Source organism: Typopeltis vanoorti, chromosome 1, assembly GCF_054136105.1.
Source record: "Typopeltis vanoorti isolate ZY-2024b chromosome 1, IOZ_Tvanoo_1.0, whole genome shotgun sequence".
Classification (NCBI taxonomy): domain Eukaryota; kingdom Metazoa; phylum Arthropoda; class Arachnida; order Uropygi; family Thelyphonidae; genus Typopeltis; species Typopeltis vanoorti.
The window spans coordinates 80,434,861-80,579,039 of record NC_143549.1 but is presented as its reverse complement, the minus strand read 5'-3'; the positions used below and the strand labels follow the sequence as shown (position 1 = coordinate 80,579,039).

The 144,179-nt window shown below is 34.8% G+C and overlaps 1 protein-coding gene and 1 pseudogene across 2 annotated transcripts; one reads left to right on the top strand and one right to left on the bottom strand.

The window, feature by feature from the left end:
- Positions 1-19,786: 19,786 nt before the first annotated feature.
- Positions 19,787-19,905, bottom strand: LOC150110129 (5S ribosomal RNA; annotated as a pseudogene).
- Positions 19,906-48,948: 29,043 nt separating this feature from the next.
- On the top strand, positions 48,949-132,097 carry 140up (RPII140-upstream gene protein). 2 transcript variants are annotated; one of them, XR_016548228.1, is made up of 7 exons: positions 48,949-49,409; positions 59,373-59,538; positions 73,670-73,758; positions 96,565-96,632; positions 105,151-105,227; positions 118,320-118,398; positions 125,607-125,709. XR_016548228.1 is itself a non-coding variant. In XM_090391610.1 (7 exons), the coding sequence occupies exons 1-7, from the start codon at positions 48,973-48,975 to the stop codon at positions 131,820-131,822; spliced, it is 1,023 nt and encodes a 340-aa protein (XP_090247736.1). In that variant the 5' UTR covers positions 48,949-48,972; the 3' UTR covers positions 131,823-132,097. The 2 variants fall into 2 exon arrangements, 1 of the variants encoding a protein (XP_090247736.1); XM_090391610.1 differs by lacking the exon at positions 105,151-105,227 and adding an exon at positions 131,741-132,097 and having other exon boundaries at positions 125,607-125,708.
- Positions 132,098-144,179: the final 12,082 nt, after the last annotated feature.

Below are 144,179 nucleotides of genomic sequence, written 5' to 3'. Positions count from 1 at the left end.
AAAAAAAAGAAGAGAAATTCTAGCAACTTATCTCTGATCTAAAAGAAGTTGAATTTAATAAATTCTGAACTCGAATGAGGTTTTCGGTGTCCTTGAGTTGTCTTCACCCGGGAAAAAGATTGTATATATATGAAATCTGAGAACGAGAAAGAGGAAGAAGGAAAAAATATTTAGAAAGAAGAAGTGCAATTAAGAAAACAGTGTATTGGTAAATATGACTTTGAAGGAGAGAAGTGATCTAGTGGTTGACCAAAATTGAAAACCGAAAGAGTTCGCCTATAAGAGACCACGCGTAAAAAAAAAAAAAAAAAAAAAAAAAAAAAAAAAAAAAAAAAAATTGCAATAGTGAAGAGTTTACAGATCTCCATTTCATAATTCTTTCGATTATACTCTGGGAAGTGCGTTTCGTATCGTGTCGCCCCTTTCATATCGCAATAAATTGTGCAAAAGATAATAGTTGAACAGGAGAGGGATGGGAACGAAAGCGAAACACGTTAGCAGAAAGGCACGACACAATCAGCAGATGAAAAGACTTGTTATTTTCAAATAATAGCAGAACACAGACAGACTGAAATCACGAAGGCAATATATTATGGCTGTTAATTACTATTACTATTATTACTATTATTACACGACACCTCCAGGGAGCCCAAGGACTCATCAAGGAAGGGCACCTACTCTACAGCATTCCGTCTCCCCCATTCAATCCACCAACTAGAACGAACCCCAACTACACCAACGCCGTGTACCGCCCCCCCACCACGACTAGTATTTTTACAGACAATCACAAACTTAATTGCATGTAGATTGTTCTTCTTGGCGATTTGTCTGTTTAGCAGGGTGAAAAACGCCGCAAAATAGGTAAATAGACAAATACGGACATAACAGAGTTTTTAGGAAGCGGAAACCCTGTTATGAAACAGCTAATGCACCTTTTGATGATGTTATAAAGGTCCATCTCGTCCTAGACGGAACTCAAACCTCGGTCTTTCCAGTCCTAAAGACATCTTCAATACTGGCTGAACTACAAAAGCTCTCTTCTGTTTCAGGGATAAAACCCCCTGTCATTTCGGTGCGAGACCGGCTCTCTGACCTTCAACTAAATTCCTTTATAAAGGTTTCTTTGCTTCCTAGATAGAAGCCTCCGTAGCTCATTCATTGTCATCATGTTCTTTAAATAGAAATATCTGGGTTCGAGTCCCTAACTAGAGGACGGAAAACCTTTATAAGGGCTTTTAAATTTATGACGAGTTAGTGGGCTTCATGCACAGGTGGAAGGATATTTTATCCCACAAAATAAGCAGTCCGGCCAGAAGAACAAATGCTGTTAACAGATTTAATACACTGACTTTATAGTCTTAATAGCTTCAGCTGTAATTCCAAACAACAAAAAAAGTCGCTTAGACGGGATTCGAACCCCGGTCTTTACAACTAAATGACATCTTAGATATCCACTGAAGTACACGGATTCTTAAAAGAAAATGTGAGATTGGAGTCTAACGTCAGACTGCAGTAGTTCAATATATCCTTTGGATTATCAGAAAAGTTGCGATCAAATAAAGAAATAAAATAAACATTTCGACTCTGGGTAAGCATTCTTACTGCCTTCTAATAAATTCTAATTATCTTTTACGTTTCGTGTTTTATTGTTTAAATTTTGTGTTTCATTACTGTCTACTTCCGAACGAGAATTTTGTGTCAAGAAGCATATAAGATGGCAGTATTTTTAATTAAAAATTCCATGAGACAGGCTTTTTTTTTTTTTTTAAATACTCATTATCTAACTTGGATTCTACAATTCCAAAATTTTCCTGACTGAAAACCATCATGATATTTTTAAAAAACAAGACGACTTTCAAGCTATCTTTTATTTGATTAGATTTCTTTAGGATATTTAGGCTGTCTTCTACAGAAACTCACATCTTTTCATCTGTTTCGCAACAGGCCACGATTTTCATTTCATTCGTATCTTAATTAAAATTAATCAAAAAAGTAAACAAAATTATGACTTTTAACGGAATTCATAAGTCATCTTTAACCAGTAATGTTTACTGTAAAAATATAAATAAATCGTTAGTTTAATTATATCTTAAGTTTAATTTCCTTTTGGTGTTCTCTGAAAATTCGAATCATATGTCATTACCTTTCTAGCGTGCTGTGATTTTGCAAAGGGAATGCAATTCTCATCTTTAAAGTCATCTCATCTGTAAAGATAAATGAGACTCGATCATGTTCTCTGTCAAAACAATGTGCGAAAAAAAATATTGAAAAAAAAAAGTATTTGCTTTAATAGAAAATGTAAGTGTCTAGATTTACTGTTGCTTTATTCGTATAGTGGTTCATTGGTTATGTCCTTCTCTTCAATCTACATGGAGATTGCTATAAGTTCTGATTACATTTAACAATTCATTTTTATACGGAACGTTTCACTTAATTCTAAATAAATTAACTGAGACTGCACTGAAAATTCTTACGCTAAGTCAGACAATCAAGACATGAATTCAATACTTTAGTGTACTCTAATAGCACATCCATACTTAAGTATTTATTGGAAGGCGATTAAGAAATAGTTCAATAATTGACGATCGAGAAATATTTAATATTAATATTTAAAAAATTAATATTAATAAATAGTCAATTTTAATTGCATTTATTTCAATTTTCAAGACAGGGATATATTTCTCTTTTTTATGATGCAACTTAAAATTTAATAGCTAAACGGTGATTTTAGCACATCGTTTGGATGAGAAATATACCAGTTTGAAGCTCGTCGCGGGTTAAATTGAAGCTTTTTCAGATCGATTCTTTACTCTTATTATGGCTTTATTAAGGCTATAAACTGGATTCTCCAGTTTATAGCCTTAATAAAATCATAATAAAAGGACAAAATTACCTTTCTGTCAAGTAAATCAGTTGTCTTTTATTTTAATTTATTTATTTAAATTTTTGTAAATCTAAAATTCAGTTAAGAGAGATTTGTTTTTATGTGCTGGTATGTTAAAAATGATAAAAATCAGTAATTAAAGATGCCAAGAAATTACATTCTTGGTTTAATCCTTTATGAAAGCATAAGCAAACAAAGTTTGCTCGTGAATTATCTTCACGACTGAGCTACTTGTATATAGACGCTAATGACTTCCCATCAATTACTTTAGTATCCTGTAATGCAAAGCATATAATGCTATGCATTATGGGAAGGGCACTACCCAGATCAGTTTTATCAAGACGGATCACTAATGAGACCTTTAATTGAGGTTTCATCAATAAAGTGGTGGAGATCTCAATAAAGGTCAAAACCAGTCTGGGTAGTGTCCCTATAAGAGATTTGTGATATTAACTACCATCGTACAAGTCTTAAGTGGTCCAAAATATAATGTGAGATCCGATAAGCATTATGGACAGTTTCTGTGAACCAACTCACAGGATATGTGCTCAATTTTTCTTCTCTTTCTCTCTCTCTCTGTAATTAAAGTTTTCTTCAGCTTCTCAACTGCAATATTCCGCTGGTCACATGAGTATAGTCTTTCAGACCGCCAGTCTCTCTCTCTCTCTCTCTCTCTCTCTCTCTCTCTCTCTCTCTCTCTCTTCCCTAGCCATTAAGACACGTGTTTGCAAGAAAAATAACAAACGAATGTCATCTAACAAGCAGTAGTTTTTTTTTTTCTTACAAAGTGGTGCTTACTCAGAATTTTTCTTTATAGAAAAGAACACACACTAGGGTCACGTAAACTGAAGGGACCGGGGGGGGGGGACACTAAAAGCTATCCATTTGTCTAGTACGTATTTATCCAGAAGTTGTTACCTAGGTTACTAACATGGTTGGTCACTTCTAAGAATTCATTACACCGCGGTGCATCCAAAAATACCATTCAGTTTTGTTTCCTCGCTATTTGTCATGTTTATTTTATATCCTGTTATTTAAGTCAACCCTTTTTTAACTTAATCTATGAGTTTATACGCGTGTAATGTGACACGTGACTGTTAAACTGAAATGACACCGATTTAAATGCCGATACTCACAAAGCATGTGGTACTATAATAGTATCATGTGTACACCCCTCCTCCCTTGAAGATCACATCAAGCATTTGCTGATGATAATGATGATGTATCACCCCCTTAATTAATTACTTTATATTCTCTCAAATAGAAATCTTCAAGAAACAAATAACTAAATTTTGAAATATTATCCGTTGTTTCCATGGATACGTGGAAGAATGACATCACTCGTTTTGGCTGGCAAATTAAAAGAAACTATTTACCAAAATAAAGAGCCAAAAGGCTTCATTTCGGCGATGCAAAATTATATAAATCAAGTGGATATTAATCCAGCATTATTTCAAATCTGAATACAGAAACTATAAAAGTTTCGTACGAAATTTGACCAGAGAGCTTACGGGAATATACTCGCCGGCATTTACGAGTTGCCCTAGTCGGACCTTATAGGAGACATGATCGCTTCGCCCAAGCTTCCATATATTCGCATCCGCCTACTACTGATCCATTTTGGTACGGAACCTTATCAAGATGGACCAATAGGAGGCGAATATATGGAAGCTTGGGAGAAACGATCATGTCTCCTATAAGGTCTGGCTAGGGCAGTGATGGCGAACCTTTTTACCCAGGTGTGTCAAACATCTTTTTTTTTTTTTAAATATTGACGTTGTTGATGTGCCACTTGCATACATGCATTATAAATGTAACTACATAATCATAGATGGTGACTTATACATATCATATTAGGCTATTTATTTAATACGACATTGATATAAAATTTATGAATTCATATTATACAATTAATTTAATAAACTGAAATTACAAACTTACGTTACATTTAATGACTTTTCTGTTGCTGACTTCTGGTAGAAAGTTCTTTCAATGAACAAACCTACCTTCGCCTTAACTGAGAGCGATCTTACACGATTTATCGCAGTTTTTTCATCAGAATACCAATATTTTTCAACATCCAAGGTGTGTCACCTGAAACCCTCAAGTGTGTCAGTGCTGACACGCGTGTCATAGGTTCTCCATCACTGGGCTAGGGCAACTCATAAATGCCGGCGAGTGTATTCCCGTAAGCTCTCTGGTCAAATTTCGTACGAAACTTTTAGTTTCTATATTCTGCTTTGAAATAATGCTGGATTTAATATCCACTTGATGTATATAAAAGAAACTATTTTATTATATTTAACCTAACTACCTATGGCATATAAGGCAGAGATCGATCTTCTCCATTTATTATATAAACAGACAAAAATTAAATACTGATGACTTCTGAAATAACTTTCATCTTCACTATTTTAGCAATATTTTTTCAAGGCATATGAAACGTACCGTTGTTAGATGATGATAATAATAAGATAGTAATGTCCCCTAACTAATTATAATATAGTATATTTATGTGATTCCTACCCATGAAAGATTGTAAGCTTGTATTATATTAGAATTGTCAATGAGCTAAAATATTTTATTCTTATTTTTTGTATTATTATTTTTTCTGGTCCCACAGAGGTCAACGAAATACATCTTCCACCTAAAAACATTTTGCCTAATTTTTTTGCCTAATTTTTTTATAAGTACTGCATGCACCTCGTCTGCATTTTTCTGTATTATTATTATTATTATTATTATTACTTTATTTTAATTATAACGTTAACATATGAGATAGTTCTGGTGATCTTTTTTTTTTTTTGAGTCATTTTACGTCTTTTAAAAGTTAACATGAAACATAAGGTCAATGAAATAGTCCTGAAGTTAAATAGTATGTATAAATTTCTTTTTTTTACTATGTTAAATAAACATACAAAATCTAACATGCTGATATTAAAGCGCAATGTAAATCGGTGCAGTTTTTGCCGTCCCATGCGTAAAACATTCATTTGTTTCAGTTGGCAAATACGAAGCCTAATGGAAAAATGAATTTTCCCAAACATCGCTCTACTCAGTTGAAATTCGATTATGCAGAGTTTACAGAAGCGAATAAAAAATTACGAGAAAAAAAAAAAGGCGCTTTCGTTATCGTTTCTAGATTAAATGGAATAAAATATGAAACTCTCTTTCTCCTATTTTTTTTTTTTTTAAACGAAGCTAGTTTTTGTCAGTACTTGGAAAGAATACCTTCTTTATGTTGTTATACATAGATTTCATAAAAATCATGAAGAACAGATCTTCAGGCGAAAAGATCCTTTGATCTTGTGTGTCAAAGAATTATTTTTTTTTACCTTACAAATATGTTCTTGACCCTCAAGATGGTTTTGCGAAACTTTCCAAGACATCTCCCTTCTCGACTTTCATACAGTAGATATACAAAAACTAAACATTCTCTTTTCCTATTAACTTTCTCCGCTTTATCAATCAGTGAGCCAATATTTTTAAATTGCATTTGTTTCGAATTACAACGACAGTGACATTTAGTAACGCTCTACAAGTTATTGAAAACGTCTCAAAGAATATTGCCTAGTTCATTATCAGTAGTATTAGCAAATCCTGTATAATTGTCATAGTGATACAACAATGCATTTAGTAAGTAAATTTTACGAATGCGCAGTTGAATCAAAAGTCAGCACATGCGCAGATGTAAGCATATAACTGCGACCAAGTTCTGCTTAGCATTTTTTTGTGCTGTTAAATAATTCATTTTTACGAGCCCAATAGTGTTTGTACTTTTAGTACTTACTATTACAATCTGAAACTAAACATTTGACTTCATTTATTAGTGGCAAAAATTATCAAAGAGTTACTCTAAATCGCAACTAAAAAAATAAATAAAATAAAAACGTGAACAATAAGTACAATTAAAATATAGTATTATACTTAGCATAAATATTATTATACAGACATAAATATAAATATATGAACATAAATATTATTATATGAACTAGGAGATCATCCTCGGAAATTCAACAAGAGTAGATTAGCAAGGTTATGAAGACTAGAGTTTTGTTTTGTTTTGTTTGGAGAATGGTGAACGAGTGGAATGTGTGACAAGAGTCTGTTGTGGGTGCCTTGTCAGTGAATTGAGTTCACAGAGAAGTGTGATAGAATTGCGAGAATGTAGGTTGTTGCTCGGCGAAATGTTAGGACCTCCCTCGATGAGTCTGCAGAATCCAATGAGATGCCCGTGTAATACTTCTTCTACTATTACTACTACGAATAATAACATTTTATAAATTTAACTGGTATTTATTGTTCATAAAAGAGAGTTTAAATGTTTTATAAACATACAATGTATATTTTATTCGCTAATTAATAAACTAAAAGAAGTTGATTTTCTTAAATACAAAATCTGTTTTTAACGTAACAAATCTGTGATTGTTTAAAATTATTATTACAGTATTTCAATTTTATGGACATTCCAAACATTGTTAATGTAACAATCACACGTACAACGTGCTGCAGCATTGGCAAAATGCCAAGGCAATGTAACTCGGCTACAACATGCAGCTGCGTTTGTGGAATGCGAAATGTTATGGTTTGGATAGTTTTGCGTGTCGCTGTTATTGCATTCTTTGCTTCAAAATGCCACCGTTTCACGCTCGTGCCATAAAGAAACGACAGTTCATTCCAAGGTTGAAACCCAGTGACCCACTCTTCCTTTGAGCGACATGCTTTTACGAAAACGATACAAAAGTAGTCGAGCGGAAAATTTTTATAAATATGCAGAAAGGAAAATGAAAAGACTAATGGATTAAACTGAGAATAATTCAGGAACACATTTTATAAATTATATTTTTAAGATCGCATTTTCTTAATTATCACAACGTCACAGATTATATTATCGAGTACAATTTTTATTTATTACATTAAATATAAATATATTTATTAATTTAGTAAGAATTAACTCGAGAGAAATCTGATCTTATCTGCATCTTCAAAATGATGGTGTGAAGCAAAATATATATATTATTATTTTTTATTATTATTAGCGATTTCTCTCTCTCTCTCTCTCTCTCTCTCTCTCTCTCTCTCTCTCTCTCTCTCTCTCTCTCTCTCTATATATATATATATATATATATATATATATATATATATATATATATATATATATATATATATATATTTATTTATTTATTTATTTATATATAAGGAGCTTCCCCATATATATATATATATATATATATATATATAAGTGATGACTGAGGAAAATGTCTTTCTTGTTGAGGAGGAACTGCCCAATGACAGAAAGCTGAAGGTCAAAGAAATCTCAGTAAGGTTTGGGCTTTCTATAACAACCATCTTTTGCATCATTCACAAGAAGCTTCGCATGACGAAGGTCCATGCAAGGTGGGTGCCCGACTTCTCTCTTCGATGCAGGAGCATCGTGTGACCTGTTCCCGCAAGTTTTTAGAACTCCTTACCAAGAGAATCAGAAGTGCTGGAATCCATTGTCGCCAGGGATGGAACTGTGGTCCTTTATTATGATCCTCTTTCCAAAAGGGAATCCACGGAGTGGCGCAAACCAGGCGAAGCACTGCCGAGAAAAGCCAAAGTCACTCAGTCCACTAAGAAGATGGACTCATAGCAACAATCTTTTGAGATTGCCGGGGAATTCTTTTGATTGACTTCAAGGAAAGGAATACCATAAAGTATTCCTTCAAGGAAATACCACCGTGAATGCAGAAGATTATGCTTCATTTCTGCACAAACTGTGAGACGCCATAAAGGAATGCTGAGTCGTGGTGTTCGCCTGCTTCACGACATGCTCCAGTCCATGCGAGTATTGTTGCCAACGCTGCAGTGAAAGACTGTGGCTTTCACCCACCCTACAGTCCAGATATAGCACCCAGTGACTACTACCTCTTCTTGAAACTGAAGAAAGAACTTCAAGTAAGAAAATTTACTATGAAAATGAGGTGAAAGATGCAGTTTTAGGTCTTGCAGACAAAAGTATGCAAGACCTAAAACTGCATCTTTAGGATGCAATTTTAGGTCTATTTTAAAACGGACTATTTTTTCAAGGGCACAGAAATGTTAATTCAAAGATGTGAAAAGTGTACTGAAGTAAAGAGAGATTATGATGAAAAGTGACACAGTTGTTTCCTTTTTATCACCTCTAAAAGTTAGTCAGGCCAGAAACTTATTGAATCACCTTCTTACACATAAACTACTGAATTAGAAACTTTTAATTAATACCGTGTTGAACCGACCTCCTTTGTTACGGAACATATGTGCTTTAATATATGCTGTTTGGCATAGATTCCAAAAGTGTTGGAATATATCTACGTCTACAACATATCAGGCGTTCACAAGACAGCCCTATAACTGGCTCAGATTTGATGGAGAGGGCTTTGTTCCCGGATCTGTTTTTCTAACATATCCAACACATTCTCAAAGTGGTTCGCATCCAGGCTTTATGGTGGCCAGGGAAGATGGTGGAAGTCGGTGTCATGCTTGCTGAACCACTGCTGAAAAATTCTTGCGCGATAGACAGTAGCATTGTCGTTGATGAAACAACCATCACCTGCTGGATAAAAAGTTAACAGTGCAGGATGAATTTGATCGGCAATAATGATACTGATATTCCCTGGAAGACACCCCACCTTCCAACAATATCAGCGGACCCCTTTCGTACCAACAAAACATTCCCCCACCATGTCACCACCTCCAGAACCTTGAGTTGTGTTTACCAGATAAGCTGGGTTCATTCCTTCATGGGGGATCCGGTTAAAATCTTTGCCTACCGTTGGTATAGAACAAGGTGTACCATAACTCGTCGGACCGCATCCAGTTTTCCAGTGTCCAGTCAAGGTGTTCCCGACACCAATGTAGACGAACTTTATCAACTCCGAAAGATTCTTTATTTTTCCGATTGTGATTAAGACCATTCACGATTACTGACCAACAGCATTCTTAAATAGTTGGCTAGACCTAGAACACGTGGTGACTCACGTGACCAAGTATTTTGCATTACGCTGCGTAAGTGGTGTTTACGTATATCTACATAACGGTTTCTAACTCTGTGACCGGTATGTGTGTCTGTATATATATATATATATATATATATATATGTGTGTGTGTGTGTGTGTGTATAAATATCACATAAATATATCAGTTTCACTTTCTTTCCTAACGCAATTGTCTTTCTCTTTTTCTTTTCCACAACACTAGAAAAATCACTTTTTTGTTTGCTGGCCATATCGCAAAGAAATGCCACACAAAAAAAAAATCTAGATGTTGTCGTATAGCTGACGGTGCAGTCGTTATTAAACCTTACGACCTAACATCGGAAGTCGAAAACAATATAACAGGTTAACACGTACCTGAGGAGCAGCAAAAAAAATCGTCTTGTGTTGTATTTGACCTTGGGGTGGAGACAATCCAGTGACACGTGATTAAATCAGAACTTAAATAATGTAGATGTGTGTGGGGAGGGGGAGTGGAAGTTCATGTCATATTAGAAACCAATAATGAAAAGAAAATATATATAATTATTATTATTACATAACACCTCCAGGGAGTCCAAAGACTCATCGAGGGAGGGCACCTACTCCACAACTCTCCGTTTCCACCAACCACAACTATGTTTCATCATCTACACCAACGCCATCTACCGCCGCCACCACCACCACTAGTATTTTCACAGACGATTACAAACATCCATGCCCAATGCGGGATTCGAATCCGCAGCCTTTTGACTGGAAAGCGGATATGCTAACCACCCGGCCAAAGCAGGCCGGCAAAAAAAAAAAAAGCCACTGGACCTACCAGGGTTCGCACCTAAGACCTTCTGCGTGTTAGACGAACGTGATAACCACTACGCTATAGGCATTTGCTACCTTCCTCCACCGCTGAAAGCCAAACAAACTACAGTAGAAGTTTTATAATTTTATTGTAATACTAAATACAACGTGAACGTGTTAATGGTTTTTATTTATTTATTTATTTACGACAGGATGTCTGTCGTAAGTACAAGTGGTCGTAAGTCGCATACGCTCGGGAGGTCATAATTTTGTAGTGTAGGACGAGGTATATCTGAGAGATACATTCATTACTAGTATGTGCTAAAATGCAAAAAAAAAAAAATAATAATAATAATAAAGAACAAACATCGCAAACATAATACTTGATGGTACAAATTAAATGAATATTGAATACAACATTATTTCATAGTCGAATATAGAAACTACAAGAGTTTCGTGTCGAAAATATATATAGAAACTTGTTTCGACGGAAACAAGCATAAGTAGTGCCATTTGGGGCAACTCGTTGCAAAGGTGGACCAAGCTACAGATTTCTGTCCTTAGTATTTTCTATAAATGTAAAGCACATCTCCTAGAGGATATGTATGATAGAAATATGTATGATAAATGTTGAATCCAACATTATTTCAATATTATTTCAAGAGTTTCGTGCGGAAAATATAGAAACTAAAAGTTATCGTGGACACAAGCATAATTAGTGCAACTTTGGGCAACTCGTTGCAAAGGTGAAACAAGCTACAGATGTCTTTCCTTAGTTTTTTTTTTTTTTTTTTTTTAAATATAAAACACATCTCCTAGAGCAGTGTTTCTCAAAGTGTGGTACACGTACTCCCGGGGATACGCGAAAGGTCGTTTGGAGGTACGTGGCAATTTTCGGCTATGCATAATTAAAGGAGTCATTATATTTTTCAACAAGTTCTTCGCTGCTCTACGTATCTCAAGTCTTGTAAATTACTGGCAGTTTTTGCTTGAAATAATGGGAAAGAAGATGAAGCTATTCGGGTAGATGACTTTGACGATGCACACAAAGAAACTGTTCTCGATGCCAAAAGTAGTGATAGCGAGTAGGAGTAAGTCGCACCATTTTCAGTTTTTTTTTCTGAAAACTTTAGTTTCCGAAAATTTCCTCACGTATCTCGCGACACGATTTTTTAGCTTTAATTTTGGGAAAAAAAGTTAGAGTTATATTCGAGTAAATACAGTTTTTTTTTTTTTTTTTTTTAAGCTTTCTAATTCATACGTATGGATGTTGGTTAAAGATTGGATTAATAAAACCCCCAAAAGAGAGCAATATAGCAAATCCAAGTAGCTGTAAGCAACACGAAAACGTTGATATTGCATCTGGATCAAATGAAATTGATAAGGGGGTGTCGTCTGACATCTCTAGAGAACCAACTAGGAAGAGGATGAAAACTCGTCGTAAGTATGATATGAATTACTTGAAATGTGGATTTTCATGGACAGGAAATGAAGAGGAACCTAATCCAAAATTTGTTCTATTAAAAATAAATCATATTTGTTGTTTACATGAACATATAAATTCAAATAAAATAGATATTTAATTTTTAATTAATATTTTAAATTAATTTATTCGTTTTTAATTAATTAATTGATTGATTTTTTTAATTAATTAATTAGGGGGTACTTGGTAATGATGAAAATTTAAGAAGGGATATCTGAAGTTTGAGAAACACTGTCCTAGAGAATATGTATGTATGATAAAAATAAGCCTTTGGCTCTCTATTTCAGTAATACATGATGGTTTATTTATTTTCAGTTACAATCTAGAAATTATTGAAACAAAGAAATATAAATAATAAAAATTTTTGTTACAAAATAAGCAAGTATCTGTCAGATCTGCCGCGACCTCCGCAGGTCAAATATTATAAATAACACGTGTTAAACCAATTGACAGCAACAAAAGTACGAAATAGCACTCATAATATACTCACGCGCAGCTACTCATGACCTTCAACCTATACAATAGATAGGTTAAAGAATATTCATGTTAACAATTAGCATATATCTGTCAGATTAGATTCGACCTCCCGATTCAAGAAGCGAGTGTATATGGCTAGCAAACTAACAGCAAGAATAGGACAGAAGTCTTTTGGACATAAACTATTTTATTTTCAATTTGAATGATTGTTTATTAAATTTATGATAAATATGTTTGCCCAATCATCCTGAAATTGCAAAATATCGAATGAATTTTCGTATATGAACTATCTTCCTTGAATTTCTATTAATGATCCAGTAAAAATTATCGCTGACACGCACAAAGCACTTTGCTAATTTTCACTGTCAGTGACTACAGTGAAATGGATATTGCAAGAAACGAAAGTTTAACTTTAAGTTAAACTTAAAGATAACTATGCTGCTCTCTCTTCAAGTAACTGAAAAACTACAGACAATTGAAAATTTATCTAACATGCTGCCATCTATTGACCTTTTTCAGAATATTTTCTAATATTGAAAATTACTCTCTGAAATATACAGGCTTTACGGATACAGGATTGTAAGAAACAAATTAATTCATTAAATTAAATATGAGATGATTATTAAATTTATAGGAATCATTCAATTAGAACTAAGAAACTGAGAAGTTTCTTTTTTGAAAACATTTTAATATTATTAGCAGTCTTGTAAAAGACAGTGATCGCAATTAATTGCGATCACTGTCTTTTCAGCGATGTTCCCAGGCCTTTAATGATGCTCTCATTTGTTGATTATTCGCGCACACATTTCCTTTAATGAATCCCATAAAAAATCCTGAACTTGCCAAGATGGGGGTATCGCAACAATTAAAACCAGAATTCCCTTATGGAGAGAGAGAGATATCTCCCACTTAGTCTACCGCCACTCTTCTATCTTTCTTTCCATATGGATTTAATTAGATTTTAATTTATTATTATTAAAAAAAAAAAACCTCCTTGGAGTCGAAGACTCATCGCTGGAGGTCCCCTTCATGGATTGTTCCCAAAGTGGTTTACATTTATCTGACAGTATTACAATCTATCTGCATTTTTTAAAAGAATTTTATAGAATAAAAATTGGAAAGCGGTCATCAGTTACTTCGTTCATTATGATGGTTAGTTTAAAACGTGGTATTTAGACGAAGTTAGCAAAACAGCTGTTCAAGGCTAATATTCCGATAAATTCTTAGGCCACGATTTTAGATATTTCTTTTTTACATTTCTACATCTTTTATTCGATTTCTTCTCCTTCTCTTTCGTCTAAGACGGGATGAGTCTTCTCTTGAGCAGGATCTTCCAGTCTTCTCTATTCCTTGCTGTTCGAAAAAGGTTCTGGATCCCGAGATGTTCTTTATTCGATTTACGACATTAAAAAGTTTCAAGATTAAATCTGGACATCGCCAGAGATTTCATTTTGTTTCTTTTATTTTATTTTTATCTCCACAAATTAAACTCTTCCACCTTACATGAATTTCACTGTGTCGTCCAGCATTAAGCCATGCTTATTGGAGGCCTGAAGTGGCGAGAAAGAGTTCCATCTTTAGTCTCTAGAGCAGAGTTTCCCTGTTATCTAATCCACTTAAAGTACTAATACTAATCTATTGTGGGCTAATAGCATTTCGTTAACCGAATTAACATAAAAACAATGGAATGGGAGTACTGCACTGTCCTAAATGCGCAAGCTATGTCGCAGGAGAGCGATAATATATTCCACATAATCAACGGAAAACGCACATTATCCGAAAGTTGACGAATGAAAATATTTTCACAAACATTAATTTCTGATTATTTCATTGAAGTTTTCCATATGCAAACATTCTTTCTACTGTTTCGTGTAGAAGAAATAAATACTGACACTGCATAAGAAAATTGCAATCCGAGGAAGCGAGTCTTAGGTATAATCATCAGCTCCAAAAACATCGGTATGATTTCTCTCTATTAATTTAATTTTTTTATTTTATTTATTAATAAAAATTTATGTTATTTTGTTAAATTTAAATAAATAAAATTAACTTTATTTTATATATTGTTTTATTTACTTAATTTTATTAATTTTAATAATTACTTAATAGTAACTTTTATATCAAACAGAACTGGACTAATGAAATGCTAGTTAGAGGCCAAAACAAGTCACTTAGCCTGAATTCGTAAAATAAATAGATAAATAATAAAATTACTTGGGTCAGATCACTGTTCGTCACTGGGATTAAACGCGATAATTATATATATATATATATATATATATATATATATATAATTACTGTTCCACTTCCAAAGATCCGTTTCTTAATTAGCCACCCAAAATTTGTCATCATCAACTCAAATACCCTGGTGTATATAAAATATTGTGATTGTGATATTCCTTATTTCGGGCAGACAGACAAATCTGTCGAAATGCGTATGGAAGAACACATGAGAGACATTACTTACAAGAGACAGCGAGCAAGTGCATTATCAAGTCATATCCTTTTCTCGGCTAATCCTAATGATGATAACCAAAGCCACAAAGTCTGCTGGGAAAAATCTACAAACATCTTCCGTTGCAGTGACGAAATAGAGAGAAAAATTGTGGAATCGAGAGAAATCATCTTCAATCCTGTTCATCTAAATAACAACTCTACAACCTCCCAGATAGTCATTCAGCTGTAATCATGTACTGGCGTTCACGTGATGCAGCAAGCACGCACTCTGCCAACAATGCAACAAATGAAAGAACAGCTTCAAATACAAATACAACGTTTTCGTGCTAATTATGTATAAAGACTGTCTGTGTTGTTCATAGTCTTTTAACCCTCAATGTTTAGTGTTTTTTCTTTTATAATGTCACCTGAAGAAGGCTGTTACAGGCCGAAACTAGTACTGTGTTTATATTAAAACCTTTTTAATTAAATCGCGGTTCTAGTCATTCAATTTTTTTCATAAAACTATGTATGTTAACCGAGTCAATGATCATTCTGTCATATATATATATATATATATATATATATATTCATAGTAGAAAATATGCATTTATTTATTTGAAATGCATACTATCTATACGTACACACTATCACACTACCTTTAATCTATTTAGGTCCAGAATCCTTACACAAATATCACACCAATATTAGATCTTTCATTGCAAAATCGTGGAGTACAACAGACCAAGAGGAAATAGTAATAGAAGAGTTTGAAAACAAATACTAAGATATTTGGTGATAGGTCCTAAGACATTCGACCTTTAGGCCGCCATCCTTGGATGGTAATACTTTTTTTTTTCTTTTTTCCTAATAGTACTTTTTTATTAAAATACTTTTTTTTTTATTCTGATAGTACTCTATGTTAGAATTTATAACAGTAATTTTTGCCTAAAATTTTTTTTAACCAATGTATTAAAAACTGATCTCCTTCCATCCTCTAGTATAATGAGAATAATCTGATGAATTTTAATGTTTTTTTCCCCGTCTCAAACAGTACTTCTTTCCTGCTCAATTCATGACAGATTACAAAGCTCAAACTTTAGAATACTGTACCCACATTTTGGGATGGCGCGCCTAAAACTTCCCTCAGAAGGCAAATATCTGAAATGATGATCCTTCTTCAATGCCTCTCTCTATCTCTCCGGTCATTTCCCCATAGACGCCCTGTTGCTGCATTATGTATATTCTATACGTATTTCCATGACCACTTTTCCTCTGAATTGGCTGCTACGATCCTCCACTTTCTTTTAATCATATACGAACACGAGCAGCTGCAGGTCAATAGTTCAACTCCAAACTCATCGATGTAAAAATCGCGATATACTTCTTTTTTTTTGGGGGGGGGGACCTTAATTATAGATTTTCTATATAAAATATTTAAGTAGAACAAGAAGTAGAAATTGATCTTAAGAGAGTGATTGCAATGGTACAAAAACAGCAAATCTTGGGCTTAGCAGACTTAAGATGTTCTAAGAAATAATGTAAATATTTCCTTAATTTAATACATTAACGATAAAACAGCTTTGTACCTTTATTGGACAGATACTTGCTTGTTTTCTAAAGTATGTAGATAATATTTAGTGACTTTTGAATATTACATCAGTTATGCCTGAAGTAACTTTGAAACCCCCACCCCAGTATTCTTATTTTGCGCTATCTTATACATTAAGTATAATTTGAAGGCTGTAAGTTTTTTTTTTTTTTAATTATTGAATTGTTGAATATCAATTTGATATCTACAATACAAAGCGTAGCTAAGCATGAGTAACCGCGTGTATTGTGTCTGTGGTGCCATGGACGCGCGATATCGTATAGATGACTACGTCATTCACTCACTCGCACAGAGTGTTAGTTATTGTTTCTAATCGCAGACAATGTTGTAATCTTGGAGGTTAATCCCATCAAACGAATCATAAAAGCAGCGACCTTTAAACCTTATTTCGGTTAGTTTCCTGTTACTAAATCGTTGGCCAAGAAGAAATGCCGTTTTATAAGGCACCCGAAAGTGTAAAGAAGGTCTACAAAACACAGGGAAGTCCCAATTTTAGGAGTTGTAAAACTTCCCACTCTGTATGTCGTAAGCATAGATCTATGTAAGTTTTCGATTTGCTCCGTAAATAACACTCCCTCTGGAATTGCTGTGGCTATAACGGAATCAATTCACGGGACAGTAATTCTCCAAGGGAACCCACGTATCTTGCGTTAATGGTTGCTCTCCATCTTCCCCCCCATTTCTTCCGTCCTCCAAATGATCTCCATTATTATCAATTGCTGCCGCTACGGGCTTAATTTTCTCAGAAAGTCGGATCTGTCTTGTCAGCCTTTCACTGTATTGGTGTGCACGTACTCTGAGATTCTCCCCTCTCCCCCCCCCACCCCTACAATAGCCAGATGAAATAACACCATGTCAGCTTTCCTTTGTGTGCGTGTGAGAGGGAGGGGGGGGATAAATTAGATGCGGAGAAATAATGGGGAAATGTAGGAAGGGACCGAAACTTCGGCTCAATTTGGCTAAGGTCTGTATCTCTTGGGGGGGGGGGGGTGTTACTAGGAAAAAACTAATCGGTATCGGCAATAACATTTTAATTCCTTTACGCATTTTACTTCAGAGTTTCAATTTCGTATAGTAAAGAACAGCATCAAAATGTGTTATCTGGAATTCTACTATATATAAGTCATTCGACATGTTTTCTTGTAATTCAAGCTTGAAAATAAACTCATAATCCATCTCACTATATCATAAAAAAAGAAAGAAACACACTTTTAGATTTGCTTTGTTTTGTTGACATTATGTTGCCATCACCATGATAGACGATTATGTCACATGCAGTTGCCATAATAGTAAATGATTCATACAGACATTTATTGTTACAACACCGGAAGTAGCAAATTGTTATTTATTCTAGCAGCCGAAATAAAAATATCCACTATGTAACAACGAAAGTCAACATGTTATTGCTTGCTGTCGATGAAGTAAAAATATCTCGAAGTTGTTTTGGAAATTCTCCGATGGCTAAAGCGAATATTACTGGGAGGGAAGGAACAAAGTTGAATTGCCACGGATTTTAATTATAAAACGAATTATTTTTATTCTGTGTTCAAATGATTACATTTAGTATTATTACGAAAATAATAAGACTATTCTATCTATCTAGTCTGTCAAAGCTGTATTTAGCCGAATAGAGAAACTACAAGTATTTAGCTTTTGATTTATATGTTTTATCAGATTGTCCGAGTTTCAGGAAGGAAAATCCCTCCACCTTTATGCTCTTAATGACCTCAAGATTTGAACGTACGTTTCCGACGACTAAAAAGCATAATCGATGCTAACTGAGCTGCCAAAATTTGATGGGAACATGTATATACGATATTTAGGAAAATAAGAAACAGCACAATTGCATGTGAAAATACGTTATTTGGGAATGGGTGAGAAAATCATCGCCTGATTTCTCATTTTGCCACCAGGTGGCAGAACATGGATATCTTGGAATGATGTATTAAACGGATTAACATGAATCGATATCTTGGCGTTTTTGTTATAGTATGCATAGAATTATTCGTGACTTCAGTAACAGTTGTGAAATGCTAGGTGCCAAAGCAACTCTGGGCTACTTGCACTTACACCAGTGGCGGCTCGTGGCTTGAAATCGTGGGGGGTGCTGCAACTTTCGAAATATACATACACACTGTTCACAGTGTTTGAATAAAATATCAAAATTGTGGTAAAAAAAAATTAAACATGAAAACATATTGTTTATTATCGATAAAATTATACACTTTAGTATAATTCAAATTACTTAAAAATAAAATCCATTATCACAACCCCAATAACGTTCTAAAATAAAAACTCTAACAAATGCTATGTCTTTAATTGTAAGGTCCAAATATCTAAAGAGACGAAGTAAACACGATAAGCACTAAACACCCTACTATTGGCGTAAACTACATATAAACAACAGTGGAACTGCGCGACAGACAGTGCCGCATTACGCTAATAGCTCGTATCTCACTATGACGGCACATGCTTGCGCGCGTAGCAATATGGCACTGTGGTAAACACAGTGCTGCTAGCGTCCTTCTCCCTCCTAAGTGCTACAAGATGGATTTTTATTATTTTTTATACAAAATAAGAGAATTGCATAGGATTGTTGATGATAAAATTAAATATTACAAGCAAATATAAATAAATTAATAAATATATTTATATATCGAGAAAAATTGGGGATGCTGCAGTTCCGTAGTACGTATGCACGAGCCGCCCCTATGAATGAAGAAAACATATGAAACATAATATTACAAATAATAAAGTAAAATGAACTGTTCTAGAAATAGGTCCATTTATTAAAAATCACTGTTTTACACATTCACTGAAGTCCGTTCACAGTCATTGAAGTGGAACACCTACAAATTTTCGTGGAATTCTAGGATTCCTTGGCAGGCGGAAGCGGTTATCTCGCCGAAGGAGGTCCAACACATTACTAGGCAAGTGATCATAATGTTCTGGCTTGTGAGTACATAATTTTCTTTCGTTATCAAAAGGTTATGTTACTAATATATTATTTTATAGCTTAAATAATAATTAAGAATAAATTACACATTATGACATCATGATTTACCTAAATTCATAAGGAAGCGGGGGAAAAAAAAAACTTATGCCAACGGTACTCGGTATTCCCAGTTGGTCACCCTCCCAAGTACTAACCGAGCTCGACGCTGCTTAACTTCGGTGATCGGACGAGAACCGGTGTATTCAACGTCATATGACTGTTGGCGAGAATAGGTTCTAAATAATGTCTTTTATAGGCTTAAATCCAGTGGAGGATTTACATATAGAGTATATATATATGCATAGACATACTTGTAGTTTTCAAGTTTTTTGAAATTATTCTATCATAGGTGGATACATCGTTATGACCACAGATGAATAAAAGTACTCTAAATATTGTATTTCAAGTTCCATGTACAGGATATATGCATTATATTATGGAATACTAAGGCAAATGATGTGGCGTCATTAGCCTCTATATACAAATCGCCCAGTAACGAAGTGACTTCACTCGCAAACTCGGTTTGCTCACACTTGGATAAAGGATGAAACCAAGAATATCATCTCTTGGTTGGGTTTCGGAAGTTATTTATTACAACCCCCCCCCCCCCTAGGCTGTAGTACATTGGTAGTGCAAGCGAAGGGTAGATGACCATTGAACTCTTAAAAAAATTGCACTTTTCAAAAATCTAACTCATTATAAAGTTTAAAAATCTTAAAAACTGGAAATAGGCTGAAATGACACAATTTATTTTCAGACCTTTAATGAGCAAGGTGGCTGCGGTTTCACGCCATAATTAGTTATCATCTATTAATGATTTTGTAACTTAAAGGAGGATCTGAAAAACGTGATGTCTTATGACAGCAGAGAGGCTGCTGTCATGATTGGAATTATCCGGGTGTGGAGATCAAAAAGTTCCGAGAAATGTGCCGTTCTTAGGAAGATCTCTAAAGTGAGACGTCATTGCTCTGTGAGAAATTAGTTGTGGTTTAAATGTTTTATGATAGCGAGTGCGTATTGAAAATGCGCCTTGTGCCTGAACGAATGTCTAATTTGAACGACTAAAAATGTTAGGTTTAAATGGCCTGACATTTTTCTAAAGTTCAAGAGTAATTCAGAAAAAATGTCAGTTCAACAAAAGTGAAGAAACTGAAGTGGCTCCCTTCCTGATTTACTAGTAACAACACAGGTTAAAGCACCTAATACAGAATTTATCTATGCTTCCATTTCAAAAGAAATTTTAATTTGATAAATAGGAATAATACCTAAAATTTTATATGATTATTATCACATGTTTATAACGGTTCTAATAACGGGAATGTATTGAAGAAATGTTGAATGAATGGATTGTGATTAAAAAATGGAATCGCGAAACAAACCAACTTAAATACTTTCAAAATTCACACTTCTTCAGTGGCGGCCGGTGAAAATTTTAAGGGGGGGGGGGGTGCTGCATATACAAAAAAAAAAAAATTTTTTTTTTCCCTAATTAGTAACCAAAAAAAAATCAGCTAAAATCAGCTAACGCCTTTTTATTCCCGTATACGGGGAGTAGGCGAGACCATTTAGCTCTATCTAACTTTTGGAGACTGAGTGGGCAGTTCAATCTCCACTGGTACCCAATCAGAGATAGATGGCCCAAGGCTATCACTAATTAAGCGGTACACAGTGAAGAGAGATGGCTCAAATGTGCCGCCATCTCGTGGTCCTTAACCCTAACACAATATATTTAATGTCTGAAATAATGTGGGTTCTACGGTCGATTTTCTTGAGTTTACGGGAAGAAAAACCCGCTTGCCCGTGCCAGAGATCGACTAACTCGGGAACCGGTCGAAAAAAAGGCTTAGAAAAATTTCCTCTAGTCGCCGACTAGACTCGAAACCAAGTCTTCCTTCGTGTGACCAAGCGCCGTGGTGTGCAAACGCCACATCCACTGAGCTTCATAGGCTCCAGTAATCAAATTATTAATAAACAAATTTACATATTAAAAAAATGCTTTACTGAAAATATTTCACCCTCACCACGAGCAACAAACACCAATAATAAAAGTTTCGTATCTCACGGAAATAACGCACGCAAGCATACGATACACTGCCCAACCGAGTAGTCCCAGAATGACTTGTAACGTGCAATCACAAGCGCAAACAAACATCGGTGCGTCTGGCTGCATTTGGCCAAACGCGATAATTCTGACACTGGGTGCATTTGTTTCGTGTAACGATAATTGAAAAAAATATAATTCTTTTCATATTTTCAACAGTGACACTCGTCATAATTCAGCCTTGTGTTTATAATAAATAAATAATTATATGTTATTTATACAAAATAAAATAAGATTTACAAAAAAACAGTTCACCACGAACACGCACCAATAATAAACGTTTCGTATTTCACAGAAATAACGCGCGCAAGCATGCGATACACTGCCCAACTGAGCAGTGTCGGAATGACTTGTAACGTGCAATCACAAGCGCAAACGAAGAGTCTGGCTGCATTTGACCAAACGCGATAATTCCGCTACTGCGTTAGATCGCAGTGTATTTGTTTCGTAAACTAAAGCGTTAATCGAACAATTCCAATTATTAACTAATTAATCACTGTGGAAACATGGGCTGTGACCTTTAACATGTTGCATTGCATTTATATCATGTTGTAAGGATTGTTATTATTTATAAACACAAACAAAATTTACATTTTTCATTTTTTCTCTCGGGGATGCTGCAGTGTCGCAGTGCTTATGTACGGGTCGCCACTGACTTACACTCAGTAATTTTCATCTCTTTAGACTACTAAAGAGCACCTGAATAGATAATGATGGACAACACGCTTTTCCTGGCGTTAGCAACACTTGAAGAAATTGTTATCTAGGCTGAGACCGCGTTACTGCCTTATTGGAACAAAAGCGCATCCACTCTTTCACAGTTATGTGAAAAGTGATGCATACAAAGTCAGTTTATGTACCGTAATTTCGTCTATGTTAGAATAAAGTCCTTCCACATAAGAGTGCTTATTACTTTATTTTTTTGAAACGCAGCCGTATACATTGGAAATTGAATATCGAATAATAGTTCGTATATGTTATATTAAATTTAATATATTTTAGTAAATATCCCAAATATGAAAGCTTCATCTACTTAACTCCAGCAAAGTAACAAGTTTAAATGCTGACCGTATTCGTTCTCCCCCACTCCTTCCCCCCAACACTTTTAGTTGAAATTACAGTCAAATTTGTTGGATTCTTCTCTTCCTTCTTGCCAAATTTTACTAATCCTTCGGACATTAGATGCGATATCTTATTTTTTTAAATATATTCCAACACTAGTGTTGCTAATTTAGCTCTTTTGGAGCTAGATCTCTCTTTTTTTTTTTCTTCCCTAGCTCCAAAAAGTTTAATCTAGCACCTAGCTCCAAATCTAGCTCCTTCAGAACTAGTTTCAGCTCTTTTTAGTTGTTTTTATAACTTACTGTTAAAGAAATTGTTTTAAAAGTTTTCCAGATGTCTTCATTTGATAAGGAATTGTATTGTACGTTTGGTACGAGCATCGTACACATTTCAAATTCATGTTGATGTCAGTCAGTCATGTGAGCCAACAGTCTGCCATTTTGTCGTTTTAAAGTTGATATCACCGCTACAAGATAGTCTTTGCACAGTGTTCTGGTTGATAGTTACGATAGCGAGTGGGAAGTTTTCAAAGACTGATCGTAATTCGTTGCGGTAAAGAGTTGTGTACCCGTCTTCAAAAATGAGCAAAGAGAAAAATAAAGCTTACAAGCAAAAATTTAGGAGGGAGTGGTTGCAAATGGGAATGTTTAGTAAATGGTTGTGTGAAGTTCCTGGTGATGCTACAAAAGGCTGCTGTAAGTTTTGCAGATGTGATATAGCTGTTAAATATTGTCAGCTTGTAAAGCATAGCGAAATTAAGAAACACCTTGCTGGTTCCATATAAGGCTGTTCCTATTACAAATATGATTGTGAAAAAGTCTGATGAGACCTCGAACTTTGAAGGTAGGTTAGCATTATTTCTTTGTTGTCGCTCATCATTCAACAGTTGCGATCATCTAGTAGATCTTTGCAAAAATATGATCCCAGACCGTCAAATTATGCCAAAGGTAAAAATGCACCGAAGTAAGTGCTCTGCAATTGTAAAGAATATTCTAAGTGAGCATTTTGAAGAAGAGCTAATTGCGGACATTGGAGATGAAAATTTCAGCTTGCTAATAGACGAATCGAATGATATCACAGTGAATACGATTTTAGGAATGGCCATCATTTATTATAGCAGGAAAATCAACAAAATTATGCATACATTTCTGAGCATGGTGGTTCTAGAAAAGTGTGAGGCTAGTGGTATTGTGGCTGCACTGAAAAAAGAGCTCTTGACCAAGAAACTGGACATTAAAAATCTCATTGCAAACAGTACAGACAATGCCAGTGTTATGGTTGGTGTCAATAATGGCGTTTATGAACAACTAAAGGCACGTATTCCCTCCTTAATTTTAATTAGATGTGTATGCCATTCATTACGACTGGCAATGTCTCACACCTGTGCAGAATCTCTCCCAAGAAAATTAGATTTTTTTTTTTAATAAGGAAACCTGTGGTCAGATCATAATTAAAAGTAACACACGTATTAACCACAGTGAAAATTATTTAATTGTAAATATTTCATCCTAAGTATCTTAGGACATCATCAGTACAGTAGTTTAAACAATAATAATAATAATAATAATAATAATATATATATATATATATATATATATATTTTACTTCTGTAACACTTTACACACGTTTAATGAGATTCAATTGTAATCATGCACCCTAACTGTATGTTATTCCTATTATTGTTTAAACTACTGTACTGATGATGTCCTAAGATACTTAGGATGAATATCTACAATTAAATAATTTTCACAGTGGTTAATACGTGTGTTTCTTTTAATTAGAATTTTTTGTTGCCGAAACATAAGTGGTTTTCACATTCTTCTTCAAGACAAGCAGCATACGAAGAGCTGTATCAAACTATCAACCAAAATGATGCTCCTCTGAAAATTGTAAGCAATTGTGCAACAAGGTGGCTCTCCATTGAACCTGCAGTAGACAGAATTCTCAGCCAGTGGTTGGAATTAAAAACTCACTTCGAAGTCGTGAGTGGGACTGAGAAATGTTACAAAGCTCAAATTTTGTGGGAGATGTACAAAGATGAAAGGAATCTGTTGTATCTTTTATTTTTGCATCCTGTTCTAGTTCAAGTTTAGCAAGTTAACACAATTTTCGAATCTAACAGTGCAGATAAGATGAGATTATTTGAAGACCTTTCTCGTTTGATTCGTTCTATTGCTAATATGTTAGTGCTACCATCTTCCACACTCGACCCTCTAGAGTCAGAGATTGATAGCTATTTAGATTCCAATCCAAATCTTGGTTACAGATTTGAAAGAAAAATTTCAGGGTTGATGATACAAAAGAAAATAATGCAAAATGATGAGCGAAATCATAGAAGTAGAGCAAGACAGTTTCTTCTTGGTCTCTTCAAACAGCTTAAGCAAAGGTTGCCTGAAGACTTGACTATTTTAAGAATGATCTCTTCTTTTTCTATTGACAATGCCCTAAAACCTATAAAAGAACCTATTACTCCCATCTTAGAAATAATGCTGAAAACAGAAAAAGATGTTGCTGCTGCTGCTGAATACCACCACAATACTATCCACTTAAATAAATGGACAAATATAGAAAACACTGAGCTATTCTGGACTGAAGTACGAGAATATAAAGATGCATCTGGAATGAATCCATTTAAAGAAATTGCTCAGTGTGCAATAAATTTGTTAATTCTACCAAATTCTAATGCGGAAATTGAACGAATTTTTGGTTCCATGGATGTAGTTAAAATTAAATTAAGAAACAAGATGGAATTGCCAATGCTGACAGCTATTTTGTCAGTCAAGTATGGTCTCAGGCGTAACAACAAGTGCTGTACAGACTATCATTTACAAGCATCTACACGGAGTAATATTGGAACAATTGCCACATATAATAAAGCTGAAAATCTAAGTGAAAACGTGGGTGAATTAAGCGCAGAAGACCACATGGAAGATCTATTTAGCCACTTATATGCAAGTATCACTTCAACTTGAATACAGTAAGTAACTTAAAAGTATCATCTACTACTTTTAAAATTTCAGCTTCAAATTTTTATTTTTAACTCCTTTTTAGCTCCTTTTTTTTAAAGATTTAGCTGTTTTTAGTAATTTTCATTTGGCAACACACGGATCCGTTAGAGTACTAATTTTTATTCAAATATCTCCACAAAGTCATTTAATATTTAATGATTTATATGATTTCTGGATATTGAAGTCGTTTTGAGATTCACAATTATCATTCTTAATAATTAACCCTGCATAAATATTACAAAAAATGTTTCCGCTATTATAAAATTAGAAATCTTGAACATATGAGAAATCTCTTAACTTTCAAATAAATTTCAATAAAAAGAAACAAGGACTGTGTAGCTCGGTAACTGTTAGCTTACGCCGATGATATAACACTTACCCTAGAAAGTGAAAAATCAATGGAGGAAACAATGAGGATATTGGATTCCTTTGGAAAGACCCCAGCTCTTAAATTAAACCTGAAAAAATCTTGCTGTATGCTTATTGGCAACTGGAAAAAGGAACTTAAAATACCGACAGGGATGTCGAGGGGGAGGGGAATTACTTACCAGTGTCAGGAATCAAAATTGGAGGCCCGGATAAATAGATCATTGGAAAGAGTTGAATGAAGCAATATCGATAAATAAATAAAGAAAAATAAATAAAATAAAGTAAATAAGCGATATGCGAAGAAGACATCTTTCTGTGAGAGGCAAAGCTAAAATTTGAAATATGTACTTAGACTCTGGTACAAAATATACATCTCATACCACGGACAATGGGTAGATAAAATACACAGGCTCTTTGGAACATGGGTCACAATATAAACCAATGCTCCATAGAACACTATTGAATGAAATTAAAGCTGGTGGTCTAGGCCTAGTCCTGAAATCATCGATAACCAGAGCCATAATTGCAGTAAAAACACACATTACGTCATACTACGGATATATAATTGCCTTTCTAAAAAAGGCCTTCCTGACAAAGTCATCAGCTCTCTTCCTTCGATTAAACAAAGACCACCTGGAATGTCCATTGAAATAGCTGAGGAATACCGGTTTGTAGAAGAAAATTACAGCACAGAGAAGTTACTACTATAAATACCAAATCACGAGCAATGTATGAAAAGTTTTCTAGATCCACTTTCCCTATACCCCAGCACCGAGAACAAAGAAAAGGAGAGATCCTTCTAAGCCCAGTATTAAATAATGTATTCTGACTTAAAGTAAGTAGATTCTACAAAATATTTTTCTTCAAAGTGCATCATGTATGTTTGACGACCAAAATGTGGGTTGTGACAAAAGGCCCCTGCAACTTGTCACTTTTGTAAAGAACCAGAAACACTTTACCACATGATTTATTGTAAAAAAGTGGAAGAAATCTGAAGTGTTTCAAACCAAAGGATGCCACAGATTCCAATAATAAATGGAAATGTACTGTTTTGGCTAAATGAGAAGAAGCCAAGTAGAGTACAAATAATCACAATTATTTAACTATGTATACTATTTGGTCATACAGGTGTGACTATATGTATGAAAGAAAAGGCAATGAAAATATCCTGATAAAGTTCTATCAATGCTTTCAAGACGCAATGAGAAACTCGACTTTTGAAAAAGATCAATGCTGAAGAATGGGAGTCCTTAGGAATTCACTTCCCATCAAACTAAGCAAGTCAATCACTAGATAGCTGAACAGGAGGAACTTTTTTTTGTGTGTGTGTGTGTGTTGTGTGTGTGTGTGTGTGTGTGTGTGTGTGTGTGAGAGAGAGAGAGAGAGAGAGAGAGAGAGAGAGAGAGAGAGAGAGAGAGAGAGAATACTCTAACAAGAATAATTAAAATCTGTTAAGAATATAGTTTCTGGACTTTAGGAATTCCTAACGCATAATTAAACAACATGATTAACAATCTATATTCTTAATAATTATAATAATTTTCTTCTTCTTCTTAGCTTCCCGTATTAGGCAATATTGTTTGCCTGACGTTTTCAACGGTTTCAAAAGTCTTCTGCCTATCTCCTCCTGGGTCTTTCTCTTGATAGGTGTCCCTTTGGTTTATATTTCCAGGCAATATTTGGCCATTTGTCCTCATTCATTCTTTCTGCCTGGTTTTTCCAGTTCTTTCTATAGTTTGTGATGTCTTCTGTTATGTTAATTATGGATAATTGTTTTCTTATTTAGTCATTTCTTATCTTGTCTATTTCTTTTATATACTGCGACATTGGCGCATCCAGAAAAAGGAAAAAACACTAGAAAAATTTCCAAAATTTTTTAAAATTTATGGTGTGTCTTCTATTTCAATGCTTATGAATTAGCGATCACATAAGGTGGGAATACCCTATAGCTCTCGGAAATCTTGGCCGCTGTGAACGCAAAGCGAATGAAGTAGTGCTCGGGTGCTATCTCGTTTGCCCGAGCCGGGCCAGAGGAGATCACGGGTATCATGTATTGGCGATCACTGCAGATGCTCAGTCATAGCTCATATGCAATGCGTAGTGTGTATTCTCAAGTTGTCTACTCAACTCGCCCCCCCCAAGATTAAATCTTTAGTGCTCGGCCCCTCCACGATTAAATCGTGAGTCTGCCACTGTACTGCGAGCAGTCTTAGGAATTTAATTTCTGCAGCTTCCACTTGTCTTTTATAATAATAATAATAATAATAATAATAATAATAATAATAATAATAATAATAATAATAATAAACTACGCCTTTTTAACCTATCTGGCTTTCGGTCATTAGTGGGCATTTCAATCTCGACCGGTAGTCAATTAGAGACAGCTGGGCCTAATGACTATCACTAATTATAGGCAGCAACTGATAAAAGACCAGCAAACAAGTGCTGTCATCTCTTGATACCTAACCCTAACAGGGATGCCTTACTATTTGAAATAATGTGGGAGCTAAGAAAGGCTTAGAAAAAGTTCCTCCAGTCAGCTACTGGACTTGGGCTATAAATCTCTCTTCAAACAGCCTGGTACAGAGGATGCAAGCGTCGCTTCTGCTGAGATACTCAGGCCTACCTTAATAATAAAACATTATTAAGGAAACTCGGGATTTTCGTCCCGTAAACTCAAGAAAATTGACCGTAGAACCCACAACACATTATTTCAGACAGTAACATATCCTGTTAGGGTTGGGTACCAAGAAATGGCAGCACATGTTTGTCCATCTCTTCATCGGTTGCCACTTATAATTAGTGATACTCATTGGCCATCTATCTCTGATTGGCTACTGGTGGAGATTGAACTGCCCACTCAGTCTCCAAAAGCTAGATAGGGTTAAACGGCCTCACCTATTCCCTATAGGGAATAAAAGGGGTTAGCTTAATTTTTAAAAGAAACATAATTCTTAATATGCAGAAGTGGGCATGTTATCTAATTTCACAACACTGCATAAAATTGAATTTCAGTTAACTCTAGTAATAACATTAAATAGCATGGTGCTAATAAATTGAGCTGCTTTCAAAAAGAACACCATCATCAAGGAAATTTCTGACATTTCATACCATACTGCTATTTTATCCATAAATAATAGAAAACATCTACACTTTCGGGTGTACCAACACAGCTACTGTGACATAAAACCTCACCATGATTAGACTTTGAGCTAAAATGAGATCGAATTTCATTCGATCCTTCCCAACTTCCCTCAAATTATAATATCTTGTGTGCGGGAAGTTCTCTTTCTAATAACCCTTTCTATGCAGAATCCTGTTATTCCCCTCTCCTCAAGTGGGCTGTTAACTGAAGAGAACTAATAGCCAGATATTTAATGTTTTATTTTATTAAAAATAATTCGTGGAAAATAACTTCCATCAACACTTTCATTAATATCAAATAATGCTGATAAAGTGTATTTCTGCATTTGGGTCGTCAAACTTCCTAATTCTACAGATAATTTTTGTCTGAGTTACCCATTATTGAGTATTTGAAAAAGTAAATGTCATGCAGTCTTGATCAGAAAAATATTAGTTCCGCATAGGAACATATATTCGTTATTATTATTATTATTATTATTATTATTATTATTATTATTATTATTATTATTATTATTATTATTCTACGAGTACCTCCTTGGAATCTTAAGACTCATTGTGGGACAAACTATCCACATAATATGTACAGCACCTCTCTTTGAAACTATTTAGCAGCACTCACAACTGACGACTACTCCACTCCATTCATTCACCACTCACCAAACGAAAAATCTAGTCCTCGCATCTTTACTTACCGCACTTTTATCCAATTTCCAGAATGATCTCTTGTCCTACTCCTTCTAGCCAAGTGCTAAAATTTTCCTCTGTATTAATCCTATGAAACCCTTTAAGTAACTTAAAGGTTTATCACACCCTCTCTTTTTCGCCTATCAACCAACTTTTGCAATTCACAAATCCTCAATCTATCCTCACAGGGAGCATTCTACAGATCATTCACCATCTTGGTAGCTCGCATCCAAATCTTTTCCATCACTTCCTCGTCCTCAAGAAATCCAGTTGACCAGATCTTTTTTTTTTTTTTTTTGTGGACAAATGTCCTATCTCCAGAGAAGCCTAAGCCAGATTGAGATTATTCAAATATCTACTTTGGACATGCGCAACGTGACACAGTTACCCAAAATGCATGGCCAATAATGACAACAGACTCGAGTGAACTACATGGTTCAATGGTTCAATAAATTCTTCTCTAGGGGATTCTTAAGACCTTAAGTGGATTATATTTTTATTTTTTTAAATTAAGGTGTTTAATTGCTTACATAATTACCGTAATCAATTGAACAACTTTTTTTAAGCATGATAACTTATATTATATTTCATTTCTTCTACGAAGATAAAAATTAAACTCGACTTCTGTCCATTTTAAACAGCTGTTGTAAGACTAATGGAAACTTCTTAAAAAGTGTGACGGTTCGGGTGGACTTAAAGTTTTGAGCTAGAAACTTAAGTTTTAAAACTTAAAAACTTTAAAAAAAACAAAGTTTTTTAAAAAGTTTTAAAGATGCCCAAATTCTGAACTAATCCGAAATGATTCAGTAAATATCTTAGAAATTAATAAATAAATTAATTAATTAAGCAATATTTTTCCCTTTTAATTTAGTTTTCCAAGTAATTTTAACAAATATATTGTTAATAAAATCAATAACCGAAATTTTAATTGGAAACTTGTTTATTTTATTATTTTTTAAGAGTTTTAATGCGGTGTGTAAACGTTTAATAAAAAAAAAGTTGCGTCCATTTATATGAAGATGCAAAAAGTTTAACGATCTAGTTTTCATACAATTATTAACGTGAGATATTAGCGTACGTAAACTGCGCTACAGCTCATTGTCGCGTTGCAGATTAATTAATACTGTTGCCAAGTAATTAATCTATTCAAATTTGCAGGTATATCGTTGTTTACTGGGTCGCTGATCTTAGCGTACTTGCTTGAACTCTGTTATCAGCAGAGTGCACATGCACAACATTACTGTGACGATGAAACCAATGTATGATTCACTAGCTAGTTACCGGAAAGAAAAAATTGGAAATAAATGAAACATTGTCGAAAATCTAAGTTATTTGATTAATAAACTTACTGTGTATTCTACGGGTAATAAAGAAATAATTATCTCTTCCAACAATTTCAGCGATTCATGTGCACTTCACAACTGAATAAATTTCGGAGATGTCTCTTAGAAAACGGATGTGACATCTTTCATCTCTTCACAGCATTCGAGACTACTGTTCTAGATAAAAGTGTTTTCTCTCCTTTTGAAGGACGTGGAGATGTAACACACTTTCCTCTATCATTTCAAAAGACAATACAGTTTCCTCTTTCAAGATCTCTCTCTCTCTCTCTTGTCATAAGATTAGTCAGTAGATAAACTTCTCATCCAAGTTTCCAGTTATGCGGGCATTCTATGTAGTTTGTGGAAATTACTTAAATCACAGAACTTAAAGACAATAGCTTAACAGATGTTATTTTCCTTTGAAGTCTGTGAGTTTAAATGCAGGCAAGGAAATGTTTGGATAAATAAATGTTGATAAATAAATAATTCTACGACTTATGTTATATATATATATCCACAGAAAATTTTCCAGGGGGGGGGGAAGCTTGGAGACAAATAATTACATCAATAAATTTTTATAATTATTAATGTAATTAAATAATTACATCAATAAACGTCTTTTAGCTTTCTGTGATGTAATTATTTGTCAATGTAAACTATAAATACATTATTTTCATTTTACATCGATTTTAATGATCTTTAATTCCTGGAGAAAAAGTGTTCAGAATTAATACGGTTTTTAGCACAATTTCATATATAAAAAAATTGACCTGCATATCTTATTAAAAATCAACTAATTTAATTAATCCCAAAACCCTAAATCAAATAATTTCAGTTTAAAAGCAAAAAAATCATAAAACTAACAAGTAAAATAATATTAAATTACATACACCTACCTTTTAAAAATGTATTTTTCTGTTTAAATTTGTTTCACTATAAATTTACAATAAACAACTCACTCAGTGATTCACTAGATACAGAGGGCAAACGCACACTGGTCGCTGTTCACAATAGTTGATTTTTTTTATTTTACTCGATTCCCGGGGGAGGGGGGGGGAGTTCCCCATTATCCCTGCCTTTGCAGATGCACATGACCATATCATTGCATTTTAATCGATGTATGAAAGTTTTGAGAGTGTATAGTACATCAGTGCTCATCTTAATTGGTCCAATGCAATTAATTGCAGGATAATTTTGAATACTTCTGGAGTGGGGGGGGGAACAATCGGTTTGTTTAGGATTTATTAGAAAACAACAATGAAGGAGAATGCTATATTTGGTTGGTATATTTGAAATACTCAAAGATGAAAATATGTGAACCATCATTTATAAGACGTGAGAATAGGAAATGAAAGAAAAGAATAAGTGTGAGTAGAAATACTTTCATTAATGCTAAACGAATTATTAATAATTAATATTTGTGATATGTGTGTCCTATAAGTTGCTGGGTAGAGCGAATAGCACAAGCCTATAAAGTCTAGACATGAATAAGTGAATTTATGATGGCATAATTAAAAAAAAACTTACGAGGAGACAGAGAGCATGGCAGGAATAAATGTGGTTTGATGGAGCAGTCAATCATTTCGTAAAATTTGTTGCCCATATTATGTGTATTTTTCTGGTTTGTGTATATTTTGCTCCGTTTTCCAAGAATTTATGTTTACTGAGACTCAGAGTACATAACATCCGACCATTATCGGAATTATCTACACTTTCGGGAATCCTACATTAATTAGTTTTTTTTTATTATTATAAATATCAGTGGTTCGTTTGTCTTATCAATCTCACATTTGCTGGTATTTTTTTGTAGATCAACAACGTCTCATAATACACAGAATATTCATTTTTATTCAGGAACAGATATGATATTTTTACTGTCTGTTGTTTCCGAAGGCTAGAATAAAAATGTCTCTATATACCGTTAAAAAACTTTGCAACCTCAACAGATGCTATACTGCAAGCAAAAGAAAAAAACAATTAGCATTTTTCTCCTAGCATCCACTTTCAAATTTTCAGTTCCAGAAAACATGTGTAACAACTGTTTGTAATACAGTCATCATACAGAAAGCTCTCAACTCATGACAAGTGACAACGTTCAATTCGATTGGTTGACACAGTAACCAATCACAGACACTAGGTGTTGGGTGAGCTCAAAATGTTAGCTCATCTAGCCATGTCTTCTCAGCGGTTTAAAAATACTACAACGCTAAGAATTTGACTTGCTGCGTTCTCTTTAACATATTTTCAAACGGCGCAAAAACGTATGCATTTTGAAAGAACGCCCTGGCTTTTAACGCAAATGTGATGCAATGTTTGCACATAGAAAAGTGCCCTCTTCATGAAACACTAATGCTTCATTATACTCGTGATGAGGGCAATGAAGCATTAGTATATTGTGTTTAATTTTAGGAATCACGCAAAGTCTGCAAACAATTAGGGGAGTCTTTAACGGGATAAATGCAAAAATATAATATCCGTGATACTGATATTTCGTGGATGACCGCACACCTAGCACACCCGGAATATTCGTCCCTGATATATATATATATGAAAAGTTTTTTTAAAATTATATTCTTACCTATGAAAGCTTGTCAAACTATAGCTCATTTATAGTCACAGATAGCCTTATATTGGCATATAAGGCTATCTGTGAATAATAATATCTGTTAATTGTGTATATTCTTTACTGAAATAACGGGGTGATCTGTTTCAAAAGAATTTAAAAAGAAACACAAATGTATATTCAAAACTAATAAAATTTCAAACTGTCATATTTCTATATAATTTTTTTAAAAGCAGTAACTGTTACCATCCTGAAAATAAAAAAAGTCGTAGAATTATTTATTAATTGACATTTATTTATCCAAACATTTCCTTGCCTTTATTTAAACTGACAGACTGCAAAGGAAAATAACATCTGTGAAGACTTTACTGAGCCTCAATTGTTGAAAAGCTATTACAGTATATATAATCTTCGCTTCGATTCAAAGGTTGCATTATGAAGGTGCACAAGATAAACAGTGAATAGTGTAACGGCAGGGCCGAGCCTCGCGGTTGTGCAGATTGTGCGCAGCACAAGGACCCTTGAAGATAGAGGTGCCATTTCACCATGGGAAATAATAAAAAAATATATATATATAAATTTTCTCATTCTTGAATTATATTGTACTATATAAATATCACAATTACAAATTATAGTTAATGTAATAAAAATGAAATTTTAAATCAGTCAAATTATTATGAATTCTTAATAATCTAACAACATTTTTAACTTAATACATCACCAGTTTTTTATAATTTGTTTGAAGTGAAACGTTATCAATATTACCACAGATTTTATTTCACAGAGTAAGCATCGACTCAGCGGAAATTGTATAAATATTCTCAATTGTTTATTATATTTTTAGTAGAAATTGTTTTCTAAAGTGTTTTGAAAAGTGTGTGTGTGTGTGTGTGTGTGTGTGTGTGTGTGTGTGTGTGTGTGTGTGTGTGTGTGTGTGTGTGTGTGTGTGTGTGTGTGTGTGTGTGTGTGTGTGTGTGTGTGTGTGTGTGTGTGTGTGCGTGTGTGCGTGTGCAAGATACATCCATACTTATCTGAGGAGACAAAAGTCAATTGTGTCTAAAGGAAATGAGTCAAACATGGGATTGGACACTTTTCATTCTCTGCGTTTATGTATACGTGATGATAAACTGCTATCTCTCCTGTAAAATCAACGATAAAGTTGTTTGCAAGGTTGTGTTAATCTTGCACTGCAGTTAAGTTAGATTTTCAAGACTTTATTCAATTCGATAAAGATTCTTTATTTTGGGACATTTACGTACACTATATGAAGACTGCTTGTGTACAAAGGAATACATGGAAACGATAAACAGGCATTGTGTCATTTGAGACTAACACCGTATCAAATGTATGGAGTTGTGATTCCTATGATATCTGATATTAAGATTCTTTTGAATGATCAACTATTTTGATGTACTATAACCAAAAAAAACAGTAACAAACATTTTTTCATTATTATTAAACTCATTGGAAAATGTTAAGAGTGAAAACTAAAATTTCTGAAATATTGTAGGTAATTACATGTTTTGAATTATTCTCTGTGAATATAGTTGTAAATAATATTTCAGCAAAAAATATGCACTTGTAAATCTAAATGAACAACGTTTGGTGTCATTGGATGTTTTCCATATTTAAATTACCTGCAGTGAAATATTTACTGTTATTCTGTTTAGAAGTTGATATATATATGAATATTTTTATACCTTAATACAATTCTGTTTAATTATGATAAAAATAGTTAACATTTAATGAAGAAAAAGTAATGAAGTTTTAAGATCTAGAAAATGACAATTATATGAAATTTTTACTCAATTAGTCTGTTTAGAAGTTGATATATAAATCCATAATTTCTATTTTATTAAATATAATTTACCATAATTAAATTCTGTTTAATTATAGTAAAAAACAGTTAACATTTAATGAAGAAAAAGTAATGAAGTTTTAAGATCTAGAAAATGATAATTATATGAACACCGTTTGTGTATAATTAACAAAGTACTAATTATACACAATTAGCATAGATCAAAATATTGATTGAGTTATATATGTATAAAGATTATTGGAAACATAGATTTCTGATTAATTATGCATGCAAAAATATTTAAGATTTTTACCCACTTATTCTGTTTAGAAATTGATATATAAATCCATAATTTTATCTCTTAATACAATTCTGTCACTTAATACAATTCTGAACCAAATAGGAGTAGGGTATGCAAAAATGGGAAAACTGATATTCCAATAATTAATTAATTTAGAAAAGTGTCTATTGATATATTGACAAATATTTTCCCACAGTTCCACAATCAAGCCAAAGACCCCAACACTTGACCAAATATCCTCTCAGAACTGCAATCTCTAATCATTACCCATAATGCCACACACAAACAAAAAACTCATCTCACTTCACTGACAAATACTGACAATCCCAGAATTCCATGCTCTGTCCATCACCCAGAATTTCACACTTGAACCAAAGCCACAACCTGACTTCAATGACGGATGGCCCTCCATGGAAATTCCAAACATTCCATACTGTAAACATCACCCAGAATTTCATACTCGAACCTTTACCCACAATTCCACACTGGAAGCAAAGACACAACTTGACATCAATGATGGATGTACCCTCCCAGAGAAATTCCAAAATAAAGTAATTCTAAACATCACCCAGAATTCCATACTCGAACTTTTACTCACAATTCCACACTGGAACCAAAGACACAACGTGACGTCAATTACATATGGTCCTCCCACGGAAATTCCAAAATAAAGTAACTGTAAACATATCCCAGAATTACATACTAGAACCTTTACCCACAATTCCAAACTCGAACCAAAGACACAATGTGTCGTCATTGATGGATGTTTCACTCAGGGAAATTTCAAGGATTGCATACACTATCTTATATCTAAGCATCACCCACAATTCCATATGAGAACATTTACTCACCATGCCATATGCGAACCAAAAGACACAATGTGACATCATTGACAGATGTGTGTTCCCCAGCAAAATTCCAAACATTCCATACTCATGACGTCACTGATCTAATCATACAATTATATCACTGATCTTATCAGCCAATGATGTCTTATCTTATCTGGTTTATAGTGACAGGACTACTACTTATGACTATCACTAATTTTAAGTGGCAATTGATGAAGAGACTGGCAAAAAAGTGCTGCCATCTCTTGGTACCTAACCCCAACAGGATGTGTTACTGTCTGAAAAAATGTGGGTTCTATGATCGATTTTCTTGAGTTTACAGGATGAAAAACCCGAGTTTCTGGGAGAAACAAAAACCTATTTACCACTGCCAGAGATCGATTAACTCATGAACCATTCGAAGAAATATTTAGAGAAAGTTCCTTTAGTGGCGACTAGACTTGAACTATAAGTCAGTCTTTGGGCGGCCTAGCGTAGAAAATGCAACGCCACTTCCACTGTGCTACACAGGCCTCAATTGTGTTATGCATATATAGAAAATGTATGATATCTGCATTTAACCTTGATATCTTCCTAGGAATAACTTCCACTGATGACATTTTAATGCTGTTCTTTTGTGGGCTTTTTAGGAATAGAGCACATCTGCTCGGTAGCATGTTTTTCACTTAGTGGAGCCACCCCCGAGTGTCTTAGGGTGATTCAGCTCAGGAGTAATGAGTTTATAATGATTCTTTCAGATCACTCGGTGTGGTTAATGGTGATCTTTGGGATCACTTAGAGTTTGTGGAGATGACACCTACCTGCACTTTAAGAAGAAGTTGAAACGGGTCTTCCCAAAATATTTTTGCATTATGTAATGCTGAGTGTAGCTCAGCGGACATGGAGCTTACATCCTCTGCGCTAGGCTGTCCGAAGTAGCCAACTGGAGGAACTTTTCTAAGCATTTCTTCTAACAGTTCCCAACTTAGTTTATCTATGGTATGGGTAAGCAGGTTTTTCTCTGGGATACCCACATTTATGAAAATGCAAGAAAGTGAACTGTAGAACCCATATTACTTTAGACAATAACATATCATATCAGGGTTAGGTACCAAGAGATGGAAGCGCTTGTTTGCTTGTCTCTTTATCGGTTGCCGCTTATAATTAGTGGTAGTATTAGATCAATCATCACTGATTGACTACCAGTGGAGATTGAACTGCCCACTCAGTCTGCAAAAGCTAAATAGGTTAAAAGGCCTTGTGTTCTCTCTCTCTCTCTCTCCCTAAGAGAATAAAAGGTGTTGGCTGATTTGATTTTATGGAGGGGGAATGTTGAGTCATTTGATATGAAGTTAATAATTTATGAATTAGCGAATTTACTTCATAATCAAATTATTCTTGCTTGTGCTTGGGTGCATGGTCAAAGCAAGAATTTTTTTTTCAAATATAATATACTTCGTATCCTAGTAGTAAAGCTATCTATTTAGTATTCTTTAATGCCAAAGGTTATTTAGCAGCATAAAATTTATTGATAAATTGAAACCAAATACAACACCCTCGGATAATGCGATTTCAAACAGTGGAGATTTCACAGAAATGCAGTTTGTAATATTGTAATATGCATTACGGTATATTCCCGTCATTTCGTCAGAAAAGCAATCACATTAATTACAACTAATTACAATTACAGTACAGCCAGAGTTAATTATAACTACGGTAGGTCTAAATCTTATTTTATGCCAACAATAGCAAACTTATGTCTTGTCCAAATGGAAACCATGTGTTCTGGTTCCTTGCTGAGGTAATTGGACATCTGCACTTTCAACTTTCTCTCATCTACATCATTTTCCCTCCCATTACTCTATAAATGACCCAGGCAAATCGAATCCAAGCACCATATGCATCCTGTTTTTTGCTGAGCAAATATTACAACTGCAAATTACGAACTTTTCTGGTGTCTTTATTTAAAATTACTTCTGACTCTCAGGCATCTCTCCAATATTATGCAAACATTGTAAGCCAGAATTAACATCCGTTTGTATCGTTTATACAATATTTTATAATTAGCTGGTATTTATTCCAATGCAATCAAATATCCAGCCATCCAGTGTTTCTCAAAGTGTGGTACGCGTACCCCCGGCGGTGCTTGAAAGGTCTTCAGGGGACCGTGGCAAGTTTCGGATATGCCTCATTAAACCATGGAATCATTATTAAGAAAAAGATAATTATTTTAAACGTGTATATTTGTTAATAATATATTATGTATGAATTCTCCTACTCAAATTATGATAACTGCTCATTTGAATAGTTTGCAAATTCGCAAGTGATCACTCATGAATCTTCGTTCAGCTTCATATATGAACGTACGTTGCGAGCCTGCAACAACATGAAGAGCGTACGATAGCCACTGATAAAAAAAATAATTATATGAATCATTAGTAGATGTAATTAAGACAGTTAGGCAGATATTAATCAATGTGCTTCATTATTCTATCATATTACAAATTGTTGTAATATGATAGAATTTTTTTATTTTAACATCGTTATTTTAACTGGCAAGTTAAAATAACGAAGTTAAAACCTGCTTGCCCGTGCCAGAGATCGACTAACTCGGGAACCGGTCGAAAAAAGGCTTAGAAAAATTTCCTCTAGTCGCCGACTAGACTCGAAACCAAGACTTCTTTCGTGCGGCCTAGCGCGGTGGTGTGCAAACGCCACATCCACTGAGCTACACAAATACAGAATGAATTTCCTGAATTAACAGATAAAGCTCTAAAGTTCATTTTTCCATTTCCAAGTGCATATCTGTGTGAAGTTGGATTTTCAGCCCTTGTATATATTAAGACGAAGAAGAGGAACCGCATTATAGATGTCAAACCGCATCTGAGATTGAAATTAATAACTATAGAGCCATATTTTGCTGAAATTTTATCCCACCATAAGAAATTTCACTCCTTTCATTGATGATAAATTATTTAAATTAAGTAAAAATTTATAGTATCTTTATAAATTTTGTTCCATAAAAAATAAATTATATTTTTTTGTTTATATATGCATCTAAATTCAAATAAAATAGACATGTATAATGAAATATATAAATAATTTAATAAAAAATTATTAAATTTTTTATATAAATATATAAAAGACTGGGTGGCGCTTTGAACCTTTTTGAACTTTTTTATTTATTTTTATTATTATTTTGATAAGAGGATACTTGGTAATAATGAAAATTTAATAAGGGGTACGCGGATATCTGAAGTTTGAGAAACACTGAGCTATTCCAATAAAGGGAGATAGAAGTTTACTGTCACAGTACTGCTCAATCACTTCACCATCACCTCAATCTTCTCCAAAATAATGAAGAAAGTCATCTCTACTACCAAAAAAACCTACCAGTTAATCAGTGATCACCAGTATGGATTTTACCATTCAAGGTCTGTCACTGACCTCTCAACCTGCGTTACCCAACATTTGGCACGTTCCATGGAAATATTCCGAGAAAAGTGGTGTACGCATGATATTTCAGAGCTTTCAACCGTATTTAGCATTGAGGCTCGCTAAACAAATTGCTGCCCTTTGGTCTACCAATGTAATCCTGTAGTCAGCAGTCTCTCTGTCTCTCTCTCTCTCTCTCTCTCTCTGCTCTTCGATGACACCCTTTTTTTGAGCTTTGCCATCAATGCAGGAGTGCGTCAGGATTGCACTGCCCTGGTCTATCACATACTCTTTTTCTCCTCTACATTAAGACCTGTTCTTAGTCACCACTGATCTTACTAACAGCTCTTCTGATGATAATCTAAATACTCTCCATTTATCCTAATTATTTGAAAAACCATGTAGTGCCGAGATATCGCCGCAAGCAAGCTTCGAAACCATCTACAACCAATATCTTAAGCATTGATCTGCATACCATATTCATAGACAAGAACAGTCTAGTCACCTGCAATGCTACAAAAACTCAGTTTTGCTTTTTCCTCTCATAAGAGAGATTTTAGCTCACCTATCCTTACTTCAGTGGCGTAGCTAGGGGAGCGGCGGAGGGGGAGGTCTGCCCCGGGCGGTGCTTTGAACCTTTTTGAACTTTTGCAGTTAATTCTAAAATACAGTCTCGAGAACTCATTTCCAAATATTGTAATACTACTGCGAATTTTCCTCACAATTGCTTTAAGTGTTGCTAGTTGTGAGAGGCATTTTTCTAAATAAAATTTGATTAAGAATTACCTACATTACTATGAAATAGACTTCGCCAATGCCATTGATGATGTTGCTAACAGAAAAGCAAGAAAAATAACATTTTAGAATGTTGAAATTAAAGTTATATTCAAAAATAAACATAGTGTTTTAATTTATTTCTCTATATATGTCGTTTTGACTTTTTGTAGTATTTTTGGTGTGTTGAGAGAGGGAGCAACTCAGGGACTGCCCCAGGCGCAACAGCTCTAGCTACGCCACTGCCTTACTTTCAATAATACAAAAATCACCTGACAAAATCAGATCTCTCTCTCTGTATGGACTAACATTTACATACAATATCTTCTGATGTGATATTCACATCCGATCACTTAGCATCCAGAAATTAGGCATCCTTCTTGGGCATCGAAAAAAACACTACGCATTCTCTGCTCGGAATTCTACTTTGCACCCACCGTGTTATTAACTCCATACCAATCCCAAGCCTTCCCATTTTTGAATCTGCTGACATTTTTGGGCTGGTGCACTTAAAATATTTGATGCTGTCCAGAGGAGGCAACCCGGCTAATAAATGATCCCTCTCATATTGAATCACTGAACTTCTATCTCAAAGATGCAATGTTACAGCACTGTGTCTATTTTACACATACTTCAGTGGTATCCACTGGACTGTCAACCATCATTCATCTGCTTTTTGTTGTACTTGTTAATACAAGAGAAGATCTTGTATTTATTAACAAGTCCTCCTCCCTTTTGTAAAAAAAAAATAAATAAATAAATAAACTTCTTCATCTTTTCTTCTTTTATTCCATCTATTTCTGTCTTCTGGAATAGCATTTCTCATGAATTATTCTAGAAATAACTCCAACTATTCAAAAAAAAAAGAAAAAAGTCAATAACTTCTATTTCAATCTTCACCTGTCATCCAACACACATCATTGATGTGCTTTTACAGGTCCTTCGATCTCTGGTATAAAGTATCAGTATTAAAAAGTTAATTATATTGATCATATTTTACAATGGCTATTCGCTGTATTGGACAGAAATGTGTTACAGAATTACGGAATACGTTTTCGGCTTTACAAGAAACTTCGCGCATATCAAAAAGTTTGAACACTCTTGTTCATATTTATTGTAGGGAAATATCTATCAAAGTTGCAGTACGGTAGCACTATACTGTTAAGGATATTTCAAGCCAAACTATTTTTATTTATTATTATACCAATTAGAGTTATTGTTTCTTTGGAGCATAGTACACTGAAGCAGTTATTTATTTTCTTCTCAGGGGAGGGGGGGTTAGCATTTGATATCTTCTATGCATATTAACCGCACTATTTGAGGTAGTGGTTGTATTTGAATAACTTCTAATCAAATTTTATATATCAAATTCACTAAACACCTGCATTTCCAAATTTCTGAAGTAAGTACAAAATTCAGTGACTAGTATTTACTGCAATCCTTATAGACAACAATATTATTTAATTTTAATATAACACAGGTGGTGAAGCGCAATACATAGCCTCTCCCACTCAAATGTCAATCTCACCTTCCCGTGGTCCATCCTGTTCTAAAAGTACAAACGAGGCACTGGCGACCGAGTATGAGCGCTATAACCCTAGCACCCTAGCCGAGTAAATGCTGTTAGATCTGCCTGTCCAGAGGCGTTAGGTAGCAGCCGTACCATTGGACTTACCCAGCGACAAGTTAGTAACCTGCCCTGGGGAAATTCAAAATACTTTCAAGTCTCATGCAAAGCAAAGCCAGACTGTTCAGGGAAAATACCACAATTCAGGAAACGGTAAACGAAATTGGAAAAAGGAACACATAATAAAGATTGCAACATGGAATGTGAGATGCATTGCACACAAAGAATAAAAACTTGATAAACAACTAAACCAAGCTAACATAAAGATATGTATAGCAACAGAAACAAAAAAAAAGGTACAAAAGAAACAAATAACTATTATACAAATCTACAGTGGGGTAAAAAGAAAGAAAAAAGAGCAAAAGCAGGTGTAATGACTATGATACATAAGTCCCTATAGAACAATATTGTATGTTACAACTATTTGAATGAAAGACTAATAGCAATTAGACTCAAGACATTAAGAGGCCACATAACAATAATTGGTGCATATGCACCAGAAGAGGGAAAAAAAGAAGGCAGTAATATATTTTATAAAGAATTACATAATGCCATAGATAAAACAAACAAAACTGACTATTTCCTACTAGCAGGAGATTTAAATGCCAGAATAGCAAACAAAAAATACAAAACAAACATAGGCAAATTTGGCGAAGATACGTGTAATCAAAATGATCGCATATTGCGCGATTTTGTCATTTATAATAATATGAGAATAATGAATTCAATGTTTAATTACAAGGAAATACATAAATATACTTGGTCAGCCAGAGGATACAAATCAGTAATTGTCTACCTTATTACAAATTTTAAATTAGTGGAGTTAATTTTAGACGTAAGAGCATATCGAGACTTTGAATTAAACTCTGATCAATGTATGGTATCAGTAAAAACTCGATTTAAACCAAAGTGGCTAAAAACACACAAAGTTGAAAATTCTTACCAGCCAAGCTACAAAATTTCTTCATTACAGAATCCTAAAGTTAAACAACAATATCAAATATCTACAAACTTAAAAACAGAAACCACACATGAATCAACTGACATAGAAGATGAATTGGAAATTTTGAAACAAATTCTCACAAAAGCAGCAACAAAAACCTTAGGAATAAAGCGCAAATGGATTGGAAAAAGAGGATTACGAGGCTGGAAGAAAGAAATAGAAAATATAATAAAAACAAAAAAGGACAGTTACCAGAAATGGCTAAATTCCAAAACAATAGAAGCATAAATAGAGTATAAAGAAATAGTGCAATTGCAAAACGAGAAATAAAGAAAAAACATAGAGAAAGATGGAACAATTTCGTTACAGAACTAGAAAAGGATTTATTTAAGCCACAACCCAAAACCTATAAAGTAATAAAATACATGAATAAAGAAATAAAAGAAAAGATAAAAATACAAGCAATAGATTTAGAAAAATGGGTGACCTATTTTCAAAATCTCAGGACAGACGAGAACAATGAAATAAAATTTTATAAGACAAAGAATAACCTAACAGAAAATATCACAATCCTAGAGCTGAAAAATATAATAAAGAAGATGAAAAATAGGAAAACATTAAGAGAAGACAATATAAATATAGAACTATACAAAAATGGAAAAATAAATGTGAAAAATTTAATGACAGACTTCTGAAATTTTTTAATATGGTTTGGATGTCCGGAAAAACTCCTAACTCTTGGAAAAAAAAGCACTGGTTATCCCAATCTATAAAAAATGAAATAAAGACGATTGCAATAACTATAGGGGAATTAGTCTACTGAATACAGGATATAAAATATATGCAGAAATATTAAAAGAGAAACTTAGCAGTATTGTAGAGGACAAACTACTAGAAGAACAAAATGGTTTCTGAAAAGTCCGATCCTGCATAGGTCTAATTTTTACTTTAAAATTATTAATAGAAAAAGAGAAGAACATTTCAAAAAGAAGCACATGTGCTCTCTATTGATTATGAAAAAGCCTTTGACAAAATTACTAGACAAAAATTGTTTAAAATATTAACGGATTTAAACATACGAAACTAACTTTTATAATCCATTCAAGAAATATATACAGGTAATAAAATAGTATTTAAATTAGAACACATCTCAGAATAGAAAGATATATCACAAGGAATACGACAAAGATATACCCTTTCACTTCTGCTTTTCAATATATATATATATATATATATATATATATATATATATATATATATATATATATATATATATATATATATATATATATATATTAATAAAATTATAACAATCTGGAAATAGTATAACCCATTTGGTATACAAATGACCCCGCAAATGACGATAGATACACTACTATTTGCAGATGATCAAATAGTATTAGTTACATCAGAAGATGATTTACAAAGATCATTAAAATCATTAAATGATATCTCAAAATATCAAAATATAATATGACAATATCTAAAGAAAAAACAAAAATAATGACATTCAAAGGAGAAAACCCAATAAAAAGTAAAATAGTAATAGATAATAAAATACTAGGACAAGTAAACACTTTCAGATAGTTGGGATGTGATCTATCATATGAAGAAGAAAAAGACCTAGACACTAAAATATCAAACTTTGTCAAAGTAAATGGCATAATAAATAATATATTTAAGCCATCCCTAGTACAGAAACACACTAGAATCAGACTATATAATGTCTTGTCAAAACTAACTCTACTATACGGAAGCGAAACTTGGACCATAAAAAGAAAAGATGAAAAACGAATTCAAACAGCAGAAATTAAGTTTCTCAGAAAAACATCTGGATATACAAAGTGGGACCACAAAACAAATGAAGAAATCTTACAATTCCCGAAAATAAAACCAATTAATTACTACATAAGACAGTAAAAACAAAAATGACTAGAACATTTAAATCGAATGGACAACAGCAGACTACCAAAAAATATGTGGAAAAAGAAGAATCGGATGACCAAGAAAGAGATGGCATGAGACCAGAACAAGCCACTTGGCCTAAATTCCATGTTAGGAAGAGGAAGAAGAAGAAGAAAACACCTACAATATTCTTCTTTTCTTCTCTTCTGCTCATTGAGGGTTGAGTTCCTCAAAGACGAATTTTTGCCATATCTTTTTGTATGCTGTCTATTTTTAAGAACTTCTTTTTAAGAAGTTCTATTATGGAGTTTAAGTGGGTGCTTTCTTCAATGTTGCCAATCCATTTTTTCTTGGTCTTCCTCTGTTGGGCTGTCCTTCAATTATGCCATTTAATAACATGTTTGGTAGTCTTTCTGAATTCATTCTTGAAACATGTCCAAACCAGCTTAGTTGGATCTTTTTTTAGTGCTGTAATTTTTTTAAAGTTAAGTTTTTCTCTGATTTTTCATTTGTTTTTCTTTCTGTGCAGTTTGTTCTATTAATTTTTCTTAGGCATTTCATTTCAAAAGCATTGAATTTATCCGTTTCTTTTTTTTTTCTTAATAGCCAGCATTCTGAGCTATAGAGTTCTGTGGTAATTATTATTGTTATATATATATATATATATATATATATATATATATAATTTGAGTTCTTTGCTTAATCTTTTATTGTTCCATACTTTTTGTAGTCTTCCCATTGTTATCCATCCATTACTGATTCTGTGTTTGATGGTTTCAAAATAGTCTTCATCTTCAGTGATCATTGATCCTAGGTAATTGAACTGCTTTACTTGTTCTATATTACTGTCTACTATTTTCATTTAGATTGCTTCCCTTTTTCTTCCTATTACCATTAGTTTTCTTTTACTAAAATTGATTTTCATATAATATTTGTTACTTGTTTGATGCAGCTTGGTCAGGATATTTTCTAATTTTTATTGCCTGTCTCTAGTGATAACTATGTCGTCAGCATACTTTAATTGTGTTATATTTCTTCCATTTACAGTTATGCCTTTACAACTGTAGCCCTTCGTCTACTACTTCTTTTAGGTACAGGTTGAATAAATATAGTGACAATGGACAGCCTTGCATAATTCCTTTTTTAATTGTTATTTGATCTGTTTCTATATTTTTCAAATTCACACTGCTTGTGTTTCTGAATAGTAATTCTTGATACAGTTTAATAGGTATTGGTCGAGCCCTCTGTTTTCTAGAATTTTAATGGATTTGCTTTCGTTTATTGAGTCAAAATATTGTTTGAAGTCAATAAAACAGCAGTAAATTTTTTTTTTATTTTTGTCTCTCATAAGATCTGCTAATGTGTTTAATGTTAAAATTGCATCTATTGTGCTTCTGCTATTTCTAATTTCCATTTTCTCTTCTTCCATTTCTGTTCTTCATAGGAATGTTTAACTCTGTTTTGAAGAATCCTGATGAATATATTGTAGCAATGGCTTAGAAGGGTGATTGTCTATTTGTGGATGGGTGTGATCTGGCCTGTTCTCTATTCTGTTGGTAAATTTCCTTTCTTTATTATTTTGTGAACAATTCCCTTGGATAATTTATTATGTTTTCTCCCCCTTTTTCTAGAAGTTCTTTTTGAATATTGTCTATACCTAGTGATTTATTATTTTTCATTTGTTGATTTCTCAATGTATTTCTTCATTTAGTATGTCTTTTGTGTCAGAAGTTTCTTCTGGGTTGAAGGCGTCTTGATCTATGTTTTCTTAAGCTGCAAATATTTCTTTGAAATGTTTAGTACATATTTCTTTTATTGTTTCACGGCTACTTATTGTGGTTCAATTTTTTTGCAATATTGAAACTGGGTTGGGTGAGTATGTTCTAGTTATCTTTTTAACTATTTCATAAATGGTGTTGGAGTCATGTTTTTTGTTTGCTTCACATATTTCTGCTTTCTCTTCTAAATATGTGATTTTTGCTAATCTGCATTTTTTTGTCTATTTCTTTTATCAAATTTTTGTATAATATTCTATTTTCTTCATTATCTTCTTTTGTGAGGTTAATTTTGGATATTCTTTTTTCTTCCATAAGACAAAAATCTCTGGTTTAAGCCAATCCTTATTTACTCTTGCCTGGTAGCCCAGGTGTTTTGTTGCTGTTGCTTTAATAATTTCTTTACCTTTTTTTCCCAAGACTCCAAGACTGTATCTAAAGGAAGATTATTTAATTTTTCTTTCAATGTTCTCTGATAGTTAGATCTTGTGAAAATATCATTGAATTTTGAGATATCCATCTTCTTCTGATTTTGATTGTTTACTCTCTTTCTTTTGAAACTGATTTTTTAGTTTGGCTGATAGTAGCTCATAGTCTGTATCCATCAATTTTTTTAATGTTTTGACATTTTGGAAGGAATGTTTCCATTTCTTATTAACAATTATACTCGTATAGTCTATACAGTTTTTTATTTCATTGTTTAGTGATGTCTAGGTGTATTTGTGTTGTGGCCTGTGGTAGAATAAGGTCTTTGTGATTAACAGTTGATTTATTTTGCAAAAATTAATCAAGTACTCTCTTCTCTTATTCATCTCTCCATGAACAAAATTTCCTATTATCTCTGCTTTATCTTTAGAGTACTGACCGATCTTTGCATTAAGATCTTCCATAATAATCAGGATATCTCTTGTACTTGTTCGCCTGATTTCTTCTTGCAGTTGTTTAAGAAATTGGCTATATTTTCTCTCTTCATGTGATTAGTCTGGGGCATAAACTTCTATTATATGTATATATATATAGTTTAGGAGCCATTTTTTAATAATTAGTGCTACACCTTCTCTGTGATGGGTATCTTTCCTTCCTCAGTAAAATATGCTTGCGTTTTTTATATCGATTTATCCCTCACCTGTCCAGTCTGTCTCTGCAACTCACACTATTTCCCATTTAAAAAGTTCAAGTTCTATCTCTATTAGTTTTAATTTGCCAGGTTGGCACAACGTTCCAATGTTGATGGTTGAAATATTATATATGCAGTTTGCATTCCACATAGCTGTCTTCTCGCCTACTCTATGTGGGCTTGAGGTAGGCGCATCTGCACTTCCGTACGCGGTAGCATTATTTCTGCTTCTATTTGTTGGGCGATTCATCTTTAAAGATTTTAGGCAATTAATGCAGCTGGCTTGACATTCCTCTACTGCATACCTGTTGGTCCGCGTGAGGTATTTCATTTCCCTCCTAACACCCATTTGTGGGAGGCATTCCCGGATCCGCCACCTGGGGATGTGCTTTCTATGGTTTACAGGCGCCAGGCGGCTCCTGAAAGAATATTGTTTATTTTTATTTATATGTTAACATAGAGGGCGTAACCGATGAAGCATCTCAGTTGCTTGTGTGGGAAGGATTGTGGTAGTCGTGTATATTTAGACTTCCCAGGATGAATTGGTGTGATAAAAAATTAACTTCGTATCGACTTTTAAATATTTATTTTTGTGGTTCATCAGTATGCCATATGTTAGTTAACAAAATTTTTAGTCTTCCGAAATTTGATGAGATCGTTCACTCTTCAACTAATACAAACTATTATTATTCGTTGTGCGCATCAAATAAAATCGAAAATTATAATATGAACAGTTCACAAAAACCAGATGAATTACCCATATGTAGGAATTCACCGACAGGAAAACATGTAGGCACTACAGAAGAATCTTTATTTGTAAAAAAATCAAGTAGAGAAAAATTTCGCGTATTTCCTGCAATTCACGCTGAATCGCAAACAGCCGAAACTATGACTGAATATACGCCTAATAGTTTAGTTAAATATGATTCTAATGAAACTGGCTGGGATAGAATTGAAATGATGTTTTCAAAGAAGTGAGTATGATGAAGTTATTTTATTTCATCCACGTGGAATGTTTTGGAAGAGGGGGGGGGATTTTTAAGTTCGTTCGTGCAGGAAATATTTTTATATAATTGTCGACAGAAGATGGTCTTATACAATCACATGAGCCATCATCGTGATACGCAGTTATTATCACAGGACTTCAAATGTAATCAAAAGTCTGCTCCAGGAAGCATGGGGTATACGTTGCACTCAAACTTATTCACCATCTGCATCTTTCAGGCAGTTCATTCCATGCATCACTCTCCATGCAAAATACCTACTTGGGGATTACCCTTGTTTTTTCCTCCTTTGTTCTACACTGGATAAAATCTCCAGCTTCCATCCTCTCAACACTTCTATATCCATCTATCACCCAGATTTTATTATTATTATTATTAAACAAGACCTCTGGAGTCAAAGACTCATCTGGATTTGCTTAGCAAGTAGTCATTTTTACTCTGTCCTATAGCTGACATTCCATTGTCCTAATATAATCTTTTATAACTTCTTTTGTGTTCTTAGTAAAGTTTTCTCACTCACCTAGAAATCATATGATCAGGGAACCACTCATACAGCAGAACCTATTTATCCTTATTTCTGCTGGTTAGCTGTCGTTTGTGATGCCCTGAACTTCAGTTTCCTGAGCTGTCATCATATCATCAGATAACTCCTTTCCTATATCTTTGACTATATATTCCATTGAATAGAACCAATAGAATGTATAGCCTTTTAGTAATGGATCCAAAATTTAAGCTATGCACTGAGCAAACTAGCATTTTTCTAGCTTACCTTTCCATTATTCAGAGAGCAACTGCATCAGTATTATGCCTGCTAACTATTTCCCACTTTGCATCATCTGCATACAATTGAATATTTTCCTGCATTCCACTTGCACAATCACTGCCATAAAGATTAAATGTAATGACCCACTACTGAGTCCTGTGAAACTATTTACAAACTTATGTCTCCTTGATAATGCCTCATAGATAACTGTTTGATATATTCTCTCTCATTCATAAAGTGTGACCTGGTATGAGTCTTGTGACTCCATGGAGGCCTGGAAACAATAATACTAATAATAAACCTGTCATATAGTTTCTTGCCAATCTAATCCTCCACTAAATTGAAATCTAAACCCATTCATTACAACTTCAGTATTGAATTACCATGCAGCAACCTGTCAAATGCTTTTACACAAACAGAAAAGATTGCAGTATGTGCATTGCTCTCATTTCATAAATAATCTCATCCTCATCTTTGCAATTCTTTATTTGAGCCTATATTAATTTTTGCAAAATTTTATCCACTGCTTAAAAAAATGCAAGCCATTCCATTTTTGCCACCACTTTTGTGTTGCAACAGCACCATTTAAGTTTCTTTCTGCTCTTTAGGAATCTTCCATTTGCATGTTTTTTTTTTTTTTTACTAACTTGGATGATGATACTGTCAGTTTCTTAGTACATTTCCTAAAAACAGCAAAATACTGAATATTACCACCAACAACATCACCACATCAACCTCTGTGGAGTCAGCAGACTCACCATGGGAAGTTCACTCAACTGACAACTTATCATATTGAACCTTAAAATCCTTAACACACTGCATTCACAACACATGCTGGCAATTTGTTTCATTCACCCATGATTTTCCATGTTGAAAATCTCCTCACACCCTTCTTCACCTAAACCTTACCCAACTTTCAGGGATGGCATCTTGTTCCTCCTCTTTCACCTTCTGCTCTTTTTATAATCCCTTCTGTATTATTATTATTAAAGGAGACCTTCAGGTAGTCAGGGACTCATCAAGGGAGACCACATATTACACACATCTGTTATCATAATATTTTGCAGCTATCCAGTCAGTGTTTGGATATTAAAGTATCCCATTATGATTAATCTTTACACACCCATCATCTTTCTTTGGTGATGCATTTCTTTGTCACTAGCAACCAATCCACCAGGTGTGTAACAACACCCCACTATGTATTTCAACTTGTTAGATTCCACCTCACATCAGATGGCTTCAAACTCACTGCCACATAATAAATTTACTAGTATTGCAATCATAGGTCTCAATGCTAACTGGATTCAAGTCATTTGATTTCAGTATGCACCCCCCCCCCCTCCTCCCATACTTTCTATCCTTCCTAAAAATGCTGTACCCTTTACCCTTGATTCCAGTTAATATGTCTGATTCTGATGTCCTGGTCTCAACACATTGACCAAGTCAACGAACGCTACCCCTTTGTTTCTGATACTCCTAGCATTCATGTACAGACAATATGCCTGTATGTTCTTTATATACGCTTGTCTGTATGACTTTGTTGTTTTAAGGATACTTGCGACATAAGACTGAATGATATAATCACGTAATCACAAGAAAGATATTTATTTAACCAAATATTTGGTTAAATAAATATCTTTCTTGTGATTACGTGATTATATCATTCTGTCTGTATGACAGTTTTACAACTTGCAGATCTCTGTTCCTCTCTAGTGCCTTATACGAATGGACATCTTTGCACACGTTTGATGGGTCCGAACTGGACAAACACAAAGTTGAAATTGCCCTCTGCTTGTAATCATTTCCATGATAATGCCCATTCCCATCATTAACACAGTTATATAATATTGTGGCTCTTACACTCATATTCTCACTATTCCTCTCATTATGATTTAGTTTCCCTGACTCTGTTTGAGACCTATCTCAAACCAGTCAGTTTTTTAAGACACTCCTGATACCAAACATATTCAAGTGTAGGCCGTCCCTCTTATACAAATCCAATCTTTCCTCAAACTCACTCCATACATCTGAAAACTTGCATTCATTCTTTCTACACAGCCTATGCACCAAATCGTTTGCCATCATAGGCCCTCTTAATTCATTTTTATCATATTGAGGTAATATACTTATGATTTTCACTTTCTCACTCTTCACTCTTGCCTCTTCCCACAACCTTTTCCTGTCCTCTCTCATACTGAACTTATTGCTATTGTAATCCCCACACTTCATAGAGCTGACCTTGGCAATGTGCCAAGAATAGTCAATTCATGCTGAAAGGGAGAAAGAAATAAGGGATGTACGAATCAGTCACCAACACGTGAAATCACGTGCTTTATACGTAAATTTTCCAACTGTTGTACAAGCAAAATAGTTACCACTTTAAGAACTAGAATTTTTATAAAAGAAAAGCTAATTTTCTGACATATAATAATAAACAATCATTCCACGAAACGCATTGATTACCCTAATATCGGAATGGATTCTCCTTCTTTTGACATGCGCAGAAGTGTTGAAGGGTCTCGCATCTGTGGGCATACAGTAGTTAAGTCATTAGTAACTACTACAATTACGATCTTGTTTTTTTTTTTTTTTTCTGTTTTTGAATTGCTTGTGTTATGTTTTTAATTTTTTCTCCTGAAAAACTTGAAGTCATAACCCGCTCATCAGTGGCTTGTTTTATGATAGAGTAACAATCACCAAAAAAAAAATCTTTCTTTTTACAAACAACATTACTTATTTGATTTTTCTTACTAACTTATCTGAATCTGTGCTTGCTTGTTTCTTATTTTGCTGCTTAATTTGCTTATTATCCCTTTGTTTATTCAAATGCCACTGAACTTTTCATAATTCTCGCATTGTCTCTCTGATAATCTGCTCTACTTTGTTATTTTGAAGGTTAATTCATTTTCAATAACCTCCTCAGCTAGGCTTCTTGTTCTTGACTTCACTGCTCTTCTTATCCATTTTTGGGTCTATTATTTTAAACTATATTTAATACTGGATAATGTGGGATTAAATATCCCCTTAATGTAAATAACTTTTACATTGCCGAAGTGAAGCCTTTTGGCTCTTTATTTCATTAATTTATTGCTGCACCTTTTTAACAACTTGTACTGTAAAGTATTAAAGCTATCATCACTACAATCTTGGTTTCAACTTTTATTGAGGTCTCATCTACCTACTCACTGATGAGACTTCAATAAAAGTTGAAACCGGGCTGGGTAGTGACCTATCTCCCTTAATGTAAAACAACATACATCCCCTAGGGGATGAGTTTTACATTAGGGCTAATACTAAGAATAGTGATCCTAGCTTTATCCACCCTTACTACGAGTTGCCTGCTATTGTACTACCCAGGTGTTTGCTTATGCTTGGATTCACCGAACTTTTATAGCTTACTATATTTGGCATGAAACTCTTTGATTTCTATCTTAGAGTTTCTTATTCGGCTTTGAAATAATGTGGGATTAAATATCCCCTTAATTTAAATATATTTAATACTTCAATATCTTAATAAAATATGTTATTAAACACTAAAAATATGAAATTGTACACTAATATGCTATAAAACTTAAAACACTTATTATCTAAATGAAAAACACAACAAAATGGATAAAAATCATAAAAACCACTAATTTTACACAAGTATTAAATTCATTAATAAATTCTCTATTAAGCCAATAAAATCTCCTCACTAACTTAAACATCTCCATCATACAAGCACCTCTATAGTGCAATTGGAAGAATAATGATATGTTGCACCCTTCAATTGGAAAAGGCCTAAGTTTGATTCTCGCCATGACTAGAGGAATCTTTATATAGGGTTTTTTCAGTCAAAGGTGAGTTAGCCGATCTCACATGGAGGTAGCAGGGTTTTTTTTCATTCTTCACACAGAAAAATCAACCTTTAAGAGAGATGCAATTTACAGACAAAAAATACTAGTGGCGGTGAGCAGTAGATGGCCATGTAGATGATGAAGAGAATTGTAGAGTAGGTGTCCTCCCTCGATGAGTCTTTGGATTCCTTGGAGGTATCATAATAATATCAATCTGTTTTCTCCTATCCAGAAAATTCTGAAATTTACACTCTTTCAACCTCTCTCTCTCTCTCTCTATATATATATATTTATTTATATATAATCTGTTGTCCAACTCAAATCATTCAACAAAAGTTATTCTTCTGTAATTTTCTCCTCTTATTTTCCATGTAAAAGAACGCCTTTGGATTTTCTCTAGATTGTACTGCTGGTCTCTTCTCATATCATGGTTTCTTCAATCTACTCTTTACCTCTTCGTGCCTTTCCCATAACTTCCACTTTGATTTTAGTTTAACTTATCTAGTCATCCTATCATCCCAAATCTATTTATCCTTTTTCAATCTAGATTTGCAACATGATTTTTCTTGTTTGTTCATCCCCAAGTAAGTCAAGACCACATGATTACTCTTACCAGCTAGTGACAAGGATTCTTGATATTATAGCCAAATCCAAACTAGATTCTTGTTCATAATATATTATGCAGCCTATATGCTGCATAATATAATTATTACTCCAGAATTCAAAAATTAGTTTCTTTTTTACTGTATGCTATTTCCTCTGACTAGTCTGTTTGATTATAGTTAAAATCTTCTACAGCAATCACTTATTACTCTCTAACTTTTGTAATAGGAAGCTAAGAATTTATTATATTACATATAGGACACTTTTCATGAGCCAGAGGATGGGAGTCTGAAAACAGTTATGTAATTTATGATGAGCCCAAATGGTTTGTTGCACTTTATGGATTAAGGTGCTAAAGCATAGTGATTTTTCAAATTAAAATATCTGACAGTGGCAGCCATGTAATTGGCAATTTACATGGCTGCCACTTGCCAATTACAAGTGGCAGCCATGTTGAAAGATGCATGTGTTTGTAATATATCTTCCAAATGCATAAGAATTTGTTTACATAATTATTATTATAGCTGAGACCTTTAGGGAGTAAAGTAAAGGACTCATTGAAGAAGGCAAGACAAACCATTCCACTCTTTCACGGCAGCTTTGGGAGAGCAAATTTCTGAAAGGTGTGATAGAATATCAACTGATATTCTATAACATCTCTCAGAAGTTCATAGGACTATCATATCACTTCTTAGCAGTGTCTTCCATCCACATATGCACAATGTAACCTTATATACATTCCGTAATCCCTATATCATTCTCTTGAAACCCAGGACACCATATGTGCACACAGTAGTCCAGGCGCAGTTGTATCAGTGCCTCATAAAGAGTAACGACTGCCTTATCCTTACACATCAGTGCTTGTTTCAGCATTCAGTTATTTGTTGAGGTGTGTTTGCTTTGCTAGGTATGTGACCTTTGAACCTTAATTTCTTATCCATCATAACTATGATATCCCTTGCCTCATCACTTTCTCAAACATAATCCCACCAATATAATATGCTGTTAGAAATCTCATCATCATACCATAGTGCATAAATTTGCACTTATTAACATTGGATTGAATTGAATTGAATTGACAACCATTCTTTGCTCACAGCTGGCAGTTGACGTCTTGTAGTACTACATATTCATTAGCATCTCTGATTGCTCCCCTTATCTTTGCATCATTGGCAAAAAATTGAGCATTGTATAGAATGAATAACAATGGTCCAGGATCAGTTCTTGGGGGGGGGGGGTTTATACCATTGGATGCCTTAAATCTGGAATATTCCTGCCTCCCGATATCACTGATACCTGTCCATCAGCTACCACTCTTGAAACAGTAGTTTATATTCTAATCTTGTATCATCATGCAACAGCTTTTCAGGTGGTATTCTTTTTAAATGCCTTAGAAAAATTGAGTAGTAGTATTATGTATTCATTTCCTTGATCCTGCTCAACTATAACATTTCTTATGAATAAGCTACTTAAAATAACCTTCCTTTAGTAAACCCATGCTTTTCCTAAGTATAAGCTTGTCTCTCAACCCATTTTTATATATGAGTTCTTACCAACTTTCTGAAATTTTTGCCGCAATTCCAGAAATATTGATAGGTTAGTAGTTAGACATAAATGTGTCATTTATGCACCACCATTGTACAATATTGCTATCATACATTCATTCAATTCCTGTGGGATATTTTCCTGAGCTAAGATTCAAATTATGCAAACATCAGTGGTCTAACCAGTCCAACTGAACATTCGTTTAGCATATATTCTGAGATCTCATCTGTCCCTATTGCTTACTGTCAAAGAGAATAGGCCCAAGAAATTACTTGAGAACAGCCCACCAACCCATTATTTTAAATTGTAATTTTTTTTACACCCCAACTCAACATCACCAGAGTTAAAGATCGGTACTATCAACATAAGAAGCCTCAATGGCAAAGAAATGGAGCTAGCTGAGGAATATCTAATTCCTCAGCTAGCTCCATTTCTTTGCCATAGGAAAAAAAAAAAAAAAAAAAGATAGGGATGAATAGGATATTAGTGAAAATCAGAGTCAGGGAAATGGGGATGGTCAGATCGAAGAGAGAGAGAGAGAGGTGTACTGTAGCAGAGAGAGTATGGAATGATGGTGTTGGTGGAATGGCTTCAAAGAGTAGGGAATTATGTTTGTATACTAAGAGGAGTATCAGAAATAACCGGACTAAGTTTGTAGCATTGAGTCAGTATGCCCAAAGATAGATATAGGTGAAACTTGGTTGTCTGACCAGTGAAGCCCGAACAGGTAAATGCCTAATCCTTGAAGAGAAGAGTGGAAGTGGAAAATAGTAGTTTGTGTGAAGATTTTGAAGTTATTTGGTGTGAAGTTGAGATCAGTAGAATAGGATGTTAGTTATTTTTGATTTTTATGGCACAAAGACATCAAGAGTCATACTGCACCAGGATATAGGTTAGAGCAGTATATATGGTAAACGGTTAATAGAACAATCACAAACATCCATGCTCCTAGCAGGATTTGAGCCTGCAGCCTCTTGGCTGGAGAGCGGATACACTAACCACTTGGCCAACCAGGCCAGCTTTCATAGGATGTTGTTATAGACTAGGAAGTGCTCTGTGCACTCCCTGGCTTATAACAACATCCTTTAGACAAATTAGTTGGGTAAGTAAAAGGAAAGTGATCCTAATAGGAGATTTTAATTGCATGAATGTGGATTGGAAAGAAGAGATATTGACTCTTTAGATTAGATATTCACTCTACAGATTCACTCTTCTTGTATAGTAACAAGGAGAGTGAATTTGTTGAGTTTCTGTAGGATAACTATCTTAAGCAGCATGTGATGGAAGCAACATGAGGGTTGATGAGTTGTGCAGAAACGATGTTGACAGTGCATGGGAGTGATAAGGCTGTATCTGATACAAGCAACGTGTACCAACAGTAAAGCAAATAAATAGAATAGGAGTGAGATGAATAAATGAAATCAATCAAGCCGTGTGGCAAAAGATGTTATGGAGGAAGTAATTTATGAAACAGTGTGTAGTAAACAGAGGCATGAGGAATATAAATTGTAGGCCAGAAAAGTGACTAGTGTGATTAAAAAAGAAAAAAAGTAGAATATGAGAGGAGATTGGCCAGTAGGTCAAAGATAATCCAAGGAAATTTTTCTGCTATGTGGCAAACAATCAGAAAAATAATCACAGCAGGCTGACACTGATGGATACTTATGGTAGCAGAGTAACCATAGCAAATGATATAGTGGAATTATTTAATGAACAGAAAGTATTTTTACCTTGGGTATAATTATGTTAAAGATACCAAGCAATTTTAAACCTGGTTTTACTCCATTTTTCCCAAGTAAGCAAACAGACAAAAATGTCAAGTTTGCGCTTGCAAGTGATGCAAGACTAGCTGATCCTACAGGTAGTGCAAGACCAAGACAACTCGTGGTAGAGGTGGGACAAGCTCCGATCACTAATCTTCATATTTACCCTTAATGCCAAAACACATCTCCAAGAAGGGGATGTATGATGTTTTGTATTAAAGGCAAGGGGCCACTACCCATTCTGGGTAGTGGCCCCTTGCCTTTAATACAAAATGTGTTTTGTAATAAATTTAATGTGTTTTGTTAATAAATTTAATCTTAATATTTACCCTTAATGCCAAAACACATCTCCAAGAAGGGGATGTATGATGTTTTGTATTAAAGGCAAGGGGCCACTACCCATTCTGGGTAGTGGCCCCTTGCCTTTAATACAAAATGTGTTTTGTAATAAATTTAATGTGTTTTGGCATTAAGGGTAAATATTAAGATTAGTGATCGGAGCTTGTCCCACCTCTACCACGAGTTGCCTTGGTCTTGCACTACCTGTAGGATCAGCTAGTCTTGCATCACTTGCAGGCGTAAACTTGACATTTTTGTCTGTTTGCTTACTTGGGAAAAATGGAGTAAAACCAGGTTTAAAATTGCTTGGTATCTTTAACATATTTAATGAACACTTCATTAGTGTATATCTTACTGGTGTGAATGATGCTGTGCAACATGTAGAAGGGAGGCAAAGTGAAAGAATCAGAGGTATATGAAGTGTTGCAAGGTGATGGGAATGCAATGATATATCACTATGTATTTTAAAGAGTTAACCAAATTAACCATGCCCTTCACCTGGTTATTTAATGAAAATATTGCAGTAGGGAAGGTTCCTAAGGAGTGGAAAGAAAACAAAATAATACTTCTCTTCAAGCATGGTTCTAGGATGGAAGCTTCCCGTTACACCAATATGTATATCTGCAGTTGTGGTCAGTGTTGTAGAAACTGGTTAGGAATATCATACAGGATTGGGTTTGATGAACATAAGATTCTCTATGATGGTCAGCATGGACATTGTCAAGGGCAGTACTTTTAGCAGTCTACTTACAAAAATATAGGAACAAAAGATACTTTTATTCTCATGCATAAATAAATAAGCATGGAAACAGTTGTCCTGATGGAGTCATTGTCTGCGATTCTTCCCGTTTCCTACTTTAACTCTAGTATAATTTCATGGTGACCTGGACTTCTGAAGACTTTAGGTGGTACATGACAATCATCACTAGTCTTACTGAAGGTCATGTAAAACAAAATAAATAAAAATGGTAGTTTTCTAGATACTAAACATAGTCTTTTCTTACAGTAGCAAGTATATTTAATAACTCTGAAATAGCTAAACAAAAAAAATTATATAATATATATTTTTTAAATTCTTTATTAGTATTTATGGAGAGTTCAGTCCAGAAATGCACTTGATTGGTCACGGTGTTTTGATTTCTTTGCTTACTGGAGCAGTTGTTGGAACAATTACAGGATCTCGAGACACAATGCAGGACTTTATGAGGAAGAATCAGGGAGCAGTTTTTTATAGTAATCTAGAAGCAAAGGTAATGTTATTAGGATATTTATCATTATTTCACATCAAACAAAGTTAATAAAAATTCTATATGGTAATGATTGTTTCAACAAAAAAAGTTTGATGTCAATCTGTATTTCTAATTGAGCGCATTCAGTAATGACTTGATGAACTTGGATGCAAAGTGTGACTGGACTGTTCAGAGGTATACAACTTAACCTACCTTGGGTCACAATTTATTACTGCTCAATTCCACTATTGGAAGAGTTATATTTTTACCTCCTCTGACAAGTTATCACATTACAATTTTTATTTTTAAAATCAATTCCACATACAAAAGCTTGCAGAACCTAGAGTACACTAATATAAAGGAAAGAGGATTAAAGGCAGAGAAACTTTTAAAATTAGATTTAAAAGACTGTAGGGATTAACTTTGGCAAAGTGAAGTTTGCAGTAAAACAGACTCCACTGAGTTCTGTTAATAAAAATGACAAATTAGGAAATAATTGCAAACAAGCATAAAAATAGGATATTTCATAATAGCATTCTTGTATAGAGACACCATTCATTATCACAACAGTCTCAAACTTAAGGCCATTTTTGCATTATGTACTATAGATAAATTATTTTTTTGCTTAATTTTGCAGTTAAAATTATTCATTTGGAACAACAAATGTTAATAATGATTCTGAATCTCATCTCATCTTCCTTTTACCCTCTTTTACCTTGCGGTGTCGAGGGTTTATTAATCATCGAACCTCAAACCATTCACAAGATGAGGTGGTCAGCCCTACGCCCTGGTGTATCCTATGTCTGTGTTTAGGCCTTGAGTTCTCAAGGCCAGTTTGCCTGCTTTGCAGGATGAAAAAAAACCCAGGATAAACTGGGGAAAAAAACTCTACTGTACACACCCAAGAACGGCTAACTTGGCTATGACTGAGGAAGATCCTTCAGCTCCTCACGTCACCAACGGGAATCAAACCTAGGACACTCCTTCCTCAGGCATATGTTTGCAAAGCGCACAGATACTAGGCTAACCGCACGGACAATGATTCTGAATTCCAAATTTAATTAACATGTCAAGAAAAGAAAGAATTATTATCACTGTTACTGTAAAAATTTAAAAATAAACCACCCTTAAGGATTCAAATTTGATGTTTACCATTTAATTAGTAATGACTAAATTTTGTTTTTAAACAAAATTTAGTCATTACTTGACTAAATTTTGTTTAATAAAATTGACTGAAAAAAACTTACCTGAAATTCTTAAGTGGGAAGATTATCACTTATTTGATGCACTTTTTAAGTTTACTTGAGAGATTTTATATTTTATTTCATATTTATGTTGTATTACAAACACAGTAATAAAACCAAGTAAAACAGTATTAGACTATAAAATGTAAAGTGCAAAACCAACATGTTTATATGGAAAAGCAAGAATATAATATTAAACCAAAAAGTGGTTAATATTAAACCTGCTTGGTCATTACATATTAAGACTAATGATCTCATCTTTAATACAATTAGTTTCTAAGAAAATCTTAAAACACCTTAAATGATGACATCCAATTGTTCCTAAGTTATATGGAGTGCCCAAAACACAAAGCTGATGTTCCTCCTTGTCCTTGTTGATGGCATAAGTTCTCCGATCTGCATTTTTATAAATACTTATAGAGGGTGTCCCAAAATTCACGCAAGATTTAAATTTAGCGCCATTTGTGCGGTAAAGTGTTGCCAACAAGAAAAAAAGACAGCGTGACAGCTAACAGTTCAGGGTTATTAAAAATGGAGCGCCACGAAAGAATAACGCATTTTCACTGTTGAGCAATATTTTAAAAATAATGAAGGTTTGGCAGCTACAGTTCGCAATTTTCGTACAAAATATGGTCAGAATAGTGATTTAACTTCATCAACTGTGAAAAGATTAATTAAAAAATTCAAGGAAACTGGATCAATTAGTGATCTTATACACTCTGGCCGTCCTTCAACAAGTCATTCAACAGAAAACATCGAAGCAGTTCGTGAGAGTGTTGCTGAGAGTCCAGGAACATCAATTCGGCACCATGGTCTTGATTTGGGCATTTCGAAAAGCTCTCTACAGCGTATTCTCATGAAAGATTTGCATCTTTATGCTTACAAAGTTCAATTGACTCAAGAACTCAAGCCTACTGACCACACACAGCGAAGAGAGTTCGTTGAATGGATTATGGAACAACAACAAGTGGATGCTTATTTTTCGAACAAAATCATCTTCAGCGATGAGGCTCATTTTCATCTTGATGGCTTCGTTAATCGACAAAATTGTCGCATTTGGGGTTCAGAAAATCCACGAGTGATGGTTGAGAAACAAATGCATTTACAACGTGTCACTGTTTGGTGCGGATTTTGGGCTGGAGGCATCATTGGTCCATTCTTCTTCGAAAATGCAGCTGATAAGGCAATAACAGTTAATGGTGCTCGCTATCGCGACATGATAATCCAGTTTTTTGTGCCTAAATTGCAAGATATGGATGTGGACGACATGTGGTTTCAACAAGACGGTGCCACATGTCATACAGCCTGAGAAACAATTCAATTACTGCATGAGTCATTTACTGGTCGTGTAATTTCCCGTTTTGGTGATCAGAATTGGCCCAGATCATGTGACTTAACACTGTTGGACTTTTTTCTTTGGGGTTTTTTGAAGTCTAAGGTTTATGCCAACAAGCCCATGACCGCCCATGCCTTGAAGGAGGAAATTGAGTGCTGCATCAACGAAATTCAGCCACATTTATGCAAAACAGTCATAGAAAATTTCGACAAAAGAGTGCGTATGTGCTAGCAGAGCCGTGGAGGCCATTTACCCGATATGCTATTCCATGCATAACCCTATACTGTATACTTTATGAATCAATAAGAAATTACAATTTTTAATTAAAAACCTGTGTTTTCTATCAAAATTGCTTCTTGCGTGAATTTTGGGACACCCTGTACAAGCTTCTTAAGACTCATATCAATTCACTCAAACTCTTTTTTAAAAAAAACTAGGCTAATTTTTGGTTTGTTGAGAGACTATTTGATATCCACGTGTCCCCCCCCCCCCCCCCATTCATGATATTCTAGCCAGTCTGGACATGGTGTTATTATTTACAAAAGTTCTGATTGAGAAATCAGTTGATATGATTGAAATCGATTTCCTTCTAAAATCACATGACTCTTCCATTACTGCAATCTCCTTCTTTACTTGGAAAGGAAAGTTTTATTACCAAACATTGAGTTTGGCAATGGGCTGTCTGCTATCGCCCCCAGTCACTAATCTATTTATGGAAAAATTCAATGATGAAGCGCTGGCACAAGTCTCAAAACCACATGCTTAAAAGACACAGGTGATTCGTATGCATTGTGAACAACTATCACTCCAAGATTAAGTTTACTGTGGAGATTGAAAATGAGGAAAAACTACCATTTTTGGATCTCCTTATCAAAAAAACAAATGGCAAGGTTTATTATTAGATGTCTATAGAAAACCAGTCCATACATGAAGACACCTACACACAAGCTTCTTTTGCCCTCCTCAGCTGAAGGTAGGTATTATCACAACTTTAAAAAAACATACTTTAACATAATTAGTAATGATCTGATCCAAAAAAAAAAAAAAAAGAAAGAAAGAACTTATTTCCCTGTTCACCCAGTTCCTTCTGAATGGCTACTCCAAAAGTTACTGAACAATTAACTTGTACAACTACAAAAATTAATGAAAAAAAAATACCATCTCCTTATCCTACATAGGTGGGATTCTCTAGACACTGCTATTTAAAAAGTCATCATGAGAATGGCTTTCACACCAATTAACTGCCTACAGAGTTTCTGCTGTTCATTCAGTGTTCAATTTGAAAAATACCTTAGGTTGTTTTTCATTTACATCAGTGCCTTTCCTAGAATAGGTGGACTGGTTCATTAGGCTGTTTGAGCAATTTTCTGAAGAGATTTGTTCACAACACCTTAAGCAGAAAGCATAGTCTTATTCTTCATGATATTTGGAAGTCCTTAATTCATTTATGCAACTTAATGGGACCTTTGCATAATAAAATTATGCTAATAACTACCTACAGGTATTACATAACAATCTATTGACTATGCATGATGTATCCTAATGATGTGTGGAAGCAGTAATAGTTTGCATTATAAAAAAAAAAAAAAAAAAAAAACAGTGGTAAGAAGGCAGTATTAGATGGATATAAGTTAAATGGACAAGTTTTCAAAAAAAAAAAAAAAGATTAATAGTAGCAAGGATTTGGGTATTTTCATGGATAAGGAATTTAAGCTCAAGAACCATATCGATAAAGTAGCTAATAAAACTCAGCAGATTGTAGATTCGGTTCAGAGAATACTTATGGGAGAAATGGAATATAAAGTACACCCAATTCTCCATTTACACAGTAGATTGGTTACAGAAAAAATTGTGTAAATGAGAACCATGTAAAAAAATACAGTGCATATGAAAAAATATAAGAATGGTTCCAGATGTGAAAACCCGATACGAATGATAAGTTAATTTCCAACAAAACACACACACACACACATATATATATATATATATGCATCTCTTAAAGAAAATAGTGTGTCACTAATAAAACCGAAATTCGAAAAGGTCCAAATCACCTGTGCATATGGTTATTAGTTAAATTTCATTCGCCATCACTTTCTAACAGTAGCTGCATTCTTTTGTGTGAGACTGGAATTAAATCACTTCCATCACTTGAAACACTTTGGCTGTCCTCTTCATACTACAATTGCAAAATGTTTTCTTAACTAATTTTCCAGTAATTCTGAAGATTGATTTTTTTTTTACCATGAACACTGTAATTAATTGTTGAAATCTTATTTTGACTAGATCTTTGTATAATTCTTAATATTGCACCATACATGACTTCAGTTCACATTCGAACTGTTCAGCTGGTTCAGTATTTGGATCATGTGTAAAAAAATGACTTTGCAATTTACTAGCCATTTGAAGGTCCTTCTTTAATTACTCCTGCAGTGAGTGGAATCTCTTCATCATCATTACTTTTTTCTTTTTCATTGAGATTCTCAAGGACAGCTTCTATTATTTCATCATCACTAACAGCCTTGTTAACCACCAATTCTTCAATATCTGCAGACAAAAAGTCATCAAATCCTTCTCTGCCAACTGCATGTGCTAATGTGATAATATTGAGGTATTCAGTTGTATGCAAAGGTACAGGGTTTTCATTTTCACACATTCTGGCCAAATAGCTTTCCTGCATGCATTTAAAGTTGATGGTTTCAATTCTGATAAGCGCAACTTAACAAGTATTTGATGCAATCCAAAATGGAAAATTTCTTCTTCACATCAATAACTGTCAGTAAATTATCCTTATCTAGTTTATCCAGAATGTATTGAATGTTCTTGTGTAGTAAGTTTTGATGTGTAGCAATCATACCCTGGTCTAGTGATTGTATTAAGGGTGTTGTATTAGGTGGCAGAAAACAATATTCCACATTCAGGTGTTCTAAAACAGGATGGACAGGCACATTGTCTATAATCAATAAAACTTTCAAGTCCAGATTTTTTTTACATCAAATAGTGTTAACTTCTGGAACAAAACATGATGGAACCATTCATTAAAAATTTCTTTTGTAACCCAATCTTTTTTATTTACCTTCCAGTGATGTGTTAAAATCCACACTTTTCATTGCCCGTGGTCTTAGAGATCGATTGATGAGTATGGTTTTAATATACGATCTCCTGAAGCATTGCTGCAAAATAATAGTCACACGATCCTTAGCTGCTTTAAAGCCACCAACACTTTTTTTTTTGTGATTTCACTATATAAGTTCTACTTGGCTTTTGTCTACATTCTGTAGCATAAAGTTAATCCCTTATATTTAAAACATCGAGGGGGTTCCTAAAAATTCAAGTTTAAGTACATATGTACCATACTAAGAAATTATAATTATAATGGAAATACCCTTTTTAACAGAACTGAATTCAAACAGAAATTTTAATAATAAGCACCATTTGAACCATGTTAAATCAAAATATACCATGTAAAAATAGAATTGCTTTTGTTTTCTAAACCGTGTTATTTCGAAATCGTGTAAAAAGAAAATTAAATGTATAATACTACGAAGCAAATCTCTGGTCAGGCTGATACCAAATTATGGCTCACAGGTTCACCCACCTAGATTTTTATTTGATGCCCAGAGAATTGAAGGTGTTCACTAAGATTATGAAGGATCAATTGCAATAATTACTGAGAGGAGAGTTAATTGAGGTTTAAAAGTTAAGGGCTTACAGCTGGTACTTGTTTAAACCAGCCTCCCAGAAGGCATAATAAAAAAAATAGTAAAGAAGAGAGTGGGAACTAATATATGAAATTCATATTTACTCTTGGGGCAGAAAACACAGTGATCCTTCAATTATCCAACCACAATTGGAAATCAATTCCTACAGATTTCCAACAATCAACTAGAAAAAGAATTCCTAGTTGATTTCCAACTAGAAATTGATTTCAGAAGTCAGTTGACATACCAATCCATTCAAGGATTAGTTATTTGAAGGTTAGTTGAAAGATCACTAAATAAAATGATCTTAAGTAATGAGATTGAAGTGGAAGGTAAGTAGCCTGAATAAAGATTTAATTATTTTGGTTGGAGGATAAATTGAAATGTTATGCATAATGATTATCTTATATATATAAGCTCCACACACACCAGAGGTTCTAAGACCTATGGCACAACAATGCCGTGTGTGGGCAAATTGCTAGAAGGAAGAAAATAATTTGTTTATGTGTTTTTTGAACACATGAAGGTTGTAATCATTGGGGAAAACAGTATGGGAAAACTGTTCCAAAGAGCAGTGGAAATTAAGTCAGGGAATTAATAGGAAATTAAGGCAGAGAGTGAAAAGTTCGTTTGATGAGTTCAGAGTTGAACTGGATATGCAGATTTCAGCTGTATAAAATATCAGGAAGCTGAACAGGTTGGAAATACTGTCTGGAATGAAAAAGAATACCAAGTTTTTTGGAGGCTAAGAGGCAATGGACTTCATGTGTTTATGGTAGGATAGATTAGACGTGAGTTAATCCAAGAAGAGAAAACCAGCTCTAGCTGGCAAAAGGAATATTTTCAAAAGAGAGAGAGGGGAGCATGGTCTTTCTTTCTGGAAATGAGACAGGATTCTGTTTTGATAGTATTAAATTTCATAGGCTGTCCTTACCCCACTTGAGAATGACAAAGTTATCAATGTTTAAGGCATTAGTTAAAGATCATCTTGGAGTGTGAGTTACCTGAGCAGTATAAGGTTTTGAAAATGAAAAGAGGAGTAGAGTACTGTCATTGATAAACCTTTTAATGGGATTGATGTCAGGGAGAAACGATCATTTAATGTATAGAAGAAAGAGTGTGGGTGACAGCACTAAGCCCTAGGGTACACTAGGATTAACTGAAAAATCTGATGAAACCATCCATCATAACTTGCAGTAAATGATCAGAAAGGAAGCTAGCAATCTGTTCACAAAGGGAGGGAGGAATACCATAAGATTGTAGCTTGGTAAGAAGGCCACAATGCTGGACTAAATTGAATGCCTTGGAAATATCAAAAATGACACTTGAGTTTCTCCAAACTTTTCCATTGCCTTCATTCAAAGATGAGGTTGGCAAGGGGATCTGCTATGGAATGAGAATGGTAGAATCCATATTGATGATCACGAAGCAATTGGTGAAATCTCTTAAGTAGTGAAGAATTTGGCTGTTAATGACCTTTTTTTCCCATTATTTTTGAGAGTATTAAGGTCAGCAATAGGACAATAGTTTGATGGTTCTCTTTTATTTCCATTTTTGGGAACAGGCTGGATAAATATTTGCCTTCAAGCAGTTGAGTAGATGTCAAGCTTGAAGAGATGGTACAGGATGGGTTCAAGTTTTGCAGTACAAACTTTTAGTTCAACTGGAGGAATACTATCAGAGCCAGGGAACTTACTGATATCAAGACTACTGAGTATTTTTCTGATGTCCTGGTAAAATTTCAGAGGAGGCCTGCTGTGGAATAGCAGTAGGATATCTGCCTTAATCATCCATATGATCAAGGCAGATACCAAGCTTTATTTTGGGGAGATGTTACCATTCTGCTATCAGAATGTGAGAGAGAGAAAGAGAGGTCAAAACATGGGGAGACAGAAGTTGTGTGAGCCTATGTTCATGCACTGAATTTTTCAACAATTGTACCAAAGCTTGAACTGCTTTGATACAATTGTTGGAAAATATATCTCAAGCCTTATCCAAAACCATGGAATGGACAAGGCTTGAGGATTTTGAGTAAAAGCACTCATCCCATCAAGAATAATTTCTTTTATTAGATTGGAGCAGATGCTAGGATCAGGAGTAAAAACAATAATCAGACTAAGGAAATGAGGCAAGGAATCCCAAAGGTTATCCCAATTGGCTCTGTTGTAGTGCCATAAGATTGATTTGGATTTATGAACAAAGCAACTGGCTATGAGGCCACTTTATTATGTCTATTAATGGCATGTGTTCTAATCGTTTGTTTGTTTGTGTGTTCTGTGCAGTGAAAACTTGAGTTTCAAGGAGGGAAACCTCTGCCACTTCCATAATTGACCAGCTAATTCACCTTCAGTTGAAAAATTCTGATAAAGGTTCTTCATGTCCTAGATGGGATTCGAATGTACTGACTGGGAGAAGGATGATTTGTAGAAAAGAAGACATTGATAAGGTTATAGTCAGACTTGCCAAGAGCAAGTCTTAGTGTATTTGGAGGAAGAGAGAGTAGGTTAAGAAAAGGTCCAAGGTGTTGGTAGAATGGAGAAAATTATCTGGAATTCTAGTAGGTGGCAAACAATTTGTGTTAAATCATTCCCGATAGCAAACAGTTTGTTTTCTTTACTAGCTTGGTCAGTGAAGTCATTGGAGTTTGGAGAACAGTAGAGGCAGCAAATGCAAGTAGTGTAGTGAGGTAAAGAAATCTTGAGCCAAAGCAGATCATATAATGCTGCTAAAAATGGTATTGTTATATGTTTGTTTATAAATATGTATTCAAAAAAATAAGTATAAATTGTCAAGAAAAGGTAATTGATCAGGAGATATTTCGTTGTTTGGTGTGAGACCACTGTTCCACTTATTGAAGTGGCTTGATACAAGTTTCATGTTTAGTCTCTAGTGCAGGATTTCTGAGTCATGTAAATAAAAAATAAATAATAATATTAAATATAAACAAAAACCTTAGTTCTATCTATACTAATATACTATAGGTTTACAACCTTTTGTGGATTCCCATCTAAACTGAATGTGAATATATAAGTGAACTTACATGTTTGGCGGTGAATTTCATGTTATGCATGTCACTTCAGTAACTGTGATGATTATTCAGTATGTATGTGAGGGATTGGATTCACCTTATTATTATTTTATTCTAGTACTGGGTTTCATGTAAAAAAAAAAAAAAATACATATCAAAAGATTTATGTATGGTTCCCAGACATAGAACATCACTACTCAATGAGCAGTTAATATTGTCAGTAACTTTGGGACAACATACCTTTGAACAATACTAGGGTATACATGACAAGGTCACATTTCTAATACTGTCATTCTTGAAGAAAGCCAGCCAAGACTAACAGAAACAATTTAAAAAAATCAACTGTGATGGTTGGGACACCAACTTAAGACATTCACCTTTACCTACATTCAGTTCTTGCTCTCCCTGCAGGCCAATTAATGGACACAGATTAATGGACAATTATGGCAATACATAAACTTCTTTTTGAAGATGAGGCTTATAAGTTATCTGTCATTTACCATTTGGCACAAAACAGCATCCTGGCTCACTTTCATCTAATAGACTTCAACTCTATCAGTTTTTGCTATATGCATATTTCTGTATATAATTCCCTATTCGTACATGAATAAATTATGATGATGTCTGGCGGTTCTGTGCTGTGGCCATGGGGAAGGGGGGGGATTAGTTTAACCCTCAGAAACAACACCATTCCTGAACTTAGCAGTTAAATGTATTGTATGAATTTTGGTAAGTAATTTGTAAGTTTATGCTATTATTGCTTTAGATCAGTAATTTTCAACCTTTTTCATAACACGGCACACCTAGACTAATTATTAAAATTCTGCGGCACACTAAAAATATATATTCTTTTACTTTTTTTGATGATCTGGCAAAAAAATAGGCATAATTTTGATTGATTTACACACACACACACACAAGAAGATGGAAGACCAGACACTAATAAATAAATGCACAAATTACGACATTATTTCTTTCAATTAATTTGTTTTCATAAATTGCACGGCACACCGGTTGAAAATCGCTGCTTTAGATGAATTTAGGTGTCTCCTTTGTGGAAGGATAATAAAATAATAAAGGCAAGAAAGTAAGTGTAAGATTATGTTCACTGGTAATAGTTAAGTAATTTAATAAATAAAAGGCAAGATAAATGTGATATTAATATTATTGAAGTAGCAGTTAAAATCATTAACTTGTGTTTACTTCACATGTCATCACTCATAGAACGAAATTACTCATATCACTGGCACAGTCTCCTTCTTTTCCAGATTCCTTCAGGAACACGAGGAGTCTGTAAATGCTTTCCATTGGTTCATTATTCTTGCTATTGATCTTAGTTCAGCAAAAGCTCTTCTCACATTCTATTAAAGTCAATGTCCTCCATGTATTTTTGGACGGCCATGCTTTCTCTTTTCTTGTGGATTCCATTTCAGGGCTGTGTGACAGATTTCTTCACAATCATTCCTAAGTGTAGGTCCAATCCATCTAAATTTTCTGATTCAAAGTTGACGTTTTGCTGATTTGTTCTTTTCCAGAAGTCTTCATTAGTAATAATTTGTGGCCACCAAATTTGAAATATGCTCTGCAGCATCGGTTTATGAATGCTTGTAGTTTCTTTGTATTTCCTTTGAAACAGCCATGTTTCACATCCATATAAAAGAACCAATATAATACATGCATTAAATATTTTTAATTTTATATTTGTGTGAATATTTTTCATACTCTACCGAGTTTAGCATATGCACATTTTGCCTTTTGAATCCTTATGTCATTATCTCTAGTTCTCCATCTGCAGATAAAACACTGCCGAGATATGTAAAATGTGAAACAATTTTGATTTTTCCCATGTTCAATTGTACTTGGTGCCTTATTGTTCATAGTGATTCTCATTTTTTTGTTTTGTTTGTATTTATTTTCAAACTGACTTTCAGTGATTCTTCTTAATGTGGTTAGTTTTGTTTTGAATATCTGTTTTGGATTTTATTTTCCATGATATTCCTTTGCCATGTTTCATTGCTGTCTGTTCTAGAACTTGATCTAGCACTAGTATAAATAATAAGGGAAATAGCAAACATTCTTGTGACTCTCCAGATACAGTTTGAAAGGGTTGTGACAGATATTCATCATGCAACACCTGATGTTGGAATTTGTTATATCCTTCCTGTATGAGGTTTATTATCTTCTGTGGCATTTCTTCATTTTCATGTGCATTCCACACATAATCTCTAACAGTGGAATTGAAGGCTTTTTTCATAATCCACAAACAGAAAATATAAAGGAGAGTTAAATTCACACGATTGTTCGATTATTCTTCTTAAGATGTTAATGTGATCTCTACATGATCTATTTGGCCTAAAACTAGACTTCTCTCTCTCTTCTCATGCCCTCATCTAATATATTAAAGATTCTTGAAAGAATAATTTTGCTAATGATGTATAGCAGATTCATGTCCCTTCAATTATTACAGTTTCCCAAATCTCCTTTCCTTGGTATTTTTTCTTTGTTATTTTTACCATTATTCCTGTATTCCAGTCCCTAGGGAATGTCTGTTTCTTCTTCCCAGATATCTTGGAATAGTGCATAGAGCATATATGTGAGCATATCTAGTATCAATTATAGATGGTTGGCTGGTATGAATTTTTAATTCATCTACTCCTGTTTTAATTTCTGTTTGTATTCTATCACTAATATTCAAGATTTGACTAAAATGTTGTCTCCATCTTTCCAATTGTTCTTCTGTTGACACTAGAATTTTTCCATTGAGATCCTTCACTGGGACATTCTTTTGCATTGGTTTCTCCAGAAAGTCTTCTTATAATTCTGTGTAACTCTCTACTGTTATACTTGTCTGCAGCTTGTTGTGCCCTCAATGCCAGTTGTTCAAACCATTGCCGTTTATGTTTTCTAGTACTCTCTTAACTATTTAAAATCTTACATTTGTCTTTAAGTTCATTTTCCTTTTGGGGAGGGAGTGTTTCTTGCACATAATTGAGGCTCTATTTTTTTACCTTTCATCTACTAGTCTCCAAGTTTCCATTGATAACATTTTTTCTTTCTTTCTTTCTTTCTTTTAGCATATCCTGAAGCATGTTCTGCTGTATCATTAAGGACTTTTTTTACTTTTTTCCATTTAGCCTCTATATCATCATTCCTTATATCCTCTCTTCCATCAAAATTAATATCCATATTTTCCCTTAATTTTAGTTGAAACTCATTACAGACTTCAGCATTTTGTAATTTAGCAATATGAAATGTTCGTCTATTAAATGTTTTCCTCTTTTGATTTTTTTGAATATGTAACTGCATAGATCATATTATTAGGTGATGATCTGAGCCAATATCAGCACTTCTTTTAGACATCTAATAACATTTTCCTGCACTTTTGACTGATGGCAATATGATCTATTTGATTCTGTGTTTTGCCATCCGGTGACACCCAGGTTACTTTATGTATTCTTTTATGCTGGAAGATTGTGCCACTTATTACTAAGTTATATTTGTCATACAGTTCACCATTTACATTTCTCTCTCTCTCTCCACCCCCCCCCCCCCAACCATGCTTGCCCATTACATTCTCCAACCCTTCATTTGTACCAACTTCAGCGTTACAGTTACCAATGAGAAGTATGCTCTCGTTATCATGTGTCATCATCAAGATCATATCAAGCAGACTGTAAAACTTTTCTTCTTCTTCAGAGGATGCATTTTCAGTTGGAGCATAGCACTGAACAACTCTTAGCCTTCCAAATTTAGTTTTAAGATTTATTATTATTCATTCTGAAATTGGTTCCCACCCAATCATTGCTTGACCAAATCTTTTGCTCATGAGGATTCCAACTCCATATTGATGTATATCAGTTATATTAGGGATCCCTGAATATTCTCACTGGAAAAATTTATTCTACCAGTACCATTCCATCTTACTTTGCTAACCCCACTAATTCAGTTTTCTATTTTTCCATCTTCTTTTCATCTCCATTTTGAAATTAACATTCTCTTGGCCAATTCATGTCCTAATTTTCCAAGCTTTAGTCGATACCAAGGAGTCTGATTTCTGAATTTATCGACTTGAAAACAGTATTTAAACTTTCAGAGACTTGTTGGTTGTTAGCCCACAGAGTTCCTATTCTGGTGGTGGCTGTTACCTCAGCATCCAGACATGCATTTTATACACAAGCATTTACTCTCGTGTAGATGTTTTGGTTATATCACTGATACTCAGTCACCAGAGCCTTGTTTGTGATCATAGGTTCTACCATTAGAAGGTTAGGATGGCATTTGAGTGGGAGAGGCTATATGTTATATATCAGGAAGTCAAGAACTTCATAATGTTATGCAATCACCATCCCTTAGAACCTATACTGGTACAGTAACAGTTATATTTGATTTTCAGATGTAAAGTGCTAGTTATTACTGTCTGATTTTAACAAAATTTAAAATTGTCAGGCAAACTTTCTGAATCTTAAATATTAAGTTTGTTCAAGATCTGCTCATACATTCCCAAATTGTTTCATATAAACAACCAGATAAATAGATAAATATGCTTAAAATGCTATATGCCTTATATGTAATTTTTTAATTTTTTAGCAGTGAAGTTTTATTCTTATAATGCATATAGAAACATAATACTCTCCTTTTCATTAACTCAATTAAATACTGCTGAGAATCAGAGAGCTTTCTGAAAGAGAAATTGATGAGTATTACTCATATAGTCACTTTGTATATTAAGCTATACTTAAAATGTTAATTAGATGAAATTATTATGCATTATTAGCACTATTGGATGTGCTGTATGTACATCATATTAGTTATATGATTTATAACCCATCTTTTTTTGTTTTTTCAGCGCAAATTACAAGATCAAATTACCTTAAATATGGGAAAAAGATCATTTTATTGGGGTTGGAGGTTAGCTTTGTTTACAGGTTCTTTTCTGTAAGTATACTTGTTCTCTCATTATTTTATGTTATTTTGTGCTTCATTATGCAATATGCTATGTACAAATAAATTCACTGCAATGACAAAATTGGCTAGAAGGACAACAATAAATCTCTTTAATGTACCTGCCCTTTGAGAGAGTGGAATGTATCCTTGGGATGGGTGAGGGAATCTATGTACTGGATGATTGTGAAGTTGTTATATAATACATGAACAATTTAGTCTCCCCTATTGCATATCTATTACACCATTGTGCTGCTCTTGACACATAATGTGTACACCATAAACATTAATAGCAATGGAGAATAAAATATTGTAACCTGGTAACAGCACTTGGCGACTAACAACTACAAGCAATTGACATCAGCTTTACTTATAAATAGGCCAGTTAACATTAGATTAGTGATAATATATATATATATATATATGTTTATTTTAATTAAGGAGATATAAAATCCCACATTGTTTTAAAACCAAATAAGAAACTCAAAGATTGGAAACAGAGAGTTTCATGCCGAATATAGTAAACTATAAAAATATCGGCGATTACTAGCGTGAGCTAAGGCCTTAGATATAGCAGGTAGTTGTAGTATAGTACAATACCGGGCAACTCGCAGCAAAGGTGGTAAAGTTCTGATCGCTGTTCTTGGTAATTTTCATAATGTAAAAACACATTTCCTAGGAAATGTATGCTGTTATTACATTATGGCGAGAGTTCACTACCCAGACCGGTTTCAGCCTTTTTTGAGGCTTCATCAGTGAGTAGCTAGACCAAATTAATACCAAAGGGTATAGCGAAAAGAACTTGGTAGACTCCTATTTCAAAATAGAACTCTGTGTAAACATACTGGAGGAGTTCAGTACACATATGTAAACACTAACAAAGACTATGGCAGATTATAAAGAAATTATGCGAGGTTGGTGGTGTTATATATCACCTTTACACTGTGATAGGCCTTAGATATAGCAAGAGATAGTGGTCAAAAAAAAACAGTGAACAGAAAATTTAAAAACCCTTCATAAAATGATCTTATGAATATGCAGGACATATAATAAAAGAATAAATGCTGGTTTCCATAAAGTAAGGAACAAAGAGAAAAATCATGATAAATCAAACACTACGATGGATTTTTTATGCAATTCAGTAAAAATGTAGTATGATATGAGATGTGGACAGAACACCCACAAAAATTGTAAATAAATAGTCTACTGTATTTACTCAAATATAACTTTCCCTCATATATACCTCGCACTCCTGATTTTACTTTATGAAAAAAGAAATTAAAAAGGTTTGCGTATACCTCATACACAAAAAAATGTACAACTTTAAGAAATAGATAGTGAATGTTGTTATGGCAGCTTTAGATATTTTGTAATTCAGTTGAAGAGTATCAGCATTTCAACTCAGCACTCGTCAACTTGCCTTTGTCATTGAGTCTCACAATCTTTTGTTAATACCGCACCAATCATATGCATAGAGATCGAAGCAACCAGTAGAGGAAATGTGAGAGTGAGGGCATTGACTTCTTGATGTTGGATTGCATGGGTGTGGATTAAGAGACCATCATTACAACTGTTGTGCAACTGTATTTTGAGAGCTTGGGACATGATTTTGCAGAAATAATTTAATTACAAAAGCATTGTCACTAAAAGATTCAAATATATTGTGTGATGAACATGAGCGGCCGATTGCATAAATAACATTGATAATTAACGTTTAAATGCATTTGTTTTATAAATAATGTGAGCAGTTATAAATTATAATGAATACCGTGGATTTAATTATAAACGTCAATTTGATTTTTTCCTGAAAAACTTTAGTTCTTTAGTCCGAAAATTCCCGCATATATCTCACATCATGATTTTTTAACTTTAATTTTGGAGTAAAAAAATTGTGAGTTATGTTCGAGTAGATATGGTAATTCAGTAACAAATGGGTATATGAAAACAATGGTCAAAAACAAAAGGTCAAAATGGGATTCTTGTGTCAAAGTGCTTCAATGAGGAATGTGGTCACCTCTCATAAGTAGTACAGCACTCACAATGATATTTCATACTGTTTATCCAAGAGTTCAGTTGACTAGCAATTATTGTCCCTGCAAAGCTCTCCAAAGGCCGTGAAGGTTTTTGGGAGGGGGGGAAGGTGTTGAGAACAGCTGCACATCTACTTAGAACTTCCCAGACATGTTCAATAGGATTACGGTGAAGAGACCAGTCTGTATATATAATAGTCTCTTCTCAAAGATATTGGTCCATGAGCGTTGCTCGATAAGGATTAGCATTATCATCTTGTGAAGTGGGTCTCCCCTATTGCATCTGCATATGGGCAAACACAAGGGTCCAGGACCTGGTCTCTTTAGTTGTAGCATTCATGTTTCTGCTAGAAAACACATATATGGTGGTGCATCCACCCAATGAAATCCTTTCTCAAACCATCACACCCCTCTGCCATGAATGTCCTTTTCACTGATATTAGAGGAATGATAACGTGTCTCTGCAAAGCAATATCAGGTATGCTCTGCTCTGGAGAGAACCAGGGCACATTATCATCCTTCTGATATCTGTGAAAGGGATAGTTATGGTGGAGGTAGTGTGATGGTTTGGGAAAGCATCTTGTTGGGTGGATGCATCAACCTATATGTAGCAGAACCATAAATGCTGCAACTTATAGAGACCAGGTCCTGCACCTGGGTCTCTGTTGCAGGTGCAATGCAATTACCTTCTTGACAGCATTCATTCTCAATTTCCAAGGATGCCCTTGCATCCTTTCCCAACCCACCATAAAATGAAAAATTCTTTTTGAAATTCTGTATAACCCTTTTAGAAGTTTGTATGTCTCAATCATATCACTCCTCTTTCTCCTGTTTGCCAGTGTCTACAGCATACAAATTTCAATCTGCCTTCATAATCAGTATTCCACAATCTTGATATCCTGGTTAAAATGAAGACCAATTTCCATTCCAAAAAAGCACTCCATATATATAAACATGCCAGCCTAGCATTACTACGCGAGCAAATCACCTCTACTCGTGCCGCCCTCGCAGTGACGAACGCCGCCATTGGCTCCTTACATTCAGAGCTCTCCACTGTTCTTAACCCTGAACTTTGGTCGATTCTCTCTGACATTTCGGAAACTTCCGCACAGAGAGAATTTCAAAAAATAAAAAACAAACACGTCAAGAAATACAGCAACCTGGTTAAAGACAAACCACAACCACAAATTCAACCGCTCCAGACAGTAATAAACCTCTCTTCCAAAAGGCTCAACGAGGATGCCGTCAGCGCCCTTTGCCTCGGCCGTAATTTTGCCGTCGCCCCGAAAGAAGTGTCGGTGCTCGATGTAATGGTTAACGTCGAACGGGGGATCTGTCGCTTACCGTCGGAGGTAGCCAACATCCTCGCTCACGCTTCGCCTCCAAAAAGTAACTTATCTTATGCCCAACGCATGGCTCTCCAGAAACTACGCAAAGAAAAAAGTATCGTCATCACCAGAGCGGTTAAGGGTAATGCCACAGTTGTTCTTAATACCAGCGAATACAATCGTAAAATGAACGTTATCCTCCGTGATCGTGCTACCTACATCCCGCTAGAACATGACCCCACAAAAACACAAGTTAAGAAATTAAAAATCTTACTTAAAAAAGTAACCTCTTGGCCCCCTGACGTCACGAAAAAACTTAAACCTTTCCGCTCCCGTCCCCCCCCCCCCCCGAATATACGGTTTACCAAAAATCCACAAACCCAATTCCCCACTCAGACCTATAGTAGATGCCACCAATGCACCTTGTTACAGACTGTCTAAACAGCTGGTCAACTCTCTGTCCCCCCTCACCGGAAATTCAGCTTCCTATATAAAAAACTTGTCCCACTTTAAAGCCCTCACAGAAAATTTAACCTTGAATAATACAGACATATTAGTAAGCTTTGATATCTCCTCTTTGTTTACCAATATTCCCTTAACTGACACATTATCTCTCTTAGAAAACATTTTCCCCTCTGACATCTTAGATCTCTTTTCCTTTGCCATCAACTCTGGGTATTTCTCTTGGAATAACAAAATCTACAAGCAGATAGAGGGAACCGCCATGGGTTCCCCCCTCTCACTCCCCCCTTGCCAATTTCTATATGGAAGATTTTGAAAAACGAGCCATAGACTCAGCCCCACTCAAACCTTCTATCTGGCTAAGATATGTAGATGATGTGTTCTCTATTTGGCCTCATGGCCCAGACACATTAGACTCCATCCTCGGTCATCTCAATAGTCTACATCCAAGAATCCAGTTTACTATGGAAAAGGAAAAGAACAATTGTTTACCCTTCCTAGACACCTTAGTCACGCGCCTGCCTAATGATACACTTGCCTTCACTGTATACAGAAAACCCACACACACACAGGCAGATACATTCACAAACTCTCCCACCACCACCCCTCACAACAATATGGCATCATTAAAACCCTTACCAAGAGAGCCCACAATCTTTGTTCCAGTGGAACTGCCCTCACTACTGAGCTTAACCACATACACAGAACTTTCCTCTCCAATGGCTACAGCGAACACAGTATCAAAAAAAAATCAATTCCTCCCCCATTCCCCGTCCCTCTTGTCAACAAGATTTTAAAACCATCACCATACCCTACATCTGAGGCACTTCGGAAAAAATAGCCACGATACTAAAAAAGTATAACCTACACACAGCATATAAGCCCTACTGCAAACTTGCTACCCTTATCCGTTCTACGAAAGATCAGCTCCCTCCTCTCTCTCTGCCTGGAGTTTACAAAGTACCCTGTTCCTGTAAGCCTGTGTACTTTGGACAGACAGGCAGATCAGCATCCATCCGCCTGGAGGAACACAAGTCGTACATCGTTAAACACAACTATGGCCATTCAGGCTTGGCTGACCATGTTTTGGACACCACCCACAGAGTATCATGGAAGAAAACCACCATGCTCCACCACAGCAAATTCAAGAAAGAGAGACTTTTCTTAGAAGCAGCAGCAGCTCTCAGAAACCAACCAAATCTTAACAAATACGGTTGCATTAAGCTTCCGAAGATTTGGGAAACACTCATCACCAGAGGTCCCACCTTACATTCCAGGCCACCTACTACCGCCCTTAGAGGGCGCTCCACCTAGATAGGACTTTAGTGTCACCCACGTGGTTGGACTTAGTATTGTAAGTTTTTGTGTGCATGTTACATTAATTGTTTTTGTAATCCCCGTAGATGTCCTGGTGACTAGGACGAAATATAGGAAGTATTAAATTCTATTTTAATTCTTTTTGAGTGTTGTAAAAAATCCATTAAACCTCCAACATAATGTCCTCACAGCACTTAAGCCTCTACACAAGAATCCTGATATCATTTTTGACATTCTCCATTTTGTCAGAATCACTGCAGAGACCAGACCTGCTTACAGTAGTCCAAATGAGGTCTTTTCAAGATGTTGTAAAGAAGCAAAATGAATTACTTCTCTTTACAGGTCAAGGTTATTTTCAGCATTGCAATTATTTTCTGAGTAAAGAAAATTGAACTTCAGCATCCTGTCTACTAGAACTCCAAGATCCCTGGATGATCAGTTTCTTCCTTTATAATCTCACCAATATAGTATGACATTGGATACCTAATCACACCAGAGTGCATGACCTTACATTTAGTAACATTGAACTGACAGTCATTATTACATGCCCACAATTCCATCCTATTGAAATCATTCTGCAGGTACTGTATATCAGCAGTGCTCCTGATTATCCTATCTATCTTTGCATAATCAGCAAATAACTGTATGTCATATGTCAAATCCTACCCAATGTCATTAATGTATAGATTGAATAACGATGGATCAATGACTGATCCTTATTTCAGGCACACCACTGTTACCTTGAATCTTGCAGATTTCCATCTCCCATATATGATGCTTTGATATCTGTGAAACAGATATCAAATACTGATTAATCAATAGTTGGATACATTAGTCTTTGCACCACCCTTGTGCAATTGGGATTACCATACATTTTTTCGACTTCTGTGTAACTTCCCTGTTCTGAGACTCAAATTATATAGCCTGGTCAAAAGGAATAGCCAGTTTAGCTGAGCATTCTTTTAGCATCCATGCTGATATCCCATCAGTTCCTATTGCAGAATTCTTCTTCAGTGTGTGAAACAGCTCTAGTACTTCCTCCTCATATACATAAGTTTCTTCATATAGTGAAGAAGTAGTGGTGAGTTCAATGTTGTGTATACCAAGTTGATAACTTTTAGCAAAATGGTTACTGATTAATCAAACAATATCTTCTACGTCAGTCACTCATATACGATTTCTGCATTCAGTAAAGTTATTCTTTCAAATTCATTCTTTCTTTTACTTTCAGCATAACAATAGAATTTTTTGGACTATCTTTAACTGGAAGAGCCAGTTTATTTTCATACTCAGACTTAGCTTTCTGTACAACACTTGTGTCGCTTCTGGCCTGTTAATTATTATCATCATCATCAAATTCCTGACATGTACCCTCGAGGGATGTACAGGATATGATAGTACAACATGGAAAACTTGCATCATTACTAACTTCCTATCTACAATTTTTCTCCAAATCAAACTGTTACCTGTCAAGACTCCAATATTATCAGATTTTATATTTCTATCTTCTAAGGCACTTTTTATTGGATCAATCCAGTTATATCTTGGTCTGTCACTTGGTCTTCCTCTGGGTTTTTTTCCTGCCAACCTGGCAGAGAACGCTTGTTTTGCTAATCTTTCCTCTTCCATTCTGTTTAAGTGACCATACCATCTGAGATTAGCTCTGATAACACATTCCTAGATGCTAACAATGTCAAGTTCTTTCCTAATAGCTTCATTTTTAATATGATATTGCCATTGATGCCATCTGTTCAAGTCCCTAACTGACATCACCTTATGCACACAGTATTCCTTCCACATCAGCTTTTTCTTACAAATTTCTTGCTTAATTAGATTACACATCCATTTCACCTCTACTCTATTTACTCTTCAAATTCTAGAGACATATTCTGATATCACATAATTTAAGCATTTTTTTAAACACTTACCATGCACTGTCGATATTCTTTCCATCCAACAACTGATACCATGGCACAGAACCCAGCCTATGCCTCAGATAGCTATAGTTTCCTACTTTGTTGTTCAGCATGTAAACTTTTCTGAATCGAACATTCATAAACTTAGCCACTTCCCAAGTGAGTACCACGTGATCACTGTCACCAATCGGAGGCAGAATAGTTATGTCTTTAACTGAAACCCCCCCCTCTCGCACTATAATCAGATCTAACACTCTTTGACCACAAGTTCCTTCTGTCACGTGCTGCTTAAGGGAGTTTTCTTGCAACAGCTCAATAAATTCAGTTTCAATCTTCTTATGCGAATTCACAGCCTACCAGTCGATGTTTGGATAATTAAAGTATATCGTTATGATTACTCTTTTTGCAACCATCGTCTTTATTTGGTGATTCATTTCTTTGTCACTAGCAACCGATCCACCAGGTCTGTAACAATACCCCACTATGTATTTGATCTTGTTAGACTCCACCTCACACAAGATGGCTTCAAATTCACTGCCACATGAAAAATTAAGCTGTTACTAGTATTGCAGTCATAGGTCTTAACTCTAACTGGATTCAAGTCATCTGATATCATTAGCAGCACATCCCCTCCTATCCTTTCTAAAAAAAAAATATACCCTTTGCACTTGATACCAGTTAGTAAGTTTGCTTTTGATAGCCAGGTCTCACTAATGCATACAATATGAATTCCCAATATATTAACCAAGGCAAAACTTTACTCCTTTGTTTCTAATATCTAGCATTCGTGTACAGACACTGCATGCTTTTTTTTTTGTGTATACTTTTGTCTGTTATCTGCACGACGCAGTTCGACAGCTTTCAGATCTCGAGTCTGTTTAGTTCCTTACTTTTACACACATATTTACACATACTTGATAGGTCTGAACAGTACAAACACAGAATTGTTCTCTCTCTCTTCATAATCATTTCCATAATAGGGGCTGAAAAGTTCTGATAAACACCTAGGACAAAAATGACTGGTTTTTGCAACCAAGGTTACTACGTATCCTTGGTTGCAAAAACCAATGAGCAGTAGCAGCATTGTAACAAGTGTATAACACTTTGTCGGAATATGTAGAGTAATATGTAAGTTACATGGTTCTACATCAATTCTTTCATGGTGACTATCACGACTTTTCAGCACACCTTTGTAATAACCATTCCCATCATTAATACAGTTACCTAACATTGTCTTTCTTACACAGAGATTCTCATGATTTCTCTTATCATAATTCAGTTTCCCTGACTTTGTGTTAGGTCATATATATCAGTTAATAATTTTTCAAGACTCCTGATGCACCACATTAAAGTGTAGGCCATCGAGAAGACACATTTTCAAGAAGAGATTATCATATGTAAGTTGGTGGTTTAATAGTGTATTAACAGTACTGGGAAAGGATTAAAAATTAATTTAATTCTTCCAGTATTTCATCTCAGTTACTAAGATATCTTCAGGGAGTACAAACTAACACTTTTAACACACACAAAGGCAGCACAATACTAAATGAAACATGGATATAGGAGTCATACCTAGGTGGGGCACCCTCTATGAGCATTTGTAGGTGGATTAGGTTGTAAATTGGGATCTATGAAGATTAACATTTCCCAAATTTTGAGAAGTTTTTTGCATTTGTATTTATTTAAATTTGATTGATTTCTGAGGGCAGCTGCATATTCCAAAACAGTCTTTCTTTTCTAAATTTACTGCAACAATGGAGCATAGTATTTTTTTTTCTCCTAGAAGATCCTATGATTTTTATCCAAAGCATAGTGTACAAAACCAGATTAACCATAGTCGTGATTGCAGATGCATTTTTTGTGTTCATCTATGCAGATGGTAGTTGATCTACCTGTCTGTTCAAAGCATGCCAACTTGCAGAAACAGTGTTTCTGCAAGTTATATACTACAGTAACTGAGATAGGATGGAGCTGATCTTTAGTGGAATAGATAAAGGTAGCATGTTTCAGATGGGACTTAAAAAGGTTGTGTAAAGGTTGTATTTTTTTAAGCAACTGGCTGTTTTTTTGTTGTGCCCTGGACTTAGAGGATGGTGGTGGTATTCCTAAAATCCTTCTCAAGCAATGATCATGGATTGGGGGGGGGATTGATTATATTTTGATTCTATAGGAACTGTAACCACTGGATAGGAAGGTGTTGTGTATATGGTTGAGTTCTTTTGAAAGAGAGGTTCCACTAGAACAAAGATTGTACATTCTATTCATTAGAGCTTTAATTATGCGATATATGCTAACCACTTGGCCAGCCAGGCTGGCTGAGTGGTTTGTGTATCCGCTCTCCAGCCAAAGGGCTGCAGGTTCGAATCCCGCTGTGGGCATGGATGTTTGTGATTGTCTGTGGAAAAATTAGTGGTGGTGGTGGTGGTCGGCGGTAGATGGCGCTGGTGTAGTTGCAGTCAATTGGTGGATTGAGTGGTGGAGAGAGCTGTAGAGCAGGTGTCCTCTCTTGATGAGTCTTTGGGCTCCTTGTAGGTGTCAAATAATAATAATATCATTTCTGGAGGGTTGTGAATGTATCTGCCTGTGTGAGTAGGCTTTCTGTATACAGTGAAGGAGAGGTAAACATTCAGAATTCATATAAGTGTCTAGAAAGGGTAGACTTCTTATCCATCATAAACTGGATTCTTGGATATAGACCAGGACACATCCAAGTGTAATGTATCTGGGCCATGAGGCCAAATGGAGAACACCTCATATACATATCTTAACCAGATAGAAGATTTGAGGAGGGGAGGGTTGAATCTATGGCTTATTTTTCAAAATTTTCCATGTAAAAATCAGCAAGTTGGAGTGAGAGGAAGAAGAACCAATAAGTAGTTCTCCCTGTTCGTAAATTTTGTTCTTCCATGAAAAATATCCAGAATTGATGGCAAAGGAAAGAGAATATTAGTAAACAGTGAGATCAGTGCTAACTAATATATCTTTATTACTTAAAGTTAGATTTTCAATAGAAGTTTTAAAATATATAGTTTTTTTATATAATGTGATATATAGCAATGGGAGGTGGGGGGTAAAAGAGTTTGCTAGCTGTTTTGATAATTTGCAGCATGGGGAATCGGTGGCATCTATTATAGGTCCTAGGAGAAAATTGGCTTTATGGATTTTAGGTAAACTATATATTTGAGGGAAGGCAAGACTTGAAGGATTTGAGGGTTTTTTTTGTGATTTGGGAAGCCAGAATGATACTTTTTTATGTAGGCTTTTAATTTTTTAGCCTGCATTTTGGTGGGATCATATTCTTGTAGAATGTAGATAAAGTGGTCTCAGAGAATAATATCCGGTTTACGATTGTATTCAGTGGTGTTAAGGACAACTGTCGCATTACCCTTATCCAGTCTTCTGATAACTGTACTATTATCTTTTTGTTGCTTTCTGAGAGAAAGCTGGCCATAAGATAGATTTTTTTTCGGAAGCAGTTTTTGCTTCCGAAATTTTGGGAGCTAAGTTACAGATTCTGTGTTCTATGTTGAACGTTAAATCTAGTACAGCACTTCCTTTAGTGCCACAGCAAAATTGTAGCCAAGGTTTAGAGCACTGACAGCATCTTCGTTGAATCTTTTTGAAAGATAGATTCACTACAATATGATGAGATTGAATTTGAGGCTGGGATTTAGCACTGCACAGACTGTTGTGCTTTTTTGATATGCTTATTTCTTACGTGTAAGAATTCTTCTTGGGTAGATGCTTCTGAAATGTCCAAGAGAATGAATGAACCACAGTTAAGTGTTGAGGACCACTTAAGATCACTGAATGTCTCAGTGACTGAGATGAAATATTGAGAGACTAAAAATAATTTTAATCCTTTCCTAGTGCTGTTAATACTCCATTAAACCTCTGGTATGATGTCCCTCCATGAGAGCTCCAATTGTAATGGGCAGCATTGGCAACAGTGAGGCTGGTGTGTGTGTTGCGGCATTTTTTTTTTTTTTTTTTTTTGCAGTAGAGCAAAATTAGTTTGAAACAATTTCGTATTACTTTAGTATTCTGACATCTTTTTAGAAAAGCGAGCCAATTTAATTGTCTAGATAAATGTACTTTTGACTTTCTATCTATTTTGTCTTGCATTCTGTCTGTTCACCATGAATAATTAGTATCCCTCTGTCGCCATGCATTGGATATCACCTATAGGATGTATTCCTAAAATCCCTCATGCTTCATCACAGTAAATTTAGAAAAGAAAGACTGTTTTTGGTATCTGCAGCTGCCCTCAGAAATGCACGGAATTTAAATAAATATAGATGCAAGAAACTTCCCAAAATTTAGGGAACCCTGATCATCAGAGATCCCAATTTTCAACCTAGGCCTCCTACAAATGCCCATAGAGGGTGTTCACATGGATAGGACTAGTGTTATATCCACATGTTTCATTTAGTATTGTGTTTCTCTTGTGTGTGTGTGTGTGTGTGTGTGTGTGTGTGTGTGTGTGTGTGTGTGTGTGTGTGTGTGTGTGTGTGTGTGTTACAAGTGTTAGTTTGTACTTCCTGATGGTCTCAGTGACTGAAATAAAATATTTCCCAGTGCTGTTAATACTCCATTAAACCTTTAATATGATATCCTCCCAGGACTTAGGCCTCAACACTCAATACTAATCATATGTATGGATTGGCCAGCCAGTTCTCAAATCCTTAATCCTCTTGAACATGTCTAGGACTCTGGGTATGCATGTTACTGCTCTCAACCACCTTCCCCAAAATCTTGAGGGGCTTTGGAGAGAGAGCTTTGCAGGAACAATGATTATTATTACCAAGTGAGCTACTTGGCACTATTATAAAAAGTAAGGAAAATTTGTGTGAGTGCTGTATTGCTCTGAGGGATGACCACATTCCTTATTGAGGCATTTTTGATAATTTCATTTTAACCTCTTGTTTTTGACCATTGTCTTTATGTGCCAATTTGCTACTGAATTAAACTATTTATTTACAATTTTTGTGGATATCTTTCAGATCTTATCATACTGCTTTTCACCAACTGCATAAAAATTTACTATACAATTTTTTTGAATTATCATGATTTTTCTGTCTGTTCCTTAATTTATGGAAACCAGTGTACATCAGGCATATCCTGATAATGCATATATTTCATTTAGCAAACTAAACTTATTGATACCCTTTGAGGGTGCATACCAGGAATATGATGGTGATGTGACTTATTGATACCTAGTCCCATGTTATGTATTGTGTACTTATTATCATGTACTTACATAAAAATTGTTGGGACAGAAAATATTAATAAAATGTACATAAACAAGATCATAGCCAGCCTGTCATATATGGTAAGTTGAAGTGCACATGAAGTTACTACATTTAGGAGCAGTTTAATGTTTTATAATGCATTACTCATCTCTTTTGGTTTTAATGGTAAGTCTGTGTCATCCTCTATAATTAAATGATTTTGTATATCAATGTTTCACTTTAAGTATTTTCGATTTACATTGCTGTTTTTAGGAATGCATCCAAGCATAAACTGAAGAGTGCCTGTATTAATATTTTCAGAAATCTTTTAACCATTGAGATGAAAAAGAATGTCTACAAGATTTTTTTTTTTTTGAACAAGTTGGTGTTGCAGTGATGAATCTCATTACAGAATCACAATTATGGAATCCTAAAACACTGTCAGTATTTGGAGACCAGGTAATTTTGAAAGTCTCTACCTACTAAGAATTAGTTAGTTTAGCCATGCAAGATTCTGCTTATATGGATATTCGAAGAGATGGGTACTTATCGTATACCTCCCATTAATTAGTTAATGGACAATGATATGATGAATGTTACTGAGGACAGTACTTAAGATGGATTAAGAACTGGGATTGTCATAGAAAATGAGGATGAAACTGACAGAGAATGGAAAACTTTTTATGCCCTTTTTACTAACCTTTTATTAAATGTTTTTATTACATTGTTTTGCAATTAAATTAGTTATTAAAAACGTCTATTTTTAATTAAAAATTTTATTAAAAACGTCTATACAAATAAGTATAGTCTATTTTATATATTTTTTTAAAATTCAGAAATGTCAGTTGACTGTCATTTTATCAATTAGGAATCTTATTTCAAGGTTTAAAAGTTCTCATAATCCACCTACTGAGAATAATCATTAGTTAATCTTAATTAAACTAATGATTATTCTAATACATATTTCCAGAAAATTAGTCCTGATTATTGCATTGTTCTTTAATTATCAGGATTTACCATTCTCCAAATAATAGAAGGATGAAACTTTGAACCTTACAGAAAACAACAGGGATAATATTCTAATCTCATCCTACCATACTTTTTTTACTGATTGTATATTGTACTTTGTCATGAAAATCTGTGCGTGATGACAAATAGTTCTTCAAATGAATTGCGATGAAATACTATAAACACTAAGTCCAAACATGCTGATACTGAAAATTAGAGATGGTTAGCTTACTGGTTTTTGGAATTTATCCAAGAAACTGACTTAACAATCATCCTGTGTGTGCATGTGCACATTATCTATGGACATTCCATTCTGCAAACTTTTTCATAAGTCAAATTTTGATTCATATCAAGTATAAATCTTACATTTTTTATTTTATTGGTAGTGAAGTGGTTATTGGTGTAATTTACTTTGGTAAAATGGGCAGTTAGTAAAAAAAATATTGGAAATAATAATTTTATTATAAAAGAATGAAAAATAATTAACTATTTATTAGTCATCAATATAGTTGGTGTCAACATCTGAAGTAGTGGAAAATTATGTGATGATATTGAAGGTTATTGCAATGTGAGTTGTTTGATTTTCCTGACAAGCTATGGTTATTGAGTGAGGACAAGATACTGGACTTTCGGGGCCTTTATCAAAGACCTACAGACCTTAAAGGGCAACTAGCAAATAGTATCATATTACAGCTACAACCTGACTGTTAACAGATGGTGAAGAAGTTTGTAACATAAAATTTTTCTATTAACCCTCTCATGCATAAGGGCCTCATATGAGGACACATATATTTTCCCTCATAATTATTCATTCATAATTTAGTGCTACTGTATGCATGTAGTCCTCATCTGGGGAGACCAAAGTGTTCTTAGAAACCACATCAAATGGCAGGAGTTTCAACAGTTACAGAAATACCAATCTCTCTGCAGTGCATGATGGTATCACGGAGGAAGTGAAAAGCTCCTGTTTTGTTGATTTGAATTTGGTCATTTTATGAGTCTTCTGGAAAGGTTAGTTATGGTTTTATATATTGCTATACCTTGTAGATGAAGTGTGAATATTTAATTTGTTCATGTTTATTACCGTATTCATAAAACGAACTTGAAAACAGTCTGTTCTCACATGAGGACAGTATGTTTGTAAGGTAATCTATGTGGCAAATAGTTTGAGGTTAGAAAGTTCTTGTACAAATTTTTATAATTTTATTTATTTTATTTTTGCAAACATAAATGAATAGTAAGTGTGTTAATTGGCATTATCATCTCTTTTACAGATGGATAACCAAAAGCCAGCTCCATCATGCATAAAAAAGGCTTATTATCACAAGAGACTTACTGAAGAGGAGATTGAAAAACTATTGGAGGACGTCCAAATCTGAAGATGGTTTGGAGCTGAGTGATTCTGATGATGATCCTACATACCAGCAGCCACAAAATGATCTTACAGAGAGTTCAGGTGAAGACAGTGATGTTCAGTGTTCTTCCCCTGTTGATCAGACTCACAACATTTAAAGTCCAGCTAATGTGCAAAATATAGCTGTTCATATGCTGGTCATATGCCATTGCAGAGACAACCAATGTGGTTTAGTGAGAAAGATAATCCTTTTGCTGGTACTGAACCACAGTTTAGAGGAAAACACCAAGTAAATATTCATGGAGAGAGCCCTGCAGATTATTTTTCATAGCTGTTTCCAGATGAATTGATGGATGGAATTGTGAAACAAACTAATCTGTATGCATGCCGTAAAGGCAAAGATAATTTGGCACTTACTGTGACTGAACTCAAAATTTACTTTGGAATTGTACTTGTCATGACATACATAAAATATCCACGTGGAAGGTAGTATTGGTTTTCTGAACATGGGCTGTGTATGGATGTTATAACTGATGCTATGTCAGTGAACAGATGGGAGGACATAAGGCGATATTTGCATTTTGTTGATTCAGACACAGTACCTACCAACAATAAAGACAAAGCAATACGTATAAGACCAGTGCTGCAAAAGTTTCATGAAACATTCCATGCTGCTGTCAGCCCAGAAGAATTTCAGAATGTAGATGAGATGATGATTCCATTCAAGGGATGTTTACAACTCAAACAACCCAAAAAAATGGGGTTTCAAAATGTGGGTGAGGGCAGGCATTTCAGTCTATGTAGATTTTTTTTTATGATAAATTTTTTTTTTGATCTTTATGTAGGTGCAGATCCCAGAAGACAAAATTCAGACTAATTCAGTGCAAGTGAAAATGTAGTACTTAGGCTTTGTCATGATCTTGCTGGTAAGAACTTCAAGGTATACACAGACTTCTTCATGAGCATCCTCCCTAATTAAGAAACTAAAGGAAGATGATATTTATTATGTGGGTGCAGAGGAAATCGACTTCAAGGTGCTGACAAGAAACTGAAAAATGAAAAGGATTTGCAGAAGATGGGATGAGGAAATATGTCAGTTACCACATCCTCTGATGGCATTATTGTGACTAGATGGCACTAGATACCACATGTACTATTGATAACTCAATAGTACATGTGGTATCTAGCTAGTCAGAGGTTCAGCCGGAATGAAAAAAAGTATGTTGAAATTCCACTACCTCGCAGCATAGCTGTTTATAACAAACATATGGGTGGAATGGACCTTATGGACATTCTTGTGGCTTTGTATCAAAATGATACCAGGAACAAATGATGGTATATGATAATTTTTTACCGTATGTTGAATGTACTTGTTTGTAATGCACGGATCATTTGGAAATGGTAAGAAAAAGAAAAGTTGGATTTGTTGGAATTCAAATTAAGAGTGGCAACTGCTTTGATATATCAAGGTTTAACTCAGCTAGGTACAAAGAAACAAGGATGCCCTTCAAGTCAGACACCACCAGCACTAAAGAAACACAAAACTCACTCTGTGTACCACATGAGAAATGTTTTGACACTTCCCAAAGAAGACAACAGTTGCTAATGCCAGTCGTTGCAGAGATGTACACTGCAAGAGTAAAACAAGATACATCTGTGGTAGATGTGAGGTTCCAATCTGTCCAGAATGTTTTCAGTCTTTCCATACAAAATGAGGCAAAGAGAATAAGACTGTTCTTGATTTACATAGCTCTACTTGAAATTCTAATTGTTCTATTTTTTTGTATGTACTAAGTAATCCAATTTTGATCATTCATGCAGTGTTTCAGCAAAATATAAATTGTTTATGGTCTGTTTTGTCATACTTGTAATGTCTTTCAATGAAAATAAATTCCTTAGTCGAAATATTTCCATAGAAATATGTCTGTAGTTTGTTGGCATTAGTGCATGATGTCTTCAGATGAAGACATCATTTTTTACATATATAGGACATAAATTTAACAAATTAATGAATTCATGGTAATACTGTAAGATTAAATGGTACTGTATCATGCCATTATAATTTTTTAAATGAATATAAAAATTCATGCATGAGAGGGTTAAAGACTTTTTTTAAATACTTTTGACATATGAAAAGTCAAGCAGTTTCCTAACATAAGTTGCATAGCTAAAGATTTTAGTAGTCTTGTTTAAAACAATTTCAGAAGTATTTGAAATTGTTTTAAACAATTTGCTTGTTCATATCTGTTAACTATGTTAACAGATATGAACAACAAATGCAAGGAAAATATGGTATTCAGATCAATAAACTGTTTTTATTGATTTCTTTTTATTGTGAAGGACTGTGTGTAGAATCTCAGAGATACATGATGTTCTGCAAGAGAGCTGCATCCTCATCCCCCACTGTGTTACTACCCAGTATTATTAAGATAACTACCAAATCAATTATTAAGATAATGTTAGACTTGTTTGAATTTTAGCATGTGATACCTTATCACAATAATTCCCAGATCTTAATAATTGGATAGGAATTGCCAGTTAGTTTTCTGTTGGTCATATTAGCAAAAAAATAAAATAACTTGATGAAGAGAAACCATAGTAACAGAACAATGAATAAAACAGATTAAAATACTTATTATGTATACTAATTATATATTGGATTTTTAACATTTATCCAAGTGTAAGCAAACGAAGTTTGCGCCTGAAGTACTTTCAGGACTAGGACAACTCATGGTAAAGGTGGTATAAGTTCTCATCACTTGCCTTAGTATCTCCCATAATGCAAAGCACATCTCTTTGCAGACATGTATACTGCTATGCATTAAGGGAAGGTCCACTACCCAGACCAGTTTTGACTTTTATTGAGGTCTCATCGGTGGGAGCCAGACCCAGAGGTGGTGATACTAAGGTGGAAGTAATAGAGAAGTCATATTTACCTATATGAGTTACCAAAGGGTGTCACACCCTATTAAAAAACCCACAGAACAGTAAACTTGTTCTGTGGGTTTCAAGGTGTACTGTTAAATTCTCTGGATTAAAGATAAGTTTATGGAAGTTTTTTCACTTGGCTATGCTACTAATTATATATTGAATTTTTATCCTTTATCCAAGTGTAAGCAAATAGAGTTTGTGCCTGAAGTACTTTCAGGACTGGGGCAACTCATGGTAAAGGTGATATAAGTTCTCATCACTTGCCTTAGTATCTCGAAACTCAGTTCTGGGTAGTTGCCCTTCCCTTAATGCATAGCAATAAGATGGCATTCTGTTTCTTTTTTTCATACAACTGATCAGTGGCGTACTCAGGATTTAACCTTGGAATGGGAAGCACTCAAGATTTAAACTTGGGGAGGGCCGAGCACTTAAGATTTAATCTTGGGAGAGGGGGACAATTTGAGAATACACACTACACATTGCATACAACCTATGACTGAGTATCTGCAGTGATTGGCAATACATGATACCCATGATCTCCTCTGGCCTGACTTGGGCAAACGAAGTGGTGCTCAGTCTGCCCAGGCATCTACTTTGTTCACCTTGAGTTCACAGCAATCATGATTCCCAAGAGCTATAGGGTATTCCCACCTTATGTGACCGTTAATTCATAAGTAGTATAGAAATAGAAGACACGATACAACATAAATAAAAAAATTGATTGTAATTAGGAAAAGATTTTTGGAACATTTTCAAGTTTTTTTTCCCTTTTTCTTTTGGCGTCCAGGAGCCCCTTTCCCTGGGTGTGCCACTGCAACTGACGGTATGCCCCTGTTGCCTTTTCTACTCTTCTGCAAATTTTACTTCTCTCTTCATCAAGGTCAGCCTCTTAAAAACTTTGATTGTATGAAAAATATTTTCAAATTGTTTCTGTGAAATCTTTTGGCGCTGATGGTCAGTGTTAAATTTTCTTTATATTCTTCAGGATCTTCCTGTTGTGCATCTAAATTTAGCAGGTTGGAATCACTCAATTCCTCAGAATGAAATTTAATTAACGCTTGGACATTATCATTGTCAGTCTCATCAAAACCCAGTTCATGCCCAATGTTGACGATTTCCTCAACAACATTATCCATTTAATTTGAAAGGCCTCAATCATTTGCACAATGTGGAAGAATGTGTTTCCAAACTGCTCACATATTGCTAGCAGTAATTTCATTCCAAGATTGACGAATAGTTTCAATAGCAGATTTAATATTAAATTTCTTCCAGAATTCTACTAATGTCATAGAATTCTGTGCAGATTTTTATTTTTTTATTATTTTTTTGTTGTGCCCATATATGAGAGGTTGGCTGGTCAACCTATAGTACGTTAGTATATCGTATATGGGTGGTGGGTTGGGAAAGGAGAAACTTGTTTACATTTGATTTAAAAGTCTGTATGTTGTATTCCTTGGGAAATACATCAGGGGGAAGACTGTTCCACAGTACTGCAGCAGCAGGGATGAAGGAGAAGGAAAAGAAACTTGTTCTGTGGGTTTCAAGGTGTACTTGTGAAAGGATGTTGGGTGGCAGCTGTATGTCTTCCAATGGGCTTAGTATAGAGTGGGAGAATTATTGATGCTGTTTCAGATGAATATTTCCCATGGAAATATTTATAGAATATACAAATTGTAGAGACCAAGCGTCTATGTGAAAGTGAGGGGAACGAGTTGGTGAGAGATGGGTCATTTATCAGTCTAATCACTCTCCTTTGTATTGAGTCAAGCATTTTGAGGGAGCTTTTGGGAGTCCCACTCCAAATGTGAGAGCAGTATTCGATAGCTGGGCAGATTTGTGATTTGTATAATGTTAACAGCTATTTAGAGGTGAAGTAGCATCTTGAGTGAAAACCTAGTTTTTTGGAAGCTGAGGATGCAATGGTTGTGTTGCGTTTATGCCAGGAGAGGCTTGATGTCAGGAATTTCTCTTCTCGGACAATTCCGGGAAGAGAAATCTCATCTTGTCTGGGAATTTGAGTGTTATCAAAAAACAATGCTGGGGAAAATGGTTCTTTTTTATGGGAAATAAGATAGAACTGAGTTTTACTAGTGTTGAAGTTGACGAGGTTATCTGAGCCCCATTGGAGGATGGCTTGGAGGTCGGAATTAAGGGCAGTGGTGATTGATGTTCTGTGGGTTGAAGTGAGTTGTGTAGAGTAGGATTTGTCAAATGAAAGGGAGGAGTGTAATGTGCTATCATCTGCAAAACTGTGTATTGGATTAGAGTCAACTGAAGTAGGTAATTGATATATAAAAGGAAAAGGGTCAGCGAGAGAACTGAATCTTGTGGGACCCCAGCATTAGTTGGATGGTGAGAGGATAGGGAGCCATCTACCATCACACTTAGTGTGCGTCCAGACAGGAAGCTGGCAATCCATCTGCAGAAGTCCTGAGACAGTCCTAATGATGGGAGTTTGCTTAATAAGCCTTTGTGCCAGACTCAGTCAAAGGCTTTAGAGATATCAAATGCAACTACTTGGGATTCGCCGAATTTCTCCATGGCGTTTGTCCAGTGATGTATGAGAGTAGATCTCCTGTTGATCGGCCTCGACGGAATCCGTACTGGTGGTCGCTTAATAGCCAGGGTACCTTCAAGGTAGATTAGGAGTTGAGAGTTGATGGTTTTCTCCATCACTTTAGATAGGACTGAAGTGAGTGAGATAGAGTGGTAGTTAGACGGCAGTGATTTGTCACCCTTTTTAGGAATGAATTGAATATAGGCAAGTTTCCAGGCTTTGGGATATATATATATATATATATAGCAGTGGAGTAAGAGAGCTTGTACAGATGGCATAGGATAGGAGTCAATTCTGGTGCACAGACTTTCAGGACAATTGGAGGAATGCCGTCAGGGCCAGGAGACTTTTTTACGTCTAATTTAGACAAAAGATTTATGATATCTTTTTTGGCAAAAGGATACAGGGGGACATTGTATGTTGGGCAGTTGGAATGACTGGAAGGCATTTGCCATTGTCAGTTATGTGTGCATTGGAGGCAAAAGTGTGAAGCCATGCAATTGAGCCATCTGGGTATGATAGAGGTGGGAATAGTGTAGGGCAAAAATTATGGCCAATTAATTGCCTTGGCAAGAGACCAAAAGGCATGGCTGCCATTTGGAGAGACTGCAAGTTTTTTGCCCGTTCAAATTCTGTTCTAGAAGCATTGATAACTTTCTTTTGGGCTTCAGTGTATAGGCATTGAAGGAGGATGGGGGTTCTTGATTTGAGTCAGCTGTGGTATGTCTGATTTTTCATTTGTGTACAGCCTTGGCACATCTTTTGGAGAATCAGGGTTTAGTTGGGGGACGGCAGTTCTGAGTATGTTTTCATGCCAGTGAAGATTACTTTGGTGAAAGATGTTGCTTCTATTGCTTGTTTAAATGTTCTTCTCAGGTAGTATTCCTTAAAGGTTGCGATAATCCCCTGGTCCATAGATTGTATGAGAGAAGTTGTATTTGGCAGTAAAAATATCACTTTAATGTTCTCACACAATGAATTAAGAGAAGTAGGATGACCAGGTGTTGTCTGAAATAAACAGAGCTTTAAAATCGAGATTATTTTGTTTGCACAAATTCTCAACTGTTGGACAAAAGTAACTTGTGAACCATCTTTCGAATAAAGCTTTAGTGATCCATGTGTTCTTGTTAGACTTCGAAATAACAGGGAGAGGAGTTGGATTAATGCCTTTGAGGACCCTAGGATTTTGTGCCCTGTAAACTACCATGGATTTTACCTTAGATCACCTTCAGCATTGCCACCTATTAGAAGAGTCATTCTGTCCTTTGCAACTTTATAAGCAGACTGAGATTTCTCTGATTTGGCAAGAAAAGTCTTGGAAGGCATTCGCTTCCAAAAAAAAGGCCAGTTTCATCTAAATATTTGTTGGTCACTTCTTCCACAATTTTCTTCGAAATCTCTGGATAATTTGCAGTCATCTTCTTATCTGAACTTGCAACTTCATCTATGATTTGAACATTACATTATGTAGGCTATTTCTCTTTTTGAAACACTCAAACCACCCAGCACTAGCTTGGAATTTTTCTTCTTTTCCATCACTGATAGCCCTTTCTGTCAGGAAGGTTGCAAAGAGACTTAACATTTTATTTAATAAGGTCTTAGCAGGATCCATTTTTGATTATAATCTTCGATCCATGTAGAAAGAAGTCTCTCTAATTCAATCATTATAATATCTTGATTCCGAGTGGTCTCCATGCATGGTGAACTTGAAGCAGCCTTACCTTTCTCTTTGTATTTAGCAGCTTTGCTTAAAATTGCTCTTGTAGTTGATTCATCCATTTTGTGTTCTTGTCTTATCTTTGCTCTGAACTCGCCTTGTTTATTTTTCTTTATTATTTCAAGTTTTTCTTCCAATGAGATTACATTTCGAATCTTTTTCAGATTCCTACTTTTTTGCTTATTAATTCTTTTACTCATGATAAAAGGTTGGGAAAATATTTTAAATAAAAATGTAAGGAAATCAATTACAAAGGAGGCACGAGATATGATCAGCAAAATGCTATGTAATTAGCAGATGACATAAATTTTGCTGGTAAATTTGGAACATAGTGTACATGGAAATACATAGCATAGTACAGTACTGTATGCCATTAAAAAATAACTTTGTAAAATGTTTTAAATCTGTAACTAAATTATTTCATCCTGGTGAGTGATTTTTTTAAAATAGTTAGCCATAAAAAATTGTATAGATAGAAAATTTTTAAAATCTGTAACATTTATTTTTAATATGTATATAGGCACACTAATTGAATTTGGGTACAGAAAAAAAATGGTGCACTAATCGGAGATGCATTAATCGAGGGATTGCTGTATATTGTATTATATTATGCTGAAGATTTCATTAACCATAGTAGTGTTCACAGCATATTTTTTATTTTTATTTTTTTTAATGTACCCATGAAAAGTTGGAAGCCTATAGAGTATTGTAGGTGGACATAAGCACTTTAGCTATTAGATTACGATTTGAGTCATTCTCTTTCAAGTTTTAAATATGTTGGCTGTATTACAATGATACAACTATTTTAAGTCTTCTATCATTTAAGAGTAGTTTAAAATATTAAAAATAAAACTTGAAATAATCTTTTGTCATTGTGTGAGTAATTTAATGCGACTCTCATGACCAGTCTGCTTGCTCTAAATAGTTTTCTTTTATTCTTTATTTACAGGACTCTCACTACTATGGCACAGACATATACCAATCAGGCAACTGTATTTCAGTATGTTACTGCTGGAGGTAAATGTTAATTTTTTGATTTAATATTATATGAAAGTTTCCTAATCTTCTTAAATCTATTGAAGAAACAATAATGATTATATAAATAATATACGATTGCATATTATATTATATATTTATGTATTATAAATTTGATATTTATTATTATTATTACATGACAGCTCCAGGGAGTCCAGACACTCATTGAGGGAAGGCACCTACTCTACAACTCGATCTCCACCACTCAATCCACCAACTACAGCTACTTTCATCATCTAAACCAACGCATTCTACTGCCAACCACCACCAGTATTTTCACAGACAATCACAAACATCCATGCTCATGGCAGGATTCGAACCCACAGCCTTTTGACTGGAGAGCGGATATGCTAACCACTCAGCCAACCAGGCAGGCATATGTAATAAGCAATGCAATTTATAAACTTATATTCAAGAAGAAATAAATTAATTTTTTTTTTTTTTGCTGAACTGTATTAAGACTGGGAGTTAATAGTCATGATTCACCATAACATTACTAAGCTCAGAAATTACTTCATTCTATTTTACCCTACAAAAATAAAAATAAATAACTTTCTAATTTCTGCATACTCGTACATATCTGTTGAGAATCATATATACACGTGTATTTAAATACACACACATATATATATATATATATATATATCTATGTATCATCATCATCATCATCATCAAATTCCTGACATGTACCCTCAAGGTACATGTCAGGAATTTGATGATGGGGTGTACAGGATATGATAATACTACATGAAAAATTTACATCATTACTAACTTCCTACCTACAATTTTCCTCCAAATCAGTCTGTTACTTGTCAAGACTCCAATATTATCATTACCAGATCTTATATTTCTATCGTCTAAGGCACATTGTACTGTATCAATCCACCTGTATCTTGGTCTTCCTCTGGGTCGTTTTCCTGCCAACCTGGCAGAGAACACTTGTTTTGCCAATCTTTCCTCACCCATTCTGTTTAAGTGACCATACCACCTGAGATTAGCTCTGCTAACACACTCCTGGATGCCGACAATGTCAAGTTCTTTCCTAATATCCTCGTTTTTAATGTGATATTGCCATTGAAGCCATCTGTTCACGCCTCTAATCTTTCTCAGAACTCTCATATCTGCGGTCTCTAGTCTTTGGTCAAGTATTTTACTTCTGACCCAGCGCTCAGCTCCATAAGTTAGAACTGGTTTGAACACTGTCTTGTATACAGCTAATTTAGTGTTCTGACTAATTTCTCTTTTATTCCATATGAATTTATTCATTTGACTTCCTACCATAACCAGCTTTGTTGATTCTGTTGTCTATTTCCATATTTAATTTACCATCTTCACTAAAAATCGTGCCTAAGTAGCTGAAATGTTTTACTTGTTCCACAGGTTCACAACACAGTTGACATTTTCAATGATTCTGCCTATTTTCATTGTCTTTGTCTTTTTATTGCTGACCTTCATACCATATCTATTACAACAGCCATTCAATTTAGTCAGAGAATCTTGCAGACTTGTAGCGGATTTATTTAGAAGTATAACATCATCTACATAAAGCAAAGAGCTGACATTAACATCTCCAATTTTGATATCATGTTTAATACCACTTTCCTTCATAATGTGATCCATATAGATAATGAATAACAGAGGGGATAATGTACATCCTTGTCTCACACCAACTTCCTGTACACCCTTCAGTTCTAACTGCCAACTTACAACTCAAATACAGACTAAGTATTGCTTGATATAATGCCCCATTGACACCATATAACTGTAGCGTATTGAATAGCTTCTCTCTTGGCACCTTGTTGTATACCTTTTTCAGATCGACAAAACTTAAATACAGATCTTTGTTATATTCCCATGCTTTCTCGACTATTTGTCGTAAAGTGAAGATCTGATCCTGACAGCCTCTATTTGGTCTGAATCCAGCTTGTTCTTCACCAAGCTTTTTTTCCACAATTCTTCTCAACCGTTTCTACTGAGTGTTCCTGGCAAGTATACTTGCCAGGAACACTCAGTAGAGGAAATACCTCTGTAATTCTCACATTCAGTTTTATTTCCCTTTTTATATATGGGCATTATCAGAGCTCTACTCCAATCATCGGGAATTCGTCCCTCTGTTCCAGGCCTTCTGAACTATGCAGTGCAGCCACTGTAAGACTTTTATACCACCATACTTCAGCATTTCTGGTCGAATATCATCTACTCCTGCTGCCTTTCCACATTTCGAGTCTTTGATGGCTTTTTCTTCTTCAAGTATGGATATGTATTCCTGACTGTATGCCTGTTGAGTGTTTTTTACCACTGTGCTATCACCGCTTGTTTCATTTAGCAATTTTTTGAAGTAATTACTCCATACTTCAAGGATATCTTTTTCTCCAGTTTTCATGTCACCTTTATCATCTCTAACTCCTTTTATAGCACTCTTTCCTACATTTCTAAGCTTCTTCAACAACCTCCAGAATATCTTACCACCTTCTTGATATGTATTTTGTATGTTCTTGCCAAAGTCCTCCCATGACTTTTGTTTAGCTAGTTTTATATAATGTTTCGCTTTCTTACATTTGTCTCTGTATTCTCTAAGAGCAAAAGCTGACTTATTTGCCAGGAACTTTTGATATTATTTCTTCTTTTCCTTCACTGCCTCTTTAACTTCCTGTATCTACCATGGAGTCCTGATTTTTCTATCCTTGCAGACAACCTCACCACATGCCTCTCTGGCTGAATCAATCAGGGTTTTCTTCAAGGCTTGCCACTGAATCTCCAAGGTTTGGTTCCTGTTCTCAAACTCTTTAATTTTTTCTTCAATAATCTTTGTGTATTTTAGTCTACAGTTCACATCTGAGAGCTGCTCAACTTTTATTCGCTTTAAAACTTTCTTGTATGTTATTCTTTTCAATATGAAATTCAATTTTATCCTGCTCAAGACTAAATAGTGATTGCTTCCAATTTCAAATCCTCTGTACGCCTGGTGTCCTGCACCAGGGAGAAAACATCACTATCAACAATAACAACAATAACATAGTCAATGAGACTTTTCTTATTCCTTGCCTCTTCTCTCCATGTGAATTTGTGCACATTTTTATGTTGGAACATTGTGTTAGTAATAACCAGTCCATGTCCTGAGCAGAAATCCAACAAGTATTTGCCATTATTATTAGCTTTGCTCTTTTCTCCAAATTTTCCCAAAATATTTTTGTATGTCTGACAATCACTTCCTACTCTGCTATTGAGATCCCCAACAAGGACCAACTTTTCCTTTTTCATTGTGTCAGTTGCTTTTTCTAAAGCATCAAAAAATTCCTGCACTTCTACCTTAGTAGAACCTTCTGTGGGACCATAGGTACAAATAAGTCTCATTGTCCAGTTCCCCATTCTCATATTTGCCCACATTGCTCTACTTGAGATTGCCTGCCATTCAAGAAGATTAGCCTTGTATTTTGTGTTGAATACTATGGCTACTCCTTCTTTTCCTCGATTGTCATTGCCTGAATATAACATTTTGTATTTTTTGCTCAGAAAGATCTCACCAGTTTTTGTCTTTTTTGTTTCAGTCACTCCTATTATGTCGATCTGGTACTTATCTAATTCCTCAACTAGCGCCATTTCTTTGCCATTCAGGCTTCTTATGTTGATAGTACCGATCTTTAACTCTGGTGATGTTGAGTTGGGGTGTGTTTTCAGAATTGTTCCAGTAACTGACTTTTCACCGTTCACCCTGGTTCCCTGGCAAAAACAACGGGGGCCTTGTTTAACTGGGCAACGCCCCAGCGGCATGAAATTTTGTCATGTTGTACCATCATTTTTTATTTTGGTTTAACCAATAAGAATACAATTTGGTCGGGTAAATCCCAAATTGCCAGCCCATCCTCGTTCGTTCAGTATCCAGGTGCAATCCAAATAATGTCCAATCCTCACTTTTGCGTGGTGCACCACGAGAAGGTGAGGATTGGACATTAGGTCAGAAGCCCTGGTCGGTTCTCTGCATTCCTTTAAAGGCTATGTGGAGGTCTCCTCTCAGTTATACGGCTTTGACCCTTAAGCACCCCAGTATAGGTACTTAATAATGGAATTCAACACCTTTATACCTTCCTTATGTAAAGTGAATATATATATATATATATATATATATTTTAATATTTCCCAGGTTTAAACGGATTGTTAACACTGAAAAAGACTGTAATGACAAATATTCCAGATCAAAAAAGTTTCCTACTGGTCATCAGCGCCCTCAATATATACAGCCTTAACACTTTGCTCCAGTGGGTAGGTGCTGAAAAATTAAATTATTAGCAGCCTTTATAAAGAATAGCTATAACAAAAAAAGTTCACAAGACCCTCCACAACAATTCCATACAGGAATCTGGAAGACTAAGTTGAATTTGATGTACTTTCACTCATTTTTTGGATCAGTTCAGGGTAGTGAAACCTGTAAAATTTCAGCATACTTAAATATGTGAACAAGAAATATATATATCACACACATATACTCAGTAGCTCATTTGATAATGATGATGCCCTCAGTCAATAATGATTTAAATCTTCCCAGCTGGAAAGATATGAATCCCATCTAAGATGTGAAGAGCTTTTATAAGGTCTTTTCAGCTGAAGGTGGATTATTCAACTTTGCAATGGCAAGTTTTTTTTTTCCTCATAAACTCAGGTTTTTCATTCTGCATGACAGACAATGCAGAGAGGATTGACTCCCTGTTGGAGCATTAATTAGATTTCTAGGAAGCTGAGTTGCTAGGTCATGATAGGACTCTGAGTCTATTATAAGCGATTTTGAGTGAAATATGACAGCTGATATAATTCTCAGATAATGTGCAAGAATGGCCAGATTAATAAATTTAGCCAGTGGCAACTCTGTGATGCTAATGGAGGGATATAAGTGCAGACTAAAAGATATGCCACAATTGGCATGTGACATGAAAACAGCACTGTCCTGTACATCAGAACTTTTGCAGATGGAGCACAGTAGCAGCAGCAGCAGCAGATGACCTCACTGATTTCTACTCCTGTCAGCTGAAAACAAGCAGATACAACGACTACAGGAATATGATAACTGACTATTAGACAGTTCAGGAGTGGAAAAAGGTCACCTTTTCCAGTTATTTGTTCTACCTTAGGAGAGAGAGGGATGTAGCTACAGTGGCATGAATCAGTGAATATGCTATGCCATGTGGCAGAATAGTCAGTATTGTGAGCAGGAGGTCCTTTAATAGCTCTTTAGTAATGGCTGAATTCCAGAGCCTATATGGTTGTCTTCTAAGTGCATCCTGCTCACAATATGTCCATCTGACAATAGTTACTTCCAGCATGATAATTGTGTCACAATCATCCATGGGATAAAATAGGAATCCATGTTAATAATCAGATTAATATGCTTAAAAATAGATATTTTTAAAGAAAATCCTCTTCCATAGGATTAATAACAAAAACATAAAGTTAAATCCAAGCCTTATTCCAGTTTTATTTACATTTCAAAACAATAATCAAAAATTCACTTGATTTTATATTTCTATGTATGCTGACCTTTGACATACATTGATACATTATCCAACCCATTACCAGAGTAAGCAAATTGATCAATCAAGTAGCATGGGTGTACTTAAATTTTACGTTACTGAAGTTTACTGTCACATTGTAGACACTCTTCATTACCTGCACTGACAAATTCTTGAAGTTGGGATCTCGCTATAGCAAACACTATTATAATGATAATGGTAACTTGAGAAATAAGGTGACAAGGTAGATGATATAATCATTTAAATAACTTAGTATTTCCTATATTTTGTCAAAGTCAGGTTGGCCTCATCAGGAACAGTATACAAGTAAGGAGATGTGCATGGCATACAGGCAGTACTTAACTGAGAGAAACTCAGACGATGAAACAAGGCAAGACCTAAAGTCCTAAATTGCACTGCCTAATGTCCCTGATTGAGCATTTCACAGATTTGAGGCAGTTTTATTATCTATATGGATCACATTATGAAGGAAAGTGGTATTAAACATGATATCAAAATTGGAGATGTTAATGTCATCTCTTTGCTTTATGGGGATGATGTTATACTTCTAAATAAATCCGCTACAAGTCTGCAAGATTCTCTGACTAAATTGAATGGCTGTTGTAATAGATATGGTATGAAGGTCAGCAATAAAGAGACAAAGACAATGAAAATAGGCAGAATCATTGAAAATGTCAACTGTGTTGTGAATGGAGAACCTGTGGAACAAGTAAAACATTTCAGCTATTTAGGCACGATTTTTACTGAAGATGGTAAATTAAATATAGAAATAGACAACAGAATCAGCAAAGCTGGTATGGTGGGAAGTCAATTGAATAAATTCATATGGAATAAGAGAGAAATTAGTTGGAACACTAAATTAGCTGTATACAAGACAGTGTTCAAACCAGTTTTAACTTATGGATCTGAGAGCTGGGTCAGAAGTAAAACACTTGACCAAAGACTAGAGACCGCAGATATGAGAGTCCTGAGAAAGATTATAGGCAAGAACAGATGGCATCAATGGCAATATCATATTAAAAACGAGGATGTTAGGAAAATACTTAACATTGTCAGCATCCAGGAATGCGTTAGCAGAGCTAATCTCAGGTGGTATGGTCACTTAAACAGAATGGGAGAAGAAAAATTAGCAAAACAAGTGTTCTCTGCCAGGTTGGCAGCAAAACGACCCAGAGGAAGACCAAGATATAGGTGAATTGATACGGTACAAAGTGCTTTAGACGATAGAAATATAAAATCTGATAATGTTGGAGTCTTGACAAGTAACAGACTGATTTGGAAGAAAATTGTAGATAGGAAATTAATAATAATGTAATTTTTTTCATGTAGTACTATCATATCCTGTACACCCCTTGAGGATACTTGGCAGGAATTTGATGATGATGATGATGAGGCAGTTTTATACATTCAAATTTATTGGGGTTATGACTGATTTTTAGGACAGAGGCACATCCAAGGAACACTCTTTCATACTTGTATTTGCTTCAGTGAATGACTTTCTTCCAATAGATTTTGTAGTGGGTATCCAAGACATGGTCTGTACTGAGCAGCTGTAGTGGGGGTACGAAGTAATGTCTTTTTGTTCAGAGATTTTGATGTTGACTATGACAAATTACAGCTGTGAGGTACTTGATACACACACACACATGGACTTGGGATTGTAGCTGGTCTTTAGGAGATTAGACAAGGGATACCAGTTTTTTTGTGTGGTCTGAAAGTGGTAACTGGATTGTATAACTTCAGGATTTTTACCACCACAATTGTTGTGGTTATATAGGATAGTGATGATTTTACTGTAATCTGTATTGGGAGAGAGGGGAAAGTGTGGCTATGAAATGTCAGTATCTTTTTTACCCAGTGTAGACATTAGCTAAGAAGGTATTATGTATGTGGCTAAGTTCTGTGGTGAAGGTATTATAATCAGAAAAAAGCAAGTTTGCTCTGTTAACTAAAGTTTTTGTGATACCATGCTGTTGGGAGGAAGCAGTGGGTTTCTGCAGACAATGGATACCTTGGTTATCATGTAACCAAGGTATCTATTGTCTAAGAAGGGCAAACTTATTTCTTGTTTAAAGTGAATTGGATCTATGGATGTTGGCTGTTCAGAAATGTTAAAAAGGTGTTCGGTGAGTCTTGGCCATGTGACTAAATGGGGAATATATTGTGTACATAGTGTAGCCAAATAGTAGATCTCAGTAGATGGAGTTAAAGAGCTTCTCTTGAGATGTTTCTTAAAGAAGCTAGCTAGGGAGAGAAAGAGGAAAACATACCTGTATCCTCTGTTTAGAATTTCCCTTCCCACACAAAATAGCCCAAGTTCATGGGGAAACTGAAACAAGGCGTATCAGAAAGTTGTATATGGGGGATGCATTATCCCGAAAGAGGTATACCACTAGTGGCCTTCCTCTTTCGTTATTTTGGAAAGAAATTCAGCTTGGATTAAGTCATATGTGTCTTAATGTTGGTGAACAAGGAGTACTATTAAGTTGGTACTGTGGTGAGTGAGGTTTTCCATCTACAACTTTTCATTGCCATCCACAACAGATCACAGTCACACATTCTGTTTGTGGATTTTAGTAGCCTTTATATCTGACAGCATCTGGAATTATAACTTAATTTATTTGGTACTTCTACAGGCCGTGTTATTTGTTTTCGAGGAGCTTGTGAATGGGCTTGATCTGAATGTTAGTATAGTCATGGTTTAATAGTAGGTGGTGTGATCCTTTAGCAGGTTAGTTAACTTGTGTGTAATCAAAGTGGTTTATGATTACTGTAGCATTTATTTATTTATTATTATTATTGTTTTTGTTATTCTTTAATTCTAATAATGCCCTGAATTTTCCATTGGAGTGATTGGTTTTTGGAAGTTTTTCCTGAATTGAGACATTGGCTACTTCTATTAATAGCAACATGAGTAGAAAAAGTGTGGATTCCTTGCTTACTTTATATCAAGACTTCATTAGTAACTATATTCCTAGGGATAGCAGAGTCATGGCTGCAACACAGAGTACTAATGGCATCTACTTTCAGGATAGTTGATGGAAGGTTCAACAAGGTATGTTCCAGTGGTTGTGTTTTTAACCAAACTAATGAATTTTCAGATGCGCTGATCATTTTTTTTAGAAATTCTTTGCTTGCTGAAGTGTTAGAGACATCTAAAACAATCAGCTAAAATTTGGCATTCAGGACAAGATCCTCTTCTAGCATAAGCATGCCAGCACCAGTTTATTCTAGTAAAACAGCAAAGCTTACATGCATGTAAATGTGAAGCGCATTTGAATAAAAGTGGTACTTTAATTTTACAGTGTCCAAAATACATGGGAATGATGTTATTACTTTTTTAACACATCTGAACAGGTAATATTCCAGGATCCTATTCATTTAGAAAAAAGAAAACAGCAGTCCCTTTTTGGATATATCGATTACATTTTATTTGTCAGCATGGTTGGCTGAGTGGTTAGTGTATCTACTCTCCAAACAAGCTCCAGGTTCAAATCCCACCATGTTGTGATTGTCTTTGGGTGAGAGGTAGATTTCATTGCCTAAGAAATTCCATGCCCTGCTTATTGGAGGTATAAAGTACCTTGGAAAAAAAAAGTTCCATGTTTAGTCTTTAGAGCAGGGTTTCCAGACTAATTAAAAAATAAATAAATACCAAAAATATAAAATTACTAAAAAAATAGAAAAAAGTAATTATCAGGCCATCCTCAGTACTGATGAACTAGGGGTTGCAAAAAAAACTTTCTTTGTGAAAGTCACTTAAAAAAAAGTACCAGCTTGATGGATCAAATGGCATTCACTGACTACTGAAACACAACCTCTTCTCCCACACACACAGGCAGATACATCCACTGACAACAGTCACTGCCACTCTGCTGAAAAGCATAGTATCATTAAAACTTTTGTTAACAATGCAAAATTAATGATACTATGCTCAGCACACTGTTATTGAGCTAGGGAGCCAGTATCTCCTCTGTTTGAGGGTATGGCAGTAAGGCAATTTTCTACAGTCTGCCAACTAGATGGTAGCGCGACTGTTGGCAGCTTCTCAATCAGCTGACAGATGATTCTGCTGTTATTGAATTGCAGTAGAGAAGGCCTCGGACAGTGCAAGGGGACACTGTCTGAGGCTACACTTTGACTGGAGTCTGGGCACTCCTTGTGTGAGAGTTATGTGCACAAGTCCCTTACCCTGCCCTTTAAGTTTCATGCATAAACTCTACCATGAAAGATAGTCATACAAATATCACTATCACTGCAGGTGAAAAAAAAAATCTCCCATAAAAAAAGATGATAAATACAAACAAAAAATGGTAAAAAATCAAAGTATACCCCCCCCCTCTTCCACACACACAAAAAAAAAAAATCAAAATTTCTTCCAATAAAAGACACTTCCACATCAATACAAACATTAATGATATGCACTACCTCTACAAACATCAAAACCCATTCTGCTATTCTTAATTGAGCTCTTATTGCCATCCCCACATCTATAATCCACCTTAGCTATGCCACCTACATCTTATATGATGCATTCTTAAAAACAGGATAAATGTGTGCTTTTGTTAAATTAGATATCCCTTGCTAAAGGCTATCCAACCTGGAATCCCTACTTTTTTTTTATCTGTTCTGGATTGCTATCCATGCTGTCCTTTTTTTTTTTGACTACTTATTGTTAAAGGTTGATTTCACACAATCTAATTACTCAAATTACAAGATTATTTTCCTAATAGACTTTAATGTTCATAACACAAACTGGCTCTACTCGCTGATCAAGCCAGAAGGGAAACCAAATCATTTGCTATCAGTCATGATCTGTTACAAATAGTTACCACCCAGAATGCGATACAGTCCTCATCATTCTTCCAATATTCTGGACCTTTTCTTAACCATCTCTCCCTCCAAATATGCCATGGATGCTCTCCTCTTGATAACTTGGATCATAATCACGTCCATCTTGTTTTCTATGGATCATTCTCTTTGCAGCCATTCTCAGCACTTGTGGCACTAAAATAGTGCTAACTGGAATGACCTCTGGCTTCTTGGTTAGATTACTGTTTTTGCTCTTCTGATCCAAACATCTGCACTGAACTAATAATCAAATCCTCACTGGAAAGAGGTCATAGAGGTCATTCATTCCCCACTCCACTGCAAACCCTAAACCCTTATCCAAGCCCTAGTTCTCTGAAAAATTTGCCTCTATAGTCCATGATAAACATGCAACTTCTCATTCAGCTTACACTATAGTCTGAAAGTGTTAAAAAAATACTAACAGTTCCAAAGCAGATGCGATAAGAATGAAATGTAGTAAGCTTTCCTCCTGCTCAATTGGCAGTCAAGCCCTCTGGTCACTTGCTACGGCTGATAGGTGTAACTTCTTCCCTTCTTTGTTTCTGCCTTACTTACATCCTGATGGTACCATGGTACCCTCACCCAAGGATAAGGTAGACCTCTCAACATCAGTCTTTTCCTCCAACTTGTTCAGATAGCCAAATCAAATTTCTTCCTGTACTACCACACACACACACACACACACACACATGCTGCCTATTGCATGTGTCCTCTGATTTTTCACCAGAAGAACATCAAAAAAATCTTGATTAATCTTGATATTTGTGCTCCCAAATTAACACCTATCTTGTATCACTTATGCAAGCTGTCATGACATCTGGCATCTACCTAACAGCATGGAAGTGAGTCTTTATTATCCACTCTTTACCTAAAAAGGCAAATAAAAGCCATCAAACTGTTGTCCTATTGCACTCACCTCGGTACTGTTGAAAATGATAGAGAAGGGTCAACGACAACAATTTTCACCACCTGGAGATCTATCAATTAATTAGCAATCAATAATAATAATTCTGCCATTCTCATTCTACAGCAGACCTCCTTGGTAACATTGGCCACCTTTGAATACAGGCCATGGCAAGATTTGGAGAAACTTATTTGGTTATTCTGTATATAACAAATGCATTTGATTATGTCTGCATTTGAAGCCTTCTAAACAAGTTACAGTCTTATGCTTTATGATTTGATTGCCAGCTTCCTTTCATTAGATTTTTATCAGTGATAGTGTTCTATGTTCTCACCTACACTCCTCATCCTTTATGTCAGTGATCTCTCTAACTTCAAATCCTGTTCATAGTTTTGCTGATGACAGTACTCTCCATTCCTCTTCTTCATTCAAGAAATCCTGTAGTACTCTGCTCATTGTTGCCTCAAGATCTGCCATAACTAACCAGTGACTTAAATACTGATCTCCTCACCATTCTCCTCACTTTTATTTGAACAGCACTTTTAATCTTGTATTTCTTACAAGATTAGAAGAAATGGAGGAATGGCAGTGGACAGTTCAGCAAAGCAATGGAGAAGTCACTGGCCAAAATCCATACACTGTCCAAACATACTGAAAACATTTATTTTCCTTCATTCCATCCAACTCTGTTCTTTGGAACAATCTACCCTATACTGTTTTTTCTAATGCATAATTCCCAACTGTTTAAGAAACATATTAATAAATTACTTCTTTCTCCATAATCACTTGGCATATGTGACAAGTGATTATGGAGAAACTAATTTTTTATATTAAATGTTTCCTTAGATTAATTGGCATATCTTTTGCATATTACTGTAGTTTTTTTTTTAAATTGGATTTATTGTATCAGTGCAGTTAGTAATATAATTGTAGAAATATAAGAAATGTACTGATATAATTGTTCGTTTTTAATAGTCTTAAAAATGCTGCCGAAAATTTTGCCACAAAGGTGCTCCTTACATGGCACCTACATTAACACAAGTCCGCTGAGCAGAAATGTTTCATTAGCAATGTTGATAACATAAGTAAGGATAATTTGATGTTGCAAATATCCCAATTAAAAAAAAATGGCATATCTTTTGCATATTACTGTAGTTTTTTTTTTAAATTGGATTTATTGTATCAGTGCAGTTAGTAATATAATTGTAGAAATATAAGAAATGTACTGATATAATTGTTCGTTTTTAATAGTCTTAAAAATGGTGCCGAAAATTTTGCCACAAAGGTGCTCCTTACATGGCACCTACATTAACACAAGTCCGCTGAGCAGAAATGTTTCATTAGCAATGTTGATAACATAAGTAAGGATAATTTGATGTTGCAAATATCCCAATTAAAAAAAAATTATTAGAAAATCAACTATAGAACTCAGAAAAAATGGAGAAATGTTTGAACAAACTTAGACAGGATAAGAAAAATGATCAGAACAGATAAAGAGACAGGAGAGCAATGAAGTTGATGAGAATAATAACAACAAGGTAAGTCAATTAAAATATAAGAAAAAAAAAAAGATGTACATGATATGGCGATTCAGTCATGAAATTTGCACTTGCCAATGGAGATTCCCGGTGGTGGAGAGAGAGAGAGATGAAAATTAAAGATGCAACATGTAATGGAAAAATATGTTGCATCTTTAATTTTTATCTTTCAGACCTTTTGGTGTATTTGGGTAGTGAAAAGAGAAAGTTATTCAACAGTACTGAGCAGATTGTAGATTTAAGTATAAGAAATACCCATGTGTTTATTTGTTATGTTTGTATGCCAATGCCAGGCATTTGTAGCTTTATTGATAGTAGTTCTTGTTGGAACTAATAATTTAAGTAGTGACAAAATATAGTATGAGAGAAGATATGAAAGAAGCGAGAAAGAAAAGTGAGAGAGTAAAAATTCTTGGTTTGCTAACAAGATACCACAGCACTGAGTTAGGAGGAAGGCTATGATAGCAAATGATTCATTGTGCAGGATATGTAGAAGAAATGGTCTGAGTTCTTGGATGTGTGAAGTGACTTTCATTGCAGCAAAAACTTGTATAAGAGGGGATGGCCTGCACTTGAATAGATTTGGCATCAGGAGCCTGGAGAAATTGTTATTGGGATGAGACCTAATGCAGAGTCAGAGAAACCAGATCATCATGGGAGAAATGGTGAGAATGTTTCTACAAGTCCAGCTGTAGTATGCAAGCACGATAATAACATGAATATCATTGAGCATGGTTATGTGTCTGATGAAAATATTTTCATATTTGACATCCATAGATGCTGTATGGTCACTCTCATACCTCACTGGGTTTTGGGAGTGAGGTCTTCTGCTAGAATAAGTGGTAGGGTTGCATATTCCCTTTCCACACAGAGTTAGTAGGATAATCACGAAGATCCATGGTGGGATTCAAACCCACAGCCTCGTGGTTAGAGAGGGGACATGCTGACCACTCGGCCAACCAGGCTGACATGTATCTGATGAAGGAGTGGAAATGTACACTTTTGGTTCAGACCTAGTGTATTTGGATAGTGAAAAGAGAAAGTTATTCAACAGTACTGAGCAGATTGTAGATTTAAGTATAAAAAATATCCGTGTGTTAATTTGTTGTGGCGTATTATTAGTGAAACCTTGCTGTTATTGACATGTTTTAACTGAGATTAGGTGTAAAGGATATAGTAGTTTTAGTAATGACAGAAGAGATAGGAGAGGAGGGAGTGGGGGAGGTTACTACCAATATATCAAATAACTTAGTTCATTTGGGATAGAAACTCATGAAGGCAATAATAGTAATAATGTCTCATGTAGCAGTGGGTTTGAGTTTGTCTGGTGTGAAGTGGAAACTAACAAGATGAAATATATGAAAGGGCATTGTTACAGACCTGGTGGTTCAGCTGTGAAAACAAACCATATTACCAAATTACCTAGATAGGTACTAAATGAGTAATGATTATGGATGACTTAAATTACCCTAAAATTGAGTATAAGAGAAATCTCATGATTAAAATGAAGGAGAATTTATAGAGTTGTTGCGAAACAACTTCCTCAAGAGGCTTGAGAAAGAAGAGACTCAAGGTGAAAGAGGTTGGATTTGATCTTAGCATCAGAAGGTGGGGGGGGGGGTCTTAGTTAAGAATGTGATTATTTTACAACCAGTTGGTGACGGTGATCATGTCATACTTTTCTGGGAAGTAGCTAATTATTATTATGGGCTACTCCATGGAGTCCTTAGACTCATTAAGGCAGGCCCTTACAGTTTTAATTTATGCATTCATGACATACCTAACTTTTTCTTAATTTTTTTGATATTTCTAGGCTACATGGTTCATTGCAAGCTTTTCCAAATTGTTGCAAATCTGGAATAATTTTCCAATATATTTATAGAATAAAATCAGCATATAAGTGAACCTGCACAGTTTAAACCCATGTTGTTCAACAGTTGTTTTTCTTGCTTCTGCAGTATAGTGCCTGTTGAGAATAGAATGTGTTTCACGCTATGGAAGCATGTTTATTCCATTCTTTGGAAAGAACAGATATAGTAAGTAAAAATTCATCTATTCATGAATAAAAATGAATCCCTCTGTTTTATAAGAACTGGACTTGCATTCATTGATCTCCAACAAAATACTAGCTTATGCGAGATGTCTGTTTTTGATAAGACAGACAGAAGAGCCAGTGACGAAAAGAAAAAAAGGAAATATTTTAGGAAAGCTGACATAAAAAATGTAAACACTCCTTGTTTGTCACAAAACAAACATGTTTAGCTATATGTTCAAAACAGCAGACTGATTGAGCATTCTATGACAATTTGACTAAAGGTACCTCATTAAAGGTACCTGTGGCATGTACTGTAAACAACAACTTACACGATAACCACAGTTATTAACTTGAATGAAAGTCCAGATATTTCATATAGAAAATAACAGTACATCATCAGTGTGTAGAAACAAGAAAATCAAAGCATTGGAATACAAGGTACATACAACAATCAGTTTACTAATTAAAAATGATTACTACGAGCTAGAAATTAATATATTAATAAATAATATTAAAACTATTTTTGATGTTTACATAAAATGAGAATCTCCCAAACTTTTGGGAGAGAGGGACAATTGTTCCGATTCAGGTTCAGTTAGGCTGATGTAAAAGGCCTTTGCAACTTTCTTTGAAAAAGGATTCATATTTAAAATTGCTTCTATGGAGAAGATGAGCTTCATCCCACCAGATACTGTGTTTAGCATCAATACTATGCTTTGCCAGACTAAAGTTTTGAAGTTTTACATATTCAATGTAATATTGATGTTCATTAATTCTTTTTTCTACAGAATGGCCTGTCTGCTTAAAGTATATCAAATTATTTTTGCTTTGATACCTAAATCCATTCTGTATCTTGATTTTTTGCAGAACATCGAACACAGTCTGTTGGGATTTTCAAGAGAAGATGCTAATAAACTACACCTTGAAGTTGTTACTTTACTATTTTGAAAGTAGATAAAAGAAAAGGATGGTAATGGATAAGGCCAACTATGAGAGGACAATAGACTGCCTTTTACAGAATAACCTCCACCTATCAAGAAATTAGTTCTAATCCTACAAAAACACAAATTAAGCAATTAAATAAGCTCCTTGATAAAGTTGTTAGCTAGGATCAAAATACTTTGAATAAGTTATACACCCATTTTAGAAGGACTCCTTATTTATATGGTCTACCAAAAATTCGTAAAGAAGGTTGTCCAGTGAGACCATTGACAATTGTATTGACTCTTTAATCTATATAGAACTGCTAAATTTCTTTCATGTTTATTAACTGTCCATATCGGATAATCCAGATCATTTCTGAAGAATTCCACACATTTTCTCGAAAAAATCAGGAATATTCAAATACAAGAAGGTTGTCCAGTGAGACCAACTAACCCAGATTTGTTAGTTGGCTTTGACATTGTTTCCTTTTATCAACATTCCATTATATGACAATATTAGGTTACTATATGATAATTTCCCTCCTAATGTTATGAAGATTTTTAAATTTGTTATGCAATCAGGATATTTCAGCTGGCACCGTTGGCAAACTATTTTTTGAATGATCTTGAAGATATCCCTGTTCTCATTCATTCATTCCCAATCCTCTATTTGGTTTCATTACATCGATGGTTTTTTTTTTTTTTTGGTCTTATTCTGAAAATGAACTTACCACTTCCTACAATAGATCAATAGCCTTCATTCTCTCATTCAATTCACCATGGAAAAAGAAAATGCTGGTAGTTTACCATTCTAAGAACATATCCTTCTTACTTGCACAGCCTCCGAGACTTTGTCAACCAGTGTTTATCTAAAACCTACCTTTACTATAGATAACAAAAGCTTGTTCATCACACCTCTCAAAAAATTATTATCAAGTCTTTAATTAACAGTGCACAAAATGTATGCTGCTCTCTCTCCCTCAAGCTTACAAGAACTTCTCACTATCAAAAATTTAATGGAATTAAATGGTCACAACCCTCATCAAATCCAGCAGATAATTGACTCCTATGTTCCTAGACCTCAGGATTCCAATCCCTTATATTTCTGGTATCTCTGAACTTATTGGTATAATATTTTAAGAAATATCACCTTATTGCCACATTTTCCTATCAACAAATTTTCTCATCTGTATTCATCTACAAAAGACAAACTGTCACCTCTATCATTAGCTGGTGTTTACCAGATTCCTTGTGAATGTAATTTGACATATTTTGGGTGGATAGGCCATTCTGTGAAAAAAGAAAGAAGAATTAATGGACATCAATATTACATTCAATATCTGAAACCTCAAAACTCAACATAGTATTGACACTAAACACAGCATCCAGTTGGATGAAGCTTACCTTCTCTATAGAAGTAGTTTTAAATATGAACACCTTTTCAAAGAAAGTTGCAAAGCCCTTTTACATCAGCCTAACCTGAATCAGAATGATTGTCTCTCTCTCCCAAAAGTTTGGGAGATTCTCATTTTATATAAACTCAAAAATAGTTTTAATATTATTTATCATTATCAAATTCCTGACATTTACCCTCAAGGGGTGTACAGAATATGATAGTATACTACATGAAAATTTTACATTATTACTAACTTCCTATCTGCAATTTTCCTCCAAATCAATCTATTACCTGTCAAGGATCGAACGTTGTCAGATCTTATATTTCTATCTTCTAATGCACTTTTTTAACTATATCAATCCACCTATAATTGTCTTCCTCTGGGTCTTTTTTAACAAATCAAGTGTTCTCTGGCAACCTGGCAGAGAACACCTGTTTTGTTAATCTTTCCTCTCCCATTCTGTTTAAGTGACCATACCACCTGAGATTAGCTCTGTTAACACATTCCTTGATACTAACTATGTTAAGTTCTTTCCTAATATCCTCGTTTTTAATATGATATTGCCATTGATGCCATCTGTTCATGCCCCTAATCTTTCTCAGGACTTTGATATCTGTGGTCTGTAGTGTTTGATGAAGTGTTTTATTTCTAACCTGGCTTTCAGATTCATAAGTAAAAATTGATTTGAATACTGTCTTGTATTCAGCTACTACTTCAGTGTTTTGACTAATTTCTCTCTTATTCCATATAAATGTATTCAGTTGACTTTCTACCATAACAGCTTTATTGATTCTGTTGTCTATTTCCATATTTAATTTACTGCCTTCACTAAAAATTGTGCCTAAGTAGCTGAAATGTTTTACTTGTTCTATAGATTCTCCATTCACGATGCAGTTGATATTTTCATTGTCTTTGTCTTGTTATTGCTGATTTTCATACCAAATTTATTACAGCAGTTATTAAATTTAGTCAGGGAATCTTGCAGACTTGTAGCGGATTTATTTAGAAGTATAACATCATCCTTATAAAGCAAAGAGCTGACATTAACATCTCCAATTTTGATATCAGGTTTAATACCACTTTCCTTCATAATGTGATCCATATAGATAATGAATAACAGAGGGGATAATATACATCCTTGTCTGACACCAGATTTAACATTAAACCATCTTCCTGTACCTCCTTCAATTCTAACTGCTGACTTACAACTCAAATAAAGACCAAGTATTGCCTTGATATAATGCTCCAATGACACCATACAACTGTAGCGTTTTGAACAGCTTCTCTCTTGGCATCTTGTCATGTGCTTTTTTCAGATCTACAAAACTTAAATAGATCTTTGTTATATTCCCATGATTTCTCAACTATTTGTTGTAAAATGAAAATCGGATCCTGAGTCTCTATTTGGCTTGAATACAGCTTGTGCTTCACCAAGCTTCTCTTCCACAATCCTTCTCAATCATTTCTCAAGTATACTGGCATAAATCTTACCAGGAATACTCAATAGAGAAATGCCTCTGTAATTGTCACATTCTGTTTTATTTTCCTTTCTATATGGATACTATGAGAGCTCTACTCCAATTGTCAGGAATTCGTCCCTCTATCCAGGCTTTCTGAATTAAGCAGTGCAGCCACTGTAAGACTTTTCTACCACCATATTTCAGCATTTCTGGTCGAATATCATCTACTCTTGCTGTCTTTCCACATTTCAAGCCTTTGATGGCTTTTTCTACTTCAAGTATGGATATGTATTCCTGACTGTATGCCTGTTGAGTGTTTTTTACCACTGTGCTATCACTGCTCGTTTCATTTAGCAATTTTTCGAAGTAATTACTCCATACTTCAAGGATATCTTTTTCTCCAGTTTTCATATCATGTTTATCATCTCTAATTCCTTTTACAGCATTCCTCCATTTCTAAGCTTTTTCAACAGACTTCAGAATATCTTGCCACTTACTTGATATTTATTTTCTATGTTTTTACCAAAGCCTTCCCTTGACTTTTGTTTAGCTAGTTTTACACACTGTTTAGCTTTCTTACATTTGTCTCTGTATTCTCTTAGAGCACAAGCTGACTTATTTGCCAGGAACTTTTGATATGCTTTCTTCTTTTCCTTCCTGTACCCATCATGGAGTTCTGTTTTTCTATCCTTTGCAGACAACCTCTCCACATGCCTGTCTGGCTGAATCAATCAATGTTTTCTTCAGAGCTTGCCAATGTCTCTTCAAGGTTTAATTCCTGTTCTCAAACTCTTTCATTTTTTCTTGAATAATGTTTATATATTTCAGTTTACAGTTCACATCTGAGAGCTGTTATACTTTTATTTGTTTTAAAACTTTCTCAATTGCTCTTCTTTTCAATATAACATTTAGTTTTATCCTGCTCAAGACTAAATGGTGATCACTTCCAATTTCAAATCCTCTGTATGCACAAGAGAGAAAACATCACTATCAACAATAACATAGTCAATGAAACTTTTCTTATTCCTTGTGCCTTCTCTCCATGTGAATTTGTGCATATTTTTATGTTGGAACATGGTTAGTAATAACCAGTCCATCTTCTGAGCAGAAATCCAACAAGTATTTGCCATTATTATTAGCTTTGCTCTTTTCTCCAAATTTTCCCAAAATATTTTTGTATGTCTGACAATCATTTCCTACTCTGCTATTTAGATCCCCAACAAGGCCCAACTTTTCCTTTTTCATTGTTAGTTGCTTTGTCTAAAGCCTCAAAAAATTCCTCCACTTCTACCTTAGCAGAACCTTCTGTGGGACCATAGGCACAAATAAGTCTCATTGTCCAGTTCCCCATTCTGATATTTGTCCACATCACTCACTCACACACCACATCATTTAATATTGTGGTTTAAGCCAATAAGAATACAATTTGGTCAGCTAAATCCCAAAATGCCAGCTCATCCTCGTTCATTCAGTATCTGGGTAGATACCTAACAGGGTGCACCACGAGAAGGTGAGGATCGGACATTAGATCAGAAGCCGTGGTGTGTTCTCTGCATTCCTTTAAAGGCTTTGTGGAATTCTCCTCGGAGTTATACTGCTTTGTCCTTTAAGCACCCCTGATATAATTTATTAATATATTAATTTCTAGCTTGCAATAACCATTTTTAATTGGTAAACTGATTGTTGTATGTATCTTTGTTGTATTGTTGTATATTCCTGTTCTTTAATTTGCTTGTTTCTGCACACTTATGTACTGTTATTTTCAGTATGAAATGTCTATACTTTCATTAAAGTTAATTACTGTGGCTGTGGTTATGTCATAACAAATTACACTGTGTAATTTGTTATGACAATTTGGCTAAATCTTCTCAATTATGTTTGGCATTGTAATAACAATGATGAACATGTAGTTAGCATTAAAATATATATGCATTCTGGATACTTTTTTTTTTTTTTTTTTTTAACAATCCTCATGTTTATACCATATTTACTCGAATATAACTCATACCCTTGATTTATTTTACAAAAAAGAAAGAAAAAAGTTTCGCATATACCTTGCAAATAAAAAAAATTTAAACACATTCACGTCAGGACGATAGTAACTTGCTCCTCGCAGTAAACAACACATCCTCCCCATCAGCCATTATACTGCAGACACAAGAAAAACAACTAGTTTTATTGTATCACTGAATAAGGTACAGAGACATTTGCAGTCTGTATCATTTATTTCTCAACAAATAGTGCAATTAGAGACAACTGGAATAAAAATGGCACAATGAATTACATGTTGCCTCCCACAGAAACTATGTGGTATAGACTCGAGCAAAACCATATGTTGCACCGGCAAACACAGTATCTTGACCAAAAACTATTGTCCAATTTTTCAATTACATGAAATAAGTGTTTGTTTGATTGCACATGAGTTGAAGAGAATTAGTATTTCAACTCAACAATTGTTATTTGTCTTTGGATCGCGCTATCTTTTGTTAATATCACACCAATCATATGCATGTCTTCACAGCTGCTCTATCTGTACTGGCCTACCATTGCTGTCTGTTTCATGCTCTTCTTTCACTTCTCATTAGTCATTTGTGAAAGATTGTTCATTATGTATCTCAAGTCTTGTAAATTACTGATAATTTTTGTTTGAAATAATGGGAAAGAATATGATGCTATTTGTGTAGATGACTTTGACAATGCACACAAGGAAACTGCTCTCGAGGCAAAAAGTAGCTATAGTGAATATGAGATTCTTGGTAAATCACACCCATTTTCAGTTGTAATAACAATGATGACAATTTGTTAGTTTAGTTTTCTTTAGTTTCTAAAAATCCCAGCATATATCTCGCACCGCGATATTTTAGCTTAAATTTTTGGGAAAAAAGCGCAAGTTATATTTGAGTAAATGCAGTAGTTAACTTTTGTTTTATTTCATAGAGCTTGCTTTAAAACTTACTCTGACAATATAGTATAATTGATGAGACCAGTATTTCAAATAAATAATGCATTTATTTATTTTATTTCTTTGATTCTTTTCAGTAATTTGTGGAAGTTTCTGGAGGATAAAACTAGGTCCAACAGCAATGGCAGTAAGTGGATTATTAGGAGGCACTCTGGGGTTAGTACTTATTTTTCAGTGCAGTTTACTCCAGTTATGATTGATTTTGTTCATCAGTATATCTAGTTAGTCAAAGTACATTTATAGGCATAGGATGTTAATACAAAACCTTACGTGAAACTTGTGACTATTTTCAAATGACTGTTTTCAAATGATGCATAACACTCTAGTCATCTTGCTGTGATCTCTCCACAGATATACAGATCACCATTTCATATTTCCTACGTACTGTTTTATTTTAGAAATCAACATTGTTTTAAATGGATATTGCAACTGTTAGATTATGTCATTCAGTATTCTTATTAATACTCCATTCTAGACAGATAGGTTTGATGACATTTCACCTTTATTAAAATTTGTCAGGGTATATAAATTTTGGAATGATTCATAATATGCCACAGCAGCGATAGATAAATGCAGTCTGTGGGCTACATCCAGCCTGAAATGCTATTCTTCCTGCTCTGGAAAAGATTATTATTATTATTATTACGGGTATCTCCATGGAGTCAGTAGACTCATCGCGGGAGACCCAAACTAGCAAAACAATATCTATCATATCTCTTCTTGAATTCATTTACAGACAAAGAGCTCACAACTAAGTCAGGCAATGAATTCCACTCATTCACCACCCTCCAGGCAAAAAACCTTGTTCTGACACCTTTGTTAACCACACTCTTCTTTAATTTCCAGAGATGACCTCTTGTTCTTCCCTCACTATCACACAGCTGAAACATTTCCCCTGCATCAATCCTATAAAAACCTTTTAGTAATTTGAATGTTTCTATCATATCCCCTCTTCTTCGCCTATCAACCAATCTCTGCAATCCACAAGCTCTCAATCTATCAATGTAGGGAGCATTTTTTATATCACTCACCAACTTGGTCACTCTTCTCTGAACCCTCTCCACAGCCTCCTCATCTCCAAGGAATCCAGGTGACCAGACCTGAGCACAGTAATCCAAATGTGGAAGTATCAATGCTTTATAAAGGGGAATAATAACCTCTTTATCTCTGGATGTCAGTGTGTTCCTCAACAACCAAGTAATCCTATGTGCAATCTTGGACACTTTAGCAATGTGTCCTCTGAACTTCATCTCCCTATCTACCAATACCCCTAAGTCCCTAGCCTCATCAATCTCTTGGAGTACCTTTCCATCGATGTAGTACACAGCTGGTAATCTTTTAATCCCAAAATGCATGACTTTACACTTTTCCACATAGAACTGACATCCATTTTCTTTTGCCCATTTTACCAGCTTATTTAAATCCTCCTGCAAACTTTCAACATCAGCTTGATTTTTTATTGCACTACACAACTTTGCATCATCAGCAAACAACTGAATATCTCCCTTTAAGCCGTTTCCTATATCATTTATATACAAATTAAACAACATTGGCCCAAGCACAGAGCCCTGAGGCACACCACTGGTCACCTGCCTCATTCTGGACTCGGCTCCTCCATACACCACCTTATGGTATCTCTCCCTGAGCCATTCTCCTATCCATATCACCAATTTAATATCCATTCCCATCTGCTCCAATTTGCGTAACAGTGTTCTATGGGGTATCCTGTCAAAAGCCTTAGCAAAATCCAGAAGTACCACTGTGTAGCCAGTTCCTTTGTCCAACTCAGATGTTATTCTATTATGAATAGTTAATAGATTGCTAAGGCAGGATCTACCTTTAACAAAACCATGTTGGCCTCTATAGAGTATCATATCCTGATCCACCCATTCTTGAATTTTGTCTTTAACCAACTTTTCCAATACTTTTACCACTACTCCTGAGATGGTGATTGGTCTGTAATTCAATACCGCAGTTTTAGAGCCACCCTTATGCAAAGGAACCACTTTGCCTAACTTCCACTCCCTAGGGACCATACCAGAGTTCAAACTTAAATTAAATATCCAGGTAAGAGGGGCTGACAATTCATTTGCACATTCACGCAACACCCGAGCTGATATTCCATCTAAGCCTACCGCAGCGTTTGCATTTAAGTTTTGCAATATATTTAATATCTCTGATTCTTTAGCTTCAATTCTCACATTAGGTATTGCTATAGGTATAGAGATATCCTCACTTGGGTGATAGACTTTTGAAAAGTGATCACTCAGTAACTCGACTATTACATCTGATTTTGTCACCTCAATACCATCAGCACCCACTAAGGTTATCCTTCCGAAGTCATTCTTCCTCTTACTTGCCACATAGCGGAAGAACTCTTTGGGATTACCCTTGATCTCTTTGGCTAAGGTCTTCTCATAATCTGATTTAGCTTTTCTTACTATGCTGGTAACCTTCATAGCTTGAGCCTTGTACTGCTCATGGGTGTCCTGATCGCCTTTCTCCTTGTAAATTCTCCATAACATTTTCTTTTTTTGCAGTTCAAGCTTGATTCTACTGCTCATCCATCTAATGCCTGCCTTGTTTGACCTCCTGACCATGGGGACACAATCTGATATTGCTTTCCTCAGATACCCGCTGATTTTATCCCAAGCACTGCTAACATCTTTCCCTTGCAATATGTTCTGCCATGGGATGGCTGCAAGCTCACTCCGAAGCTTGTTATAATTGCCTAACCTGTAGTTCCGTACATACCCCTTCTTAATAGAAAAATCCACAGATTTTGCAACTTCCCAAGTCAATACCACATGATCGCTTTCACCAACTGGAGGTAACGAGGACACCTTACTTATGCATATAACCTCTGAACCAATAACCAGGTCCAACACTCTCACACCACGTGTCCCTTCAGTTATGTGCTGTTTCAAGTAATTATCTCGTAGAAGATGTATGAACTCCATTTCCTTTTTGCTACGTGATAATTCCTCCTTCCAATTGATATCACCATAATTAAAATCCCCCATAATAATCACTAAGCCTTCACTCATTGCACTAAGTTGCTGATGCATGAATTCAATATCTCCCCCCGTACTCCCTGGCCTATAGCAGCATCCAACTGTATATTTGGTTGCGTTGGTCACTATTTCGCACCAGACTGCCTCAAATGAACTCTCATTCACATGTCTATCATCATGATATACTACTTTCTTTGGCTGCAACACATCAGCTATCATCAACAGTACTCCTCCTCCTGTTCTATCTTCTCTATCCTCCCTGAAAATACTGTACCCATCACATTCAATTCCAGTGACCACATCTTCTGCTGACAGCCAAGTTTCACTAATGCCTACAACTTTTGGTGAGATTTCACTGACTAATGCCAAAAATTCTTCTCTCTTATTTCGAATGCTTCTAGCATTGGTATACAAAAATTGCAGATTCCCTCTAGATCTTGTACCGGCTTTAGAACTGATATATAAGTCACTAACTACCGTAGTCCTATGCCAATTTTTATCCTCTCTCTTCTGCAATTTATTCTGCCTATAAGGATCAATAAATACACAATCAGTGCTAAAGTTTCTCTCTCTTACACTCAACCTTTTCAATATTAGTTTCCCTGCCCAATAACTTCAACCTGTTCAGAAAACAATAACTTCTTCAATCGCTTATGTCCTTCCATGTTAAGATGCAGTCCATCTCTAGCATACAACTGCCTTTTTCCTTCAAACACACTCCAAACATCAACAAACTCCAGACCTCTTTTTCTGCACATTCTTGCAATCATATCATTCATTATCATTGCTCGTCTACTTAACTCGTAATTGTCAAAACGAGGCAGCACACACACTATCCTCCCATTGACACTTTTCCTCTTCACAATATCTAATAATGTTCTTAAATCTTTTCCTACCCGATTTATACTACCTCTCAGGTCATTCGTACCCACCATAACTATCATCTTGTCTGCTTCATGCCCTCGTTTTATTGCTAAAGCCACTCTTTCTATTATCCCATCCACCAAGCACTCCTCATGCATACCACTCTCCATATCCTTAATCATAGAATCACCATATATTTTACCACTCTTAACTTCATTCAAGTCCACACTCATGGACTCATTCTCTACACTATTCAGCATGACTCTCCCAGCTTCATTACTCAACTCTCTATTACTTACCCCCCCCCACTCTCACTACATCTCATTTCTTCTAGGCCACTTGTGGTTTTATTATGTTGACTCCCAATCACTCCCATACTATTTATTACTGAATCATTCACCAAAGACTCACCCATATGTAATCCTGTTCTAGTTACTTCAGCTAAAGTAATCTCTATAGTCCTAATTTCTCTGTTTAACACATTAAACTCAGCTTTAACTTCCAGTATCTCCTTACCGATCACTTCCACTTCCTCATGAAGAAGATGAAGGTCATTTTTCATTTTCATAAACTCCCGCCGAAGTTCTTCCGCTACGGTCCCGATGTCAGCTTCCATTCCTAAACGCTCCAGCCTATCCCGACACTTCTCACATACGTCGACATTTTCGTTCTTCTCATTTTGCCAGACCGACCACAGATCCTTCACATTTTTCGGTGCATACATGTAGCAGTTTCCGCAACGCATCCATTGCGAAAAATCTAACGCTGAGCCAGCCTTTCGTTTAGTAGTAGAAGTCCTGCGCGCCGCTGACGTACGGTTCTTGTTGGACGCCATCTTTACACGTTGATATAGTGAAACAAACGGCAGTGAAAACACAATATATACAACACAGTTCTAAACAATAATACCACTGAAGGACACTTGTTTCTAACCGATGCACAATTGCAGCACAATTTGTGACAAAAAGCCACACTATATTTAACTTTAAAAACACGTTTTCTAGACTAGCTAAACATTTACCAAGGACACTAGCGCCACCTATATAATGAATCAATGTGAGGTTTCTATGCTGCTGCATATTCAAAAATTAACACTTGGATATTTTAATATATGCATAAAAAAAACATACATCAAAGATTACTAATCCATTTACATCACATAGATAAGCATTTAAAGTAGAAGAGGGATCTGCTGATTCCCCCCCCTCTTTGAACAGCTGAAGGTAGTAATAATTGGATATTCATAGTAATAATTCATTGTTGCAGAGGAATATGAAATGAAAGAGGAGTAGTAGGTAAAGTTAGTTTTGCAGGTCTGAATTTTGAATGCATGTTGACCAACAGCTGCTTATGTTTTACAAGCTTGAGAGGAAAGTATAGGATCTGCATGCTTCCTCCTTTTCCTTATTTTTCAAAAATTATTTTTCCTATGTTTTTTTATAATGTCAGTTGTTTTTAGAAGTAAAAAGTGGCATCAAATTGTTTTCAGCAAAGGAAAAAGATTTTTTTTTTTAGAAGTTGGGAGTATGTAGAATGAAAGGACAAACATCTATGAGGACTTATCAACATGTCAAATTACCATATATTTTGCACATAAATTTTATCATTCTTGCAAATATTATTTTCTGTTTCACTGGATAACTTATAAAGTATTTATTATATTAGAAAAATGAATGCTGAAAGTTCAGTACACATTGATAATTTTTTGTCGTGAATGATATTCGTGTAATGTGAAATAGCATCTGTGTGATGATCATGATGTATGATAATTAACTTGGTTATTACTTTCAGTCAAGTAAAAAAAAAAAAAAGCTAAAAGTAGTCTAAAGACTCAGAAGAGTAGATTGTTTTGGGAGGCACAAATGATTTGAAAGGTGACAAGTATGATAGGAGAAAAGATATGAAAGAGTTACTAAGAAGAAAAAAAAAAAAATAATAATAAGAGTAAAGATAAATCTCTTGGCACAATATGATAGGAGCAAATTGAGAAGAATTGCAGTGATTGCAAATAAATCAATTTTTTTGGTTCAGCAGAAGAAAGTATGCAGTTTGTAGATGTATGGGATGAATATATAATGAATAAAAAGTACATTATATAAGATAATTGGAATGGATTTGAATTGATTTGGAGTTAGGCATCTGAAGAAAGTGTAAGTCCAGGTTTGGAAGTAGAATGCAAAGCATTCTACTTCGAAACCCTGAATATGATAACATCAGAGGATTTGACTATAACCAATGTATTCTCATCACTTCTTATTGAGGTATAATAGAGTTGAGGTAGATCATGGAATCATGAAAACATTCCTAAGTCCTTTTCAATTATATTAATTCCATTATTATAATTGGAAAGTGATTTTGTCAGGATTACTTGAAGGCAGTTTCTCTTCTGTTGTTCTTATCTCCAATACATAGATTTATTGGAATTCATTATTAATAAAATCTTGTAATATATAATTACACGATTTTATTAATAATGTATTCTGCTAATGCCTATCTCTGGAAAGGTATATAAGCACTACACACCTTTTATTTCAGTTCAGTTGCCTACCATTACTCCCCCCCCTTTCATTCTCTTTGCTCATGCTTAAACAGTTGTACATATTCATTGCATCACATCCATTGTTCTTCCTTCCATCTTCCTTTTTTTAATCTCTCTCTCTCTCTCTAGTTCATTTGCTTACATTATTCTGCTTCTCTGTATTCATTAACTGATTAATAAAAAATGAATTACAGGTTCTCCCACCCCCATGGAATCCAGCCTTTATTTAGCTTACAAATGCATTTTGGCTTTGTGAATCATTTGTGAATGCATGCAAAAGCTAAATAACACACTAGGATATATAAAACATTATATCCTACAATAAACATTATATCCTACTAGTATACAGTAAAATAAAGAAAAGCTTATCTTTAAATATTTTGATTCTTGCAAGTTGATTGAGAGAAGAAGTGCATGGAAGGTTGACGAAAGAACAAACCACATGCCAAATATAAGGATCATAGTTGAAAGGAGTGAAATGGCAAAAAGCGAGACAGCGATTTTAGGATCAACTCTTGATAATTTGATTAGTTTTTTAATGAATCCTACATATAAAATATTGTAAGCCTATTGTATACATAAACACTGTGGGTTGACTAAGGAGTAGGTACTCTGGAAACCCTGTTCTAGAGACCAAAAATGGAATTCTTTCAAGCCACTTTATGCCTTGAGCATTGTTACTTTAAATGCTCTGTAATTGAGCAGAGGTGAGATTAGGTTTCCACATGATTGTGGTGGAAGTTGCCATATTAATGCTTAAAAACAGGAGAAAATAAAAAAATAATAAAACTATATTGACAATTTATAGTCTGCTTATTTAGTAATTTGTATATGATTATCATCATCAAGAAATTTTAGTTTGTAATGACAAATTAATTTTATCAATATTTCCTTAACTACTTGCTGGTAATAGAATGAGAGATATAACAGCATTATTTCACTTATAGATTACTTGCAGGATCACTTGTGGTTGCAGGATTGTGGATATCTGATACATCAATTGCAGAACTACGATATTGGCATCATAAATATTGGGAAAAAGAACTGATGTGAGTATTTTGTTTCTCTTTCTTTTAATTATCTTTTAGTTAAGGAAATCCAAAAGTTAGTTTTATGAGGGATTATTGGGAATTATAATCCTATATTTAGAGGCAACTTAATATTTTCATGAACTTACATCAAGAGTTCTCTGCCAGGTTGGCAAGAAAAAGACCCAGAGGATGACCAAGATATAGGTGGATAGTAAAAAGTTCCTTAGAAGACATACGATCTGATAATGTCGGAGTTTTGACAGATAACAGATCGATTTGGGGGAAAATTGTTGATAGGAAGTTAGTAATAATGTAAGTTCTTCATGTAGTACTATCATAATATCCTGTACATCCCTTGAGGGTACATGTCAGGAATCTGATGATGATGATACATCTAATCAAGTGGACTCGATTGGATGCTGATGGTCTGAGGATGAGCATTTCTCAGATGTGAGGTAGTTTTATAAATGCATAAAACAAATCTATTCAAGTGTAGTCCATCAGGCATATACAGGGCTTGAAAAGTTTGCACTTGACAAGTGCAAACTTTATGCATTATTTGACTAGGTCTATGATCGATGGTAAGTGCATAAATTAAGTAGATCTCAGATTTGAACACCTGACTGTTCTATTAGGCAGCCATGGTAACCCAGGCTGACATCTGACTAGTGAGATCTTTGCCTAACTAGTGAGCTAGTCATTCATCAGATTCACTCCAGACAGTTATAAAAACTTTACCCCATTCCTCCTGCATATCTTATGCATTGACTCATTTACAATCATGGCCTTCTTGTGAGTTTGCTCCTATCACATCTTGGCAAGAAATGTGACCCTAAATTTCAGGTCCTTGTCCACAGTCATCCCTAGATCTGTTATCTACTCTGCTCTACATGATATCCACACCAGATGTATGCACTTCATCTCATCCTTGCTTTTCAGATTTCAAAATCTTGCGCTTTGTGACATTGAATTATTAGCCCCACTGACTCACCCAGTTATAAACAGTATTCAGATCCTCCTGTAAAGTCATAACACCTGATCCATTTCTTATATCTCTCCACAATTTTGCATCATCTTCAAATTGCATTTAAACCTCTTCCAGTATCATTAACATACGAGTTAAACAATAACCTGCCCTAAAACATACTCTTGCATATACTAGTGACTTTCCTCTTCCAGGATACCTCATCCCATACACCATTTATTACTGTTACCTATCAGAGAGCCAATCTTTAACCCTGTTTCTCTCCCTCCCAACATAATTACTGATTTGTCATATGATGGACTATCACAGGCCTATGCAAAATGTAAATATACTATATGTCTCCCTTGTCCAATACATTTGTCATCTGTTTGTAATATAGAGGTGTCATATTATAAATAATAATAATAGCATGTAAGTAGATTGCTAAAACCTGACCTCCCCTTAGCAAATTAATGCTGACTACAAAATATTCTGTTGTTATTAATAGTTCTGGATCCTTGCCAACTTCTCTAACACCTTAACCCAACTTACACGCAGTTTGGCCTATTCTTTAACAACTGCTCTAACAGAAACTGTCAGATCAGGTGGATTGGAGCTCCATTTTTTTTTTTTTTTAATCCACCAGTGTTCTTTCTTCATGACTACTGTTCCAGCTGCGGTTTCTTTTTTTTTCTCTAAATCATCCCTTATCTGATCTCTCCACCTTTTCCATAGTCTTCCTCTTTGTCTTGTAGTTTCAGTTTTTTTATTTCACACAAGCATTTTTTCAACACTTGCTCCCAAAATATTCACCAATGTCTACATTTATTCTCTCTTTCTTTGCCTTACCTTTCACTGTCTTCAAAATTTTCATTTTCATTGCTTGTATTCTTATTAAATCTCCATATCTCTACTGCATAAAATAGGATGGGTAAAAAGTAACTTGTTAATTAAAAATGTACACATCTGTGGATCTGTATTCTTATGGGTTTAAACCGCAAATAAAATGATGGTACCACATGACAGAATTTCATGCTGGCTGAAGCGTCGCACGGTTAACTAGGAAACCGGGGTGAACAGCAAAAAAGTCAGCTACAAGAAAACAAAAAACATAAGATGCCTTAAATGACAAAGAAATGGAGAAATTGGATGAGTACCAGATTGACATAATAGGGGTGAAACAAAAAAAAAAAAAAAAAAAAAAAGACAAAAACTGGCAGGATCTTTCAAAACAATAAATACAAAATGTTATATTCGGATAATAACAATCAGGCGAGGCTAATTTTTCGTGAATGGCAGGCAATATCAAATAGAGTGATGTGGGCAAATATCAGAATTGGGGACTGGACAATGAGACTTATTTGTGCCTGTGGTCCTATAGAAGGTTCTAAGATACAAGTAGATGAATTTTTGATGGTTTTAGATAAAACAGCTGACACAATGAAAAAGGAAAAAAAGTCCTTGTTGGGGATCTAAATAACAGAATAGGAAATGATTGTTAGACAAAAATATTTTGGGAAAATTTGGAGAAAAAAGCAAAGCAAACCTGTTGTATTTCTACTCAGGAGATGGACTGGTTATTACTAACACCATGTTCCAACATAAAAATGTGCATAAATTCACATGGAGAGAACACACAAGGAATAAGAAACGTCTCATTGACTATGTTATTGTTGATATCATGTTTTCTCACTGGTCCAGGACATTAGAGTGTACAGAGGATTTGAAATTAGAGGTGATCACCATTTAGTCTTGAGCAAGATAAAATTGAATGTCATATTGAAAAGAACATGTAAGAAAGTATTAAAGCGAATAAAAGTTGAGCAGCTCTTAGATATGAACTGTAGACTGTAGAACAGGAAAAGGAACCAAACCTTGGAGATTCAGTGGCAAATCCTGAAGAAAACATTGATTGATTCAGCCAGAGAGGTATGTGTTTCTATCCTTGTCTGCAAGGATAGAAAAATCAGAACTCCACAATGGACACAGGAAGTTAAAGAGGTAGTAAAGGAAAAGAAGAAAGCATATTGAAAGTTCCTGGCAAATATATCAGCTTGTGTTCTTAGAAAATACAGAGACAAATGTAAAAAAGCTAAAAAAAACTAGCTAAACAAAAGTCATGGGAAGACTTTGGTAAGAACATAGAAAATAAATGTTGGCAGCAAGATATTCTGAAGGCTGTTGAAAAAGTTTAGAAATGGAGGAAAGAGTGCTGTAAAAGGAATTGGAGATGATAAAGGTGACATGAAAACAGGAGAAAAAGATATCTTTGATGTATGGAGAAATTACTTTGAAAAATTGCTAAATGAAAGAATCAGTGACAGCACAGTGGTAAAAACAGGCATGCAATCAGGAATACATATCCATAATTAAAGTAGAAAAAGCCACCAAAAGCCTAAAATGTGGAAAGACACTGGAGTAGACGATATTCGACCAGAAATGCTCGATTATTGAGGTATAAAAGTCTTACAAACTGCACTGCATAGTTCAGAAGGCCTGGACCAGGGACAAATTCCTGATGACTGGAATACAGCTCTCATAGTACCCATATACAAAAAGGAAATAAAACAATGTGAGAATTACAGAGGTATTTCCCTACTGAGTGTTCCTGATAAAATTTATAGAAGTATACTTGAGAAACAGTTGAGAAAGATTGTGGAAGGGAAGCTTTGTGAAGAACAAGCTGGATTTAGACCAAATAGACTGTCAGGATCAGATTTTCACTTTACGTACAACAAATAATTGAAAAATCATGGGAATATAATAAAGATCTGTATTTAAGTTTTGTAGACCTGCAGAAGGCATACAAGGTATCAGTGAGGCATTATATTGTGCAATACTTAGTCTTTGAGTTGTAAGTCAGCGGTTAGAATTGAATTACAGGAAGATGGTTTGATATTAAATCTGGTGTTAGACAAGGAATGCACATTATCTCCTCTGTTATTCATTATCTATATGATCATGTTATGAAGGAAATCAGTATTAAACCTGATATCAAAATTGGAGATGTAATCTCAGCTCTTTACTTTATGCAGACAATGTTATACTTTTAAATAAATCCAGTACAAGTTTGCAAGATTCCCTGACTAAATTTAATAACTGTTGTAATAAATTTGGTATGAAAATCAGCAATAATAAGACAAAATCAATGAAAATAGGCAGAAAGATTGAAAATATCAACTGCATTGTGAATGGAGAACCTATAGAACAAGTAAAACATTTCAGCTACTTAGGCACAATTTTTAGTGAAGGCAGTAAATTAAATATGGAAATAGACAACAGAATCAATTAAGCTGGTATGGTAGGAAGTCAACTGAATAAATTTTTATGGAATAAGAGAGAAATTAGTCAAAATGCTCAAGTAGCTGTATACAAGACAGTGTTCAAACCAATTTTTACTTCTGAATCTGAGAGCCGAGTTAGAAATAAAACACTTCATCAAAGACTACAGACTACAGATATCAGAGGGCATGAACAGATGGTTCAATGGCAATATCATATTAAAAACGAGGATATTAGGAAAGAACTTAACGTAGTTAGTATCCAGGAATGTGTTAGCAGAGCTAATCTCAGGTGGTATGGTCACTTAAACAGAATGGGAGAGGAAAGATTAGCAAAACAAGTGTTCTCTGCCAGGTTTGCAGGAAAACGGTCCAGAGGAAGATCAAGATATAGGTAGATTGATATGGTACAAAGTGCCTTAGACGATAGAAATATAAGATCTGATAAGAAGTTAGTAATGATGGAAGTTCTTCATGTAGTATTATCATTATACCTTGTACACATCCCTTGAGGGTACATGTCAGAAATTTGATGATATCTGTGGGATCCCACTGTCCCAAAGTAAACTACTTTGGTTCAGCAATGTCTGCCTTGATAGATATCTTTTAATGTAAACATCCTTGTAGTAGAGATTTCATGACAGATTCTAAGATTGGTATACAATATCAAATGTTGACCTTTTTGTAGAAAAACAAATACATTAGTTAAACAGAACTAACAGTTTATTACATGATTTATTAGTTCTTTCCAAATCACTGACACTTGAAAAGTGAAAACTAAGGATAGTGCACCAAATTCTGTGCAGGATCACACTTTCACTTTTACTGAAGTTAACTAGGTTCTGTAGGACTTGTGCTGCTTCCAAGAACAGTCTGTGATTTGAATTGGATTTTTCTGTAGTAACCTGGTTGGCCGAGTGGTTAGCATATCCGCTCTCCAGCCAAAAGGCTGTGGGTTCGAATCCCACCATGGGCATGGATGTTTGTAATTGTCTGTGAAAATACTAGTGTTGGTAGTGGTGGACAGTAGATGGTGTTGCGGTTGGTGGATGAGATTGAGTGGTGGAGACGGAGAGTTGTAGAGTAGGTGCCTGCCTTCGATGAATCTTGGACTCCCTGGAGGTGTCAAATAATAATAATAATAAAATGCTTCCTCCCCCCCTACAGAAGAAGATCACTTCATCAGTTGAAAGATGAAAGAAAGCCTAGCTACTATGCAGATCCCAATTCAAATCCTGCAGGCTGTTTCCTGAAAGTGGCCAAGTTTTCCAGAACTTGATATATTGATAGTATGATACCTGCACATATTTTGATGCACCATCTTGTCAACATTAATAACAGAAGATTACCTCAAAGAGCATGTCTTTTGTCCTTTATACATGTGACCATCCTTTTTCTTAGGGTCATTTCGTTCTCAATCTTTGCTGAGTGTGCCTTGTTAAATGTGGCTTTGATAATGCTAGCCTTGAGTGGTGAAACATTAGTTTGTGAATAATTAATTTAGTTAATAAATTATTTTTCTTCATTCCAGTTCTATGTTTTGTTCCAGAAACTTTGACATTAATGAATATTAGTTTTTGGTTGTTCCATAGGGTTTATTTTCATAAGAAATGTTTCAAAAGGTAAAGGTAATTTGTAAATAAAATAAATACACTATAGTAATAATACCAATGGGTTTTATTACTATAGTATGTGTGTATAAACTGGTGGGTAATTGATATCATTTATATACATCAAAGCTGTATTTGACAACTCAGATTATAAGTATTTGATAGCTTTTAATCATAATTTTCTTTTGTTTCTAGGAAAAAAAAGCAAAAAGCAAAAAAAGAAGAATATACTAATCCTTTGATAACAGCACATGATGCAAAGCATCAAGATAATTGAAGACATTGTGTGAAATAAAAGTTTTTAATTTGTTTACAGTTATGGTGTGATTTTCTTTCTTGACTACTTGTATTAGAAACTATAACACATTTTAGGAATATTAGTCAAGTGAGTAATATTTATTATCCTACTAGTTTCACCAATTTTTGCTATTAGCATCTTCAGGGATACAACTGGTAAGTGATATGAACTGACAGTTTTAATTCATACAAAATTAGTACTGTGCGAGACAATACGCTTGTCTCGGGAACATGATTTATTTGTTACGAGACATAATGTAATTGGCGTGAAAGTTCATTTCTTTGATGTTTAGTGATCTGATTAAAGTTTTCCAAATTTCTGGTAGGATTAGACCTTGATTCTTATTTAGGTTTCCTGTTGAACAGGCAACTATAGCAGCTTCCTTGAAGGTTCTGAAATGATAGTTCTCTTCTATATAGGGCATATGACTCTTATTCCACTCAATCAGATGGTTGGCAGTGGCGAAGTGGGAAGAAAGGCCTGAAATATCTTGTCTATTGTTTCTATCATAGCCTATGTGCTCCTTCTGTCTCTTTCGAAGCTTCTAGAGGTTTGACCAATGTAACTAACACCACAGGAACAAGGTATATTATATACTCCAGAGTACTTGTAGAATGGATGAGGGTCTTTCGGTGATCTTAAAAATTTCTGAATAGTATTGACTGGCTTGAATGCTACTCTAATATTGTATGGTTTTAGAAGGATTGCCAATTTTTTGGAAATGCTGCTGACAAATGGAATAGTTATAGTACTGATGTATTGTGTGTCATCACGTTGTCTTTGTTGTCTTTTCAATTTCGCTTTAAAACCTACTGCTATTCCTAAAATAGAGTTCATCTGCAACTTAGAAAAAGCCATCTCGTTGCTACCACACCCTATAGCTAATGACCTACGATTTAAAAGCAGCATAATCCTATCCTCCGTCAAGATCTCTTAACACCAACTCTAACCAAATGGAAAGAAGAACGCTACCCAAATTAAAGAAAAATAAAGACATCATCATACTTAAAGCTGACAAAGGCAATAATACTGTTATCTTAAATACAAAAGATTGAGGAGAAAATTAACAATCTATTATCAGACACTTCTGCCTATGATGTTCTCAGTACAGATCCTATGCAAAAAAACCATAATGACACCAATGAACTATTACGTGGAATGACTACTGGCCTATAGACTTAATAAGAAAGCTAAAATCCATGCACCTTGACTCCAAGATTGTATGGCATTCCTAAAATACATAAAGAAGGTACACCATTACGTCCAATAGTTGATGGAATCTATTCTCCAACTTACCAACTTCTAAATATCTAGCCAAATAGCCAAAGGATACCTATATCAAAAACTCACAACATTTTATTGAGAAATTAAAAAACATCCCTATCTCTAAAGATGATATACTAGCAAGCCTTGACGTCACATCTCTGTTTACAAACATTCCAGTTGTGGAAGTCATCAACATCTTAGACAACTTGTTCCCAGGAAACATCACTATGTTGTTCAATCATTGTTTAACTTCGAACTATTTCGTTTGGCAAAAAACTATCTACAAACAACTTTCTGGATTAGCCATGGGTAGCCCCCTCTCTCCTTCTTGTGTTGACTTATTCATGGAAGACCTAGAAGATAAAATCTTATCTCAAATTACCCCAAAAACTTGGTACAGATATGTAGATGACATTTTTATCATTTGGAATCATAAGAAAGAAGAACTAATGAATTATCTCAACCAAATCAATAGTTTCCACCATACCTTCAAATTCACATTAGAAATTGAAAAAGATGAAAAACTTCCATTCCTAGACATCCTAATAAAGAAACAAACCAATAACAATATCAACCTGTTTGTGTATAGAAAACTTACGAATACTGAACGTTACCTCCATTTCGACTCGTCACATCATATATCCCAGAAACTCAGCATTATCCATATGCTTAAGAAAAGAGCTATACAGTACACCACAGACCATGATGACTTACTAGAAGAATTAACTACAATATCCAGAGAGCTATCTTTAAATGGTTATCCTAAAAGACTCTGCAACAAGATTCTCTTTTCTGATATACCACAAAGACAACGTGATGACACCCAATACATCAGCACTATAACTATTCCATTTGTCAGCAGCATTTCCAAAATATTGGCTATCCTTCTAAAACCACACAATATTAGAGTAGCATTCAAGCCAGTCAATACTATTCGAAAATTTTTAAGATCACCGAAAGACCCTCATCCATTCTACAAGTACTCTAGAGTATATAATATACCTTGTTCCTGTGGTGTTAGTTACATTGGTCAAACCTCTAGAAGCTTCGAAAGAGACAGAAGGAGCACATAGGCTATGTTAGAAACAACAGACAAGATATTTCAGGCCTTTCTTCCCACTTCGCCACTGCCAACCATCTGATTGAGTGGAATAAGAGTCATATGCCCTATATAGAAGAGAACTACCATTCCAGAACCTTCAAGGAAGCTGCTATAGTCGCCTGTTCAACAGGAAACCTAAATTAGAATCAAGGTCTAATCCTACTGGAAATTTGGAAAACTTTAATCAGGTCACTAAACATCAAAGAAATGAAACTTTCATGCCAATTACATTATGTCTCGTAACAAATAAATCATGTTCCTGAGACACACGTATTTTCTCGTACAGTACTAATTTTGTATGAATTAGAACTGTCAGTTAAAACCCAGTCTGTTACCTTCATATCGCTTACCAATTGTATCCCTGAAGATGCCGATAGCAAAAATCGATGAAACTAGGATAATAAATATTACTCACTTGACTAAGTTATGTTTGAAAATAAGTAAGTTCATGAATGATCCATGTATTAAAAGGTGCCGCATTTGTAAGAAAGTCATACATTTGATAAATTATGATTGCATAATACTTATAACCCTAATTCTTGATTTATTTGAACATATTCAGATCAAGTAAACTATAGCTGGTTTGTACTTGAGTCAAAAATAGTTTGTGCCTTTTCTGTTTGCTATTTATAGCTGAATCCAGCCAGATAAACAGTTAATCAAAAATGAGTCACTCAGTGTTTTCAGATGTTGCTTTTTTACTGCTGCCTGAATTCGTAGTGTTGCAGTTGTCACATTTTTATATGTAAATATTGGTTGTAATGAAATAAATGCAGGTTTCATAAAATTTTTTTAGTACTGTTTTTCCAGTAACCATAATTTAAAATATATTCACAATAATATATATTTGGTGTCTGCACGGTTAGCCTAGCAGCTATGCGCTTCGCAACCATATGCCTGGGAAAGGAGTGTCCTGGCGACGGGAATTGAACATTCCCATTGCCAACATGAGAAGCTTAAGGATCTTTCTCAGACATAGCCAAGTTAGCTGGTCTTGGGTGTGGGCAGCAGGGTTTTTCCCTCCCGCAAGCAGGCAAACTGGCCCCGTGAACACACGCAGCTACAGCCATAGAATATACCGGGAGGCATAGGGCTGGTCATCTTATCCTCGGGATGGGTACAACTTAGAAGGGCTTAAGATAGCTCTGTAACATGCTAGTAGACCTAACATGTAGCAGGGAGAAGATGATGTAATATATATATTTTAAATATATATTACATATTATTATATTTAAACTTTTAGTTAGTTTTCTTTCAGTATAAACTTGAAATGCTGTTTTTTTTATGTCTTCATTATTTTAAAAAATAATTGGACAAACTCCAAAGATCCTAGCATATATAATGTGCTATATAAAGACTGGAAAAAAAATTCCATCGTTTTTTTCTTGAAGGATTAATTATTTTTATCACTTCATTTCACCGCACTTTTCAAGCCATTTCAGGCTTATAGTATGTAGGATGGTTGTCTCATATCAGTACAAAGATCATTTGTCACCTTAAGACATAAGCAAACATCCACATGATAGTGAGATAAATATATTTTAAGAAAAAATGATTTTTCATTAATGATAAACATTAAATTAAACTTGCCAAGAAAATATATTCTTGTATTTTCAAACAAACAAACAAAGTTTGTACTTTTTTAAAGCAAATAAAGTTTGTACTTAAAAAAGTATCTTTGCAACTCAACAAAAGGTCAAAATCGAATTGGGTAGCGGCCTTTCCCCTAATGCATAGTATTATATGCATTCAAAAATGGGGTGTGCTCTACATTATGGGATACTAAGGCAGTTGATGTGGTCATTAACCTCAATATACAAGTAGCCTAGTTATGATGGATATTTCACATGTAAACTTTGGTTGCTTACACTTGAATAAAGGATTAAACAAAAAATTTTTTTTTTCTTGAGTTTAATTTAATTGATAACCAAGTGAAAAAAAAACTTTCAATGACTTAATTTCTATGTATGATTTTGAAAAAAAAAAGCTAGAGACATATATCTAGAAAGTGACAGTTTTATTCAGCTTGTTAACCATTGTCAGTTAAAAAAATGACAAAGAAAAAGCATATCTCTATAGCAAATGGTTAGCATAAATATAAGCCAAAAGGTAGCCAGATTATATATGACTGTAGCTTTTTTTACTTTGTTTTGTAAACTGTTAACTTTGAATAACAATAAGGATTTTTTTTTTGTTGAATTGTTAATATCATATTTCAAGTGCTATTTTGAAATATATTAACAATTATGGCCATAGAGAATATAGCATGTACATGATGATTTATTAAACTTGAATGTTTCCTCTTTGGTGGATAAATTAGTACTGAAATTCACATTGAATGACATCATCAGATTTTTTATTTATTTATGTGGTTACCACCCATAAAGGTTAATAGTAAACCTATAGTACACTTGTATTGATGGTATAAGGATTTTTTTTTTGTAATTTTTTAAAATTTATTTTTACATAGTCCAGAAACCCTGCTCTAGAGACCAAACATGGAACTATTTCAAGCCACTTCACCAATAAGCAGGGCGGCAATCTCACACCGGGCAATGAAATTCATCCTCCACCTAAAGACAATCACAAACATCCATGCCCACAATGGGATTCGAACCTGCAACCTGTTGGTTAGAGAGCAAGTACGCTAACCAACCAGGCTAGTGTGGGTTACAAATGCTCAGGACACAGTTAGGCAATTTATATCATTTGATAGTTGGGGCTGTGGGTTGATTTTAACATAGATGCAAAACCCTTAAAAATGGTGGGCCATTCAAGTTACAAGACAAAAATAAATAAATAAAATAAAAATCTCCCTAGGATCACAACACTTCCTTTTCACAATTTTTCTTAGCTGTTTCTCAAGTATGCCTGCATAAATCTTACCTGGAACACTCTGCAGAGAAATTCCTCTGTAATTTTCACATTCAGTTTTATTCCTTTTTTTTTTTTTATAGATGGATACTATGAAAGCTCTACTCCAGTAATTGGGAATTTGACCTTCTATCCAGGCCCTCTGAATTATGCAGTGTAGCTACTGCAAAACTTTTATACCTCTATACTTAAGCATTTCTGGTCGAATATCATCTGCCTTTCCACATTTCAAGTTTTTGACAGCTTTTTCTATTTCGGAAATCCAGTATATCCATACCAAAAGTTCCTAGCAAATAAGTCAGCTGATGCCCTAAACAAATACAGAGAAAAATTGATATGGACCTAAAGTATTGATATGTACTCTTCTTTGCATTCCTCTTGAAAATTTTCTAGTACGGTTTTGTCACTGCTTGGTTCGTTTAGCAGTTTTTCGAAGTAATTATTCCAGACATCTAGGATATCCTTATCTTCAGTTCATGTCATCTTTATATCATCTTTGATTCTTTTTATAGTACTCTTTCCTCCATTTCTAAGCTTCTTCAATAGCCTCCAGAACATTTTGCCACCTTCCTGAGAAAGGCTTCCCATCACTTTTGTTCAACTACTTTTACAGACCTTAACTTGCTTACATTTTTCTCTGTATTCCTTTAGGGCATCAGCTGACTTATTTACTAGGAACTTTTGGTATGGATATACTGGATTCCGAAATACAGCAGTATCTCGCTAATCCGAACCAATAAAAACCGTGCTTGTTCGGATTAGCGAAATTTCCCCGAAGATACAACAATAACTAAGGTTTAAGACAAAAATAATCAGATTCTAATGGTACATCAATTTAATTATGTAAACAAATGAAATAACTGATAGAAAAAAAAGTTACTGTACTGTAATGTAAAACTTAAAAAATAATACAGTACACAAGTTTATTTTAGTAAAAAATTTTGTTTGTATGTACCTGGATCGTTGAGGATTCTGATTTAATAAAATTGCATAGTTCACTGCATAACTTAATTTGCGTAAAAAAATATCACTTTCTTGTACACAAGACAAAAAAAAACAGTTTCACAAAATAACACAAAAAAAGTTTTATTTCTTTGTAAAAAAGTCACTGATTTTCTTTTGCTTCTTGGAAGCTAAACTTTTTTTGAATGCTTCTTGTCAGAGCTGCATTAGCAATAAAATTTTGTGGAATGGCGTATCATTTTGCTTCCCATTCTATACACATATTAAACTGTCAACTGCCTCTTCATGTTTTAATTTTTTTTTCTTCGAGTCTTTATCATCATAATTGTCTTCTAATTCATTCGGCATCTGATTTGATTTCGAATTCACTTTCAGTTTTACCTGTAATCCATTCCGTAACATCTGTTTGCGAAATTTCAACATCTGGATTTATATTTTTAACCAAATTATGCACGTTTTGAATTTCCTCTGTTTGTGTATCACCGTAGTTATCTTGGTGAATTCTAGAAGGCAACAGTTTTTTCCATGACACTCGAATTGCTTCAGGTTCGATGACTTCCCAAGCAGCAGCAACTGAGAATGCTACAGCCTTCAAATTTATATTTTTTATTGATGCGGTAATGTCATAATTTTGGGAAATTACATTTAAAAGCAGGTCTTTGCGATATTTTAATTTAATGGATTGTATTGTTCTGATCCATTGGTTGCAACAATGGGGTACAGTTTGGAGGCCAAAACATAGCCGTAAAATTTCCGTCCTCACTAATCAATTCATCTGCCAGAGGAGTCCAAGACAGTTATCCAATAATAAAAGTGCTTTCTGTTCTAAATTCTGGGATTTTAAATAAGTTTTAAGACGGTACAAAATCGTTGTGAAACGTTTGAAGGCAAAACTGGAAGGCAGCAGTTCTTAAGTGGTCTTGGGTTTTTTGATTTTCCAATCATAAGTAACTTTAAGTATGTTTTCCTGAGACGTTTGCACAAGGCATTATTGTGACATGCTCTTTGGACATTTTTTGACCAGGCACTGAGACTTTATTTCTGTGAACTAGAGTTTTCTCTGGTAATGACCTCGAACAAAGACACTTTAGTCCGCATTATAAATTTGATCATTGGTTAAATTTAATTCAAGAATTTTTTCTAAAAAAGCTTTTTGGAATGGTTCTACGGTGGAAACGTCACTAGACAGTTTTTCTCCTGATATTGATAGATACCAAACATTATGGTGTTTCTTAAATTTTTCTAGCCAACCATCACTTGCTTTGACTTTCTGATCCAGATAAATTTGTGAATGGAAATGCTTAGCTTTCTGCTTTAAAATGTCTCCGGAGACGAGTATGATGACTTCTTTCTTGAAGAAACCACATGTAAACAGCAGAATCAAGTAAAGAAAAATCACTTGTTTTCAGAGTTTGTCTCTAGCTTGGTCCTTCTTCTGAAGTTGAAACATAAGTTAAAATCCTGTCTTTTTTTTTTTTTTTTTTTTTGTCACTGATTGTAGATTTGCCAGCATTGTATTCAGTAGCAAGTTGTACGGCCACTTCACTCTTTTCTAGACATTGAATTATTTTACACTTATCTGACAATGATAATGTTTCGTGTTTTCTTTTGGTAGGCTTCGACATTCTAATGAAATAAATTTTAGTGTTAAAACCAGTAAAATAAAAAATGAAGTTAATAAACAATAAAATTGTCACTTTTAAAATTTATCTGAAAAATAAAATCGCACTTACTAAAACAATCGAATCATTCACTGAAAACTTACGAAAACACAAAACAGTAAACGACAACATTTCATTTCAATAACCAGAGAAACTGAACGTTATATACAACCAGGCTTTAGGCTAAAAGTTGTCGTCGTTGAAGGAACGTAAAGATACACAAACATTGTGCAATAGTAGTGATTAATCAGTTCATTAATGACAGCGGTGATTCATCCGACAATACAGTACGTACTGTGCAGTATAAAAAAGCAAACGTGAACACAATAACTCAAAATAGGCCTACAGTATAACCATACAATCAACAGCATGAAAAAAATACTGTACTGTAATAATGATAAAATAAATAATAATACATAAAACTTTTTTTCAAACCGCAGTTCGGACTAAAGAGGTTCAGATTAGCGAGATATCACTGTAATTACTTTGTAAAACCATTACATGAGTTAAGAAACATTAAGTAACACAGTGGTAGAAAATATCCAGGCAAAATGCAGTAAAGCTTGTATCAATTCTTTGCAGAAAAGCTATTACAAACCTGAAAAGTAGCTGAAGTGAATGATATTTAATCTAAATATGCAAGTATATGTTTTGCAGTGGCTACATCACATATTACAGGACTTAATTACAAAGTCAAATTCCAGATGAGTGGAGTAGTAGTTTATTAAAAAGAAAATTAAACTGATTGTGAGGCATTTCTGATCTAGAAAAGATTTGTGCAAGCATACTTGCAAAAAAAAAAAAAATTGTTCAGGCAGAAATAGGTGAAAAACATGCTATATTAAAAAGAAAATTAAACTGATTGTGAGGCATTTCTGATCTAGAAAAGATTTGTGCAAGCATACTTGCAAAAAAAAAAAAAAATTGTTCAGGCAGAAATAGGTGAAAAACATGCTATATTTAGACCAAATGGAAGTCACCAAGTCCAGATCTTTACTTAATGACAAGGACAAAATCATAAAAATGTAATATTTTCTGTAATAAATGTAATATAATTCTTTAATAAAAATCTTAATTTAAGTCTTGTTGATCTCCAAAACGTACTTGATAAGGTACCAAGGGGAAAAAACTGTTCAGAACTAAATCTGTATATTGTAAATGGAACCTAATACAGTCGACTCTCACTACAGCACCATGTGCTAAGGCTCAAAGTGCTTGGAGAAACTCATGTTAAAAGTTTAATGGAGTGAAACAGTTCTAGGAAATGATTAAACATTTTTAATTCTTTCAATATTTTGTTTCAGGTTACAGAGACATCATCAGAGAGTACAATATAAGATTTGTAACACACACACATATAAAGGCAATACAAAACTAAGTGAAACTTGTGGATGAAAGATAAGTCCTAAATATGTGGGGTGCCCAAGATGTAAACTGGGATCTTGAAGTATTAGTGTTTCCCATATTTCGGGAAGTTTTATGCAACTATATTTAATGGAAGAACATAAGAAATACATCTGCAGTCATGAATATGGTCAATTGGGCCTTGTTATGGCTCATGGAATCAATTGGAAAAAGACCATGTTCCATCACAGCAAATTTGGAAGAGAAAGACTGTTTTTAGAATCTGCTGCTCTTAAAAATCAGCCTAATTTGAATAAATATAGTTGCATAAAACTTTCCAGAAATATGGGAAACACTAATACTTCGAGAACCCAGTTTACATCCTAGGCTGCCTAACAGGTGCCCCACCCAGGGAGGGGGCCAAGGGGTTCTGCCACCCCCCAACCAAAGGAGGAAAAAACTAGAAAATTTTCCAAAAATCTTTTTCTAATTAAAATTATTTCTTTTTATTTATGTTGTGTTGTGTCTTCTATTTCTATAGTATCTGTGAATTAGCGATCACATAAGGTGGAAATACACTATAGCTCTGGGAATCATGGTTGCTGTGAACACAAAGCAAAACAAGTATTGCTCAGTCGGACCAAAGGAGATCACAGGTATCATGTATTCGCGATCACTGCAGATGCTCAGTCATAGGTCGTATGCAATGTGTAGTGTGTATTCTCAAATCGTCTACTTAATTCAACCCCTCCCTTCCCAAGATTAAATCTTGAGTGCGCCACTGGCCCCATCTAGTTATGGCTTTAGTCTTTTGTCCACATGTTTTGCTTAGTTTTGTGTTGTCTTTGTGTGTGTGTGTGTGTTACAAGTCTTATATTACTCCCTGACAGTGTCTCTGTAACTGAGACAAATTTATTATTACATAACATCTCCAGGGAGTCCAAAGACTCATCGAGGGAGCACACTACTCATACAACTCTCTGACCAATACCAACCATCATCTACAACGAACCGCAACTACCATCATCATCTACCGCCACTAGTATTTTCACAGATAATCACAAACATCCATGCCCAACGCGGGATTTGAACCTGCAGCCTTTTGGCTGGAGAGCGGATACGCTGACCACTCGGCCAACCATGCCAGCATTGGAAAAAAAGTATTGAAATTAAATATTTTTAATCCTTTCCCAGTGCTGTGTCACTTAATTAACTTCTAACATGATTCAATATTACAGAACATGCATAAGGACTGCACAAATAATTTGTTATAAGGGTAGTTTGCTGTCATAAATTTTATTTAGAAGAGCATTGTGCTTGTGGGGCTTTAATTGAGACTTGTTGGTAGTTTGTTATAACAGTGTGTGCTGTAATGATAGTCAACTATACACAGCTTCTATATAAGATGTAGATCAGCAATTAGAAATGAATGATGGTTTGATATATTAAATCTGATGCATACAAACTTTTACACTATTTTCACTCATGTATAATTTATATGGGCTAGTTTCCAAGAAAACTGCCTTTATTATCCTTTTAAATCTTAGTCTTTAACCAAATTGTTGTGAAGATCAGTAATAAAAAGACTAAAAATTTGATTTGAAAATAGTCATTAAAACAGAAATCTGCATTTTCAGTAGTAAACCTATCTTCACCATAAAGTTTATCTGTAGGTAAATTTTTTGGTAAAGATAGTAAATTAGATATGGAAGAAAGAAAAAATAAATCAGCCAGAGGACCAAGTTGGCAAATACAAGACTGTGTTAAAATCAGTTTTAGCATGGATCAGAGAAATTAATTAAAAATAAAAGCTGATTAGAGATTAGCTGTCAGTGCCACAGATATGAGTGAGTGTCATGAAGAAAAGCAGGATACTAAACTGATAGCATTAATGCTAGAATCATATTAAAATCAGCATTATTAGAAAATAACTTGAATTTATTAATATCAAAGAAATTAAGAAAGGCTTAACTAAGATGGTATAGAGTCAGCTCTGCTTATGACAGCAAAACCATTAACACATTCACTAAATACCACCTCACTTCTGCAATTCTTAGACAGGATGTTATTGCTCTCTTCAAAGCATGTTTTTTGAGAAATGCTTTTATTCATGTTATTGCTGCTACTGAGAGCAAGGAAACCAGGCTTTTGGAAGTAATATATCTTGCAGATGTAGCATGGAGTAAGGTGACAGCAGAGTGTATGGATGGTATTTGGAAGAAGCTGCTGAAAATATATGTTTTATATATATATATTTTTAGCATACAAGATTTGACAAAGCCTTACAAGCAAAAGGTGACAAGATAGTATTGTTAGCTAAAGAATTAGAGTTGGAGATTGATAATGAAGATGTAGATCATTTGTTGGAAGAAGAGCTCTCAAACAGAGACCTTATACAGCTAGAAGCAATACAAAATATTGCAAAAAAAAAACATCCCCCAATAAAAAGTTTGCAGTGAAAAAATTGGCAGAGGCATTTGACCTTAAGGCAGTTCAGTAGTTTGAGAAAATGGATCCCAACATGAAGAGATTTAGCAAAGTAGAAGAATGATGCAAGCTGCAATTTCTTGCTATATAGAAATTTATTCAGAAAAGAAAAGGAAACCCATGCAGACTAAGTTAGACATAACATACACATTTTTAAAAGTCCATTCCTGCTGTCACATTATCCTCTGAAGATGAGCCTAGACCTTCCACAAGTTATGGAAGATCACACTTAGCAAGTGTGCCAAACATGGCATGCCGACTTTTTTCCAGCACACAACCCAGGGCTCACCTTAAAAATAAATAAATGCATATCCAGTATCTTCTGATAGGTTTTCATTGCATAAAATTGCATTGAATAAAAGACAATTTCAGAATCTATTGAATGAGGTGGATTCGGTATGCAAAGGACTAATAATGTACAATAATGTTCGTTGGCTTAGTTTAGGTCTTGTTCTGGGGTTTTTAAGAGGGATGTAGCCAGTGAGAACTTTAGATATTTTACAAACCTAAAGAAATACATCAATGATCTCCCAAAGGATGACAAAACAGAACGGCAATGTAATGTCTTCAGAAGCTGTTTTTAAACGTCATTGTGTCAACTGTTGAGCAGTTCTCTCTAAATTTGTTAAGTTCAGAGAA

Coding starts and splice junctions, on each gene's coding strand:
- 140up (XM_090391610.1), top strand. CDS start 48,973: ATGAATTGGTGTGATAAAAAATTAACTTCGTATCGACTTTTAAATATT. Junction 49,410..59,372: donor GAAATGATGTTTTCAAAGAA/GTGAGTATGATG, acceptor ATTCTTTATTAG/TATTTATGGAGAGTTCAGTC. Junction 59,539..73,669: donor ATAGTAATCTAGAAGCAAAG/GTAATGTTATTA, acceptor TTGTTTTTTCAG/CGCAAATTACAAGATCAAAT.